The sequence below is a fragment of the Python bivittatus genome, unplaced genomic scaffold (assembly GCF_059951505.1).
Source record: "Python bivittatus isolate LINGU-HERP-01145 unplaced genomic scaffold, Pbiv_v1 ctg000480_np1212, whole genome shotgun sequence".
NCBI lineage: Eukaryota > Metazoa > Chordata > Lepidosauria > Squamata > Pythonidae > Python > Python bivittatus.
Window position 1 is genome coordinate 62,143,063 of NW_028277075.1, and position 140,857 is coordinate 62,283,919.

A 140,857-nucleotide genomic window follows, 5' to 3' on the forward strand; every position below is an offset into this window, starting at 1 on the left:
CCCTGCGGGGTGACAGTGGCCCTGCCTGAGCTTCTGGACTCTGTGGTGGAGTTGGCAGCGGAGTTCCCCAGGCTTATGGTTCTGGGGGACTTCAACCTGCCTTCTCTGGACCAGGACTCAGAGGTGGCCTGGGAGTTCATGGCCACCATGGCAGCCATGGACTTGGTCCAGCTTATTGACAGCCCAAACTTTAGCTTCTTCATTTTCTATTACTTTGTCTATTTTGTGGTCCCACCAGTTCTTGCTTGCAAGCAAATGGTATTTCTTGCAGATATTCCAATGCACCACTGTTGCTACTTTGTCATGCCGTTGTATGTAGTCAGTTTGTGTGATCTCCTTGCAGCAGCTAACTAGGTGGTCCACTTTTTCCTCAGCTTCTTTACAGAGGCAGCATTTGCTGTCTGCTGCTGTCTTCTCAATTCTGGCTTTGCATGCATTGTCCTTAAGGCTTGGTCTTGTGCAGCCAGAATTAGCCCCTCTGTCTCTTTCTTCAACTTTCCTGCTCTTAGCCATTGCCAGGTCTTGTTATCTGCTTTGCCTGCTAGTTGTGTGTGTGTGTGTGTGTGTGTGTGTACTGGCCACATAATACTTTGCCTTGCCATGTCTCTTTTCTGTTCTTCATTTGGTCTTTCTTACGGGCCAGTTTCTCCTGCTGCTGCTGCTGCTGCTGCTGCTGCTGGACTACTGGAAGAAAAGTTTTCTACCCATCGCAAACATACAAAGACTGAAAACAAAGAAATAATGATCTGCTATTACAAATCAAGTCTAAATAGAAGAGGATATCTGAAGAGAATGTACACTTCTGGAAAGAATAACATCCAGAATCAGAAATAACAGGACAGAGGCTAGCAGATCAACGTCAATTTATAACATGAAATAAAGTATTCACAAAAGTAGAACTGGAAGAACTACAAAGGTCTACCCAGGGTAAAGAAATTGAAGCCTTGCCCGAAGTAGCTCAGACAGTAGAGCCTTCTCCTCAGAAAGAACAAAGCCCTCTAACTAAAAAATAAGAGGAATTGAAACAAATAATAACTGAGTATCTAGAACAGCACAAAAACAACAGAATAAGGTTGCCTGCATTGAAGCTTGTCACAAAGAAACAGCTAGCACAAGTATTAAATGATGCCAATACTGTAATATCAAATATAAGCACCAACTCACTGCAAGAAACAAACCAACTGATATACAGCACAGCTGCAGTTATAACTGAATACCTTGAATGCAAAATCAGTAAACAAGAAAAAAGGCCAAACAGTGCACCATCAAAATGGAAGATCAGGTTGGAAAATAAGATCAGCATGCTAAGATCAGATGCAAGCAGGTTAGAACAGATGAAAGAAAAGAAGGTGAAGAACAAGAAGACCAAAGAATACCTTATCAAGAAATATCACCTGGAAACAAGGACAGTCAAGGAAGCACTGGAAATAATAAAACAGCAAATAACAGTCATAGCCAAAAAGATCAACAGATACGAAGCTCAAATTGCACACTACAAGCAGAATCTTCAATTTCAGTCAAATCAGAAACATTTTTACCAATCCATCAATGGGGAGACTGCAATGAATCTGTCATCACCTGAGAAAGAAGAAACAGTGCAGTTCTGGGCGCAGCTATGAGAAATACAATAAGAATGCAGCTTGGATAAAGGAGGTAAATAAGAATAAAAAAGAAGCCGAAATGAAAGAACTTGTAATAACAGCAGAAATGGTGGAGAAAAGGGCAAGAAAGATTAAGAATTGGTCACCGCCATGTGAAGATGAACTGCATAGCTTTTGGTTGAAACATCTGACTGGTCTGTACTCACTCATTGCCAAGCAGTTTAACAACATATGCAAGGAGGTAAAATTGAAGATTGGTTAACATCTGGCAAAACCTACTTGATAAGGAAAGATCCAGCAAAAGGGGCAGCACCAGGCAACCACAGGCCAATTACCTGTTTCCCAACAATTTTCAAACTGCTAACTGGTGTGGTAGCTGATAGAGTCCAACAGCACCTACTTGAAAACAAGCTCTTCCCATCTGAGCAGAAAGGAAACCACCCAAACAGTAGAGGGACATAACATCAGCTCCTAATTGACAAGATGATTTTGGAAAACTGTAAGAGAAAGAAGACCAACTTGAATGTAGCTTGGATTGATTACAAGAAGGCATTTGACTCCCTGCCACATGATTGGATAATCGAGTGCCTAGAAATAACAGGAGTCAGTAGAAACATCAGAAGCTTTGTGCAAAGATCAATGGTACAATGGAAGACACAGCTGGTCAATGGTGATAGACTGGGAGAGGTTAACATCAAGAGAGGAATCTTTCAAGGACACTCACTATCACCACTACTGTTTGTCATTGCATTGATTCCTCTGTCAACAATACTGAACAAGTCAGGCCATGGCTATTAAACATCAAAAACATCTGGCAGGTTATCCCACCTCCTTTACATGGGTGATCTGAAGCTTTACGGAAAAACACCATCTGAAATAGAATCACTGCTCAACACTGTCCAAATATACAGCCAAGATATTGTACACACACACACACACACACACACAACTAGCAGGCAAAGCAGATAACAAGACCTGGCAATGGCTAAGAGCAGGAAAGTTGAAGAAAGAGACAGAGGGGCTAATTCTGGCTGCACAAGACCAAGCCTTAAGGACAAATGCATGCAAAGCCAGAACTGAGAAGACAGCAGCAGACAGCAAATGCTGCCTCTGCAAAGAAGCTGAGGAAACAGTGGACCACCTAGTTAGCTGCTGCAAGGAGATCACACAGACTGACTACATACAACGGCATGACAAAGTAGCAACAGTGGTGCATTGGAACATCTGCAAGAAATACCATTTGCTTGCAAGCAAGAACTGGTGGGACCACAAAATAGACAAAGTAATAAAAAATGAAGACGCTATAGTACTCTGGGACTTTAGAACGCAAACAGACAAGCACCTGCCACACAACAACCCAGACTTAACAACTGTTGATAAGAAAGACAAAAAAGTCTGGATAGTGGACACTGCAATACCTGGAGACAGCAGAATAGTAGAGAAAGAATTGAAGAAAATCACAAGATACAAAGACCTGCAAATAGAAATAGAACGACTGTGACAAAAGAAAGCAAAGATAGTACTAATAGTAATAGGTGCCTTGGGTGCAATCCTAAAACATCTGGAGCACCACTTGAACACCATCGATATTGACAAAATCACCATCAGTCAATTGCAAAAGGCAGCTTTACTTGGAACAGCTTCTATCCTGAAACGATACATTTAACATCATCAAACAACAATATCTGCCTATCCCAGGTCCTTGGGAAGGACACAATAAGTGGATAAAAATGCCAAATCCAGTCTAAACCTCTGGCTGACTGTGTGACCAACCATAACAATAATTATAACAACAACAGCAATAATAATAATTTATTAAACTTGTATGCCACCCAGCTCTCAATCTGGGTGGCTCACAACAATAGATATAGCTATCCCTTATGTTTTGGGGTAGGCACAAGGTTTAAGTTCTATATTTCTGGGTTTTGGCAGGAAGATCAAAAGTTGGGCTGAAGGGAGAGGTCCTGAGTAAAATGGCTAAGAATTTCCCAGATGAACAGATTAGGCAGTAACAGGAGATTGAGTGATCATCTATCATGATGGTTTACTAGGGAATCCTTGAAAGAATAGTGTGCACCCCCTCCCAAGGTTGTAAAAGAAAAATATTATGAGCATTCTGTTCCTTCAGTTGTAAACTTCTTACTTAATCTACACAAATTAGAGAACAGAGTCTCTCCATTTTTAAAACCGTGAGATACTATCTTCCAAACCTATTTATAGGGGGTGATTGCTGCTAATTCCTCCTCCATTTGCAGGTCTTCAGACTACATCCTCTACTATACCCAAAGATCTCCTAATTCCAAATCAATAGGATGGGTAAAGAGGAAATGGAAAAAAACAAAAAATGGAGCAAAATTAACAGTTGGTGAATATACTCTATTTATCAATTCAAGAAAAGCTAGGAACCAAAATGTAACCATAAAAATGTCACCATCTGTTTAACCTGCGTCATTGTGGCTTCAGTGGTGGCATTTTAGTGTGAATGATTGAGTCCTACCAATCCCATACAGCCTTCTCCACTCCAGCCTGTTCTCCATATATATTATGTGCTGAACTGGAACTCTCACCAGCTCCCAATATATTGGTGTGTGTGTGTGTGTGCCAGGGTGAGGAATCCATTTTAACTGGTTTGCAGATTGCTGTAAAAGAAATTCAGTATAGAGAAGGGAAAACCATTGCAGGTATCAATTGATCTGTGTCTGAGGCACAGTCCATGGCCATCAGTGCCTTTTGAGCCAGGCAGCCCTGAATGAAGATTCGTGAAATCGATACAGACTGTGCAGAGAATCAACATCCTTCATTCTAGGAATCCATAACTCAGATGCTTTAAGGTAAGGGTCAGGTCTGAAGGAATGAAGGATACTAAACTGTAAGCTAAAAGCCTGTCACTTTAAGGTCTTCTGGATTCTGCATAGTGAACTGCCATTTTTAGTCTTCACTGAGAACAAACTGTTCCTTTGAGGTTGTCTTCCTTCATCACTGCCCATGGCAGATGTTTAGTGCAGCACTGGCTCTTTCACTTCTGCAGCAGAATAAATGAGAGAATACCCATATTGTCCTACCTTAGGTTGGTCCCCACTGGAACTGTTAGGTCTAAGATGGTAAAGACACTCTCAAGTCAAGCTCAGCTTGAGAACTATATTCATGCAGTTTTCTTGAGAGTGGTTCACCACTGCCTTTTTTTAGGATTTTTTTTTTCAGATTATTAGTTACCAACTTGCAAAATTTCCAGTAAAAATGGCCTTTGAAGAAGTCTGCTATATACATGCTGTTTCTCACACTGAAGCACATATTATTCACTCTTGAAATTAAAGGTTTTTCTACTCCACCCTATTCTTATCCATGCAATCTCACATATATCTACTTGGCAATAAATTCCATTTAAACCAGTTAACTGGAATGTTAAGCCACCTCTCCATTTGCATCAGTCACTTCTTTCCTCTTGGTCACTATGAAAACTGCTGGTGGTGAAAGAATTATCCAGACTGTTTTCTGGAAGCCCAAATTGAATTTTTTCATACCACTTGTCATCCATGTCGGTATTTTGCAGAAGAATCCAAATTTCAGCTTGTGTTCAGCAAGGAAGTATTGCTGGATATAAACATTGTTTGCTGTACAAGGGATGAAATGGCAGAAGAGAATGATCTAACCCAGTACATGTAAACATCTCAGTTTCACCTATGTACCAATTAAGTTTATGGAGCAACTATTTATTAGTATGGTTAGATCTCATTGACAATCATGTAAAATTAGATTCCATAAATGTGCTAGATGATCCAATGTCAATATTCTTTACCTTGAAAAAACTTAGTTGACTAGTTGTTGTAAGCTCATCATCTAGGTTTGTCTCTGCTATTTGTTCAATCGGAGTTTTTAAAAAGTCAGGTGAATAATTATTTTTGCTCCACTCCCAACTATGTTTAAGTGATCTGATGCCTGATTAATGAGAAATGGATGGTAGAGATCAAAGTGTTTCATCTGCACTTCTTTATGTGATAACCACAACTGAGGCCTTATACAAACCCAAACTGTTACTTATTGGATTTTTGGTCTTAAAAAGAAAATGCATCAGCTGAAGTGCACATAATGTTTAGCCGTCTATTTTTCTGAGCTCATAGTTGCATTCGTTCTCTTCTCCATATTCCCAAAATTCTTTTTGGCCCTGGGCTGGCTATTTTCAGAAACAAAATGCTAAATTGTATGGGCCTGTAAGCTACTACTACATGGAGCTGAGGTTGTTCTTGTTTTACCCTGCAAGCTAAAAAGATAAGCTATTTAAAATTAAATTTCCCTGCTAATGGGATAGATATTAAAATACAGCTATTAAAAATAAGGGTAGGTCTGTTTTGTGTTTCACAGCAATGGAACAAACTATCCACATCTTTAAGTTAGGGGAATCAATTTTCTCTCTTAAAGCTGCTCTACAGGACTATCCCACTCAGGGTCAAACATTCAGATTTCAGTATATTCAAGATCAAAACTAAATTACAAGATTGCATTTTAGGAACATTCCTTTTATACCTCAAAATAGCTTCTGGCAAAGCTTCTCAAAAAATTATATCATCCACAGATGTCTGTTGGAAACCACAATGATGTTCTTTGCATCATGATGCAAATGTCATCCAGTACATAATTTGCATTATTTGGGTGATGATGTCACAAAGTATATGGCATCACTACTTCCTTCCCTCAACATCTGTAAGCCTATCTTAGCTGTTTAAATCAATCAACAATGAGTGTGTTGTCTCAAAAGATACAGGGGTCTGAGAAATAGTCCATTAGGTTTGGACAATGTCCCATTATGTCCTTAAATGGAATCCCTGGGTGTTCCCAGATAAATAGCTGAAAGAGTAAACAATCAAAAAGTACTGTGTGAAGTAGTTCCATCTTTTCCTTCCTAATGGATTTTCTCTGAAAGGAATTGACAAAAGGAAAATGGGTAAGGACTACAAATGGAGAACACTGCTACTTAGATCCTGTGTAAAATGTTGTGAGTAAAGCAGAGTTATTATGCAATAAAAGTAATATCTAGAAACCTGAAATCAATAAGCTGCGACATTTTGCATCTTCTTTGAGTGAAAAAGCCTTATCTCTCTCAAAACCTGGCAACATGACAAAAGTGAAGTGCTTCCAAAAAATGTATTTGGCAATTTGTATAGAGATTGTTGATACTGAGTTGTACCTTGGGGGTTTTATATTGTTAAAGAGGAAATCTTAGGAGAAATTGGGCAGAAAAGGCACTTTGGATCTGAAGACACAAGCCAACACTTAGACTTCCATTTCAGCAGGCTCCAACCCAGCCGCATTCACTGGGGAAAATTAAGAAGAAAACTTAATAATGGGATTTGCTAGTCTCCATTTGAACAGCAGATGCTTCCTCCTTTTCTTATTAATAACAACCATTGCTGGGGTAAACTCTAAAATGATCTTAAATATGGATGCAGGAAAGTCCTTTGTTACAACCTCTAATTTCACGTGCATTTAGTTAAAAAAAAATCTACCAAACTTTCATTTAAGATAACTGAACCACTGTACAAAACACAATTAAAAAGCCCCTTTTATCATGCCAAACTCATTAACAGTAGGTACTGAAACCTCCTTTTTATTCAGTGCCTTTCCAGTCACATCTCCTGGCTCCAAAAAATGATAGCAGGGTCTTTCTGCCTAAAAACCCATACATCTATAATGAGGGGGGAAAGGCATATCTTAAACTGTGCCCTATACGAGAAAGGAATTTGGGAGGGATCACTCATTCAAAGGAATACTCATTCCCTTTTATTTATCTGATTCTTTGGATTAAGAGCATTATAGGATTAGGTGTACAAATCTCAGGTACAATTTTCCTGACTGCAAATCTCTCTGAAATGTATCACCCAGGAAGGGAAAGAAAGAGCAACAGAACTCTGAAATGACAAAGGAGGGAAGGATACTGGTTGAAATGGGAAGGGGATGCTGATAGGATACAGCAGTGGTGGAAAACCAAAAGGCCTTAGCAGGGCAACAATTCTTGGGGGCAGTTTGTTCATTAGAAGCTGTCTCTGAATATATGAATAAAGTAACAGATATTGTGGGAGACTCTCCTGCATTATTTGCAGCAGCAGCACCATAACAGTGTGTTACATGATCACGCACCACGACTAGCAGCAGTGTAACACTAATGTATTCTTTATCTGATTTCTTGCCTATCCTCCTAAGAACTGGCCATCTAGCCCAGCATTTGGTGGGCATTTTCCATATCGAAAGCAGGGCTGAAATTTCAGTACCAGGGTTATGTATTCCTATTGGAGGTTACCAAGTCCACCCCTGTAATTCAGAGGAGTTGAAGAAAAAAAATCCTGCTTCGTTTTGCAACTAGCCAATCAAGCTTTCTTTTGCTTTTGCCACTATGGGAAGAAGAGGGAGCGATTTCCCAGTGCCTCTTTCCAGCAGCAGGATTTATCTATGTGCCAATGAAGTAAACCTACCCTCCCTTCTGCAACAATAAATGACACGTAGATTTAGAATGAGGGGTTTGTTTTACGCTGCTACATCCCTCTGCACCAGCCTCCTCCGCCGAGACAAGGGCATTTCCTTTTTAAGAGCTTGCAAAACTGAAAGGGAATGAGGCACAAAAAGAAAATCTAGCCCATTGCCCCTTTTAAACTGCAATTCTGCCTGCCTGTCTCTCTTTAATCTGCACCCAAAGCCCAGGATCAGAGGCTGACGTCATCCTGCCCCTGAGCCTCCTTCTCTGATTGGCTGGGGGTGACGTCAGGTGCTTTTTTTCAAGGCATGACCTAATCCTCAGTTCATTTTTAGTTCTAAAGTGCAACCTTCTGTCTTCCTGGATCCTTCAGCCCTGTTCATGCTTATCTGTGCTGTTTCCCCCCCAACACACACACCGCGCGCGCGCGCGCCCGCGTCCCCTGTGCAGGAATATGCCTGCTCCCTAGTTCCTGGGCTGGCATAATGACCGCAGTTCGGTGTGGCTGCGTGTTTGTGTTTGCAGAAGGCTAAAACTTGCATTCTCAGCGCTCGCCCTAGTCTTTCAAAGCCGTTCCCATCAGATCCTCTCGTAATTGTGGTTAATCATCCTGACGAATGTGCAGAAATTTGCAACTAGTCGGAGCGCTGCAGCGGCTTTGATCTTGGGCTGCAGAGGAAGTGCCAGGCGGGTAAGTGTTCCAGCGTATTAAGGGTTGCCTTGAATGGGAGCTGTATGCGGATAGCAGAGACGGCTCTTGATAATCCCGCAGAGCACTGCAGTACCATAGGTGTTTTGCGGGTCGGCAGTCTTGCGGGAACCTTGACAACGCGCCCAGGATTTTCTCTTCTTACGCTGCAGATTGGTTTTTGTTTAATCTGCGACGGTGCGTGAATTTGGTCTGTCGCTTTTCTGTAGGAGGAAGTTTGCTCGGGCGGGGGGGGGGGAGTTCTTTGGTGGTGGAGTTTGCGTGTGTGTGTTTAATGCACACTTACTGCAGGATCAAGCAGGAACAACTCTGGCAGGCGTTCGCAGATCCGCCGCAGCGATAGCGGTGATGCAGAGAAAACGAACCTGCAACCGACACATCGCATGTTTATGACGTGTATAAGTAACAGGAGGATTAAAAGAAAAAAACCGGGTTATGCTCAGGGTCGGTAAAATAGGAAGACCCTGAATAGATCTGTGCGCATGTAGGTGTTGCTGGGGGCGGGGCGGGGGGGGTTACGCATATTGTGTAGTCTCTGCTCCCATTTATTGAGAGGCTGTTTCGTTTCTGTCGCGAGGCTTGGAGAGAAGAGCAAAGGAAAACGAGGTCCATGCTCTCTTTCGGGATGCTGAAACTTGAAGGCTCTGATGATATTGGGAGGCGGATGGTTCGTGGGGCCGGCGGTGTCCTTACGCTGCGAGAGTTTGCTCTGCCCCCAGATAGCCTCGCCGATTGGGAGTCGGCGCCTGCGAAGTTTCACTTTTGCTGGTGCCTCGAGGAGAACGGCTAAGTCAATAAATAGTGGATTAAAGCTTGTTAAAAGCCATTCCGACCACAAAACATTCGGAGCCGGGGTTCCTGCCAGCAACCATGTTTGTACTGTGAGTCAGCACTTGACTGCTTCACGACACGGACTGCCCGCGCAGCCCCGCCGAGGAGCAAAAGGTTGCTGCTAGGACGGTGCACCCCTGCGTCTTGCGCCTAGTTCAGCAAAGCCCAGGGAGAAACTTTTTCGTGGTGGGTCACGGGGGAAGAAGCACTCTCGAAGTCTGCTAAGATTTGGCAGATCTGGGGCTGGCAGAAATGATAGGTCCTTCTTGTAAGAAAGAGTAATGGTGGAAAGTTCGGATGCTAAAGACAAAGGTTCAGCTACTGTATGGTGGTTCTGCAACAGCCACGGCGTTTTCAGCATGTTTTTAATAATAGGTGGACTTGTCTTTATTTCTCTTACAGAAATATGATCAGTGTTAGTTTTGGGGTAGTTCAGAGTCTCAGGTTCATAGTCTATAAAGTGGAGTTCTGTTTTTGATTAATTGGAAACCTTAGAATGACCTGCAACAAATAATTCCTAACGTTTTGCAACTGTTTAATTGAATATTCGTTTTTGCAAAAACCCCACCGAACCATGAAAAAATTGCAGAGGGGAAGCCCCACGTTAACTGGATTTTGCAAATCAGAACTTGGCTGTGGCACGCCTTCCTTTTTCAAGGTAGCACCATTTATGCTTTAGAATTGTAGAGCATCCAAGGAATTCAGAACATCTCCAAACCTACAGGAGAGGATAGGCTGAGAAGTAGTGAAGGTGAACAGGGGTTTGAACTTTGATTTAGTGCATGTGTGTGTTGGGGAAGGTTAAGGAGTTGAACTGGCACCAGACGGACCAGTCACAGAAGCTCACTGGATAACTTCGAACTAGCCATATTCTCTCTCTCTGTCTGCTTTGGTAAAGCCTACCTCACTAGTTTGTTGTGCAGAAAAGTAGGAGAAGGGAGCCCTGTGGAGGTTCCCTTGCATTCCTGAATGAAAGGCTGAATGTGACTCAAATGATCCAAACATCGTTCAAGCTGCTGTATGAGACTGACTCTGAAACATGATTTCATGCCTGACATTGATACACTGTGTTGGCGTATAAAAGAGGGAAGAGGAAAGGAAAGAAAACTATTTTTAAACCAAACATACATTCTGATCTGTGTAGTTTAACTAATATATTTCACATTCAGACATGTCAAATAGCACTTTCACTATCACTGATGAAAAAGCTCTTTGTCAGGACGCTTAAAGAGTCTGTATATCCAACCAGGGAAGCATGCTGGGCAGGCAGCAGTGAGAAATTTGATGGGTTAGCTGATTCATTTTGCATATGAATAATTATGTTCAAGCCTGAATGAATTTATGTATTTGTCTCTGTGCAAATCTAGGTATTTGCCTAGTGAGCATGCATGTAGGTGAAAGGTATGATGGAGTAAGAAGCTTTTAGCTATACTGCATCTATTCTAGTTGCATTCTGTTTGTCATTCTGAATACATGCAATTAATTATTACTACCAAAGATAATACACATAAACAAATTGGCATATAGTTTGCCAAAGGCTACCATGTAGCCTATCTGTTTTAATTATAAAGTCCAAAGGGCTCAAAGAATTCTGTACAGGAGGGCAGTCCACCTCTCTTTCAGTCCTGTTGCAGATGTGGCTTCCAGATTGTAAAAGACACAGCTTCATTGATTCTTCCCATTCTCTGCATGTTCACCTCCCTCCTCCCCATCTTTCCTTTTAATCTGCTGAGAGGAGCACAAGATCTCTGATTGCTCAGGCAGGCAGGTAGAAATGGCTGGTCAGCTGGAGAACTGTAAATTGGAAAAAAAGCCACAATTGCTATGCAGTTGCTCAGAAGGCAATATAATATTGGTATAATTTGGGGATCATGATTTGCACTTCATTTGCATGCAGTCTCAGTTATCAGGGCTGCAGTGGACCATGTGAGGAAGAAATGTCTGCTCAAGAGAAATACCCCCAATTCCAAAACGATCCTGATGACTTGCCAGTGAGGAAATGCCTTGCTACTTTCAAATGGAGTAATCAAGCAGACCTAGAATGTGTACAGGGAATTGAATCCTAAGAGACAGTGACAGTCCAGATGTCCTGCTGCAGTTGGGGCAGAATATTCTGGCAAGGCAAGAAATCCATTTTCTTTTTTGGTAGTATACCTTCTCGGAGTAAACATTTCCTAACTTCCAGTTTGATGCTGCAGCAGTCAGAGGCCCAATCAGTTGTTGGACAAAGGACAATCTAGAGGCATATTTATTAGTGTGCATTTCTTTGCTAGCAGTGAACAACATATTTTACAGCAAATGCAAGTGGCCTGGAACACTTGGGTTCTAACTAAAATAAGGCTGAATAAAGGTGGAGGATTTTCTTTGACACAATAGAAGAGAAAGAGTAATCAGGAATGATGCCTTACATATAAATGGGGAAGCTGGGTTTTGATGGATTCTTTTTGAGTTTCAGAAAAATTCAATTTTCGTTAAGCAGAGTCAAGTAGTTTGGCTTTTCATTGATAAATCTTTGAATCAATGTAGAACTGAAACAAAATTAAGCACTCAGGCAAACAGACATTTAAAACCTATTTCAAGCTGTTTATTCTCAGACAAAAGAAAGAATCATAGCCATGTTGGGCTATAAAAAAAATCTAAATTCCATAGTTGGGTAATATATCTTTATTAGATGTAACCAAAATGGCACAAGTGTGCTAGTGTTGTGGCAGCTTCTCGGTTCCTCAGAATATAAAATATAATAATAACCACCACAATAATAATATAGATAAGGCAATCCCACCAAACTAATACAGGGTTTGGACCAGGATCAGTTTCCACTAGTTAGAGATCTTTTGGTTGGGACTCTGATCAGGATTTGTCCACTGCAGTCACCTAGCCCAAATGAACAGGCATAGTTACCATATTGTTGGTGGAGACACATCTGAGTTCTTAGATGTAAGAAGACCACCATGGGAATGAATCTACACAATACTTAGATGAACTTGCAAACAGATCAGGCTTAATGAGTAACAATTGAGTAATGGAGGGGTTGATAGGGCCTCTGCTATAAAGCTCTTTGAAAGTAGCTTCTTGTTGTAAGTTATTGTTAATGAATTTGTGTAACTGGCTACCTTTGTGCTTTTACTTCACTAGCATACTAATTCTTGACCAGATCCTGATTCTCATTCTCTTGTTTTCATTCTCTGGAACTTTGACTTCTGGACCAATTTATTTCCCTACATATCACTTTAGCTGCAAATAATCCTTTTTGGAATTAGACCTCAGATTGTATAAGGATGCTTTTATAATTCTCTGATTCTAGGCCTGACCCAGGATAGGACAGAAAGTTTTCAAGTTTTCCAGAATTCTTCAACCTTGCTTTTTTTTAACTTGCCAGATGAAGAATTCTGAGAGTTCAAAAGCTTGTGAATTCTGATTGATCTTAATAAACACATTCACCAGTTTCAGATTATTCTGGCAGCTATTTCATCATTGCTGTCTGCTGTGCGAATGAGATTAATATGGGTGACAACAATAATATCAGATGATTAAGATGAGAATGTGGGTTTTTTGTGTTTTACTGTAAATTATTCAGTGAGCTGAACTTCATAACTAAGCAGATATTTAAACTCATAGATTTCCATTATGAGCCCAACAATCTAATTATAAATTTTACATTATCTCTGTAAATAGTACTTTCTTCTAAGCTATAATCGTACAGCTTGGAATGAACTGGATTGAATAGAATGGGATGTATTTCCAAGTCATCAGAATGAGGAACCCATGGTCTTTCAGGTGGTATTGAACTATAACTCCCAGCGTCACTTAATATTGACTATTGTAGCTGGGTCTGGATCTGGATCTAAAGTTCAACAACATGTGAACTTCAGGTTATACCCACGTTCATTAAAAGTGAATCTGTTGTTTTTTTTAGTGTGAGCGCATGTGTAATGCCATATAAAGTTGATAGTTTAGGGAAGTATAAAGACAATTTGCTCCTTAAAACTGTTCACTGTTCAGTATCTGTATAGGTAAATCAGGGTTGATTGAAGAAGTACTTTAATGGTTTACTGACGGAGTAGGGTAGAATGAATGGAATATGTCCTTTAGGCAGGACCTTTATACATTTCCTATCTCAGACTCTTCATTTTATGTTTTGAAATCTGCTGTGGTTAAGGTATTCCAGAATAGCAGCTACTGTATTTTTCTGATGCAGCAGAGAAGACAACATATTTCTGTGGCATCTTAACATGAAATTTTCATTGGGCTTTTTAACTGGTGAAAAAAGTGTGATATTTAAATAAGATAAGGCACCATCCTATTTATAAGGTCTTTCTGATTTACATTCAGGCTCCTGAGTACAGTATTTATGAAAAATCCACATTTGTTCCACTGCTGACATAGTGGGCGGCACGTAATCTTTGCATATTTCAGCACATTTAGTAACTATGAAAGGTTTGTAGTGTCTTGCATCCTAATATGTGTGAAGCTTAAAACTGCAGCTGGTGTTCAGATAATGTATTTCCTCTATTTCTTTACCCGATTCTGAATTTTGAAAAGAGAAGGTGAATTCTTTTAAAGATCCATTCAGGTTGAAGTAGAATGGACAAGGTAACATAACAGGTAAGAACTCACTGTATAATTAGAGATTGCTGATGCTTTATGAATATAACTAATAGTTTAGGAAAGGGTGCATCAATGTTAATATATAGAGTTGTTATTTATTTGTTTATTTAAATTTATTGGCTGCTCAACTCCAATGGGTTTAAGAAGGCAAAACAGCCTTAAATGTTGAATATATTCCCTTTGTTGTTGTTGTATTATTATTATTATTATTATTATTATTATTATTATTTTCCTTTGAGTCATTTTTTCACTTGTGGTGGCTGCCTGGACGAGTCCCTGCAGTTTTCTTGGGAAGGTTTTTCGGAAGTGGTTTTCCCTTGCCTGCTTCCTAGGGCTGAGAGAAGGTGACTGACCCAAGGCCACCCAGCTGGCTTCATGCCTAAGGCAGGACTAGAACTCACAGTCTCCTGGTTTCTAGCCTGATGCCTTAACCACTACACTTGCTCTCTTATATGTAAACCCGCTGCTTATATTTTAGTATGCCTAAGTGCATCTTTTGAGGAGATCTTTGATTATACTGTTTGAGGATGGTAGAAATTGTAATTCAGCACATTTGGAGAAGATTGGGTTAGGGAAAGCTTGTTCAGTATGTCTTCATAGAGTGCAGGTTGTTTAAAAAAAAATGGCAGCCACAAATGCACAGTCCAACCCCTCTTTTCGATATGTCACACTTTTTGGTCTATGCCTGTAAATATTTTTTAATGCAGGGGTCACATGCTGTGTACATAAAAGGAATGGGGTTTGATTGCATGATTGCGGCCATCTTGTCCCCCATGGATACCATGATGGAGTGTCTGGATATTTGCTCAGAACTTTGCATAATATATATACAAAATGATTAGGGTTTGATTTCCAGTCAGTGTTGAAATCTTAGCCTTTGCAGCTGAGCTAATAAAGTCAGAGAGATGTAAGATTTGTGTTTGTGTGTTTATTTCTTTATAACTTGAGCAGTTAGATGAACCAAGACTTTATTTTGTAGTGATATAATGGAGCCTTCATGGTGCATTTATGCTGATTTAGCTATTGTTTGTTTATTCAATTCTCTGGCATGTTAGTGAAAACTGAAGGCAGATGCCCTCGCAAAGGCAAAATGCTTTTGAAAATGTAATAGGCAGCCTTTGGCAATTTTCCTATAGACACAGAGTGGCTTCTTACAGTAATGTTAATGGACTGTTGAGAGAATAAAATTCCAGAGTTTTGCATCCATCACCATCAAGCTGAAATGAGAAAGGGAGGAGAAAATATAGTTAACTGCGCACACACTGTTATTTTGAATATTTTAAAATAGCAGAAATATAAAGACATAGTCTGAGTTATTCAGTGCAGGTATTTCTTATTACTGTAAGGCATTACAGTCTTCTGCAATCAGAAATATTGCATTTCTTTCTTACACAATTTTCTAATACCTGAGCTCTGATTTGAAGAGTTTGTTAGTATTAACAATCCAGTAAAATAGGTAAAACAGGAGTAATAGGTCTCTGATCCCTCTCCTCCCCACCCGTGGCATTAGGACCAGACACTCTAATTGCAATATTTGGGTCACTTTGGCTTAATCTGAATTTAATAGCATATTTGTGTGAGACTTCGTTACTCTAAGTTTAGAAGTACTGATCTGTATTACAGTGATTTTCATTTTTGTTTGTTGGCTTCTGAGGAGATACTTGAATAGTCAGCTGCCTTGCTGTCATTCTTCCTTTGAATTTGGTTGGCTACATTTTGAATGAATTTAATGTACCAAGCTGTTCTCTAAGTATGGCTTATAGATGGTGCCAACATTGGTAATGCCTGGCCATCAATCAAAGCTAGCAAAATAAAAACAAAAATTGTGATTGACCTATTTCTAAGTGATGTTTCAGTAAGAGCATCCCCATTGCTTGTGTTTAGAGAAACAAGAAATATAATTACCTTTTCTTTCATTAAAACTGAAACATTTATTGGTAGTGATTAGACTAGCTTTTGACTAAGGTTCACTATCACACTGTCCAGTTAGTTTATGTTGAATCATATAATGTTGATAAGTGAAAATATGTTTTGCTTGGTTGTGCTTAGTCTGTTGCCTAGATCCTGGCAATTGAGGTAGATTCAGCAAGCACAGTGAAGCAAATCATGGCTTAGCATGCTATGTCTGTGAAGTTGGTAATTATTTCCTAGAGGTATACATTCTTTGAAAATGATTTGGAATGCTAAAAGACCCTCTTTTAAAACAGTTGCATCTTTTTTCAGGCTTTCATGCAAGCCTGAAAAATGTCTTTAATATGGCTCATTAAAGCAGCTTTGTCTCTTCCAGGCTCATATGGAACCCTGAAAAAACTCAGGCTGCTCTAAAGAGATGCTATGCTTGTGCTTGCACACATTCTGAAGCCTCTTGTCTGAATCATTTTTGAGGCATGCACAGCTCTCTTATTTCCACAACAAGTGAAAGAAGTAAAACAGAAGGATTTTTTTTTAAATTTTGGAATTACTTTTACTTCTTAACAACCATACTCTGATTCTACTGAAATGCTAAAAGTGAGTGCAGCAGCAAAGTATAGATAAAGTGAAAAGATTAAAACCTTGCATAATTAAATCTGATTCAAACAAGCCACATTCTCTAAAGTAGCAATTGAATGTAAGGCAGGCAATAGGTAGGTATATAAACAAAGGCAAATGTAAGCCTTCAGATGAACTCATGTCTGCTTCAGAGCAGATAAAAATGCTATAGCTGAGTGATCAATCATGTAATGGCTCATACATAACAAGCTTAGATCCTTGCCATTGACAAAATAGAATTGTATTGTGTTGCCAGCAAACCTTCAAACAGGAGCTCAGAACAGTGTGCATTATTTCTCCCCATGCCCCTTGCAAAGTTTCTAGACTACCATGAGCAAGCATAGGATTACCATTCAAATTCCTTAAAAAATTCTGTTTGCAAGCAGTGAGTGTTGCCAGTTCTTGTATCCCACTGTAGTGGAAAGGCAGCATGACTACAATAAGAGAGTTCTAATATATAATCATGTATGCTATCATGGTAGACAAATGGGAGGCTTGCAGTTGGCTTTTTATACTGAGGGGGATATTTTTTTAATGCAAAACTGAGGAAGTTGGATGATACATTCAGTTTGTGGCCAAGAATAGGCTATTGATTGGTTGTGCTTATCTATTGGCCAGTAAATGAAGTTAAGATTGACTTTCTGTTGTCTATTGGAGAAATAAGCATGCTCACCCCTGCAGCGGCATGCTTATTTAACTTGTCAGAATGGTCTGCTGACATCTTGCTTTATTTCAGATGTGAGGATACAAGATTTGGCCAACAGAAAGGTTGGTCCTCTGGATGTTCTCAGAGTTGAAGATGAATGCTAGAACTACCTTAATTGTATATCTAAAATGATGCACAAATAGTCTTCCAGAGTGAAGTAGGTTATTGAGAAAAATCTTGGTCAAACTGGTGTATGGCCTGAAAGATATACAACTTCTAAACTGTTTTTGAAAACACACATCGGCATCTTCTGCTTCTCCTTTGTCAGCCAAAGTGGCTTAAGAGCTGATCCTTTTTGCCAGGTGTAACGTTAGTAGTCTGGAGATTGCTAGTCCTGGAATGTTTTGTCCCAATTGTTTAAATGAAGGTGGGATGAACAGTCAGAAATTCTGCATTAATTCTAACAGTAAGTATTGTTGTTCTAGATATGGGTTGAGGAACAAGAGTAATTAGTTAGTTTTGTATCCTCATCCCCCAAAGACGGTAAAAAGTTTGCCATTAAATTGTAGTTTCTAAACTAAAAGATGAGAATGGTGTCTTTTACAATATTAGCCCCAACATCTGAATGCCAGATGCTCCTTCTCCTTTGTGCTTGATATAAAAATTGTGTCATAAGTAAGATCTCTTCAGATTCCTAGATAATTTATTCTTTGTTTGAAAAAATATAGTGCTAACAATGATATGCGTGCAAGAAGCTGATATTTCATTAGCAGCGTTCAACAGTTAAGTGGTAAACATACCTAGCTTGCCATACAGTTGTGGAGTATTTCAGTAAGTCTTTGGTGGGGCTGGCTTAAGAAATTTGTGGAGTTAGTGTGATAACCAGGTTTGGAATGCCCTCTCACTTAACTCTAGGTTAACACCGTTGATGAGTTGCTGCAGAATGAGATGGATTGAAGAGAAGGGCAAAAGAATCTGGGAACAGAGCAGTACCATTCATCACTGAATACATTCTTGTGTAGTTAGTTGAGCTGTTATACTCATGTTAGCTTATGGGTACCCTTGACTCTCTGAAAATTCCCTCAACCTATTCTGTCTGTTCACCAGCATGGAGGTGCATTCACAATGGTGGACTGCCGCACTCAAAAATTCCAATGATAACATCTGTATCTCTATCTATTTTAAATAACCTCCATCAGCCTGATCTACCCATTGATTAACACGGGGCTGTCTTAGTCTGTGAGTTGACCTGCATGCCCAAGAATCTCATCAGGCTGAAGCAAGCATGAGGCCACTTTCAGGGATGGAGCAATAGGTATTTGTAGCCTTGCCCCCAGATCACTCATCCCTACCCTGCTTCTGCCTGCCCCTCTGCTCAGCCACCCCCATCTTTCAGAGGCCCAGTGCAGCTGAATACGATGGACTCCTTTAAACCAGTCCTAGTCTTTGGCAGGGATGCTGTGGGACTTGTGACATTATGGGAAATAACGATGTATTTAAAAGTTCTCACAGTTAAACTTTTATGCGTGGGAGTGATTGACTTGGATACAGCCTCGACTGGCTTTCGTTCAGTGTCAAATTAAATTTCAGTTACACTGTAAGATCATACAGCATAACCTTGCTGTCTCCTTGAGTATTGATATATTCATTTTGTCTTATAATATTTCAGTATCAAACGGGTTCTTTGCATACTCAAAGAGAACAGCAAAAATTAGGGTATTATATGAAAACAAGGATTGATTATTTATTTATTTAGGTATCAAATTTATGTAGCAGCCCATCTCACAAATGTGACTCTCATTTGATTATCCTGAAGTGAAAAAAGATAAACAGATAAGTCACAAATAACTGGTGAAACATGGATTAATGAAGCTAGAGTATACTGTATTCCATAATGTAAGCAGATTTATAACTGGGATTATATAAGATAGTGTGGTCATCTAGTATTTCTCATGCGCATAAAAACTCCACATATTTGAAAATGTCAATGCTAGTTAACTTTTGCAAAACAATCTTAGATATCCTTAGTCAAGAGAAATTAAATTTTCCATAGCCTGTAGATTTTGAACTATGTAAGTATCCTTCAATTATGTTTTAGAGGACTTCATTGGATCAGAGAAGAGTAATCATGCCATTCCCTTCCAGTTAGAAGCCCAATACTTCATCACAGCAAATAATTATGTAATGTAGGTAAGCTTTTGGGCTTGCATTCCATCCTATATCAAGTTCACATGCCAAGTATAGTAATAAGCATTACAAATATGCAGATTGTATGCAGTGTGCTTTCTTCAGTTATGCTTGTTTAGAACATTGGTTTCATTTTACAACCAGCCAGAGAGATTGTGGGACTAGCCAGAAAAGAGAACAGGCAAAGGTGGAAAATGGAATTCCCTCTGACAGAGTAGATACAAATCCTTGCTTACACTTACTCAGATATATTGAATTCTCACAGCAGATCACCTTAGTTTAACGTGCACCATCTCTGACAGGACAATAATTTACATTTTGGATCATATCACCAGATGTTCCAGCTGCAAGAGGTTGTTTCAGTGACAGAGAAACCTGAGAGCCAGGCTACCTGTGCTGTAAATCCTGATTAACTTCTGCGTGGCCTCTGACGTAGAGCGGTTGCCTGGCATTTCTGAAGTTGCTGTGGAAACGCAAGGTGCTAATTCTTTAATAAGACTTATGCCCTTGATTGGCACTCCTGCAAAAATATGAATAATTCTGTAGTAACACTGTGATTTGAGGGGATTTTTCGTAAAGCACTGAGTGGGTGGTAAGAAAGCAACTTGCTAACCCCTTGAAAGGAGCAGGGGTGGTTGGGGGATTTCCTCTCCAATGCCCAATTTGCATCTTAATAAGAATAGATAACTGCCTGGTTTAAGCCATCCTGACACCATTTCAGATTCCTAACCAACATCTACTTGTTTGGTAATCCATCCTGCTGATAATAAACTGCCATTCTTGAAGGCTGAATCAAGAATTTCTTTCTGTCATCCCCATGGCTGCTTTATTCTGAAGTTTTGCATGCAGTAGTATATTTTACTCTTTAATTGCTGTCTTAGGAAGCAGGTGCTACATGTAGCCCCCATTGTGTACCTTAAATTAACAGCCTATCATTTTGTAGGACAAAATTAAAAAAATCTGTTGGCCTGTGGATACTGGCAAGCTACAACTCCCAGCATCCCTCATCGTTAACCATTCTGCATGGAGTTGCTGATCATTGTGGTTCACTGCTATCCAGGAGGCCCATAGGTTTCCCACAACTATTCCAGGCTCCAGTCCTGAGAAGAAAAGAATCCTAAAACATGCTTTCTTGCTACCATGTCTCATTTGTCCTATTCTGATTGTTCACTTACACTCATAAAAGAAGGAAACACTTGACTGTTGTTTTTTCAAGTTTTTTAAGAGAGTCTGTCCTAGAGAGAATAATGTGCTGATGTCAATATTAATGGCTTTCAGATGTGAAGTTATCAGACCCATGTTTGCCTTCAGATAATCCATTCATAATGCTGGAAGTCATTCAAACAGGTTCTTCTGTGGGATGAAATAGTGGAATCCAAACGATGGTTAATTGTTTTGCTTTGCATGCTAAAGGTGTTTCTGGGCTACTGCTGGGAGCCTCTAAGTTGAGATTGGGGAGGCGGGAGTGTTTGGTTTTAGTGGGAGCCATACATGAAATAGGCATAATGTGGTGGAATATAGGGAAAAGTCATGATAAATGCTGAAGAAGAACCTTAAGGAAAGACAGGAAAGAACGTGCTGGAAATGGTGGCATTGCTGTGCACTTCAGAATAGTGCCAAGCTAAACATATGAAAAAATGGTTGAGTACAAATTAGTCCTAAGAGAAATATGGTACTGAGGACATACTATTCATCTGACCAAAGTGCTCTGGGTAGCCTTGAGCGTGAAATGAGGCAAGTATAAAAATTAGTGTTATAGTAAAAGGGACTTAGAATATTTCATACAATTTCAAAATATTTTAAATGAATGTGTGCCTTAGAACAATTTATCATCACTCTGGCCAGAAAGAAAGTGACTCTGGATTTAGCTGTAAGTGATATTTAAGTGTCTAAACCCAAATACTTGTCATAAGCTAGTGTTAAATGTGAGTTTTGTTGAACTGATTGGAAACAATGACCTTAGTATGAGTAAAAAATTGCCAACGAAGGGCAACAGTCATATGATGGAGGTTTATAAAATTATGCATGATGTAAGAAAAGTGGATAAAGAGATACTCTTACATTCTTACAAGTGGGTTCAGTGCCAAAGGAAATCCTGTAGACACATACATACCCATAATAACGGTGAATTGATTTATCTCAGGCCACCGGTGTTTACTTAGTTTTTCTACTAGAACTTAACAGTGTATTAAAGATACAGTGGTACCTCGTTCTCCCGCCGCACCACGCGGTGCCTGGCCGTTCTCCCGCAGCGCCTGGCCGTTCTCCCGCTGCGCCACACCGCACCTGGGCGTTCTCCCGCCTCACCGCGCCTGGCCTTTTTCCCGCTGCGCCGCGCCGCGTCACGCCTGGCCTTTTTCCCGCTGTGCGGCGCCCGGCCGTTCTCCCGCCCCTGACGCGTGGTCCGCGGACGCCAGAACGGATTAACGGTAATTACATTGAACCTTATGGGAAAATTTGCTTCGGGGTGCGACCAAATTCGGAGGGCGGAACGGATTAACCGGATTTACATTGAACCCTATGGGGAAATTTGCGTCGGGTTACGACCAACTCGGGATACGCCCAGAGTCACGGAACGCATTAAGTTCGTATTCCGAGGTACCACTGTATTAGGTGTGCATGGAAGTCATATTGTTGTCATTATGGTTGAATAGGTTGGTGTCAGAAATCTTTGCCAAAATGCTGATATGCAACAGCTGGGGAATGATTATCAAAGCTTTGGCCTATTTGTTATGATGCCCTCACTTTGGGTCCTTCTGCAGTGGGAAGGGCTATAGGCATTTTCATTAGTTCAGTTACATCTGTTTAATATTAACTCTTGACTTTGATTATGTTTACTTCTTGTTGATTTATATGTGTAGTATTGTTTCTAATTCTTTTTTTTCCCCCTTGTATTTAGGTTTTAGCATTTTGTGAAGAATGATGTACAAATTAAATAGTCACTCAGTTCTAAATCTAGATCTCATCATAGCTTGTCTCCATTCCTCATTAAATTAGGGCTACCAGATCTGGGCTGCAAAACCCCTGATAATCACTAGATAGCAGTAAAGAAACACAGAAAGCTCTTAACTTTAGTAGCCCCCTTCCCATAATCTTAAATTAAATCAGTCTAATACTTTATTTATTTGCTATTTTTAATTTTATAGCTTTCAGATTACTTGAATGTCTGCACGGTAATAGTAGCTTTGCTACGTGCAATCTATTGGTTTTCAACCAAGTAATTTTTGTTATGGCTTACTAATGGAATTGAAGCAACAGAGACCGCATACTTTTTGCTACAGGTAGTCCCTGGGTTAAGAACATCCAACTTAACAGACAACTCATACTTACAAACAGGCTGCCTATGGCAGATGGCATTCTCCTTCCTTGAGCTGATGAACCACTGAAGCCACACATTTTTAATATGCAGCCTGTTTTCAGCAGTTCATGAAAACATTGTGCAGCTTCAGAGGTTTGTCGGCTCAAGGAAGGAGAACGCCGTCCACCATTTTTAGTAATAGGCAGCCTGTTTGTAAGTACAAGTTCCGACTTAGATTCAAATTCGAGTTAAAGACAGACTTAGGAACAGAACTTGTTCTTAACCTGGGGACTGCCTGTACTGTAGAATTTACAACAGCTTACAGATAGGCAGTTGTCGAGTCAAGGATGAATGCTTGCTCTTCCTGGATACTGCAAGAACATGAAACAAGTCCATATACTATGTAAGCAAGGGCTGGTGATAGTTTGCCATTAGGCACAACACTATTTCTGCATAAGTTGGGATGTAAAAGTTCATGTTGTTTATGACAGTACCTGAATATTCACAATTCTGCATAAGATATAGAATTCAAGGCATCCATGCTCTCACATTTAACCTGCCGTAATCCATGACCACAATCTTGCTGGGGGGGGGGAACACATCACCTTCTGTGATACCATAGTGCTATAAATACTATATTTTTGTTCCAATTTGCCTGCATTTGCTGTTGTTTCTGGGAACAGGAAAAGTTGCTGTATGAACTTCTAAGTTGATCATAGTAAATGTTATTGGAAGAAGCAGAGATCCATGGCTGATGTTTTGGTAGGTAGTTGCAAGTTCTTGTTTTTAAAATGGAATGTGTGAGCCTTTTAATCTGGGGTCAGTAATCCAGCCTGCTAAATGTCTATATTTGCTCTGTAGTGGCTAGGATGGAGACAGCATTTTCTTTCAAAGGTACTCCTTGGAGAAAGGGTCAGTAAACATTGTCTGACACTTTCTGCATGCAGTACTGCTCTCCTTTTAAGAGAAGTTATAGGAGATGTTACTGTATGGAAAAGGTGTTTGTAACTCTGAGCTGCTTTTGTGTTGAAGATAGAACAGGGGAGGTGGGTCCTTGGCCTGGGAAGTAAAGGGTTTAGGTAAGGACTTTCAACTATCTGAAATCTCACTCCCTTATACTGGTATTAGGAAATGGGCAATGTAGTCTTAAAGTTAGATTTTGTTTTCTTCCCTGTGTTTTAATGCCTACCGCTTAATCTTCAGCATTTACATTCAATGAGCTTAGTGTTCCCTCCATCCTAATTCACCATGGAGTCCCATGGAGTCCTTAAAATAGCTAGTTTGTTTATTTAATCAATTTATATGTCTTCCCAACTCACACCTGTCCTAATAGGTATTGTAAGATGCCCACCTTGTCCTGAAGCTGTGTCATAGGATCTCTTGATTTATTATTTTTATTCAGACTATCCCTGTGCCTGTCTTTTCATTATTACCATTCAAGAGAGAAGTGGGATTAAAGGATTATGGTAATGTTCTTAAGAAGCACTCAAGAGGATTATGGTAGCTTTGATAAACTGATAAAAGAGAAACATAGTTTTGTCCCTGAAACCCTAATTTAGGTCCCATGTTAACCTTCTCCCTCTTTTAAGAGTTGCTGTGCTCTCACTGTCCTGGGATGGTAAGACATAAATCTACCCTTAATTTTATTTCATGTTCACACCATGCCTGATTTAAAAAAAAAAAAAAAAAAATTAAAGGACTGTATAGGACTATCACTAGGTTGGTATGAAAAAGCTGTCCATGGTGCCTTCTTGTTGATAGAGTATCCATTTGCACTGTAGTTCTTGTGATGTAATTTGATAAAGTTCATATGAGGGGTGCCTCTGTGACCAGCAGTGCTCTGAGACTTACATAATTAAGTGTAAGCCTCTCTTATATCTGATGTGGACCTTCAGAATCTTTCACTTCTAAAAGTTGAAACAAATGAGGTCTTCTCAGCACATTCACTTTGAAAGTAATTATGTCTGAGAGATCATTACTACTTCCATTTTGCAGAGATTGAGAAATAGTACATTCCTCCAGGTTATTAAACAGGTTGGGCTAAATTGTAATCTTAAATCTATTGTGCGTGGCTTAAGTCAATCACTCTTTCTGCTGGTTCCCAAGAAGGTGTCATTACTTGAGCTGGCAATGTGATCAAGAAAGGACTGGAAAAGTTTCAGATTCTTCCTTTGAAAACATATTGCTTTATTTTTTTTTAAGAATAATTTTTTAAAAGGTTTAAAAGAATAGCCTTGTTGCCATTCTGTCCTGCAGCTTCAAAGAGTGCAAAACTAAGACTTTCAACCTGAAATCGTGTTTGCCCTATTTTATGACCACATCACAGAAAGGCAGATTGCTGACTACCAGGGCTATATGTTGGCCTCACCAGGTGTTTGATAAATCTTTTTTTTCCTCTGTAGACTCAGCCATAGTTTAAAGTTAAGCTTAGTATAACATAGCACACTGTAGAATTTTCAGAGGATATCATGGTGCTTTCACAAAATGACTGCAGGGGTGAACATCATCATTTACCAACAGGGTAATACTTATTTACCAACAGGGAAAGTGGTGAAGGTATATTCCATCACTCCTAACCTGCAGGATGCTTGCTTTTATGATTTGGAAGTAGGCAAACAACAAGAAAAAGGATGGGCTGCAGCCATACATTGTTTTATTTTTTGTGGATGCCCATGAAGATGAAGCATGGCCCAGATTTACTTTGGTAGAAAAAGATGGTATTACAGATTGGGGCTTTGTTTTGCAGTACAGTGGCTTTTCATGTAATTCATACATATATAAATATACCTTTAAAAAAAAAAAAAAGGCAGCCAGGACAGGGAACCTGATGAGTGACCCCAGAGAGACTTGTCTCTGAGATGAAGTGGTGTGCACAAAATGGAAAAATATGTTCATTCCAGATATTCTGCTGAACGATTTCAGTTGGGCTGTGGTTCAGCAAAAACAAAACCCAGAATGTTTTGGTTGTTCCAGGGTTTGAATAAAACATATCCAGATAAATTCTGGAATAATTAACATAGTGAGTAGGACATAGTTGCCCCCCTCTCCTTCCCACAGCAGCTCCCAACATGGCATGTCCCACCAGCCTGCCCATCCTGATCTTCTCAGTGCCTTCTGTTGTCTCCACATCCTGTCTCCCCTGAGCAGCTGATTTACCAGTGCAGCATGCCTCACCAGTTTGCCTATTCCTAATCTTCCTAATCCCTTCTCTTCCCTCCCTCTCTTCAGCTGCCACCAAGTGTCCTAGTGCAGCTTATCTACAAGCCTACCCATGCCTGATCTTCTCAGCACCTTCACTTCCTTTACTTATCCACTGCTACCTATGTACTGGCCCGTGTTCCTGTTTCTTCTTGTGACAGTTTCAGTCATAATAAACAGGCTCCCAGCAGGGCACATTCTACCAGCCTGCCTGCGGTCCTGTATTTGCTTCAATTTTGAGTTCTTGGGGAGGGGAGGGGAGGGGAGATCAGGCAGGCGGTGTGTTAGGATCACAGCAGTGGCTGAGTCAAGAGAGGGAGAATGGGAAATTGCTGAAAGGTTGGGCAAGCAGTGGGCTGGGGAATTGCTGAGGAAAGGTGCTGGGAAGATCAGTTATTGAGTAGATGGGAGGACCAGTGGGCAGCAGCAATTCCTTTCATCCATCACGGCTTCTGTTCCAAATGACACTTCTTTGGAGACAGCAGTTGGAGAAAAATGATATTTCAAAAGTCCCTCAGGCTCTCTAAGGGAATGGCATTCCATAGAGGGCTATCTTCATAAGGGTCCAAATTTGACTTTTGGGGGGGGGGGGAATCTTCAGATTAACAGACATCTCCTTCTCCCAAATAGTCCAGAACTCGAGGTTTCATCTGTAGAAAGATTCTGGAATCCTTTAAAGGTTAGGCAAGAATTAATAAAAACGAATAGCAACAAACTGTAGTGGCATGACTGAACCCATAGGGTGGAAGATGGGAGGTCTCAATCCCAGAAACAGTCTGGGTCTTCACACCCTGATTCTGTCCTTCTGCCTTTGGAAATAGTGCCTTATTTTTCAGGGGATGTCTCACCTGGTATTCCGTTGGTAGGCCTGGTGTATGAGAAAGAATGGTCTTCTACAAGTATTGATGCCTTTCCCAACATGGAAAAAAAATCTGTAATGTAATGGTGTAGCTTAGAGGGACGTGATTGCAGGTTTCAGCTCATCCTGGGAGAAAGACCATTTTCACAAGAGATGAATCAAATCAAAATTGTTTTAAAAAAAAGATCATGGGCTCAAGACAGACTGTATATATAATATAAGTAAGGGCATGGTGATTTATTATAACATTGGTTGAAGGTAACAGTTTTCCTTAACAGCCTGGTTCTACTAATTCTGAAGGATGACCATCTCTCACCATGGATATCAGCAGTAAATCAAGATGGAAGGGTTCTGGGCTCACTACAGATTTGTTCCATTCTCCTCAAAGTTCTGCCCTTATTTTAAAAACATTAAAAATGTCTATAGCTAAAGAAAGGGTGCCTATACAGTATGTCATCTAGGGCAGTGTTTCTTAACATCAACAACTTTAAATATGCTGGCTGGGAAATTCTGAGAGTTGAAGTCTGCACATCTTAAAGTAGCTGAGATTGATCTAGGACATCATACCCTCATAGAGATGTTGATTCTATTTCTGGAAAGCAGCTTGGGGATATCTGAGCCTGTCTGGGATGCTGGTTGACATTACCAAAGCAAATGCATGAAGAAGTGCAGAATATGTTAGTCAGCAAAGTCATTCTTGACAAACCATTTTCACTGCTGAAGACAAAGGGAGGGCAGAGGCTGGGTCTGTTCTCCTGGAAATCCATTATGCACAAACAGGTTTATATTATATGCGTACTCTCTTCCTCTGAACGGTTTTTGAACAATTAATGATTTTCTCTTCTGCATTATTTGCTATTTGTTTGTTACTTATGTATTTTGTATTCTGCCTTTTTGTCCAGAGAACAGCCAAGGCAGCTATTAATTAAAAAATAAAGAAATATTCATGTTTTCCAAATCTCCTTCAACTGTCTTTTGAAAACCCTGAATCCTGGCTCTTCTTCATAAGCTTGAGAGTGGAAAAAAAGATGGAATTCTGGTTTGTCAGCTGGTCTTCGCTGTTTGATCAATCCTCCATCTCTTTCTACTCTTCTCTTGCCTTTGCCTGTATAATCTAGTTCTCTTTAGGGAGACTCCTTTGTCCATCTGTTTCAATTAATATTTCTCCAAACTGGAATTTGGAGAAATGTTCAGCTGGTCCTTTCCTCATTTTCCCCCTTCCTCTCCATGGATAAACAGATAGGTTGAAGAAGGCAAGGAATGTACAGTACAGTACAGTAGGTGGGAAGCCAATTAATTTGCATCCTTTCTGATTATCTTCAATTTTGTTGCGGTAGGTACAGCAGGGAATCCTCTGGGTGGCTGAAAGCACATAATGAAGTGTGCTTTAACAGTTGCAGGAGCCTCCATCTTCCCCTTCAGACTTCTCTTAATTAGAAGCTGTTTCAGCTTTAAAAGCCTGCCCCAAAGTACAAAAGGGAAAGGGTTTTTCCAGCCAACTGCCAAAGGAGCAGCTCATCTTTTACGAAACACACAAATAATAAAAATAAAAATGCACACTGGAGAGGTAAGGAATAGGCAAATAATTTATTAGGAAGAGGTCTTCTGATATCATCTTCATGGTTCTTCCCCCCCCCCCCTTTTTTATTTTAAAAGTAGGCTAGTATGATTTCAGTCAAAAGAACAGGCAATCTTGCTCCCTCCAAATGTTTCAGGCAGCCATCCCCATAATTCAGGGCCGTTAGCGATGGGTCTGACAGAAGATGTGAATTATACTTTTTCCCCACCTAACTCGATTCAAGGTGTGTGTATAAGTTTTCCAGATCAGCATCAGTAAGTAAACGGAGTACATGGTAACTCATCATGTCCACTCAGAAATAAGGCCTATTGAAATGCATTGGCAGTTACTCAAACACAAATGTATGCGGTCACTTAAGTACTACTGAACTTGATGGGGCTTGTTTCTAGCCAGATTAGACTAAGGTAATAAAGAAGAAAGGTTGCTTTTTTTTTTTTTTTTTTTGGTTACAAATGCACTGCAAATCATTTATTCTTTCATGATGGTTTTATTAACAGCAGGCAACTTAACCTATTCCAGATAGGTTTTTCAACAGAATAGGTGCAGTTTGACAGGTTTAAGCTATGAGGGTAGATTCGTGTACTCATTAGTTTACAGAGAAATCTCAGTAAATGCGACTTTTTTCTAAATGGTGGTTTCCAGTCCTGGGTTGTGTTGAAACCATTAATTCCCATGAATGAAAAGCTGTGATTAAACTTGGCTTCCAGATTTTTCTACTAGCCTTCCAGAGTTGTGTTTTAAGATGGGCAGCCATACAAATCTTTTAAATAAATAAATACTGCCTATGCACCTTCAAGGAGGTGGTGTACGGGTGCATTCTGAAGCATATCGTACATGAGGATTTGGTCTTCCAGACACAATAGGTGGCATTTTATTTTGTTTTAAAATTATTATTACATTATGGTTATACATCACCTTGCCTCTAGTAACTCAAGTTGGCTTACTTGGGAATCTCCCCTCATTTTATTCCCATAACAACAAACCTGTAAAGTGAATTGGACTCAGGAATATCAGTTGGCTCAGTCACTCAGTGAGCTTCATGTCTGCATGGAGACTTTAACCTGGGTCTCCTTTGTCCCTGTCTGATGCTTTAACACTCTACTCCACTACCATGTGGCCAAACAGGAATAGATACACATTTCTTCCTATGCAAAATTAAATTATGCCTGCTCTATGTTAAGATGTGTACTCTGTACAGAAAGAGTTTCATATGCTAGGTTCGAGGCTTTCAGATCAATATTCAGCATATTCCCCTCAAAATGGCTTGAGTAATGAGGAGTGATAAAGTGCTACAGCTGATTCTAAGGCATACACATGCATGGCTGAGTTTTCTCTTAGGTGAATTAAGAGTATATGTAACCTGGAACATGTGATTCTGAAGGCTTTTGGGTGGAAGTAGCAGTAAGCAAATTACCTTATGAAATAATTTATTGTATTTTGAAGAAGGCTAGACTCTCTAGAACACCAAAAACTCCTTTGTATTGTGTTATTAGAGAACAATAAGGCAGTAATCATTAAATTATGAGAGGTACAGATGAAGTGTTGAGGATTAGATCAAAATCAGATGTTATAAATGACATAAGCTATAGCTTTAGGGTACCGTTTTCCTTTTCCTCTAGCTGATTTCGTTTATCCAACTTGATGGCTGCTGCATGGAGATAAGTTGAATACTTCTGGAGGATACCTGGTTGGAATGGTAGCATTAGGTAGGGCTTTCTTTAGAACTCTGTAGTCTTTCCTGGATTTGAGCTAGAGCAGAATATATCAATACCAATTTGGTATACTTGCGATATCTGACTACTTTTTCCTCCTCTCTTTCTCTTTGTCTCTGCACTTCCTAACAGGTTTGGCACAATGACTTGCCATACAGGGCCTTAGCAGCGTGGCAAAAGTTGGCTGTTTTCAAGTTGTCTTTCCCCTTCCCCCTGTTCCTTCACCTCTGGGATATCTGAGCTGGCTTCTCTTCCCTGGGCATTCCTTTCCTTCTCCCACTTGCTGCGGAAAGGACCAGTCTACCATGGCCGGGGACAGACTTCCACACAAAGTGATGGATCCCAAGAAACTTGCCAGCCTCTTGAGGAGTGGGACTGAAGGAATGTTGGTCATTGACAGCCGCTCCTTTGTGGAGTACAACTCCTGGCATGTTCTCAGCTCTGTCAACATCTGCTGCTCCAAGCTGGTCAAAAGAAGGCTTCAGCAAGACAAGGTATCCATCACAGAGCTCATCCAGCCAGCCTCCAGTATAAAGGTACTTAAGCTTGGCCCTTAGTTATCCTCCAAATTCAAATCATACTATGACTCAGTGTTCCTGTCATAAATCCTAATCTTAAAGGACATCCCCTATTATATGTAGCAATGCAATAAGTTGGGTTAGGGTTTTTATTTTTAAAAAACTGTTAAGGTTGGAATTTTAAATGGAAGACTGGTGCAGGACTGCAGAAATGACTTTATAATCTGTCTTTCTCATATAGTTTTCTATTTTTATCCTCTCCTGTTTGGGGACGGGGTGGAGGAGAGAAGCCCCTCTTCCATCATTCTTTCATTTCTGATTGCAGGTAGTTGCATGATAGAAAGCAAGGGTGGGAGATCTGTGGCTCTAACTTCAACTCTTGGCTTTCCTGTTTATTGATAACGCTGGTTGGGGTTGCAGTTCAGCTACATGTAGAGTACTCTTTTTATTATAAAGAGTAATAACCCCAAAGACATTTAGGAACTGTATGCAATGTATCGTCTTAAACCAAAACATGGACAGAAGGCAATGACTGGAATCCCCTTATGGACTTTTTGCATAAAAAAAGAAAATGATTTTGTGACATATGGTTTTGATGATTATAAAGAATAGGTTATAGAAAGAAGGGAATTATGATGTAATCTTAGAAGAGGTTTGATTAGAATTGTATGTATAACTGCTGGGAGGAAGATTGGAAACCACTTCTTTATTTATATAAATTCATGTTTTCTGTTCTTTTCTTTTCTTTTACTTTTCTTTTTTCTATCTCCTTTTTTCTTTCTTTTTCTTTTCTTTCTTATTATCTATGTAAAATCTTTTAATACAAACTATTTAAAAACAAAACAAGCTGGGTAGAATGTTCTGTTTCCTTTTGGGGGCTATTGAGGAATCCAGGGTGTTGGTTTTACCAAACTCCTAGATTACATGAACTTGCACTTTTCTGTTCCTGTTTAGGGCCAGTGTTTTGTTTCTTCCCATACTGATTTATCTACCATTTCTCTTATTCCTGGGACTAGTCACATAGGTGTTATAATATGGGGATCATGTGAATGTATTGACCTCTTTATACCTATTTGGATTTTTCTATGTGATGTCATTACTGAGAACAAATGAAGCCAGTTCAAAGTGAGCTTTCTTTTGTGTTATCAGAAAATCCTTCCTCTACATGGGAGGAAAAAAAACAGTGAATGGGAATGGAGTTCTGAAAAAAAATGCTCCCCATCCAAAAAACAAACAAACAAAAAGGATTAATACAAAATGCCTCTTAAAAATCAAAATAAAGATAGCCACTAAATCCAGACTTGTATTTTTTTAAGCAGAAATATAATTCAAGAATTACAGAACTAAAGAATTAAAGGTTTAACTACTGTGCTTTAGTAAGTTGGTAGAAAGGAGACTATGTGTTTTAAATGTTCAGAGGAATAAGGCTTGCTAAGAAAGCATCCATATGGCTTTAACATAGAAATCTTGCATCACCAACTATTTGGAGGTGATAACAAGCAAGAATGTGGCAAAAATCCAGTAGATTCTACTTGGATAGTCAAAAAACTGTTGACAGTCTTTCAGCAGAAGCTACTTAGCTGACCTAGGCTATGAATAAGTTCCTGTATGGATAGACAATTGATTAAAACAGGAAGGAGAGGATAGAAGTTCTGAGGGAGGTAGTCAGCACCCCATTTAATAATTTACAGCAGCACTAATGGTATTTATTTATCAGTGCTACAGAATTATTCTGTGCTACAAAAATGAAACTGAATCACTGTTGGCAGGATAGGGTGAAGGAGGAACCACTAGTGGACTTAACCATCCATCTCTCTTTCTCTGCAGTATCTCTCATATACATACCCACAGTTTAATGTTCCAAATCACATGTACAGAAAAAGATACTGTACATAAGAAATTTACTATTAACTGTAGTCACTTATTCAGAAATTGAAAACATACATTTAGAATTAGGAATGATTAGATCAGGGGGTATACTGTAAAAGAAATACATGCTTTGCTTTCATTAATAATATTGGTATAAGTTTTCTTCCACACTTCCTGCCCCCTGAAAACTGACATTCTTGCTATGACACAAGCTATGAACTTGGAAAAGAATAATGGGAAGAATAGAATTATCTCAAACAGAATTAGCTAGTTAAGATAAAACTATGTTAAATGCTGTGTGGAATTTCCATTGTAGTTCTACTTCTAGTTAATTCTGCTTGTCTCTGAGCTCATTGCCAAATGCATATATTCTGTTCTCAAGAATTACGGGTTAACAGGACTATAATCCTTTGAAGTGGGATTTATGTCAGTGAAAATTACTGCATGCAGAGCAAATTGTCTGCTGAGGGAGGAGGAGCATGGGCAATCCTTTTACCTTACTAAGGGCAGTGGATGTTCGGGGGTGTCAGAAAAGTTGTATACGTTCATTTAGCTAAGAAAGTGCTGGTTGCTACTTTTCTAAAGCTGGAGGGAGTGATTAATGGATTTAAGAGCATGTAGGCTGGTTGATGATGGTAGATATTTTAAAGCACTATAAAGCCACTACCCTCTTCCAGTGAAAGTCAGGGGTGAGGTTCAGGATGGGATAAATAGTTTGAAGGGTTCCCCCCCCCCCCCCAAGTCAATAGGAAGGACTATAGCAATAGATTCCCTATCTGGGGCTGGGACTCAGATCTTCTCAAGAAGAACTGGAAGCTGTAGATAAAGCTGACAAGGGAAGTACAGGCAAAAGCATCTTATTCCTTTTCAGTGCTGCTCTGCTCAGCTGTGTAGTTTTTACCCTTGTTCGCATTTTCTGTCCTCCTGAAGTTTTTTGTTTATAAATTTTAATGGTTAATGATTGCTTGAATTTGCATATAGATAGAGGCCTTATAACTTAGTTTAGCTCTCTTACTGCCCAAGTACTTACTTTGTCCTTTTTATTATTATTTTTAATTCTTTATTGTTATTTTGGCATTGGGTTTGCACTAGCACCATGCTTTCCAAAACTGTTTGGGCCTTGTCATCTTGATAAAAGGGGGGTACTGGAGCAGCTTGTTCAAAAGCTGAGTCCTGTAGGGATGCCCTGCACTTTCAATCCATAGTGAGAAAGATCCTTTGGAGGGTGCATACACTAGTTGGTGTTCTTTAAGGAAGAAGGTCGTTTGCTCTTTTCCTAGGCCTGCACGGTAGCCGCATGAACCCAGGAAAATCTGCGTTTGAGGTAAAGGTGCGACAAGATGCTTTGGAGTGGGCAGAGATGTGGTACCTCCTTAACTCCAAACACACATTTTCCCAAGACAAGGCACAGCTTCTTTAAGGAAGGGCCAACAGGTATCACCTATGTGCTCATTCCTAGTTAAAATCGCCTTTTTTGGTTTGGATCTGAAGTGCGGCACTTCCTTATTAGTCTGCTTTTAGCTCTTTTTAATGGATATCTGTTCCCGTAGAAGACAAAGTCATTTCTACAATTCTGAAATTCCCGTAGCCCTGTTCTGTAGTGAAATCGTGCTTGGTTGTCTACTTTTCATAACATGGTTACAGGGTGGAAGAAGAAGACATGGAAGGTGGCTTTAAAAAAAAAAAAACTCAGGGTGGGGGGAAGAAAGGTTTGTTCCAAGGAAACTTCTTCCTGAAGCTTCTTTCCAAGTAAGTGCAGCACTCACTTGGCATCAGATCCCATTGAATTCAGTTGGATTTTCTTACAAGGTAAGCTTGTAATGGACTTGCAGTGTTTCTCAAGCTCAACAACTTTCAGATGTGTGGACTTCAACTCCCAGAATTCCCCATAGCTGGCTGGGAAATTCTGGGAGTTGAAGTCCACACATCTTAAAGTTGCTGAGCTTGAGGAAAACTGGACTAGAGGCTTAATTGTCACTTCTTGGTATCACCTGTGCTTATTTGCTTTAACCACAGTTAATTTGCAGCACTTAAGCAGGTTCCTACTCCATTATCCAGATGCCAGGAAAAAGCTTCATCTCCTATTGTCCCTGTATCAGAAAACACCCTTGTGGGGTATGTCTTGCTTTTTCTTTTTTGACTACCAAGGATTTAAAACTCTGCCTGCTGCATTTCCCAGTCTGAATAAGCAAAGAGCAAGGTGCTTATATAGAGTTCTTTCTTTTGTTCCACACGGTAGATTTGGCTTTTCTTCAGGAGAAGCTAGCTACTCTTTTAAGTTCAGCAGCCATCTTTTCCCAGCAGCTCCTCAGCAGCTGGATTGCTTTTTAGTATTTCTTCTTCCCTTCCCTCCCCCGCTTTTTATTATTTTGTAGCAAAGGAGGGTAATTCAAGCGATTAATCAAATGCTAGGCCCAGCTGGAACCATCTGTAGGGTCTTCATCTCCCCCTCCCCTTAAACGTACACATATGGTTTATTGAATTTGGCTAGCAGTGACATCACCCCTGCCTGAATCTTTGTGTGTGAGGAAAAATATCCTTTCCTCCTGTCTGCTATAATCAAGGCTGTAAGGAATGATTCTTGAATGTTTTTCTTTAGCCATTGATAATGCTGGAGAACAGAGGAACTTAATGCATTTTTAGAGGTCTCTCTGTGTGCACACATATACGTCACTGCTGAATTCTCAGAGAGCTTTTTGGCCTAGAGTGCTTTATTAGTATTTTCCAAATAGAAAACAGCTAGATAAATTAGTGTTTGTTCAGAGAGTCAAGAAATGGGTTAGGATCTACTTCCAAATGCACACTCTGCCCCTCCCTCCCTCCCTCCCTCCCTCCCTTCCTTCCTTCCTTCCTTCCTTCCTTCCTTCCTTCCTTCCTTCCCATTCTGGTTGCAGTGTTGGGCTTTAGCTAAATAGATGATAAAGCTGTGTAGCAGTCTGGATCTGAAATGGAAGAGCACATGTGGGTACACCCACTGCACCTTTGGCAAATTATTAAAGACACTTTTGTCTTTTCCTGGGATCATATGGTACATATTTGAGTTAGAAATTCTTTCATGCTAAAGTCTTACTGTTGACAGTACATGGTAAAAGGTGTTACAAATCATCAGAAACAAAACATAAGAAAAAATGTTTTGTGGCATGTGATCTCACACTTTGGATTCCAGAACAATCAATTTAGCAAAATTATGTATATATCTGGGCTCATGCCTTCCTAGTAACACCAGTAGGTTCTCCTTCAAGTCAAACTCAACTCTGGATGATCTCACAGAAGTATCCATGTAACTTTCTTGCCAGCAGGTTTAACTTTGTGTGTGTCTCTGTGTGCGCCTTCAAGTCAGTGTTGACTCCTGGCGACTGCCTGGACAAGTCCCTGCAGTTTTCTTTGCAAGGTTTTGGAAGTGCGTTGCCATTGCCTGCTTCCTAGGGCAGAGAGAGAGTGACTGGCCCAAAGTCACCCAGCTGACTTTCATGCCTAAGGTGGAACTAGAACTCATGGTCTCCTGGTTTCTAGCCTGGTACCTTAACCACTATACCAGACTGGTTCCCAGGTTTGCCATTGCCATCGTGCTTTGTGAATTCCAGCTGAGCCTAAAGCCTAGTATCTCTCCCAGCTATCAATCAGGCCCAACGTGCTTAGCTTCTGGACCCAGGCAAGGCTAGTCTGTTCTGCTCCATGCTGAGACCCAGATTGTGGTACTTGTGCCAAAAAGAAATCCCAAAGGTCCTCTTTCTCTTAGGAATTTTTTTGTTTCACCATGTCTTTTCATTTTAACTTCCTGCTGCTTTTGAGCCTCATGTGGCTTTTTAATCATTTAATTGATACTCTTGTTTTGTACATTTTAAATTTTTACCCTGCATAAAACACAGTGAAACAAGAAGCCCGTAAAAATCTCTAAAGATAATGAATATGTCATGTTATGCAGTTACAATAATTAATACTGAAGTCAGTTAAATAGGAAATTAAGCACACAAGCAAATATATTTCTAAATAGTCTCCCAGCAGGTTCTTCAAAATGTTGTGTAATTGACACAAAATGGGTGTCCTTCCAGGTTTGTAGTACCTATTTCTTTGAAATCATAAAAGTACTTAATATTTATTTCCATTGCTAGTTTCCATACTTGCTTTATAAGATTAATTTTATTTTTTCTGTTTTGCATCTGAGAATCACTTTGTATCCCTTTCTGGTAGGTGGTGGCAGGCCAGATTGAAAAATTAGGTTTATGAAGGAAATGCTAAACCAGGAAATTTTTATTTAATACTTTTTCTTTCTCTCCCCCCTCCCCCCAATTTCCCCCCACCTTTTTCAAGGTGAAAACTGTTCATTTCTGTGAAGAAACCAAGGATCAAATTATTGGACATTCTGTTGAAGCAGTTAGAAATTTATGTTAAAAATTTCCTTCCCAGTTCAAATATCAGGCCCAGGGAACCCATTCAAAGTTGGAATCACAGTGATGGCAAAAGTTAATTCCCTAGAATACCTTACACCAGAAACCTGATACTAGTTTGGTCTCCATGCCTACTGTTAATTTTTTTTTTAATAATCAAAGTAGCTCAGTCTTAAATGCTCTCTGTATTTTCTCAGTAGAGTTTACCAAAAATGTTTTTTCCAGCCATTCAAAAAGTATTCAAAAATCCTTCCTTTGTAGCTTGAATTCAAACACTCTGGTTTCTAATATCACGTCATTAAAATTTGAATATGAAACTCTAAAAGGGAAAGAACTTGAACAAAACTGCCCAACATCAGTAAATGTATGTAGAGAAATGTTCAAGATGAGTAGTGTATCTTGTTCACACAATTCATCTCCAAGAGTAAACGAAGTTCCCTAAACCAACCAGAGAATATTTTGAGATTTGAACCCAAGTCATTCAAATCCATGTATCTCACCATCTCTCTTGAAAAGTTAAATATGAACAATAGAATAGTCTCTGCTGTGACTTCATTTCTGGCTTCTGTAATTTATCATTTCATCCTACCTCTTTTGAAGGTAAACTGTATTGCCAGGTCAGTCACAGCATAACTATATACTCTATCTATATAGTGCTTCTCAATTTGTGGTCTTTACTGATATCTCAGATCACTCCTGATGCAGCTGTCAAAATAAAAATAATTTTAAAAATGCCCCAAATTTCAAGAAATTGCTAACTCTTGCAGTATTTTCAATTTGTTGTGAAATGTGATTTTTCAAGATTTTAGCTATTTGCATTTTTTAAAGTTAACATTTTATTTAATTTTGAGATCCCATGGATACTGTTGGATGTTATATATGATGATTCCCAAAGATTTTCAATACTAATGTGAAGATACATATAAAGGAAAAATAGGAACTACTGAATTATAAGCTTATTTAGATAATTCACCTACATTTGATTACAAACAAGCAAGATATCTGCCTCTGATTGCTTTTAAGGGAGAGAATTCTATAGGCAGCCTTACACCTAGAATCATAAACATAGAGATCCATGGCTACCCAGAGCAGTGGTAAAATTAGTAAGCTTGATTGGACAGTCAAAACCTGTCTAACTGCTAGAAAATGTATTGTGTAATGTGTTCTTGGGAAAATGAAAAAGATCCATCTGAGGACAGTGAACCAAAAGAGATTCAGGAAGAGGAGTTAGCACTTGCTGTATAAAGGTTTAGTTACACCGAGGTTTTGTTAGCACTTTCTGTACAGCTGCTAGCCAAGATAATTACAACTGTTTATGTATCCTAGAAGAAAGTTGAGAGAGAAAAGCTGATTCGTGTGCAGTCGGCAGTGTTCTGAATCATACAGGGATTTCAGAGAGAGAAATCAAGCTCCTTTTCTTCATATTTCATATATGGAAGGCCAAGGGACCAAGGAAGCATATATGGAAGGCCAAGGGACCAAGGAAGTTAGGTTTGACTAATCCTCAGGTTGTCAAGATGGTTGTATTGGCATTTCACAAGAGATAGTATTATCTTACTTTATAAATATGTGGGGGGAGGGGGACAAAATAGAAATAGACGGTAAACTTTTTTTCAGAGTATTGCTTTCTGCATTCTTGGCCTTCTGTGATACCTTTATGGTAGTCGTCTCCAAAATTTTAGTTTGGTGGGCACATTGGGAATTTTCAGTGTGGTGTTGTTATTCCCATAGAATGTCTCTCATGGTAGATGATAGGTCGCAAAAAAGAATATTGCCCTCAGTTATCCTCTCTAGTTACTAGGACACTCTTTATTTCTCTAGCTACCAGGCCCTTTTTTCTGTACAGGTAGACATACAGGGGTACCTCGGGTTACGAACACCTCTGTTAACGAACTTTTCGGGTTACGACCAGCTCCGGCCGCAAAAATTTACCTTGGTTTGTGAACTCCGCCTCGGGGTACGAACAGGATACGTGGCCATTTTCCCTCCCGTGACACTGTTCGCGGCCATTTTTCTGCCCCTGACACGTCCGTGGCCATTTTCCGCCCCTGACACGTAGTCCGTGGCCATTTTTCCACCCCTGACACGTGGTCCGCGGCCATTTTTCCGCCCCTGACACGTGGTCCGCGGCCATTTTCCGCCCCTGACACGTGATCCGCGGCCATTTTTCCGCCCCTGACATGTGGTCCGCGGCCATTTTTCCGCTCCTGACACGTCCGCGGCCATTTTCTGCCCCTGACACGTGGTTGTAGGGAGGGGCACTCTCCCTCTAAGCAATAGCCTCCTCCCTGTCCTCCACGCCAGAATGGATTAACGGTAATTACATTGAACCTTATGGGGAAATTTGCTTCGGGTTGCGACCAATTCGGGGTGTGACCAGAGTCATGGAACGAATTAAGTTCGTAACCCGAGGTTCCACTGTACTTCTGAGCAAAGTCCTAGGCTGTAGCCACCCATCCCATTTATTTTATAAGAATATCTTGAAGAATTATATGGTATCCAGAGAAATTCTTTTAAATTAGGGGTAAGCCTGGGTTTTGTGGCCAAATATCACACATTTAATTTTTTTAATGTAGGGTTTTAGTGGTTAGAGGCTTTAAGAATGTGTGTGTAGCTGTTGGTGTATGTTGTTGAATTTTACGGTGCAAGGTAAGTACTATAAAAATGGAACCTGTTTTGTTCCAGCACCACATTTAGTTTTACCACTGAATTTCAGTGGTGTAATCTGATTGTTCCCTGGGAGCAGCAAGAATGGGGCTTGGGGAGGTTGCCTATGGAACACGGGTTGTCTGCCTGTTATAAATAAAGATAGTATGAGAGGCTTGTTTTGCTTTGTCAGCTGTCTCCATTTTTTAAAGTTAAAGTAATTGAACAAAAAATAAGGTCAATTTGGGCAGGTAATTGACAGGGGCAGGAGAAAAATCAGGATGCCCATGGGCATCATGCTCTCCATATATATTGTAAGACATGCTTTCATGGAACATAAATGGTCCTTCCTCCTCACCCTCTCTTTATGCTGGATGCCTTCTTTGAAGTATGGAAGGAGTCATTAAATCTATTTATTAGCCTCTGTCCTCCTCCTTAAACTTGTGGTTACAGAGTTAGTCATTTCTCTGTATTCTGGTGAGAAGGTAGAGTCTTCTTGTGATAGTTCAAGAAGCACATTTATCTGAATCATGAGTCTCAGGTGTTCAAAAGTCTGGTGGGTTCTCCACACAAGTGCTCAAGTTGAGCTCTGTCATTTTCAGATATCACTTAATTTACCTTGAATTTCTGTAGTTGTGCATGGGACAGGATAAATTTAACTATGTGTCAAATTGTACCTATGTTGGATTCCACATCAGCCAAGACTTTGACATGGTCTATTACAATCTCATCCACACCTGCATCTTGCTGCACATGGAAGGCAACATGTATCCAGCCATACACATGAAAATTTTGTTCCTGTGGATTGTCCCCTTGAATGCATGACTGCCTGTAGCGCGCCAGCTTCATTTGAATGATGTTGGTGGGAGGGCTCCAATAAAGTCAATGCCATCTGAGAGTGTTCACGGGGAAGTGTCACTTCAGTGGTATTCTTGATTCTAGAGAATTCAGAAACACAGCAGGTCTCTACTACACAACACCATCATGTTGTACTGCTGCCAGTCTCAGCCTTTGTTCTTGTGATTATTTAACACACAACCCAAATACATTGAAAATAAGGGTTGGGCTTTTCTTTTGTCACCGGTGATGCTTCTTCAGCTTCTCTTGGAAAGAGAAGGAACATGTGGAGGGCAGCAGCAAAGTAATTCAGTCTTGTGTTGTTACTTGAAGCCTTCTAGTTATAATGGAGGAGGGGTTAGAGGTGAGTGGAACTGCTGCTGAATAGCAGATGGCAGGAAGGGTGACATCATAGGCACAATTGTCCTACCCCATTATTCTTTCTGACAGGCCCTGCCCTCCTTTATTGTTTCCTGTGGACATAATTGGAAGCTTGGGAAGGGGAAAGAAAAGCTTGCCAGAGTTCCTAAAAAAATTCCTCCCTTTTGAGTAAATTGTTACTTAGTAGTAGTCAGATTCAGATTATTTCTAGAGCAGCATAGGAGATAATGAACAGAAAGAAGCAAACCAGGCTTCTGACCTGTGATTTGAGAGAAAAGGCACTTAAAGAAAAGGGAGAGGAGAGAGAACAATTTATGCACACTTTATAACATTTGAGTTGCATGTGAAATGGGAAGAAGCTTGTGTATGGCTTCTGCATATGGTTATTCTAGAGCAGGAGTTCAGTGGGGCTTATAGGAGGCTGCAAGGTTGTCTTCAGCTTTTCAGCATCTACATGAAACTATTAGGGAAAGTCATTAGAAGGTTGGGAAGTGTCACCAGTGTGCTGAGGATGTTCCACTCCACCTGGCATTTCAGTCTACCTGTCTTAAAGAGACTACGGAACCCAAATCTTTGACGATTTTTTTGAGGTAGATGAGGACAAATAAATGGAGATTTAATCTCAGACAAAATAGAAATGTCATAGGTAAGAAGACTAAGTGTTCTAGATGGAGGTTTATAGCTATTCTTGAATATGTATTCATTCCTGTTGAAGGCCTAAAAGGGCAGCTTGGGAGTCTGTTTGGACTTTGCACTATCTCTGCACGTCCTTGGCAAGCATAGATGGTTGTGATAGCCAAGAGTACATTTTACCAGTTTATGCTAGATGCAGCATATCTGGAGAGGCTCAACTGCTGAATGCAGTCTACGTGGAGCTGCCTTTGAAGGTGACTCATAAGTTTCACTGATGCAGAATAAAACTTTTGATGATGGACAGACTTTGTGGCTCTATTCTACATAGTTGCATTGGTTCCCAGTGTGTTTCCCAGCCTCGTTTGAAGTGCTTGTATTTCTTAGACTGTTTGGAGCCAAGCAACTTGAAGAACTTTGTTCATCTAGTTCAACCTGCCCATGCTTTAAAATCTGGAACAGAGGTTCTTCCATTCCATTTTTTTTTTTTTGAGTCAATTTTGACTCCTGATGCCTGCCTGAAAAGTCCCTGCAGGTTTCAGAAGTGGTTTGCCATTGCCTCCTTCCTAGAGCTGAGAGAAAGTGACTGACCCAAGGTCACCCAGCTGGCTTCCTGCCTAAGGTAGGACTAGAACTCACTGTCTCTCAGTTTCTAGCCTGGTGCCTTAACCACTACACCAGACTGGCTCTCTCTGGGGCTCCTTAACAGCTTCTAAATTGAGAAGGAAAGAGAGAGAGAGACTTCTAGAGCCCCACATTTTTAGAATGCCTTGCTGTCTATCTTTGCTGGACCCCATCACTACTAGTGACCCCATCACAAATCTGACCAACTTTTTCCCTGAACAAATTTGGTCAGGGATTGGTTGGAACACCAGTATTTTGTATAGTATTTTGTAATGTCTTTATTTCTGAAAGTGTTGGATTTCATTAGGTTTTATTAATGTTTTATTTCTTTTATGAAATGTAAACTGCCTAGAGGGGAGATTAACCCTTGAAGGCGACTTACACATATTTTATATAATACAGACATCAAGGGTGTAGCCCTTTAATTTGCAAACTTCTGGCTTAAAGTTTCCTACATTTTAAAGGTTTAATTGAAAAGCCTTCTCCCCCCCCCCTCATTTTTTTTTTTTTTAACTTCTTGGCTGTTTGATGAGGAAAGCTGAGCTGATAAAATGCTTGCTTATCTTTGTCTTTGGAATTGGCATTGTCATGTTGCCAGTATTGAAGCCTTTGCATAGGTCTAACTTTGGGAGTTTTCTGAACCTGGTGTTCTTCCTCCTTGCTCTGGCTGCTTCTTCACTTAATCCTCCTTCCTGATGGGAGCCAAGGAGAAGGAACAGTTATAGTCTCTCTGCAAATGTGTAGACTGTACTTAGAGGAAAAAAGCAAGCAATTTTTTTAAAAGGAAAAGATTTGACGGGCCCCAGGCTTCATGGTGACTTACCTAGGATCTCCTCCATTATATCCCTCAGCAATAACCCTCTGAGGGCAGAGAGTAAGGAGGATGGCCTTGATGGAAATATGTAAGAACTGTTAGCTGGGGAAAAGGGGGTGAAACATTCTTTTAAGCTCCGAGAAATAAGATAGCATTCAGAAGTGACTCCGGCAGATGACTCCCTGATTCACTGAGGTATAAGAAGATGTGTGTGTTAGAAGTACAGCACAATCTGTCTTGCAAGATTCTTTTGTTATAACCAATCTGGGCTGAGAGGCAGGTTGAACTGGTACTGCTACTCTATAGATTTCACAAGCTTTTACTTTTAGTACTGAATGAGAGCATTTAGGAAGAGGGTCTGATCAATCTGTGTCTAATTTATAAAACCACTTTATACCAAGTTTCAAAGCATAATGTATGGGGAAGTTGAAACCCAGATGATTTGGTGGGTATAATTGGCTTGAGGCTACAGGCTTTTGAATATGAGGGGAAAGTCCAAAAGAGATTGTGGTTCATTAATGGGTGACATCATTGGTTACTTCAGAAGTGCAAACTCTCTTCTGTAATCCAAGCAAGGTAATTTTAAAGAACAAACTTTTTTTTTTAAAAAAAGAACACTTTAAAAGGTTTGTAGAGGTAATGAAATTCCATTATTTGAAAGATCCTTACCTTGTATTCTTACAAAGCAGAGAATATAAGATCTTGGTTGTCTACCTTTGCTGAGTACTTTTTGGAAGCTTTTGCTCAGCATGAATAGATGCAGAGAAGGTTAAGGTCACCTGTAGCTTTATCCAGCACAGCTTGTTATGTAATTTTGGGTGTGACAGGGAGGGGAGAATGATAACACAGCTTTTAATGGCACAGAGTACCCCCCTTCCTCCCTAGAGAGATTTAGTTCCTTTAATAGCAGCCATACAGAAATTTACCTGTCCAGAGGCTCCTTAGGGTAGACATTTAGTAATCCTAATTTGACTGTTATTCCAGCATCTTCCCCTTAAGATACTTCCACACTTAACTGTTACTTTTTTTTTTCTTTCTAGCATTTTCTCATAGGTGCAGGGTCCACTTTTTTTGGATCAACCGAATGTTGATCCATTTGTTGTCACAGGAATTAACTGACTGGCTTGTTGCCTGACCCTGACATCATGAGCTCAGAGAGAGTGACTGGCCCAAAGTTACCCAGCCAGCTTTCATGCCTAACGCAGGACTAGAACTCACAGTCTCCTGGTTTCTAGCCTGGGGCCTTAACCACTAGATCAAACTGGCTCTCAACTAAATTAAGTTGGCTCTTTTAACCAAATTAAATTGCAGTGTCCTGGGTTCATATGATCACCATTTGCAACCTTCCCAGTTGGCTTCCTGCAAGCAAAATCAATAGGAAACTGTGGTGATTCACTTAATGACCACCGCAAAAAAGGTGGTAAAATCAGGTCAGCCTTGTTTAATGACCAACCTGCTTAATGACTAATTTTCCAGTCCCTATTGTGGTCATTAAGCAAGGACTACCTCTATATAAAAAGGAGAAAAAAAGGATGAATGTAGCTAGGACAGCTTTGCATTTAATTTCAGAAGCATGAAGATGCTGTATATTTAGATGGTGGCTCATTCTAGCTTTCTGCTCTCATTCTCCAGAACACTGAGCCCTGCTGTCTCAAAGAGCAGAGAAGGACTTGGAACCTTCTGTGTGTTGAAGTAAGGGGGCTATGCCAGCATTTGGTTATTATTGGCCCTGGTCCTAAAGTAGCAGCACAGAAATTGTGGGCAGTAATGAGGCAGCTAAACATTCTTCTGTATGCTCCTCTTCCTTTCAGGAAAAGGTTCGGATCAGGTACTTTAAATGGGGAGAAGCCAGCAAAGGGCAGGTACAGGTCGATGGCAAAACCTGAACTAGAGGCATCAAAAGACTTGCAGTGGGAAGAAGGAACTGTCAAGAATCCTCCAACTGAAGGAGATTTGAAGTGGCAGAAGCATAGTAGTAATAAAGTTTAAAAAATTAAGGTTTGGATGTCTTGTGCATTAGGGCAGTAGGTACTATTAACTCTTAATCAAGGCTTCACGGTAGCTGTCATTTCTCCTGTTCTTGTTAAAAGAAAAGAGATCCTATTGAGCTGAAATGTATTTAACTCATCCACGCCCTTTCTTGCTATCCTTTGCCCTTCTGAACTCTGTCCAGGCAGGGCTGTGTTTACTCATTGTAGGCTGCTTCTGTGTTGCCAGAGCTTGTCTGGCATTTCTGTTGCCTGAAACCTTATAACTTTAATAAGATATAAACTGTGTTGCATCCATCTGCCGTTGCTCAGCAACTCTTCAATAATGCCCCAAACAAAGCTCTTGCCATGTGCAAGGAACACTAAATCCTACTGTAGGATAATTCTGCTTCCAAGGCTGTTGTTTCCTCCATAGTTAGCAGTCCAGTCCTGGTAGCATGTTGTTCTACCTGTAGCAGCAGCAGTAGGGTATCCTGTGTGCAGGTGACCCTTCTTTCACAGTTGTATTTGAGTCTAGGAACTGAGGGATTATTTTGTTCCCCCTTTGAGTGTGTTTTTATAATGTGATACGGCCAAATGCCTGCTGGTTTTTAACCTATCTTTTAATGACACAAGGGATGAACGACTATCTGTATAAATTCCTACTGAAATGCTACAGTAACTCCTGCTCTGTTGCATAGGATTCTCATGTAATGCTGGATTTAAAACATGCATGTCAGGAAACACATGTAAAACAGTCAATTAAGCATGTTCTTAAATGTGATGAAAAGCTCAGTTTCTCAACTTCCCAAGTTCAAAATGAAAATGCTTATTACAATATTGCATGTTGTCAACATTTTCCAACTGGGGTATTTGATCTGTAACTTTGGGCTGAGAGTGCTGATGCCATATCAAATAAAATAAGAACAATGCTCTCTGTTTCTTTTGGACTCTGATTTGATGCCTTCAGCAATGATAATAAGGTTTTAAGTGTATACATACATGATTATACATGTTAGACAATGACAGAATAGCCAGAAAACCTACTCTTTATTGTAGAACATATAGAAGGCAGTTCTCTCCCTTCTGGTCATAATGCCCAATGATCCTTCTGCTCCTTGATTCAACTTCTGTTGGGTTTTAGATATTATGAGCAAAAGCAAACACCCCTTTCCCCTGAAAATATTTAGTGAAATCTGACATGCCTGATAGTTATTTCTGCAGTTCTCTTATAGTGGTTTGTTTTGACAGTCATAATTGAGAGTTAAATTAGCATCAAGAGCATCCTTGAAGTTCCATGCTGTCAGGCAGACATGAGTCAATCAGTAAGGGATATGTTGAAAGTTGCCAGGCAACTACACATACTTAAACAGGTCCAGGGGACTCAGAACAGTAAAATAGAACCTGTTTTTTGTGTGGATTTGCAAGTGGATTTTGCACACTCTTCTGTGTCCAAAGAAAGATATCTTGGATGTAGAATTTGTTCAGGCTTGCATGGCCTTTTCAAATGTCTGTTGCTTGGAATTATAGAAAAATATACTGTTCCCCACTCCCTAGTTAATAACAATGCACTTGAAGACTATCCTGGAAATGGTTGTGTCACATATGTTCCAACAGAATTATTCCAAATGGATTATCATATTCTTACTCTGTGAAAATGCTTCTAGTGCCATTGTTAATTTATTCTGCAATTTAGGATGCTATAACGATGTACTAAGTTTCCTTTTCTAGTGAGTAGCTTGATTAGAGGAATCTGCTATTGTATACAGTACATTCCCATATCAGCTTTACTTTGCTGTTAATGAATTTTGATGAATGCATTGGTAATTATCAAAACTGGCCCATTTAAGATGTCATATCTGGTTGGACAGACTTGCTGTCTGAAATACATGTCAATGTCTTAAGAGAGATGTATTGCCAACATCTGCATAGTAATGGAATAAGCTCTTCCCAAAAAACTGGAAATGGTAAGTCAGCAGGCTGTATTAACCTCTGACTATAATTAACCCATCATACATCCTATTCATACCTTACTCATGTTAATTATGTATTCCACATTAAATATCCTATTCTCTCTCTCCCCATCCACCCCCTACCCCATCTCCATATATTGGGTGCTGTACTAGTACAGGTGCAAAAGGATGGGGGAGGGATGAGGGGAAGCAGTTGCAGCTGTCTCAAGTTCTGCTTGTTGGAGCTTTTGAAGGTAAACATGTTTTCTTCTAGTTGCAACCTAGCAACTCTGTGGCCATTTGGGTAAATGAGATTGTAGCATAAGCAATTCTTGTAGCCCGAAAATCTTTTTTAGCAAAAGTAGAGAATGCTTTTTCTGCTTGCCCATGCCTCTGCCTTTCCAACTGATACTAGGATCAGTTGTCCTGGATCAGGAAAGGGGTAAGGGGAACGCTTCAGTGTCAGGAAAAGAGTCATGTTCGTATCTCAGATTGCCTTCCCTAGCCTTCGTAGAAACCTCTGACTTGGCACTGCAGTCAGGTGTGTCCCTTCCTTCCCTCCCTCCCTCCCACCCAGTGCATGAAATCGGGACCAGGTGATGATCAGTGCTCTTAAAGAGAAGTGCCTCTTTTCCCTGCAGTACTGGCCCATTAGAGTTCCCAGAGTGCAACTATAAATAAATAGTTCCACATAATTTCATTTTAAAATCATTGAGGGCATAACTCAGTCATAGTTGAGTCTGCAACTTTCCTAGGTACAATACATTGAAAAGTGGGTAGTCTGTATGGTGAAAATTGTCTTGATTTTAAATTCCTTCCAGTATGGTTCCAAAGTCACGTTAAGAGATTATTTGGAAAGAACTACTTGCTTTTTTTCCCCCTGTGTCTCCAGTTGGCTTCTTTCCCTCTCTGCCTTTCTGTAACCTTGCTTCATCACAGCTGCCTTTCTCTGACAGCAGAATGATAGATGTGCTTTGCTCCAGAGGGCAGAAGGCCACCAGCTCGGAAGGACGGCGTATGCCACCGATCAGCCTATTCAGTGGATGCACTGAGCCATGGCACTGTGAGGATTTCATCAGCCTTTAATGCGTTAACCTTTCATTAGGCACAGCAACCCTTGCCTGTGCCTTGCTCTCTGCCTAGACTATTCATCTCATTGCCTGGTATGCCATATGCCTTGACATCATAAAGAATCCCCTTTTCTCTCTACCTGGGGAGCGCTGATGCATTCATGCAACTCTAGCACTGGTGAATCCTCTACCTTCTTTCCTGTAGTGATCTGTGCAATGTACATGAATGAGGTTGGCTTGGTTATTTTGAGTCAAAGAAATCTAACCTTTTTCTTTGTTCCCAGTCCTCCTCTGATTGTTCATTTGAGTACACCTGCAAATGGCGTTTTATGCAATACAGAGATCATATAAGATGCTGAGAAAGTATGATGGCCAGCCAGATGGCCAAGAACAGTATATTCTAATAATGGGGAATGAAAGTAGATGTATTCCTGCAATCTAGAATGTTCAAGGTTTCTGCTCTGGCTCTGAAAACAGCTTTTTAGCAATGTGGATGAAGGTCAGAATCTATCTATAAAGGAACACAATAGATACATTTCATACATCTCCCCTCCCCCTTTTCTAAAGGGTACAGCAAATATTTTCATAATTATGACAAATAGACTTCTTCCACTTCTTGAAAAAAATCAAGAGCAGCAAAAGTGCTCCTTCTGCTATTATGGGAGGAAAAAAATAGTATAGGTTTGAAGTAAGATGATAAAGGGCCAAAAAAGTAAGAGACGTGTGTATTTTCAACCCTAGCTGTCCAGCTTTGATTTCTATAGAAAGAATTACTTTGATTGGTGCTATACAAACAGAAACTTCTTTTTTCCTTATTTTTACATATAAAATTTTCTGATTTTTACATTCTGCAAGAAAAGTGTGAGTTCCACAGTGATTTGTACCTAGTTTATATCTGCCGCAGGGGAATGCACAAATTCTGCTTCACTGGATAGGTAATGTAAGGGTATTTTCTCTGTTAGTGCTTCAGTACCCTAACCCCTAGTCCTCTCCATGGTCAGTTCTATCCAGAACTCTTTAAAAACAACTTTGTCATTTCTGTTGTGCCTTACACATCCTTCAGGACATCCTTATAAAGCCCCTTCTCAGAAATGATCTTTAAAGTCCACCTTTTCTTTTAACATATAATTTAACTTTTTTGCTAGGCAGAATCAGACTTGGTTAGTTCTCGGATTGGAAACAGCCAAGGAATAATATGGCTGAAGGGTGGACTGGGAACCGAAAAAACACCCTAGTAGAAAATGATGGCAGGCCACTTCTCTACTGCTGCCCAGAAAACTACACGGAAATCTCCATGAAATCACCAGGACTCAAAGGAGACCTTTCTTTTCTCCCTCCCTTCCTCCCAAGTTTTCAAAATGATTGTCTATGTACCTTGTAACTGAACTGAACACATGTTATTTCCTGTTATAGTTTCCTTCATTCTTCTATCACTCTTCTTTTGTCTCCCCTGGGTAAAATGTCAGTTTGTAAGCTCATGACTTCTGAACAAAAAATAACACGCATGGTAATCGGCCATGGTGATACTATGTGGTGATAGGATTGTTTGATCTGAATTGCTATTTCTACTGTTGAGACCAGTTTGCATTTGAGCAGCTGAATGTTTTTGTGATGCGGTGGGTATGGAGAAGACGCCATCCCTCTGCAACATCCACGTAACTAGATACTGGACTGTATGTAGTTCCTGACTATGTTTTTGGATCCCAGAACTGTAGAATTGTTACATTCAGGCCATTTAGGCCTCTGAGTCCAACCCCATATTACATGCAGACGTCTAAATTAAAGCATTCTCAATTGATAATGTTGATTTATTAGATTTAGAGGCTGCCTGATCTGTTCTAATCTAATGCTACAGTTTGAAAAACAACAAAGAAAGAACCTGAAATGTCAGGACAATCATATGATATCCCGTATATCAAAAAATGGCTTCCAAAGTCTGCTTTAACACATCCGGTGAAGGGGAAGCCACTCATCTGGTAATGAACTTCATTTTGAGTTGCTCTTAGAATGGGACTTTTTCCTTCTAACATTCCATCAGACTTTTTGGAGCATCCATTTTATTTTGTCTGTAGACAATCTGGTTAAGCAAAACCGTCTTTCAGCTTAACACAGTTATGTAACTCTCTCAGGCCAAAAGTCGCCCTTGGATTGGAGTAATATTTTAGGGCTACATTCCAAAAAGTAGCTGAGGCTAAGATGAAGACATGAGCTGAGATAAATGTGAAATTTATTTATTTATTTATTTATGGTTAAATTAAATTGAAGTGAATTAAATTTACATTAGCTAAAGTGAATATGTTTATTCTCCAGATATTTAAGCATTTTCCTGTTCTAGTATATTAAAAATTAAAATTCAGTGTTGTCTGTTCTAAGAACTTAGCTTTCAACTTCGCTTTCAAGACTCCATTATAGGCCCTTGGGTAATTAGGATTTATCCTCCTGCTTTAACAAATTTGGCCAAGACATTTGCTGCCTAAAAGTAACTAATTCTTCCTGCCCTGGCCAAAGGTGCATAATATCCAGATCAGTCAAGTTAAGTTAGTACTTCAGTTTTTTAAAAAACTCTACAAATAATTCTTCCCCTGCAGTAAGAAGATGACAGTAATCAAGCAAAGTTGTTCTTTCATGGCAGCCAGTTTCACTTTGCCTTCCTGATGGGAAGCAAAATTTTTGTCTCTTTCCCTCCTCTTCCCCTTTATGGAAGTCATCAGTATCCTAAGTTAAATTGTATGTTTTAATCTCTGGTTTATTTTTTAAATAATGAGATATCATAGGAGTGATCTTGTTGTGCTTCTGGAGGGGGATAGTGAAGAGATTCTTTCAACTGTTTTTCATACCTGTTTGAACGCTGTCTATCAACTGCGTGTATTGAGTACCATTTGCACCTTCTCTCATGTTTTCCTTTGATGCTACTCTTGCAGGTAGAGGCAGAGAAACACCAAGATGTTGTGGTCTATGACCAGAGCACACGGGATGTAAATGGGCTGGCAACCGACAGTTTCCTCTCCATTCTTCTGGGCAAGCTGGTTAGTTGCTTCCACAGTGTCTCCATCCTCACAGGTAGGATTGGGCAGCAGTTGGGGGGGTGGGGACTGAAACTTCTCTTCATACTCCAGAGGCAGAGGCTCATGTCCATATCCACACAGACTTTGGTAAAATGATGGTAGAAAACTGCTGGATATCTTACCTTGCTATTTAGTATGCTCTTGTAGGTAGGTAGGGCCACCCAATTTGTAAAAAGCTATTCTGAACAACTTACAGTTGGTAGGAACATAAAAACAAGGAACTACATAATAACATGCAATAAACATCCAGAACAGAAAAGTGAACAATGGCATAATAATAATAATAAAAACAATTCACCAAGACTAACCAATGCATACTGTATCTCATTCAGGGTCTTTCATTCTAGATGAGGTCATCCTGCATTCTAGTCCAATGCCTGGTGGAAGAGCCAGGTTTTCAGGGCCTTATGGAGGGACTGAAGGGTCAAGGCCATCAAATGGGGGAGCTGTTGTTGTTCCACAGGGAGGTGTTGCAAAGAGAAAGCACACCTCCTGGATCCCACTAGGTGATGCTGTTTCATAGAAGGGACTGAAGCACACCCTTCTGCCAGGTCTCATGGGCCAAGCAGCTATAATTGGAGACAGGTAGTCCTGCAGATTCATTGAATGCAGAGTGAAATGAGAAATATACAGGTAGTCCTTGTTTAGCGACTGCCTTGATTAGCAACTATTCAGTTACGACAGTGATGAAAAAGTAACTTTGTGACCAGTCCTCACGTTTATGACCTTTGCAGGTCTATAAAGTAAAGGAAAGCTGAAGATTGTAAGTTGTGGTTTCACTTAGTGACTGCTTCACTTAATGACTGAGTTGCCAGTCCCAATTGTGGTCACTAAACCTGAACCTGAATTTCCTGGTGTGCCTATGACATCTTGATTAATTTTAGTCAGAAAGGAAGCATTGCTGGTCCAAATGATAGTGATAAGGGACATAGAATAGTTTTTCTTTTATAATTTATGAACAAGCCCTATATCAAAGTTGTTAAATCTTGCCCACTTGGTGGGCAAATGTCTCACAAATTGTACTTTTTCCATATTTTGTGATTTTTTTCTGCATTTTTTTCCCTTGCTTGTTGTCAAAAATGTAATATTGTCTAAAGTGGAATGTGGCCACTAATAGTAGTTTCCATTCTGAAGCAGGGTGGGGAACCTAATTTTACCATAGTGGCAGCTGCTGAGGTGATGTGCTATTAGGTAAACAGGTTATTTTGAAGAGGAATTGCATTAAGATTCCAGAGGGAAGCTTCTTGTTCTGCAAATCCAGAGTTTTTTTTAAGCCATGGTTAACTGAGATTAAGGTGGGGGTACATGGTGATTACTGAGTTCAAAGTATTTTAGACACTCTGAAATTTAAATGGTGGAAAAATGCGTGATGCATTTTCTTACTGGTACAGAGCGTTGATAGGCAACCGGATTATCTCCGCAAGTGCCATCAGCCTTGGACTCTGGATGCCTGGCCTAGATCATGAAATTAATATGAGTGAAGGGTATCCTGCTTTCTTCTTTTACCAGCTTTTGTTAAACCAGAATTAGTGTTTGTTTCGAAAATTATTCTGGAAAATAATAGGACCATGAAGATATAGTTTGTTCCAGGTAGGGTTTTCTGATTGTAGGGGCTAGTGGTTTCCATCCTTTTGGGCTTTGAAGTCTTTATCTCGATTAAATATTGTATCTCTGGAAAGCACAGATGATTTTTTTTTTTTAAATTGGGGGGAGTGAACAGAAGTCTGCAGGGATAGAAATATGTACAATTGTTAGCAAGCTTAAATTTGGTTTATTCATGCTAAATATATTATGCATAATTTAGAAAGCAGCTGTAATTTGTTTGGTATATTTATGAAATGTTAAAAGTATATCTGCTTCATTTTTATTCATATACAAATTAAATATACCCAGTGCTTAGGTATGTGGCTCTGTGTGTGTGTGTGTGTGTGTATATAAATATAAGCATGTGTGTGTATAAAAATAACATGGGAGATTGGCTACCACAACATGTAGTGGTAACCACTAGCTTAAGACAGACTTGATGGAGTGCTGATCCATTAACAGCTAATCTCAATGACCTGATGGAATCTTGAAGTTCAACTGCAAATACCTCTGAGCTCCCCATATCTTAGGGGAGAAATAAAATAGAGGGCAGCTTGAATGAAATGAGTGTCTCTGTAGCTATGTGCCTCAGATCTGGTCACATGATTGTTCCTTGCCATTCATCATTGTAGAAGGGGGTTGCATATTTAGGGAAAGATTGTTATCTAGGTGATGTCCTCCAAGAAAACCTCTTCTAAAATCACCTGGTATAAATTCTTTTTGCCCAGTAGAGGGGAGTGTTGCCCATCCACTGCCGTCCGTGTAGCTCAGGCTAAATATGTGAGCATAAGATATTTGTTAACACAAGCAACACCCTCTTGTGTCATGCCATAGTAAACTGGCTTCTTTGCTTTTCTTTTTTTCACTTATTTGTGTTGCAGCTTCTAATAGGAGCTAATGTATAGGTGGCCTATAGGTTACTTGGTATCTGCTCCTGGAACAAGTAACTAATACAACTACATTTATGGAACAGGACATGCACAGTTCAGTTCTTTGGAAGTATTTGTGCACATGCACATATGCATACACGTATGTAGCAGAAAAGATTTTAGGAACTGGGATGAAGTCCAAGTAGACCTCTCCTCCTGTGATTCAGCCCTACCTAATTAGCTTATTATTTTATGAATGAATGAATGAATGAATGAGCAGGGATTTCTTCCAGCACTCTTAAAATAAGGAGTGGATTCTTTTGGAAAGAGAGAAAGGAGGGTGTTGATGGGAGTTTCAGTGTAATGAATCAGGGTTGCTGAGGGAGTTTTAGCCCTACCACAGTCCATGTGGTAAAGTGGCTAAGTAAGCATGCTACTGTAATTATAGCCTTTCTGCAGCATGCATGAAACTCTAGTACTAGCAAGCTATGAGCAGGAGGCAAATATGAATGTAATCCTCCAAGTGGTTAAAGCAAGAAAAAGGCAGAGAAATTAAAGTGCTCGTTCATCCCATTGGTACCTTGGTCATGATTAGAAGTACATTTTACAGGTTGCTTGATCTTACCCTTGAATGCGTCTACAGGTAGTCCTCGGGTTATGATGGCAATTGGGATCAGAATTGCCATCGCTAAGCACTGTAAAGTACAACACCACGTGACTGCGTTGCTTAGCAACGGCAGTCCCAGTTGCCACCATTAAGCGAGAACCATATGGGTCATAAAGCGAGGACCATGCATGACCGCAACTTCTGACTTCCTGACGGATTCCCCGTTGACTTTGCTTGTGGGAAGCCAGCAGGGAATGTTGGAAATCATGATTACGTGACTGCTGGGACGTTGCAGTGGCTGGAACTCTGAAGACCAGTTGTAGGTCCCTCTTGTTCAGCACTATCACAAGTTTGAACAGTCACTGAAAGAGTGGTGGTAACCCGAGGACCACCTGTAATGTATGAGGCACCTTGGTCTTCTGAAACAATAAGAACTGCTTTACTTGGTCACCTGCTTGCTGTAGTTTATAATGGGCTGTACAAGATGCTGTAGTGTAGGTATAGAAAAGCATGGAATTACTTATGGTCTGTTATTCATTCTTTATATTAGTGGGCATTAGACTAAGAATGGTTGCTGTATTCTGTACGTGTAAAATTCCTAGCCCAGCTTTCTTTTAACTAGAAGCAATCAATTCTGTATAGTTATAACTGTATTAGATTTGTAATTACCGTATTTTTCCGACAATAAGACGCTCCCATGTACAAGACGACCCCCACTTTTCCAACCCAAAATTAAGAAATCAATATTTTAAAGATAGTGCAGAACACATTTTTATTTAGTAATTAGTTAAGATTTACCTGATACACTCAGTGGGAGGAGGTCCAAACCGTCTCTCTGCAGCTCTGTTTCCAGGCTCTTTTGCATAACTGATTACATTCAAGCACGAGTGAAACTACCGATAGCTTGTCTCTGCAAACAGACTTCCTCCAATTGGTTTGTTCAGCATCAGCTGACGTCAGTTACATCAGGCTCGTGATTGGAGGAAGTCTGTTTGGGAGACAAGCTATTTCACTCATGATTGGAGGCTAGCAATAGGAGGAAGCCTCTCTGCAGAAACAAAGTATGGGCAGTTTGGAACCGCACAATTCTCAGCTGACTTCCTTGAATAAGATGCCCTTCAATTTTTAGGGTAAGGATTTTAGAAAAAAGTATCGTCTTATAGTCAGAAAAATACGGTAATACCGTACAGGGAATACGATTGCACCATAAAGCAGAGAGAAATGCAGTTTACTTGGTATGTATCTTGACACTGGCATAATTAGATTAAAACCAGAATAAATTAATACTGGGGAGAAACTTGGGGAATCTAGTGTTCCCTTTTTTTTTGCTGATAAAATAATCACTCTGACCTCTGGCCACATGGGATCTATCCATTAACATGTGTATAGCTCATATTTTAAAACACTAAAATGATTATTCTCTTGTAAGTTACATGTTTAGAAGCGCCACAAATTCTACACATTTGTAACACCTACAAAATAAGGACATTTTTCATGTACAGAAGTATCCACAGATCTGCATATTCATTCTTCAGATTATTGTTGGCCAATAAAAAATAGATGAGGTGATGTAACTTGGGGGCAAGCTACAAGGAGATTTTCCCATTGGAGTTCCACTGTGTAAATAAGAAAGAAGAATAATGGGGCAATAAAGAGAAGGACTTGATGGTTCTAATTTTCTGTGACATTTTCCCAGTGTGAAGTACTTGTACCGCTTTACCTGCTATTTTCTCTGCTGGCTTAGAATTCTAGGATTTTAGTCCTAGAGGGCACCAGTTTGGGAAGTTTGTTCATTTAAGCTTGGCGTTTAGGTGTAATTCTCAGTGAGAAGACATACTTTTCAGGTATCTAAGCTATATGCCTGTTGTTAGTGCATTACAACTCCCACCCCACCTCCCAAATCCCTTCATACATAAAATTAGCTGCTATGTTCATACATTAAATTCTTTAAGGAAGCATTCAGTTGTTCAAATTCTATCCTCCTGGTCTTTATACTACTTAGTTAGGCCTGCTGAGAGTTAGGTTTAGTTAAAAGATTTTTTTCCCCTTTCTATTCAACCGTCTGTAGGAAATCATTAAGCAAAACACCATCTGTTTTTCTGTCTCATGCAGAATCATTTGTATCTCATTTGCAGCCCCTCTGTAGCTTGAAATTAACAGTATTCTATCAAAGTTTACTAAGGGTGGATCCACACATCCTGCTTAGTCCATTATCAGTATGGACTACTCACCATTTCCTGACTGTGGGCATGTATAATGGGATGGATGGATGGATGGATGGATGGATGGATGGATGGATGGATGGATGGTCGGTCAGTCGGTCTCCTGGTGTCAAGGGAGATAATGGGGTATGAGTGTGTGTAAAGGCATCCATGTATGTAAACATCTGAGAAAGGAAAAGTACAGGGATTAGGAAAGAGAGAACAGTCCCTAAAAGGAAAAGGCAGGCCTTGATAAACAGTTCCACACAGGAACCAGCTGGGGATGCTTCCCTTCCTTGCCCCAGTGGGAAAGGCAAGAATCGGGTCTTGTAGTGGCCATAGTCCAGACTGAGCATCTTAGCCGTACCCTATTTTTTGTTCAACACTAAAGCATCTAGAGTTATTCACAAGTTAAGGCAGGAAATCCTCTGAGTTTTATACTGACCAGAAGATGCTGAAGTCCTTTGAAGAATTTTGGGTTGTGCTAGTACTGTAAATTGATTGCTTCTCCCTATACCCACACACAACGCATATCACATTTTATCAGGGCTTTCCATATTGCATGCAAGAGATAATCGTAGGAGAGACTTAATTGGTTTGAAGAATAATAGTCTTGAAAAGCCTGTTGAGTACAACTATCTTGATAACATATTATCAGGCATTACGATCAAGCAAATTAATTTAAATCTGGCATGCGACATGCTACAGTGTACAACATCATCCTGAACTGAAGGGCACTGCTTTACAGAATTCTGTTTACAGCTTTGTTAAACTTGCCCAGCCAGCATGCTTTCTTCAGATGCTAGACTTGGGCCATCATGATTGTTTCTGAGTACAACTCTATTGTTGCAATACTGTGTTTATCAAGATGAAATGATTGCATAATAATGTAGCTAGGGGTGGGGATATCATTATGTTTTGTATGAGGTCATAGGAAAAACATGATGATGCAAGGGGAATCTGTGGAAAGTAGTGTGAATTTTTTAAAAAAATCTCTCAAAAATATTAAGGATGTCTTTACTGCAGCATAGCTTTCACCAGCATGATACAACTCCAACAGTTCATTGTTTACTTATTGCCATATTTGTATACTGCAATTCCATAAGGACACCCAGTGGTTTACATATATTCACAAAATAATAAAGCCATAAAATCTTTATTAAAATGATGACAGCGATAATATCCCCCTTGGTGTTCACACCAAACAACATTTTAGGCTACAGTGTCTACCAGTTTAACATTCTGGAATAAACCAGTCTTTTATGAGTGTAGGTTTGATTTTTGGAGAATGGTTCTGCCATCAACAAGCTGATTAATATGCCTTTATTTCCTCTCTTTATATAAAAAGGATAATGTAAATATTAGTATTTTATCAGGAGGCTGTTGCTTAGCAGTAGTACTGCTTCACAGAGTCTCATTATCAGATTGTGTTGACTAAAGATGCTTACTCTCTCTACTATAGAAAGTATTAAAATAACTACTAGCCTAAGGAAGATTACATCTGTAATTAAGGCTTTAAAGCCTGCTGTCCAGACCCCAAGTTGCATTTGGTTTAACCGTTGCAGAACTCAACAGAGGGGAGTAAGGCAGACTGCAATTCAAGTGAGTCTATTTATTGTGCTCTAAAGAATTTGCACACGATAGCAATTCCTGCTGCACGAGAACTGGCAGAGGCAGAGCATGAGCCACTATTGCAAAGTCACTATGGTATAAAACAAGGGCAAGCAACTCTGTGTACCTTGCACAACGTGGGATCTTACATCAGCCTATTGAATAGGTGGGGCAGGCCAAGCATATCTGAAACCTGTTGTAATTAACCCTGATTCAAAGAAATCCTTTCTGCTTTTTCCAGGCCAGGAGGTAGGGAGGAAGCATGCTAATAAAATACATATCCAGAACCCAGCTGTAAATGACACGCAAGCTTCTGTCAGAGGTGAACCTGTTTAGTTCTGAACAATATATACATTATAAATTTTGTCACCACTGCAGTACCTGGCTATGAGTTGCCTTTTTTCTCTGTCATTCTCCCTTCATTTCCCTTTCACTGGCTTTTTGCTTTCACCTGTAAGAAAGAACCACTAATCTGAGCCACCTTTTGCTTTCCTTTGCTTTCCTTTGCTTTCCTTTGCTTTCCTTTGCTTTCCTTTGCTTTCCTTTGCTTTCCTTTCCTTTGCTTTCCTATCCTATCCTATCCTATCCTATCCTATCCTATCCTATCCTATCCTATCCTATCCTATCCTATCCTATCCTATCCTATCCTATCATTGTTGGTTGCACAGTCAGCCAGTTGTTTAGACAGGATTTGGCATTTTTATCCACCTATCAAGTCCTTTCCAAGGACCTAGATAGGCAGAGATTGTTGTTTGATGGTGCTAAAGGTGTCATCACAGGATGTAAGCTGTTGCAAGTAAAGCTGCCTTTTGCAGTTGACTGATGGTGATTTTGTCAATGCCAAAGGTCTACAAGTGGTGCTCCAGATGTTTTGGGATTGCACCCAAGGTACTATTACTTGCTTTCTTTTGCCGTAGTCATTCTACTTCTATTTGCAGGTCTTTATATTTTGTTGTTATTATTATTATTAAAATTTATATGCTGCCTGACTCCCAGCAGCTCTGGCCAATTTACAAATTATTTAAAACATGAAAAACAGGACATTAAAAATGACAAGAAACAAAATAAAGGTAGAGATGGCAAGATAACAAACTGGGGGGCAACCAAAGAAAACAAGCTTTACTTATCCTCATAAAAGACCTGGGCAAAGAGCCAGGTCTTCAGGCCCCTTTCATATACTAGCAGAGAGGGGGACGTTAGAATGGGGGAAACTTCATTCCAGAGACCAGGTGCACTTCTGGGGTCCTGATAGATGGCATTGCTTAGTTTAAGGAATCCAGAGCATGCAACCCTGCCACATCAGCTGGGCAGATACTATAGGAGACAGGCAGTCCCTCAGGTAACCAGGCCTTATCCCATGTAGGGCTTTATAGGTAACAACCAACACCTTGAATCACACCAGGAAGGGAACTAGCGAACATTGCAGCTTGTGAAACAGAGATGTTACATGGGTATAATGGGGCATGCCGATCACTGCTCGTGCCACAGCATTCTGGTCCAGTTGAAGCTTCCAGGTGGTCTTCAAGGGCAGCCCCATGTGGAGTGCATTGCAGTAGTCAAGCCATGAGGTGCCCAGGGTACGAATGTCTGAAGGGCCCCCCAGTCTAGGAATTATATTCTCTGCCTCTGTAAGAGCAGCTCAGCTATTGGAAGCTAAAGGCCTTTTTAGCTATCTAGGAAGGCATCAAAACCCAATCACTACAGTTGTCATGTCAGTATACTAAATTCTTTTAGTATATTATATTCTAACCCCAAAGCTATTTTCTTAACATTGGCTCTCCTTCCTTCCTTGTTGTCTGTGTGTGTTTTCATTCCATAGGTTCTCATATTGAGGGAAGATTGAATTAGCCTGTCCTCCTTGAGCAGTAGTAGATCTTGATAAAGTGGCATTACTGTGTTGGCTTGAAAGGAAGACTTTTATTTCCCTAACAAATAATAGATTTTTGAAATGGGAGGATTGTCTTCAGTTTGCTGAGAATATGGAAATAGAGTCAGATTTTTTCTTGCCCATTTTTTTTTTGAGAAGTATGTTCTTAAATTCAGAGTTTGCCTGTGAAGGTGGGGGGGGAGGAGGGAATAGGTGCAGATTTATAAATCAGAAGGAAGTTGCTTTTGCTCTGACCAGTGATCTGCTGATTGGTAACTGCTATGCTGTTCCTCTGCCTTGATTATTTTACAGAGGGAAGATTAGCCCTGTCAAGGAAAAATAGGATTCACTAGGATGCATTTTAAGGCAAACTTCAGTATAAATGAGAAGGGAAGGTGCCCTTGTCTTTTGTATCTTCAGCAGAATTTGTGTCAGTTAAAAAAAAAAGTGGGTGATGGTGCTTTTCTATTTTACATTCGCTGATCCCAGCCCGCATATGTACTGTTTCTCAGTTGGATGTGCATGTGCGCATGCGCACACTCATGGGCCATACTATTTCAGGGAGGCAGCTTGTTCCCAGAAGTTGCTGTTCATTTCCTTCCTGAGGTTTTGGCAAGTATTCTTCTATGAGTTTTTGCTATGGCGTCATGAGCTACATGCCCTGGAGCTTGTCAATTCACTAATGTCCAATGCAGACCACTAATGTGCTGGTTGGCGGAAATAGCTGAAATGTAGAACAGTGGGTCACGGCTGCTGAGTTTTATGTGGAAAGCATGACTCAAAGCAAGAAAAAAGCTGCTGAAAATTTAATAGGCAGGCATAGATTTCTAACACACATATCCAAATTTCCTCTTTTGTCTAATATGGACAATAGGCTATTAAAGTAAACTAAATGGTTCCCTGCTTGGGTGGTCTGGGGCTTGTTGCTTCATGTCATGCACAAAGATATATGCCTTAAGATATTGTGTAGATACCTCTGTGACTGTTCGCAATTTCCACACCTGCTTCCTTTTCAGAGAATGGCCTTAAATAAACTTTCCTTGACAGATATAATATTCTCTTCAAAATTCAGTTTTCCATTATCTTAGGTCACATATACGAATCTTTCTTCTGTTGAAAAATGGCCTCAACAGGAATAGGGAGCTTAAAGATCCTGGCATTCCATAGCTGAAACTGAACACACAAATCCACTGCAATTTAAAAATGCAAGTTACGCCCACTAAAACTGGGATTCTGGTTGTAATGTTGAGATACTTATGAGCCCTGTTCAGATATGCTTGCCCTTCCTCCCACACATAATTAACAGCTGCATCCAGTGCTGTCCACATGTGGAGGGAACGCCTGCCAAGAAGAACCCAGCCAAATGCTCACCATGCTCTGGATCCTTAAACAATCAAGGCTCCGGATCACAGAGGAAGTCTCCATGTGTCTGGCAGATTTTCCTGCTGCAGACTTTACTCCAATGAGGGGATCAGGGAAGAGTCCAGCTGGCACAGCGCTCCTCATCACATGGCAGGGAATGCCTGATGGGGCTTATCTCCTGAATGGAAAGAGGGAATGGGAAGGTAGTTTAGCTTTCATTTTGAGGCAGCTAAAACCTTTGGTACCTACCCAAAATTTCTTAAAATTGACTAAGCTCTCTCCCATGTTCTAAAAATAGCCTTTACATCTTGGTACCTTCCAGGTATGTTGGACAACCACACATATCATCCGCAGCTAGAATGGCTGTGTCCTTTCTCTGACTGGAAGTGTCAACACATCTGAAGAGCTCTTGATTGGGGATGTTTGTACGAATGAAAGAGACTTCACTTTATTCTGAAAGATTTATAAGACCAGCGCTAGAAAAAGCATATCCTATCGTTATTGGAAAAGGCATAAAATAAAAACAAAATACTTTAGATTGAATGAAAAGGAAAAGGATAAGGACCCTTACCAACCCAATAACTGTATTGCCCATCGAGCAATCATTAAACCTTCATTACCTTTGAAGGTAATGAACAGTAGCACAAAGCTTAGCAACCTTATCCATGTGATGAGCATTTCTGTCTGCTAATAGATAAAACACATGCACATCATCAGTGTGCTCAAGGTAGATCTACTCATTTTAATCAGAACAATTATTACAACGGAGGCTAAAGATTCTACTTGGCCATGCCAGGTGTGGCATTCCATTTTAGAAATACCCTTCCTTCAGTGCTGTTAGCAATATGTTAAAACATGCCAGAGAAAACATGCTTTTAATTTTTGGGGCTCCAAAAAGTAAAGGTAAAAATCTAGAGCCTGGGGAGAGGAGAGGTGGGTATTTAAAATAATGCAATAACTCACTGCTTAGCCCCACAATACCCTGTCAGTCTTCATCCAGAATTTATTGCTTTACTGTTGCTTTAGTTTTGCTGAATCCCAAGGCATGAAACAGATTTTACACATCACTAGAAGCCACCAAATTGAATGGAAAGAATCAGCAAAGAATCTGTGGCTAGTTCATCTGCATATGACAGAATAGGGAGTGATTTGCTAGCCAACATAGATGGGTGACTGTTGCAAAAAGGCAAGGTATATAATTCATGAAGTTATATAGATGCTAAACAAGCAACCTTGCTTAGCACCTTTTCAGTTAGGTATCCTGCTTGATAGCTGGCCTTAGTTATTGCATCTTATTCCCAAATAGATATTAACATACACATTATGTATAGTAGAAGGAGGTGTCTGTCAGTGCCGAACTGCTGTGTTTTTATGCAGTCTTTCTTGAAATCAAATCAAAAATGCAGATTTGAAACGTACAAAAGCAGTCTATAGGGTTTTAAAAGAGGTGGACATTACTTTTTCTACAAACTGTCTCAGCCCAAAATCTTAACCAACCTTCTTTGAAACCCACTTGATTCGGTTGAACCCAGCCAAGTAGTTTCAGTAATAGATGTGTGGTGTGTTTGCCTGTTGTCCTGAGAAAACTAATGGGGTGGCATATATTTGAAATATCGAGAACACACTGTGAATAGTTTCACAACATGGTTGCCATATAGAAATATCTGCTCCCAAAGCAGCTGCCATAGTCAATACAACCAGTCACAAAACTTATTATTAGAAGATAAATTGGTGAGGTTTCTTTCCCATCATTTCCACCTCTCCCTATGCTCTCTGCCACCCCAGCTTCCCACTCCCACCCCCCAGGGTGATGAATGTATTTCCTCATGAACCTCAGGCCTGTCTCCAATGATCATTTTTATTTTCTATAAAAGCCATTGTAGAAATCAAGTAAATAAAGATAATGCTAGAGGCTGGCTTTTTTTTTTTTTGCACCATGCTGGGTTTGTTCTCCCTCCCTCCCTCCCTCCCTCCCTCCCTCCCTCTTTCTTTCTTTCTTTCTTTCTTTCTTTCTTTCTTTCTTTCTTTCTTTCTTTCTTTCTTTCTTTCTTTCTTTCTTTCTTTTCTTGCTTACACCATCTGGAAAAATTTACTGAAAGTGCTTCATCTGAGAAATTATGACATGGGTTGCAGTTACGTTGTCCCTCAAAAGAGAAAGCTTCTCCATTATATATTTTTCTAATTTTGCATATGGACACTTACTTACATCACTCTAAACCCACAGTGTTCTAGCCTGGAAAGCCATATTGGTAGCCTTCTGTCAATAAGGAAGGAAGCTCTATCCATCTCCAATATTTCACTGAATTTCTGTGCTAAGTGTGGAGGAGCTGATTTTTTTTCTCTGTCTATATACTTAGTTTCTGCATTGTGCACAGAGTTCTCTATCTCACCTCTAATAACTCACTCGCTTGTGTGAAATTCTTTGTCATCTGCTTTTATCAAGCTGGTACTTAAGTGCAAAGCTGATTTCCATAATGGAAGTGACTTCAAAATGCGTAATTAGAATCAAATAATTTAGAGTGGCAAAGCACTTCCATGTTCATGAAATCAACGGGAATCAAATTCATCTCAAAAGAGACTTTAGGTTTTACATTTGTAAATGCTTAAGTAAACAAGGTTAATAGTTTTAACATAGGCTGTGGCTATTCACAGTCAAAATTAGGTATCTATGCTCTTTTCAATCATTTGTTATGTTCTTTGACCAACATGCTAATCAGTGGACAGTTCCCTGCATTTTGAATAAAAATGTACCTTGAAAGTAACATGGAAGAGGGACAAGGGAATACGATTTTCTCTTTTCCCTTGCACAGACAGGTTCAGAATCCTAGGGGTATATTTTAAAGAAATCATAACAGGGCCTGCATGCATGCTTTCCTTTATACATAGTGGACAGTGCTTGTGTTTGTATTTTAATGTGGATCATGTGTGCCTTACATTAGCAAAAATCTAACATAAGGATCATTTTACCTTTTTCTGCTGTTAGTATTCTAAAAATGAAATGGCAAAATATTCTGGCAAAAAGCAAGCACACAAAGAGCAAATTTGATTACATTTTCTTAGGTAAGGAAGGATGACAAGATTTCAGATGGCTACGTTGATAGTTAAGCAGACTTAAATGTATCATATGTAATCCTCACTCTGTTAACTGTACATCAAGAGAAAAGTTGCTGGAACTATGCATATCTTCATGGCAGGTTTACCAAGTACTCCCCCTGAGCTCAGAAAACCCCAGCTGGAGTTTCCCTTTTAACTATGAAACTGGTTAAGCTCCTTGTGAGAATTCCCCAGTGTTATAGAGCTGAATCACAGAGTGTCTTGCTGTCTCATTTTTGATGGTGTTCGTTGCTGTCTGCATTATGGATCTACTGTGCATGATACTATGACTGTTAATATTTTTAACATGCTGCATGACCTCCCTGTGTAGCAAACTGATACTGATGTTCCTGTAAGGAATTCAGCAGTTCTTTTGTATCAGAAACACCCTGAAAGATTGACGAGAGCTAGAAAGAAGAACACCTATAGCTCTGGTGGGCTTAAGTAGTTGCTTGAGATAGTCTGAATTACTCTGGTGGGCTTAAGTAGACAAGAAACAATGGCAGAGATGGGTAATTGAGTAAGACAGAGGGACTGGAAACAAAATTCTGTTCTCCTTTTGAAAATCTGCTACTTGTTAAATACACTTTTTTCAAATAAGTGTAAACAGCTCTGCTTGCTGCCCATTACTTAAAGGAGGAGAAAGCATGTTGATTTAGATGGATTTCCTGATGTCACAAAAAGTGCTGAAAAAAATGAATGGAGCCAACATTTTTTCTGCATTACATATTCTCTTCTTTACAGAACTGCTGTTCGTACAGGAGTCTGACTGTTCTTTAACCTCTGATTCTAGAGCAACATCTGCAGCCCCTCCTTCAACACCTCTGTGTTTCTATTATAATTGACTTATCAGACATGTTGCCTGAAGTCCTCTTAAGTTCATGCTGTCAGCAGCGATGGTGTCAAACTGGCACAGGCAAGATACTTATGTCAGTCTCTCTTCTCTTTGGAATGGTGAAGGGTTGGCATGCTAGATCCAAGTGCTGACATAATAGCTGTCTTTTGTGTACAACTGCAAGGACCTTTTGCTACTCTGTGGAAAACATGGGATATGTACTGGCTATCAGCAATAGGAATAGAAGAGAGGTTTGCAGGGGGAGGGAGGCAGAAAAATAGATCTGGATTTTGCTAACTGTTTATGGAATTGGTTATTGAAAGACTGACAGCTCAGTGCTACACTTACTTAATAAGAGTTTGGTGACGTTTAGTCCCAGGAAAGCGTGCATGGATTTGAGTGAAACAGCTCTGTTGAGACCAAGGGCAGTAGTACTTCTTGCTTGCCTGCTAGCAAAAATAATTGATGGAGCTGAGAGTTTTTGGCAGTGTAATTCAGACTATCTCAAGCACTTAGACCATTTATCTACTATTTAGTTAAAGCACTACACACACCTCCTTGTGTTGGCCCAAAACAATGCTGTCCTAGAATTTGCTACTGTATTTGCATTACCAATTCCTATCCTGCTTCTGTAATTCAAAAAAGCTGGAATGGTCCCCCCCCCCCCCCCATAGAGTGTTGAGGGGAGGTGATAGGTATAGTGCTAATGAAGAAGGCAAACACTTGGAAAGAAATGGCTGTGGTGGAGCCTGGCTAATTACCAGAGAAAAGAAGGCATACCCATGAACCCCAACATGCCCACAATAGGTGTGCCACCTAGGTAAAGCAATGGCAAAATGTTAAATATTTTGTATACATTGAAGCTGTGGCAGGACAGTATGATATTAAGAGGGAAAGCAAAATGTTTATGTAAGGTAAATTAAATCAGAGGCTGAGGATAAGATTAGGTCGGTATTTATGTTCGGGGGAGAAGAGTGGGGTTCTCAGGACATTATGGTGCTGCTACAAATAGCAAGTAACTTCCACATGAAGACTTTGCATCAGTTTGAAAACTGCCCCAAACTTTTGCGATCCAAGAGTGGCTGTGTTTAAGAGGTAAACCAGATTATTTCTGATTCAGCTATAATGTATTTGAAACTCTAGTAAAATTCATTTTTTCTTTGAAACAAGCTCTCTGAAGTTTGTGTATAGGGTTTTCCCCATTTTCAAGAATTTTGGGCCTAAGACCTCTTAGTTCAGCCACCCTAGCAAGAGGTCTTATAAGAGAAATAGTAGCTTGATGAATTTGCAGCTCTTTTTCATAGGAACTGCTTAGAATTATTTTGCATATGACCAGACAGATGCACACAGCAGGAAATAAAGAGATGTTATTTTCCTTATATATTATTTCTCTGATATATTCCCATATACAGTACTGTGCAAAAGTTAGGCAGGTGTGAAAAAATGCTGTAAAGTAAGAATACTTTCAAAAAGATATATTGTAATTGTTTATGTTCATCAATTTACAAAATGCAAAGTGAGCGAACAGAAGAAAAACCTAAATCAAATCAATATTTGGTGTGACCACCCTTTGCCTTCAAAACAGCATCAATTCTTCTAGGTACACTTGCACAGTTTTTGAAGGAACTCAGCAGGTAGGTTGTTCCAAACATCTTGGAGAACTAACCACATACAGATCTCCTGTGGATGTAGGCTGCTTCAAATCCTTCTGTCTCTTCATGTAATCCCAGACAGACTCAATGATGTTGAGATCAGGGCTCTGTGGGGGCCAAACCATCACTTCCAGGACTCCTTGTTCTTCTTTACACTGAAGATAGTTCTCAGTGACATTGGCTGTATGTTTGGGGTCATTGTCCTGCTGCAGAATAAATTTGGGGCCAATCACACGCCTCTCTGATGATGGCATGATGGATAAGTATCTGCCTGTATTTCTCAATATTGAGGACACCATTGATCCACACCAAATGTCCAACTCCATTTGCAGAAATGCAGCCCCAAACTTGCAAGGAACCTCCACCATGCTTCACTGTTGCCTGCAGACACTCATTCTTGTACCACTCTCCAGCCCTTCGGTGAACAAACTGCCTCCTGCTACAGCCAAATATTTCAGATTTTGACTCATCAGTCCAGAGCACCTGCTGCCATTTTTCTGCACCCCAGTTCCTATGTTTTTGTGCATTAGCCTTCGTTGCTTAGGCTTTCGTTGCTTAGCCTTGTTTCCACCTCAGAGGTATGGCTTTTTGGCTGCAATTCTTCCATGAAGACCACTTCTGGCCAGACTTCTCCAGACAGTAGATGGGTGTACCTGGATCCCACTGGTTTCCGCCAGTTCTGTGCTGACGGCACTGCTGGACATCTTCCAATGTCAAAGGGAAGTAAGCATGTCTCTTTCATCTGCTGCATTAAGTTTCCTTGGCCGACCACTGCATCTACGGTCCTCAATGTTGCCCGTTTCTTTGTGCTTTTTCAAAAGAGCTTGAACAGCACATCTTGAAACCCCAGTCTGCTTTGAAATTTTTGCCTGGGAGATACCTTGCTGATGCAGTATGACTACCTTGTGTCTTGTTGCTGTGCTCAGTCTTGCCATGGTGTATGACCTGTGACATGAAACTGTCTTCCACAGCCTCACCTTAGTAGCAGAGTTTGGCTGTTTCTCACTCAGTTTTAAGCCTTCTACACAGCTGTTTCTGTTTCAGTTAATGACTGTGTTTCAACCTACATATGAAATTGATGATCATTAGCACCTGCTTGGTATAATTGGTTAATCATACACCTGACTCTAATCCTACGAGATTCCTGACTTTGTGCAAGTGGACAAAGTGTGCAAGTGTAAGAATTGAAGCCAAAGGATAGTCACACCAAATATTGATTTGATTTAGATTTTTCTTCTGTTCGCTCACTTTGCATTTTGTAAATTGATAAATATAAGCAATTACAATATATCTTTTTGAAAGCATTCTTACTTTACAGCATTTTTTCACACCTGCCTAAAACGTTTGCACAGTACTGTATATTTAGATACACCATGTCATTGCTTCTTAGACTCAGTGTTGCAAGGTCAGCACAAGGGCAGAGAATCACAAGTCTTTTTCAGACTGCTTTGGGGAGATTGGGGAATGGAAATTATGGTGGTTTATACTAGGGCAGTGATAGCGAACCTTTTGGGCTCAGCGTGTCAAAAATTCAGAAAATGCCTAATTTGACTCTGCTGGTGTGTCACTCCCCCCCAACAAAAGAGAATCAATTCTTTACATATTCATTTATTTTAAAAAAAGTACAGTCCAGTCATGTGTGGTGCTATATATTATGTAAAGAAACATCAAATAATTACAGAAATGAAATACAAGTAAAAAAAAAACCTCAGTTTCTTTGGTAACTCAAACAGGGAGAATAGTTGTTGTCAAGTGTTGGTGAATGCTGGCGGGTCACCCAAAACGTGTGTCACCTTTGACACGCGTGTCACAGGTTCACTATCACTGCACTAGGATGTCATATTAGCATGGAGGTAGAAATGAAGGAATGGATCACAGGGTAAAAAGCAAACCTTGAAAGCCCCTTTGTTTACCTTGGAAATTTTCTTCTGCTTCAACTGCACAGTCAGGCACTGTAACTGCATTTGCAACTAACTAATAAAAGTAAAATTGAAGATGTTCCTGTGGGTTTTGCATTTTCTGCACAGAAAATCAGTATTAAGTCAGATGTAGTTACGTCTGATGGACCTTACAGTAGTATAGGTATTGTTTATATGCTTAGTGGTACAAAGAAGCCACATTTTTTCTTATTAAACAGCATACAATTCTAATTCACTGCTACCTCCTTCCTGTCCCTGCCGCTGCATGCCTGTTTTAATCCATATTTGCTCATGATGAGAATCTGCAAGTGATAGCTTGGCAGGAGAATCTCTTCCCATGAGTCTCGCTGCTGCTGCCCCCAAAGTCTGCAGGCAAGTGCCTGGTTGCTGGGCTCTTGTGTCATGTTTATGGCTCTAAATAGGACTCTGAATGGTTGGCATAGCATCCCATACAAATTGCACATGTGTTCAGAAACAGGAATGGGTATGGATGTTAGCTATTTTTAAATGCTTGTTGAAGTGTTTAGTGAGAAGATTATTGCTACAGCAAGAGCTGCCGTAGTTCAGAGGGGAATGTGGACTGGCATATGGTGATCTGAACACGTTTGCTGTATTTTCAGCAAGTGTCACACATCCAACTTCATCATGGTTTGAAAGAATTGGGCAGTGGGGCCTGTGTCAAGCAGAAGTGCCTTCAGAACATTGTTTCCTAACTACAACTCCTCCCAGAACTTTTAGCTATGGCCATGCTGACTGGGGAATTCTAGAAGTCTACACATCTGAAAGTTGCCGTGGTTGGGAAATAGTATTGTAAAGTGAGATGTTTTTGAGGAAATTGAATGGTGGTGTGCATATGTGTGTGCTAGCATCCATTAAAGAAATAAAACGGTGGAAAAGGATTTGGATAAAATATGAAAATAAACATAACCCATTCTTGAGTATTCATGACTAGCAGGTTTTATTTCAGGAGAAAAAGAGCTTTGCATCGGTTCAGTACATAGGTTAGGGAGAATCCTATATCAGTGTGGCTTGAAGAGCTGTTTTTTGATGCAAGGGGACTGCGCACGCGTTCCCTTCTCTCTCAGTCAGAAACCTGTGCTAAGGCCTCTCACTTCCTTTCTGAAGTCTGGAGCTTTTCATCTGGCTCTGATATATTTGTGAGCTCATCCTCCCCACTCTTGAGTCTGTACCAATTCTGAGAAGAATGCTTAGATTTTTCCAGCCTTCTTTCTAAATTTGGAGCATCCATTTACACTCATTATTTGGAAAGAATGTGGCATAGCAGTAATTGATGAGAGATCTCTTCCTTACTCCCAGCTCTTCTGCAAACACATTGCCTTTGACAGATCTGGCCACACTCCCAGACCACTTGCAGCCCTGCAGGGCTGTAGCGAGCCTGTGTCTTTCACAGCCATATCATGCATGCCCATTTTCTTTCCACTCCTATTTCTATAAGCTTGGCAAGTCAGCTTATTTTCTTTGCCTCCTGTGAGATACGGAAGTGTGTGTGTGTGTATGTGTGTGAGAGAGAGGGAGAGAGAGAGGCAGGAAATAAAATATACAGGAAGGGCTGCTGTATTCAGCTCTGGAGAAATATTCTCATACTCATCTGACAAGTCGAGCTAATATTTGTGTCAGGCCATTTAACGTTTCCATTTGTTTATGCTGGTTTGTTTAATGGTTCCTGGTAAATGAAGCAAAACAGGGCCCCAGTTTATATGTATGTGTGTAAAGGAAATGGTTGAAGCAGTTACATCATAGTATTAAGTTTATTTGAACATCCAGAATGAGGCTGTAGATGTTTTTGTTTGGAGTCTATTATGAGAGCTGTGTAGCAGTGGGCATGAGAGGAGAATATAGATTAGAAAGTGAAGAGTATGTATTGAATGTTGGCAACCTGTCTGATTCATTTCTGAGACAAGATGCTGCCATTCTTTGTTCTCTGCATCGATTTCCAATTGAGTTTGGTGACTGATGAAATTGTTACTTCAGATATGGATGATTAAGCAATTTGGGAGGAATATAAGCCTATTCAATACTGCTTCCACAGGACAATGCTATGTAAAGATGTGGAGTGAAATGTTTTACAGAGGCACAAATACTTGAGCCCTTCTGTCCTTGAAGATACTTTAGAACATAACATCTATTGGCATAGCTTAGCTCTATCTAGAAATGTGCGGCCTGCTGCCACTGAAGTAACTGTTTTCTAAACCTTTCTTCTTATTGCATTGAGATTGGAGCAAACAGTGGCTTGCAAGTAAAAGATGGGGATGAAGAAAGGAAATAATTCTGGGGCTATCCCTGAGGCTAATTAAAAAAAAAAAATTTCCAGTTGGATAGTACTGTTATCTTTTGTAGCAAAAATAAAGAATCTTGTGGCACTTTTAAAACTAACAATTCCATTGTAATGTAACACCCTTTGTGGACTGTAATTTGCTTCATGTATTTAGGAAGTTTTATGTTGAATGGCATGTATTAAGATGCTTCAAGACTCTTTTTGTTTCATTTATTTTAGAAACAGATTCGTTTGATATTAACAGTGTTGCATATGATTACTGTAACCGGGCTGTAAAATTCTGGATGATCACTAAATGGCAACAGAATATACCCCAGAATGTAACTCTTTGTTGTCTAGTGTTAGTCTAGATTTTTACAACCTGGATATGAAAGTCTTAGTGTTGTAACTATTGGTTACTTCAGCAGCAGCTTCCTTAAATGTTTATTAATTATATATTAATGAGATCCTAACAAACAGTTTGCCAGGAGTAAACCAGAGAAGCTTTTAGCTCCATGAATCAGCAGAAATCTCAATGGTCCTCCAATACAGATCCTTGTACTTAGGTTATTTAGGTTAGGTTAAGGTCAAGCTATCAGTAACACATTCTGCCTTTGAGAATCATAGTCACAGGTAGTTTTCAATTAATTCTGGAGGTTTAGGTTGTGTGTGGACTTAATATTTTATTTTACCTAGAATTGGGATTTTCAGCGTAGTATACTGTTCAAGCTTACATACAAATTCAACTTAAGGATAGACCTTGGGAACAGAACTTGTTTTTAAACTGGGGACTACCTGTACATATGAACTGTTCCCAGTGTTCCCATAGATACTTCTACAAAGTTTGCTAATTCTCCTGTTGTTGTTTTTGTTTGTTTTGTTTTTAGATAGGTTTTATGTTTTAAAATTGTAGTGAAGATACTTCTCTTTGAACTTCACCAGTTTCCACTCTGTGAAATGGGGTTTGCGATAGAAAATGTGCCATTCTAAAGATGATTTTTTATTCAGGAGTTTAGACACCATTTCTGCTTAGAGCAGGGGTCCCCAAACTCTTCAGCTCACCCTTTGATTAATTTTCAAACTGTTCATCGAACCCCAAACATTTATTATATGAAAATAATTTAATAATAAACAAACTACTTTAACTAATAGTACTACAGATAATTACAACAACAGTTCCGTTGACCCTTGGGGGTCAGTAGTGACCACTCTGGAGAACCCTGGTTTAGAGCATCAGCATCAGCAGGTGCTCTTCTGTGAAATAGCTCTTTTGCATGACAATTGTGACAGCCATTCAGGTATGGGAAGGCCTCTCTTGAAAATCATTTGGCAGGAGACTCAGTGACTCCCAGTATTCCAGATGTGCCCACTAATCCAAATAAGTTGGAGATCCTTAGTCTAGAACAGGGTTTTCCAAACTGTGAGGTGTACCTCCCTTGGGGAGGTGCAGACAGAGTCCAGGGGTGGTGTGAAAAACCTTTTAATATTGTTACAATAAATCCACCTTTCCCAAAGTTTCATTGTATTGTTTTCATTGTTCATTTGTGTTCATTTTGGTGTTTGGATGTTTAGGGGAGGTGTGTACATTAAGATTACACTAAAGGGAGGTGTGATGGCAAAAAAAAAAAAATAGGAACCCCTGGTCTAGGACAACTCCTTGAATTTCCATGTAAACCCTATCAGGGATTGGGACAAATGGATTTTGAAGTAAGTAAACAGGATGCAAGAAGTAGGCTATAGCTTGCTTTAACATTTTTTAAACCTTGTTCCTTAATAAGTATCTCAAATTGAATCTAAGAAGTTCTGCAGAAGCACCATAAGTAGTTTCAGCTGGATGTTTGACTAAGTGCACTTTTACACTGCACTGTTTCCACTCCACAATCCCTCACAAAGCACTTTGCAGCCAGTCTGCCATTATTTTGATAGCCTAGAAACACTGAGAACTTTCAGGGAACAACTTGAATCAATCAGTTCCTATCTCTAGCTGACCGGTAAGAGTCAGAAATGGTTTTCCTTCCTGTGTCCTGCTGCTCCGAGTTCTGAAACAATAACAGCTTTCACCCTAATTCCAAATAAAAAATACATCTATCTGTATATAAACCTTTTCAGTATGTATTACGTACATTTGCCTCACCATTTGTGAGACAATTGTGAGTTGTGGCTATGAGAGAAAACTTCCTGATAGCAAAAGCATCATTCCTCTGTTGTATTTAAATCACTCTTGCAAGCTGTGATAATGGAATGTCAGCGTCCATTCAACCCATTATTTTTTTCCAAAGTTTCTATCCATTGTCACATGCTGATGTGGTGGCTAAAGCTGGGGAGAGACAGGCATCATTTAGAAATGCTTATAAACAGGTATTAGGAACAGCATGCTAAAGGAGATGGGAGAGGTCTATAAACCACAGCTTAGCATGCTGTGTGATACAGTCCACTGTGGCTTGTTCAGCAAATCATTGAGAAAAGAAAGCAGCCACCAAACATTTCCTACAAAGTAACCAGCAGCTCCAAATGTTAGTGAATAGTTTTAAAGGTTGGTTAATCCTTTCCTAGTCTGATATCCTATACCAGTTTGGATGACTATTCTCCAAATTACCAGTAGCATCATATTGTAATACTGCCTTTACATCAGAAGACTTACCATTGAGTGTAGTAAGCTGCAGATGATTATTTATTTATGTAAATAAAGGCTTACTTATTTCCTTTCTTGGAAATTACATAGAAATGAGCTCAGGAGAGGTGGGGCACATTGGAATTGAATGCACTTGTATAGATTTGTCTACCCAGAGAGCCAGCCCTGAGAACAGCTAGTTCTTTTATTAAAGGCTAATAGTTGAAGGTCTCTTTCCATTCAATATTTATTTGTTTCAGTCATCTGAATTGCAAGTTTTGAGTTGTGCTTTGGAAAATTGCCTGCTTGCACTGTTCAATGGGCTAAAGTCATGCTAATATCCGTGAAAGCTTCTGCAAATACTTTAGGCCAGTGGGGTTTTTTTTTTAATTAGACACATAGGTCATCTGTTTGATAAGGTTAGCACATTGTGTCTCTTCTTTTATTTTAATAAATGATATACAATCTGTAGGTTTTTGAAGAAAACTGATCTCTACTCAAGGTGAAAAGAAGCGACTCTCAAGACTTGCATCAAGTTTGTGGCCATAATAGGCTTTGTCTGTTCTGAACTTCAAAGAGAAACAGTTGCCTAGAGCTTACCACATTTTGTTTTTTTTAGGGCATATTTCAGCAGGTCAACTCTCTTAAGTTTTCTTAGAAGTATGTGTTGAGTTAGAGAGTGAAATGTACCTTGGCATTTGCAATGAGAACATACATTTTATTCAAATGTATTCAATCTATCCCTTCTTTCATGTCTCCCAATGGTGCACTCATCACCATTGTAACTGAGTCCATCTACCTTGCTGGTGATCATCCTCTTCTTCTCTTTTCTTCTACCTTTCCCAGCATTAGAGCCTTCTCCAGAGAGCTGGGTCTTCTCATAATGTATCTAAAGTAGGATAATTTGAGCCTGGTCATTTGTGCCTCAAGTAAAAACTCTGGATTGATTTGTTCAGTGATCCATCAGTTTGTTTTCTTAGCTCTCCATGGTATTCTTAGGAGTCTTTTCCAACACCAAAGTTCAGAGGTGTCACTACTCTTTCTATTCTGCTTTTTTAAAGTCAACTTTCACTTCCATAGTGTGTCCCAGGGAATACCATGGCTTGTATGATTCTAATCTTTGAAGGCAGAGACACATTACACCATTTGAATATCTTTTCTAAGGCCTTTGTGGCTGCTCTACTGAGTGCTAGTCTACGGTGTATTTCTTGACTGCTTGTTTCTTTACCATTGATGGTTGATCCTAAAAGGCAGAAGCTTTTCACCACTTTGATATCTTCATTGTCGGTTCTACAGCTGGTTGTTCTACCTGTTGTCATTTGTTAGGTTTTGTTACATTTAATATTAGTCCCATTTTTTCACTGTGCTCTTTGATTTTTAGTATTAGGGCTTGCAGAACCTTTGCATTTTGGGCTATCAGGATAGTGTCTTCAGAATAGTGCAGGTTATTGAAGTTTCTTCCTCCAATTTTAAAACTACACTCTTCTTCTTCCAATACAGCTTCTTTTAATATATATTCCACATATAGGTTGAATAAATAAGGGGAGAGTATGCAGCCTTGTCTCACTCCTTTGCCAAGCTGGAGCCAGTCTGTTTCACCATATTATGTCCGTTCTGTGGCTACCTGACCTGTATGTAAGTTTCTCATGAAGACAATGCCATGTTCTAGGATTCTAATTTTTCTGAGCACTTTCCACAGCTTGACATGATTGACACAATTGAAGGCTTTTCTATAATTGTGAAGCACATACTGACTTCTTTTTGGTATACTTTGACTTTCTCAATTATCCAGCAGGGATCAGCAATAATGTCTCGTGTTCCTCAGTCTTTTCTAAAACCAGCTTGAACATCTGGCATCTTTTTGTCCATGTAGGGCTCTAATCTGCATTGGATTATCCTAAGCATTATTTTGCTAGCATGTGATATGAAGGATATTGTACGACAGTTTGCACACCCTGTTAAGTCTTCTTTTTGGGGGGATTAGGACGTAGATTGACCTTTTTCAATTGGTTGGCCACTGTCATTCTCCAGATTTGCTGGCATAGCTTGGTTAGAACCTTGACTGATTCTTCTGTTGCTTGCTATATACTTCAGTGGGCATTCCATCAGTTCCAATCGCCTTCCGACTTGGTAATGACCAGAGTGCTGATTTAACTTCATCTTCTAGTACTACCTAACCTAAATAATATAGCTTCAGCATTGCTCTTTCATATCAGTTGCTATTATTATTGTTATTACTATTATTGACATATTATTTTATCATATAGTATAGAAAAGGAGAAACATACAGAAGTTCACCCTTGATTTTGCAAGATCAAATTTTTAGAGGCAAATTATGTGACTGGCCATATTTATAAAATCTTGGTACCCTTAATGTCTTAATTTTAAGGATAATATTTACACTTTATGTGAACTATCATAAAGTGAGCGTCATTGATAAAATTAGTTTAATAAAATAAACATAAGATTCACTAAAGATGGTGTTATCACAGAATCCATGTTTAATCATCTAAGGAATTATTTAATACTCTAAGCTGAGGTGCTGTATCTTAAACACCTCCAGGCCTTTCCCACCAAAGCCAGTTCTTGAAATTAAAACTATTCTATTTCACTTGCCCTTGGTTGATTCCCATCTTCCAGCTTTCTCTGTCCATTCCATTTAACTTTTTTTTCAAGAAGCTTTGAGAGAAGGGTGACTGTGTGAAGAGTTACACCTTCATTTACCCACTTTCCTTCCTTCCTTCCTTCCTTCCTTCCTTCCTTCCTTCCTTCCTTCCTTCCTTCCTTCCTTCCTTCCTTCCTTCCTTCCTTCCTTCCTTCCTTCCTTCCTTCCTTTCTGGATCTTCAGGCTAAGATGAGACCTATCAAAAAGCGAGACATATGTTTTCTTGTTGGCACTTTTTAATCTTGTTGACCATTTGAGATAGAACTGTGAAGGAAAGAAAGTGTGAGGAATGATGGCTGGCTATATTTGCTGGCAGGACTTGTACCATCATTCAGAGCGGCTGGCCATCAAGAAATATAGTTACCAGCCAAAATTGTAGATGTTTCTGTGTGCTCCATTCAGGGAGAAGCAGTGCCAGGTCACGTGGTTGGGTGAATTGTATTCCAAGTTTGTGTTCTGGCATTCAGTTTGGTAATGCTATCATCAGAAAACTTGTTTTCCTGATTCTATAATTATTCTTTGGAATGCACTACCACCCACTTTCTTCCCCCACAGCTTTTGTAACAATTGGATCAAGAGCAAAAAAAAATAAGGAAAGGAGAAGTGGAGAGATACTCCACAGAACTGAAAACACAGAAAGTGAAAAATATAATGTCACTCTATACTTGATTTCTGAAAGGAAAAAGGGAATTTGGAGGATGATAATGTAAGAAATTATTCTCTGATTGATAAAGCTGTCATTATTTTCTCCTTTTATAAGCATGCATTTATTTTCTGTTTGATAAAACTCTCCTTGTTTTTTTCCTAAGAAAAAAAGATGAAAAGTATTGTTTCAAGGAAGGAAGTAATATCTTTGCCATACAATAGGTATTACATTCCTAACCTGAATGGCTTCATATCCCATCATCTTCACCTACCATAAGTACAAGATTTGCATGGCAGTTTTTTAGGGGGAAAACCCGTTGATCTGTAAATGCTACCTCTATCATCATAAAACGTTTTATGCATATTGAATGGTTTTTCATAAAAAGCCCCAGTCATAATATCTACATGAAGGTTGGTGATTATTTTGAAAATAGTGTCAGAAATCAATTCTCCAAAATAGAATGGAAACAGGTTTGCTTTTTTTTTCCACATTAAAACCTTCTGTAGCGCTTGTATTGGTCCTCTTAAAAATGTTATTTTTCCAAATTTCATAGTAGGACTATGGCATGGCATATTGTTTCATAGGGGAAGCCAATGAATTTGGGAGTACCAGGGACAGCATCTTGGGTTTTCATATACTCCCTCTGTTTAAATAGTGACTTTGTTTTCCTGGGTAGATTTTTTTGCCTGTGTTTCTCCAAATTCCAACCCACAGCTGACAATAATCAACCCCACATTTGTTACAATAACAAGTCTCATTAGAACACTGGTTCCAATCATGGAGTGAGAAGGTGGGAGGGTTTATTCAGTGCGGGTGATTTCATCTGAAATTATGTCACTGCTAAGGAAAAACACTGAACTACCATTAAACAGTTCAACCTTGGATTCCTTGTCCTTGTAAATATTTGGATTTAAAGAGACAAAGCATCCTATCTAGTGCACCTAATCCTGCACAGTTTTCTGCAGAGCTTGGACCACTGATTCATAAATGGAATTAGAAAGCATCAAAGCCCTGTTTAATAAATACTTAGAAATCTGCAGGAAAGAAGAGACATTTAGCTAGTACCCTTCTCACAGAAGAGTAAGACTATTAGCCATAATGGCTAGTAGCTTTATCAGGCCTTTCTGATCCTCTTTGTGGCCTGTAGGACTCGCACCACACCCTGTATAAATTACGAAACCAGAATTACCAGGAAAATAAAGGCTCTTGATGTGGGACTTCTCTTTTGTTTTGTCCTTTAAAAACTCTGTTTCCTTGACAAGAAGAGCTGCCTGTAGTATTTTACACTGGCTAGCACTTGCTTTCCAGAGAGTTTTCCATCTGCCAGTAATGAAATTATTTAATATAGCCAGTTTACTAGGAGATGTCTGGAGCCTTATCTGATATAACAACAATTTCCTAACTCCTGGTTTAAATAATGGTGAGTTCTATAATCCAGATCCTTATCCAGAAATGAATGTTTCAGGTACTCCTGTTCCAACCCTGATTGGTAAAGAACGTTCCTCCTCCCTCTTCTCTAGCCTTATAGCTCCAGGCCCTTTTCTCAGGGACTGCCATCTGCAGACACCTGGGGAGTGTGGCCACCTTCCTCTGGAATAGCTTGCCTCCAGACATCAGAGTGGCCCCTTCCCTCCTGACCTTCAGAAAGTCCTTAAGACATGACTCCTGGGGAGCTAGAAGACTATGACTGCTCCCCCTGGTGAGAAACAGTATTTAATTTCTGGTCCATTGAGTATTTATATATATTTTTTCCTTTCCTATTGATTTATCCTATGGTTATTATTTATGTTTAATTTTGTTTTTGATCTGAATTTATGAATTTAGGGAAGTTTGTGCCTCTCAGAGTTAACCCTAACCTGTAAACTGCAGTTTATAATATAATAAAATAAAGTAAAATAAACCTGTGGGATGCTTTCTTATTACAGGTAGTCCTTGCTTAATAATGGTAATTGGGACCAGAATTTCTGTCGCCGAGCAATGCAGTTGTAAAGTATGACATCACATGATCACATCACTTAGCAATGGCAATCCTGTCAGTCCCCGTTGCCATTGTTAACTGAGGATCACCATTCATTAAGTGAGGACCTCATGTGACCATGACTTATGACTTCCTGCTGGCTTCCAAAAAGCAGTCAGTGGTGAAGCTAGCAGGAAATTGCAAGTTTTGGGCAGCTCACAAGCAGGTCAACAGGTGGGGGGTGAGTGGCACAGAGTGCAACCTGGTGGGGAAGTGCTGAGGCACCGTGCAGGCGCAACCGGTTGGGGGAGGGGATGCTGTGGTGCTGCACGGGTGAGGTCGGGGATGTTGTGGGGGCATGCGTGTGATACAGAGTGTGGGTGGGGAGGTTTTACAGGCAGGCATGCACTACAGAGTACGAGATCCCTGGGATACCATACCTCGTAGTGGACTCTTTGGGAGAAAAAGCGGCAGGAGCAACTTATCCAAGTGACTTACGACCTTCCTTGCTGGTTTTCCCAATGACTTTGCTTGTGGGAAACTGGCAGGGAAGGTTGCAAATGGTGATCACATGACTGTGGGACGCTGCAACCGTCATAAGTGCAAGCCAGTTGCCGAGTGCCCAGATCGTGATCACTTTGAGGACCAGTTGTAAGTACCATTTGTTCAGTGCCATTGCAACTTTGAATGGTCACTGAATGAGTGGTCATTAACTGAGGGCTATCTGTACTATGTCACTTGGCTTACTACCATGATGTCAGTGGACACAGAACCTTGTCACTTGGGATTCTGTATATGGCTGAATATCCAAGCAACAGTTCAACTCTCCAGGTGATCCCCCACGTGTAATTTATTCTGTGTTTCAGCACTGGTGTTTATTTTCCTTGGTATGTATCAGACTGCCCTCTCTCTTTACCACTTCACCTATTCATTTAATAAATTTGTTTTTGTAATTTGGCTTGTCAGGCACTTGTAATGGCAGCTTGAAGGGAGAGATTTTGCTCTTCCTGTTTTAACACTGTGCTCAGGAACCTGTCTGTGTTAGAGCACGTGCTGCCCAGAACAGAGCCTACTGATGTGATTATCCAGGCAGTATTCCAGGGTCATAGAGATGGTGGCAGTCCCTGTTCCTGGCACAGTGTTTTCTGTGGGTGCCCACAACATGTATTAGATTTGTAAAATGTACCCATTAACCCAATAGGCTTGGAGACCCCTGAAATGGGATAACAGGAGCTGGGTTGCAAAATATGGACAACCACTGGATGGCAGCAGTCATTGAGGAAAAAAACTACTTTGGTTGCCATCTAGTTGTTGAGATTTTTGCAGGCCAGATCTGGTAGCATTATCCCTGTACTGTTTGGTGGTTGTTTAAATCCTGTGACCTCTGGTCTAGTTCAAAAGGAGGTACAGTCCCCACTTTCCTTACAGGCAGATATTAAGTGGGTTGTATATTGTATTAATCTGTAAACCTTGACTCACAAGCCACAATAACTTAATTCATACAACCTACTAAGCCAAAACTGAAGAACCAACCTTAGCTCAATATCAGCCTTTTTCACCATACTATTTTTGTTAATAGCATAGGTATAAAAAGAGAGAAATTCTGTAGGAGAGTGGGATCTCTATTAGAAGTGATGAATGCAGAAAGTAGGATTTTTCAGTGCTTTGATTCAGTTCCAAAAAGGTGTCAGTGACTTATTAAAACAGATGTGTCTGTTTCCAGGATCCTTGTTTGAATGAGTCACCAACAGGTGCTGTGTTTGAGCTCCTTTGCACTCCAAAGCACCTTTTTGAAAACTATTCCTAAGCATTATGCAAGAGGTAGTTCAGAAATACAGAAAAGGGGCCTTAAAGGACAAACCATTAAGTCATGCAGTCCAGCATTGTGTACACCAGCTTTCACCAATCCAGCATCCACCAGTTATTTTGTACTTGTCTCATCATCCTGGCCCAGGAGTCATGCTCTATGATGTATGTATGTATGTATGCATGCTTTGGGGAATTTTAGTTTATGATATAGGCAATAGGTTGGGAAGGTTGGTCTATACCAGTGATGATGAACCTTTTGGGCTCGGCGTGTCAAACATTCGGAAAATGCCTAACTTGACTTGCTGGTATGTCACTCCTCTCCAGAACAAAAGAGAAACAATTCTTTACATATTCATCTATTAAAAAAAAATACAATACAATCATGTGTGGTGTTGTGTATTATATAAAGAAATGTTGAATAATTACAAAAGTGAAATACGAGTAAAACAAACTCAGTTTCTTTGGTAACTCAAACAGGGAGAATAGTTGTCGTGGTGTGTCACCTTTGACACACATGTCATAGGTTCGCCAACACTGGTCTATACAGATTTTTCAGGTCTTTTCTATTCTATCTAGACGTACCAGAGTTTACACCTGGTCCTTCGTGTTCTCTATTACTAAGCTACAGCCTTATATATAGCAATTTTAAATTCCCCAGTCTGACATTCTGCAGACGTGCTGGGATTATGTCCTTTGGCCATACTGAGAAGAAGCCGCAAACTCAACACATCTGGAGGCCAGGTCCAGAAAGGCACATCTGCCCAAAGCCATTATTAGCTGCAGTTTGAAGAAGGAGTTTATCATTTGCATCATATAGATGCCAGCAAGTCTGAATCTAAGTCTCTCTTTATGCAAAGTATATTCAGTAACACTGAATTGGGACTGGGGTTAGTACTGGCAATTAGATATGCACCCCAGGTTTTTTAATACATCATTAGCTTTCAGATAAGGTGCTATTATATATTCGTTATCTTTGGAGCAAGCCCCTTCTTGTGCTCATATCACAGTTTTTCTTCCTATACATAATAGAGAAACTACCATTATTTAGTGAATTACAATACTTGTAATGCAGTATTTTCCATAAAATACTGAATCTATGTATTGCTCATTAGTAAGTAATAATCCAATATTTTTAAAGTGTGCTACTGCAGTAAGATACAGGAAGCAGTCACTGAGGTGGAGAAGGGTAGTTAGGTCCATATCCATTAGTTGAGAGAGCAAAATGTATTCTCCCCAGTACTTTTGTTTGCATGCCAAACAAAAGAAGCAAACTCTGGGGGGCTGTCACATTAAATATTATATTTCTGAACTGCCCAATTGTGTCCAGTCGTTTGGATGCTGTGCTATTCACTTACTAATATAATATACAAAATAAAATGATAGAAAAACCAGTATAGAAAACAGCACAGGGATCAAGATGAGATTAAGGACAGCAACAATAATATGAATAAATTCAGTGCATAAAATCACAGTAGGGCTAGTAGTAGACTACGGTAGTGTGAAGTTCTAACAGAGGGCAAAAAGATTTTTAAATGCCTATGAGAATAAGCATCAGGGCAGAAGGCACTATATTTAAGTACCAGGCAAGATTAAAGAATGTCATCTTACAGGATCCAGAAAGCAGACCATTTCTGCCACCATGCCTGCTCTTAGGAACCCCGACCCCCCCCCCGAGGTTAGATTGGCCCCAACCCTGCCAGCTTTCCAAAAAATTTAAAGACCTGGATGTGTCTCCAGGTATGGGGATTGGGAAGTTAGCTGGAGCCTGTGGTTAGTTAGGTTGGTTTTTACCTTGGTGGTCATTAAAGGTTTTATATATTGGTTTGTTTTCTGTTGTTATTTTGTATGGTGTGTTTATCTGTTGATAGCCGCCCAGAGTCACTATGGTAAGATGGGTGATATTACTTGAATAACAACAACAACAACAACAACAACAATAATACTCCAGTCTAAACATCTGGCTGACTGTGCAATCAGTAATAGGAGGAAGAGGAGGAGGAAGAATGGTGTTCCACAAGCAGGGCACAACAGTTGAAAAGACTTTTTCCTGATGGCTTCTTGCCTTGCTTGATTTAGTAAGCATGCCTGAGGATAAGTCTCAGATAAAGACTTTAGGTTCTGGTAACTGGGTAGATATCAGCTGATAAATATATTAGTTCATCGCTTATATAGTAATTTGGGCCTTAAATTGAGAGTAGAAGGCACTTCAAATGTCCATTCAGTCTTGAGAAATCAAGGAATTAGTGATATAAGCCATTTTGTACTTTCAGATACATACTTATTATAAAGACTTTGTTTAGTCTTTTGTGCTGGATGGCTTTGCAAGTTGGACCCTTTACAAGTCCATGCGTTGAGAATTGACCTTGGTCCTTCAGGTTGGACTTAGGTTGAGGAAGAATGAGTTAGTGCTGAAATTCCACAGGCCTGCAGTCTTCCCAGTCACATTCTAGTGGTGCATCTGATGGGTTTTTGTCTAAGGCATGCTAAGATGATTTGCAGCATCTCAAATGTGAACTTTTATGCAGAATGTGTAGTTTGGGAAGCTTCAGGATAATACTCTCAATCAATAAAAAATGTATCAGTGTGTAGAGTTCAGTTGGTGATACCAGATGTAGGTAACATCCTTCTGAATGCATCTTTGAATTTGCACGTGTGCATTTAAGGGAAGTCATATTGACCAATCAGTGTGGGGCCCATAAGTGAGCCAGGGGGGAGTAAATTTGATGCCCCCGTTTGTGATCCTGATTAAAAAGGCCATGAAAGGAAAGTGCAGTTGGCACCCAAATGCTTTCCTAGCTTAGAGTATATCCAGACCAGCATTCCTGCTATACTTCTTTAAAAAAAAAAAAATTAAATTGTGCCGTCATTGACCAGGAACAAATACCAGCTTGTTTTTAGTGTATATTATGTAGAACATAGTTTTGGAATTTAGGGGGGAAAAGATTAGGGACTTGATTATAGCTGTTGGAATGTTTGAACACATTGGTATAAATTAATTCAGCACTTCTGTACTTGGAAAAGGGATGGGATAGTGGCTAGTAGGGTTGGACCTGTGTCCAGAACAGCCTTTAAGGTTTGTGATAGAGAGGAGGCAGTGAATGTCATACAGCTGGAAAATACAGGATAAGGTGAGGAGTGCATCACAAGGAGTACTAAAGATTGTGCTGGAGAATGGACCCGTCTCCTGGCTAGATGTCCAACAGTTTTGCCATGCTTTCATTTGTGCTTTGGAATGTGCAGCAAATGGATTAGCTGAACTGCACCATACTCAACAGATCCCAGTATCACTACAGATGTATTAAATTGTCAGAGCAAAAGAGACTTGAGCTATTCATCTTGCCCCTACCAGCTGCCGTTTGTGGCATTTTGGAACAAGAGCCGGAGGTAGAGGAAAAAATGGGACGTTGTCTCTTTAAGCAGCTGAGCAAACCATATGCCAGTAGCGTAGCCCTTGAGTTAAACTGCATGTCTGTGTGCTGAGTAAGGAATGTGGTTGCATGCCTGACCCGTTAGCTATGACTGCTCCTTGGTGGATCGGCTGTTGCTTATGTGCTGAGCTCATTCAGGCTCGCTGGAGTTGGCGCTGTGCATACACAAGGGGCGAAGACAGGAGGAAAATAATCCTGCTGAGAAGGAGCAGAAATATTTTTGTCCAGTTACCTTCCTCTTTCCCTTTTTAATTTCTCCTCAAAGCTGGATCTGTGGGTGTCTCAAGCTCTCTCTTTCCCTTTTTTTGGAAAGAGGAGGCTGTCCCCACCACCAGCAGCTGTTGTTTGGTGAGGGCAGGAGGTAACTCTGGGAAAGACGCAGTCCAGCTGCCTGGATGCCTTTGGATGTTATGATTGCTCCCTCTGAGGACCAGACCTGGCCAGACATGCACAAGGGGCAGATGAAGCTGAAAATCAGGGTCAGGCGAATGAAGGAGAGCAGAGACATACGAGGTTGGTCTGCTGGATTATTACCTTTCAAAGAAAGGCAGGGATGTGCATGAAAAGTGAATGGAGAAAGGATTGGGGGAGCATGGAGAGCTTGCTTGGTATGAACCGCGTGCTGGGGAGGGAGGCAGATTGGAAGCTGGCATCTTGTACTTTTTGGACTGGGAGAATATCTGCACTAGGAGTGTGGTGATAGTGGTGGGTACAGAATGCCCATTGTTCCCTTGGGTGTGCAGATGCACGATATGGGCAGCAATCCTCTAGGATACTTCTGAGGAAATACATTCTGAACTGGGTTGACAGTATGTGGCAAAATAAATGTACATATGTATGCAATACAATATACATACATGCACACAGATACACACACACAAATCATCGGGAAATGTGGTGATTGTTGCTGTTTGCTGCAAGAAGAATGTGTGAGAGCCAGTGGGCATTTAGGGCTGAGGATTGAATAGTGTTCTTTTAGAAACCAGATTTTGATTTAAGGGGTCTGGAACTTTTTTGAAAAGCAAGCTTCATTTTGTAATTGAGAGACTTTAAAACAGGAGTGCAAAGGAAAAATCAGAGAAGAAAAACAGATTTCTTATGTAATCCCCTACATGTTCATTTCTCCTATACTCTCTTCTTTAGAGGTCACTGTCAGAAGGATGTGCATATGGAGGGTGGGGTAGATGGAGGAAACAACAGACACTGTGTTACCCTCAGCTTTGCATCCAGAACATTTTCTTTGTTTCTTCCTATGACTGATTGCATTCGTTCTTGAGAATGATTCCTCGGCATGTCCATAATAGCTTATTATTTGCAGTGGTAAGTGCAAAAAGGGATGGAAAGCAGCCTTTAAAAATGTAGAATGACCTACTTTACCAAGTGGTGAGACTGAGAGTTTCCCATCACTTTTTACGAAAATGGAAATTCTCCTACAGTGCTTGACCTTTTTGTTTGTCTATTTGTTTTTTAATACGTCAGGAAAGGCATAGCCCAGAGATGGTGTCATTAGTAATAAGTCATTTGTGGTTATGACACATTTTTCTCTACTTAGAACCTGTAAAGCTGGTCTAAGTGAAATACATGAACCAGAGGAAAATCTGGATCAGCAGCTCATAAACACTGATTCTTCAAGGCTTTCAGTATTTTATATTGTTGCTTTTTCAGATAGATTTAGTAGTAGCTTTCCTAGTTATACAAGCCCTTCCACTCAAAAAGTAGAATAGAGTTGGCAAAAACTCAGGGGGAAAAAAAACCCATGACAGATTGAGAACTGTTGTGCATTTCTTTCTCATTTTCCTGAGTATAACTGAAATTACCTGTCCAGTATACTATATACTCACTCATGAACCAAAATGACTTCCTAATGCAGCCTTCCCCAACCTGGTGCTCTTCAAATGTCCTAGTTTACAACTCTCACCATGGCCATTGGAGAGCATTAGATTGGGAAATACTGTCCTAGGTTATTCTTTGTGATTAGTACAGCCACATCTGTTTGCATCTGGCATATACTTTCTTTTAGTAAGAGGAAAATTAGGTACCTAAGAAGAAAATACCTATCATACCTAGGTATGAAAGTTGACATTGTCATCTGAATGTTGTTTGGGGGCTCTGATGAAGTTAGGTTTCCTATTCTTTCAGGTCCATGTTGGGATAATTAAGGAGTGGTAACTTTTAATCTGTCAAATGGAAATAACTGGACTTTCTTTTTAAGTATGTAAGTATGGAGAAGTTACAGAAAGACAAAAGAAAGAGAAGGATATGTTGATAATGATGTGATGATGGAATAAAAGTTTGCAACTGCTTTCAAAAAGTCTGCATTGGAGAAGGTAGAAATGGATCAGTCCAGAGCTGAAGTGCTGCAGGGTGCACATTGATAGCATGGAAAGGGAGATCAACTGATGCACCAGCACATTTAAGCAGGAAGAGGCCAGATAGGAGAGACCTATGAAGCCTTTATGCTGCAATAATAGCCTTTAAATAGGAGTTTGATGTGAGATCCTAAAGCCATTTAAAGCACAGTATCAAAAGAAGCAGCCTCTGAAGAACGTTAAGAGCAGCTTATTTTTTCCAGAATATCTCTTATCTGCCGTTAAAAGGTTATTGTTAAACTCTGGCAAAACAGCAGATGTTGTCCTGGCTTGCACAAGGGAGGGCAGTGAGGCTGCAGGAGAAATATGCTGAACATTCTCAGCGCCTGGATAATACAAAAAAGGATATGATGAAGAATTCGTGCAGCAGTGGTGACCTAATCAAGCTGATAGAAGGTGTGAGCTCCATTTGTTCCTTGAGGAAGGAAGCCAACTCTGACTTACACTAATCCTATTATGGTGGGGAGTAGGGAGAATGATGCCAAATGTCACTGCCCCAAGCATGGTCTTAAGTGGTGAACTATTTTGGGCCTGATGCATCCTGGTCACCCTGTTCAGTCCTGAATTAGCTACCCTTCTTTATCCTGACCATAGCATACTAAGCAAAACTCTATATTTGTCTATATTCTGTCTTTCTCTCTTTTTTTTTCCTTCTCGCCTTTCTCCTTAAAAAGAAAAACCTAGGTGGAGGGTGGGGGAAGAAGCAACGCTTTCTGAAAAAAGCACCACTGCTTTCTTCCAACTCGTTCACTATACCAGAGAGGTTAATTGATTGATTGATTGATTGATTGATTGATGATTGATTTGAATTGGTATAGCATCCTACTCTAAAAAGATCCCCAAGAAACAGCTCCGTGCAAAAAAAAAAAAGGAAAGGGTTTTGTTGGTGACCAAAGCAGACAGCTTATGACTGCTTTGTGTGGGAACAAAAGAACCAAATCTGGGCTGTTGTCTCACACTCAGGGGACTGAGTGGCAAGCAGCAGACTCTTTAGCAAAAAGGAAGCTCTCTTGTGAAGCACCCTGTAAGATTTTCAAGGGCTGAGTTCATTGTTGACTATGCTTATAATAAAACATACAGAGGCTTCTTTTAAGCAAGTGGCAGGCTCCCCACCCCACCCCGCTCCCTGCGTCTTCTAATTAAGGGAGAGATGCTGGAGGCAATATGAGGTCAGAGACTGGGGTTTTCTCAGAGATTTACAACAGGAAGTCCAGCCTCCCTGTGTAGCCTCTTCCTGATCTTCCAAGAAGGCACCAAAGTAATTCTTATAAAATTAAAGAAGGGGGGGGGAAGGGTGCTTCTCAGCTCTCCCTTCTGATTTTGACATTTGAGGAGGTGAGATTTTTTTTAAGCTACCTTCTATACATTGAATATATAATCCAAACATGTCACCTTAATATCTTTGACAAAAGTGATTGCCTAAAAAAACCTTCCTTGATTCATGAAGCAACTAAAATGTTTTTAATTATAGGAACAAGAATCTTACTTACATGCTAAATAACCTGAAATACAATCTTCGGCCCACCTTAGTATTTTACACCTACCCACCCACACACATACACACAGTGTCATATGGTTCCTTTTAAAATCTTTTAAGCCTCTATACTTATTTTATTAGTGTAGAGCAGTGTTTCTCAACCTTGACAACTTTAAGAGGTGTGGACTTCAACTCCCAGAATTCTGGGAGTTGAAATCCACAAATCTTAAAATTGCCAAGGTTGAGAAACACTGGGGTAGAGGATGGATATGGTAACACTGCATGTATAAGATCGTTCATGCCCTTCTTCTATACTTCATTTTAAATAAGTACCATGTTCTTCATTGAAGTGGATTATTCCCACCCTTCAAAAATCATGCACTGAAAACCTGGGTGATGATGGTGAAAGCAGACCTTTTCACACAAACAACACTGAATATTGTAGGATGGTTTATAAGTGTGAACTCGGTGTGGACTTCTTTACTGTCTCTTAAGCTGAGAGGGGGCAATCTATGGTTTCTGGGGCATTATATCCTTTGTCCTTAATTTCATTTCTCTCTCTGTCACACACACACATGCATCTCTCTCAGAATAAAAATAGAGACACAGTATGGAAAGGTAATTTTTAAACGCAAACAGACAGTATTTCTAAGACTTGATCAGTGTTGGCATGTTCCCCCATAAAAGATTCCCTTGAGGCAATGGAGTCCTTGATAGAAGGGAGAAAAAAAACCTCTTGCCTCTCATGCCATCAGCACAAAATACTAAACCATATGAATGTATCAGAGCACTTGATGTCCATTACTGATCAAACAGTTTAGGATTATTCATTGGAACTGTTACACAGGAATCAATAACAAACATTGCTTTCCTGTTCATAAAAGAAATAGTTATGGCACTAACAAATTGGAAGACAGTTGTGGAGGATGGAGATAATTGATCTTAAAATTTAGCTGCATGCTGTTGGCAAAACTTCCACTCTCATCCCTCTTTTGCTGCAGGTGCTGCTAAGAAGGCTGCGTATTAGCACAGAGGTTCACTGTAGCTTTCCCTCATCTCCATGGAGGAGCTGGGTTGGCCTGAAATCTTATTAGGTATCTTTTAGTACATCCAGTGGCTTGTTGATATATATATAGATACAGATATAGGTACAGATATTTTATCATCCAAGCTTACCTAGAAAGTGGATTTGACATTCATGGGATAAAGGATCTTGCATCTTTAGAGAACAAAGACAAGTATTAAATCACGAGCTGCAGTGACACAAAGGATTGATACTACTTGACTTAATGATTCGGTGTTCAGGAAGAATATCAAGGTTGAATTATTGTGAGCTAACTAACCAAAGTAGTATTGTTGCTACTTCTGCCAATTGAGGGGTGGCTTTTTTATTTTAACTCTGCCCCCTCTGATACTTGATAGGCAGCTAGCTTGTGCAGAATATAGAGGAAAATGCAGTGATTTTTCAGTAAAAGAAAATCAGTGTAAAAATGCAGACATATTGGAAAAAAACCCCAAGGTGCACTTGTTCTCTTTATTTGATATGGCAAGAAACAGAAGGAAGTGTAGGAGGAATATTGTTCTCTAAATGTGGTAGACTGTGAATTGCAGACCTCCCTCAGTGTTTGATCAAATGCTGGCATAGAGATCACACCAATGAGCGAACAAGGTTTTGTATGGTTTGGTTTTCAATTAGTGCAGAATTGATGTGCATCAATTCATGCCACAATGCAGATTGCAAAGGCTGATTGCAAATAATTGTACTGATGTTAAACTAATTCACAGTTTTATGTATATATAAAACTACCCTGAAGAGTTTGGTAGATAGTCATGGAATTTTCCTGGCAAAAAAATGCAGCTGGTTTTGACATCACCAGAAACCAAATGTATAATAGTGAAGACTGGATAGAAACAGCCTAGAAATGGATAGCAGGTGATCTGGATAAAAGAAAATGGTAAGATAAAAGGAAATACAGTGTGTAAATCAAGAAGGATAGCCTAGAAAAAAGAGGTGATAAAAATCAATGTATTTTAAAAAAGAATGTCTAATTAATTTTAATTTAATTTCTAAAACATACCTTAGTGTCTTTTTTTTAACAAAGATATTTTTATAGATGACTTAAAATTGTTATCATAATCAAATATGTCCAGCACATTCCCATAGACTGATTTTCCATGTAAAAACATGCTTGGAAGGAAATAGTTTAAAAAGTTGTACTTAGAGGTTTTTGTAAGAATTAAGCATTTTTCTTTGAAACATGAAAGCAGCCACTTCCTTTGCAAGGCTCACACAACTGCTTTGAAAGCAGTTTCTAATTGCATACGTATGCACACACAACCAACCCTTTTGCTGGGACCAGCAGTGAAGCAAAGTGAATGTGCAGCCAGATAGATTTTTCCAAGTAACCGTGTGAACCTTTCAAGAGAGGTGGTTGTTTTAATGCTTCCTAGTTATGTGCTTCATTTACACTAACATGCTTTGCACAGCTCTTTTTTATTATTTATTTATTAGATTTTTATCCTGCCTTTATTATTTTTTATAAATAACTCAGGGCGGTGAACATACCTAATACTCCTTCCTCCTCCTTTTTTCCCCATAACAACAACCCTATGAGGTGGGTTGGGCTGAGAGAGTGACTGGCCCAAAGTCACCCAGCTGGCTTTCATTGCTAAGGCGGGACTAGAACTCACAGTCTCCTGGATTCTAGGCCAGCACCTTAACCACTAGACCAAACTGAGTCTTAATATCATGTTATCCTAATGATCGTGGGTTTCTTTTGGACCCCAACAGGCAAGTAGTTACTACAGGCATGAGGATGTAGAATATATCATCCATGTATCACTAGGTTCAGCTGGGAAATATTGAACGATCTTAGTTCCTGATTTTGTTGTTCAGATACCTGCACTTTGCTATGTATTCATTCTCAAGTTATGAATGTTTTTCACTACTAACCAAACAGTGTAACCATATGTTTACCATTTGGGAGGAAAATATTAATTGCCCCGACAATGACCAGCTTGGGGAATAATCTTGCTCATAGGTCTTGCATATGTAAAGAATAAACCAACCTCCATGCAAAAACACCTTAATGCTAAACAGAACCTGTCATGTATATGAGCTGCATATCCAAAGGTTTCAGATGAAGTGTTTGATCTGATGTTGCAAGTTCAAATCTGATAGGTTGTAAATTCAGATGTGATGATTCTCACTTCATAAGTAAGAATCAGCATTCGGCCTATGTGCTCCTTTGTTCTTTTTCACTTCTGTCCTATTTATATTAAGTCACAGTTTCTGTTACATGCAAACTCAGGAAATGGAGTCTAATGTAAGCTTGTTATAAAAAATCTGAAACCACTGTTTAATCCTGATTCCAGATGTTGGTAAGCCTTGCCCATTTTGCTGTTTTGGAAAATGTTACACTGATCTGGAACCAGGATCAAAATACCAGAACCAGCACATTACAGCAGGATGGGAGGGAGAGAGGTGGAAGTGAATGGCCTGCCTTTGTCCCAGCTTTATAGATTGTTTTACGAAGCACAGTTTGTTACCAATGCTGTATGTTTTTTTCAAGAAATACATGAATTCAAAATAAAAAAGTTCTTGTAAATCGATGAAGTTAGCCTTCCTTTCCCCACACACACACATTATTTGATTCCTGATTTCAGTTGAGCTGAGCAACTTGTTCACCTGCTAATTTCCTGTGGCCTTGACCTAATTTCAAGACCCTGTAGAAGAGATCACTTCACATTTCTGATCAGTTCAGATTTCTTTTTTTAACCTGATGTTTCATCAGATGTATCAAAAAGAGAAAAAAAGTTGTCAGAGAGAAGGTCCTCCTAATTTTAATTGAGGCCCACCTAAAGCTTATTCCATTCTCAGCAGCCTTGCAGCCCCCAACACACTGTCTCTGAGGGAATGTAGTTCCTTCCACATTGATTGTTCCTGATTTGATTGATCCATGTAAAGTGTTAAATGTTTAAATATAAAACACTCAGTGTAGAAAGCAACAAGGAGAAGAAAAACCAGGGATGGATGAAGGTTGAGAAGGCAAAAGATATACTTAGAAAAATCTATCTTAGGAGGGCATCTTAGGACAACAGTAGGAAATATAACTATAGGAAGATGTGAGAGACAAGATGAAAGAACAAAAAGGAGGAGGCATATTTGTGGAAGCAAAAAACCTTACTGCTCTGCTAATAGGTTCCACTAAAATAAGATGCAAATGCATTAGGAGAAATGTAGCACATGACAAACTAGAATGAAAAGAGAAAATTAATAATAAGGGAAAATATGCCTAGAATGAGAAAATAACCAAAAAAAAAAAAATGGGGGAAAAAACCCAGAAAGATGCATATTTTTAGATAGATCATAGACGAGGAGGGAAAAACCAAGGTTCAGACTGAACCAGCAGATTACCCAGAGCTTTCAGAAATGGCCTGAATGAGTGAAAGCTATTGCTAGGAGCATGTAGCTTGAAAACCCCTCCAACAGTTTTGTCAAATTTGTGTGTGCTTCATCCTTTCATCATAATTTAATTTCTTGCAGAGCTACAGGTGCAATTGTGCATTTATGTTTTCTCGTGCTAGATAATGAGACAGCAGAGCTATGTTTTTCCTAATTCATGCTCCAGAATTGAGAGCAAGTTGGAGCAGGCTACTGAAGAGAGTGAACCCAAAGTGGATTTCCTTGTACAGCTGTAGTACACCTATATTCAGTCAGCAGTTTAAGACTGACTGTTTACATTTGTGGCATGATGTACTTAATCATTTCACTGTAACTGACCATTAAGAAAAATAATGGTATTTTTATTCTTTATTACATTCCAAAACATGAATGCCTCCAGTAAACTGATATCAGTGCTAAGATTAAAGAAATATTTGCAATTTATCAAGGCAATAGTTTGAGACAAATTGGAAGGATGCAGTAAGATTTTTTTTTTTTTCATTTTTCAGCTCCAGTTGTATAAAAATAATTAGGCAACCTTTTATGGTAGACTTGTGTACTGGATTCCATGTATCTATTAAATTATAGAAATGTCCTTCCCTAATATGCATAGGCATATGCACTTACATGGTTTACTATTGTCAAAAATGATTTTGGAAATGTCTTGTCAAACTACAATCAGTCGTTTATAAATCTATACTCTTTTCTGCACATACACACAACACACCTTACTAGATAAGTTAAAACATCACACACTTTAACCAATTGACTTTGCCTCTGTTAATTTATATAGGAAGGGAATTTCATTTTTGTTCATTGCAAAAATAATCATTATTCTCTCTCTCTCTCTCTCTCCTTCCCTTCTTCCATCTTTCTCTCCATATCATTAATAGTTTCTGCCTAAATTTGTTGGGCATGGACAGACACTGGAAGAGCCTTTAACAGGAAGAATGTAATAAGGATAAAACACAGAACTGGATAATTTCTTCAGAAACAGCATTCTCCAGCTGTGTTAAGAGTACAAAAGCTATGTAGACTGGAGGTTTTAAGATTGCAAATCCAAAAGTGTGGCAGGTACAATGTTAGACAGGTGGCTCAGAAGATTACCATTAATTTCCCATATTCTGTTTTCACCATATAAGCTGACTTGCATACCTGTGATGAATTCTGCCTCCCTAGCTGATTTGGCTTGACTCAGAGATCTGATACTGCAAATCCTCTATTTTGTTTTGCTCTGGTTAAAATAGATCCAATATTTTGCACTGCAAACATTGGCTTAGCAGTTGTCACATGTGTGAAAATGTGAAGCCCATATTCTTTGCCTTGGTAGTTAATGTGCCTTGCAGACACTGCTCTCTTACTTTCAGGCTTATTTTGGTAAATGTAAGGAAAGAAAGTTTACTCCCCACTTAATTAAACTTAATGGCCTGAGGTTACAAGCAGTAAATGAGAGGCTCCAAAAAGGATTCTAATAAAAGTCTGTGACTACAAAAGCACCAGGTGGGTGGTACATTCAGTCTCTGTGTAGTGTGTTCTAACACAGTAAGCAACAAATTCTAACATCTAGCATAGTAAGCAACAAATTCCCTACTCTTTCTTCTTACCTACCTTGAGAGCGGCATTCCTTGTATGTTTTCCAATGTTAAATAAGCCCAATATCTTATGCTTAAGTTGGCCATACTCTGTATTCACCCAACAAACATAATGCTCTTGTAGAAAAGCATGTTGTCTCCCACAAGGAGGAGCACTTAGATGTATCACAAGGTTTCTGATTCAAAGTTGTCTCATTTAGGCAAGGCTTCCTCTCTTTTTCTATTCCCTGTGTTAATGAAAAGAAGGAATGTTACGTAAATGCAGAATATACTGTATTGTAATTGGCTTAGTTTTTTGCATGTGTTGTGCTAATATAAAGATGGTAAGAAACACTTTAGAGTCCTACTTTAATTGTGTTGTGGTTCAGCTAATAGGCAGATTGCTAGTACTTTTGTTTGCTTGGCTAGACTGTACTTTATGCATGTGCAAATTACAAATAAACATAGTGCCACAAGCTTTCCTATTATGGTTTTAAGAGATAATGTACAAAATTATTGTTTATGGTTGCCGTGATCAGTTCAAGCAATTTTCTTGCTCCAGTGCAGGCCAAAAGAAATGCTATTGATAGTACAGTAAATAGCCTTTTGTGTTACCATATACATTGTCAAAGCAAAACTAAGAGTTAGGAAGCTATTATGTGTTGTGTCTTCTAAGGAGGTACCAGACAGGGAAAGGCTGCCTTACTATCTCTATGATTCTTTAAAAGACTTAAAATAGGGAAGATGCTCTTGGTTGTGTCCAGTGATGTCATTCCACTGATGAAATGGCACCCACCAACAGAAATACTTCCTACCCCTCTTATCCCAAATCTGTACTGGAGGGTTGGAGAAGTCTTCAGAGCAGATTTGAGAAGAGAGGACAAAAGGAAGTCCTTTCACAAAATATTACATAGTAACACTATGAGTTCTTTGATGTCTAAAAATACAGCTTGATTTGAGAGTGATCTTTTCCTTCTTTGCTAATATCTAGGTGCTGCCATGAGAGTTCCTATTTTCTGAGAACAATCTTTTCATTGCTTTCTAAAATGGGCAGATAATCAGAATTTCTCTTCATGCTAGATCTCATATCTGCTTACATCCGTTCTGTTTATATGCAGGTACATGTTATCCTACCAACCAGACAGAGTGGTTGACTGGGAATCTTGTCTAAAGGAATGCAGCAGCTTTGAATTGGGATTCTGAACAAGCAATCTGTATCCCCAAGTTTCAGGCAAATCTACTGGAGTGAGTAGCTCCGAGAAATCTGAGAGCTCCTTCCACCCACACTGTTCCACTTACAGAACCATTCCCTCTCTCAATTCCACTCATGCCAAGAGAATGCCATTCCCAAACCAGATAGCCTGACAAAGAGCCATGATTGTAAAAGGACCTGCTTGTTATATTTTCCTCCCTTAATTTGAAAGTAGAAAGGCAGCTAGCATTTATTGTTAACAAAAGCCACCCCACCATCAATGTGGCTAAATATTTTTTCTTCATGGATTTTCCATGAAATTATATTGGCTTCTTAAATTTAACCAAGCAAATAAATAAAAAGCGGCAACTGGGAATCTTAAAGGCTAATTGCAGAATTCCTACTCTTTATTTTTCTATCCCTTTTTCAGTTCACCTTGTTTAATATTTTTCCTTCTTGGGTCTTCAAAGGTGTATCAAAGGCCTTATTTAGTTTTAGAAAACGTAATAGTTTAACTGTGTATTTTAGTTCTACCTATTCTAATGGGATCCAGGCAACCTAATTTTCTTTGCATTGTATGTCCCAAGCAATATGCTGTTCCTTTGCAGTGATTTTATCTACATATTTTACCAGATCCATGTTCAAGATGTTTGTATCTTCTAAACAAGGATTAGTTGAGATAGAACAACCTTCCTTAATCTGGTGCCCTCCAGATATATTTGACTTCAGCTTCTGCATCTTGACCAGTAGCCATGTTGGATGGGAAATTACAGGAATTGAAGTCTAGCATATCTGGAGGCTTTCAGGTTAGGCATAACCAAAACAGAAGGAAGTATGCAAGGATCATGGACATATCTGATTTCTTTAGCAGATCCTGCTGGCATTCTGAAGAGTCCTTGCATGCTTGCTAGCATTTCATGCACAAAGCTAGTGATGGATCTGCCAATAGGCAAATCTTCAAAGGGGAATTTGCATTGCTATTCTACTTTGGCTCTCATGTCAGTATTTTTATACTAATATTTTTAACAGTTTTAATTCTGCAATAAGATAAAAATTTCAGACATATGTAAGAATGTGATAGATTGCCTCATCCTATATTGTAGAATAAGAATAGCAAGGAATGATTAGTTTTCTGTTATTGGAAAACATATCTGAGAAACCACTGTCCTATACTTCTAGTCAATTTACCCTTGATTAGCGACCACAATTGAGACAACTCAGTCATTAAGTGAAGCAGTCGCGAAGTGAAACTGCAACTGTTTCACTTCCTTCAGCTTTCCTTTGCTTTTGAGATGGGAGGATTGGTCATAAAGTTGCTTTTTCATCACCATTGTAACTGTGAACAGTTGCTGTCCAAGGCAGTCACTAAATGAGGACTACCTGTATGATCTAAGCAGTGGCCCAATTCTCCTGATGAAAATAAGTATGCTAGACAAATAAATGAATGGCAGATTTCTTATTCTTTAGATCTCAGGACTAGTAGGGCTAATCCTTGGGAAAGTTCTGAATGAGATGAATAGGAATGGCACCACAACACAGTACTACCCATTGTAATGTCCTGTGATAATTCTCTTTGCTAATACTCCAGTGTGACAGGAAGGTGGTACTTAAGTTAGGAAATAATGGAATATTATACCTCCTGAACTGAATAGTGATGCACAGCTAATGTACTACCAGTTCACAGCACATTGTAGGTTCTCTGGGTGGGATATTCATTGACCCATATGTAGTAAAACTCAACTTGTTTTTTTCCTGATGAACATACTGAAGACTGACCATTCTTGAATTCTGAATATTCAGAGTAATTTTTTAAGGAAGGGGGTTGATCAGCAGAAAGAGGGAAGGTTCTGTATAGTGTGTGTTATATCCCTTTTGCTGCTAAAACAGACCTCTTACTAATTATTCTTGCATTATTAGGTCAGATCTATCTCTAAATCCACAGATCTGCCATCACTACTGCTTAGCCCTGGCCTTGAGGAATATCCATCAATTAGAATAGATACTTTCATTCTCTTGAACAGACTAAGTTGTTGTATGTACATACTGTTGTGTGATACTAACAGGTAGAGCAATTCCCAACCTAACTACAGTATGGCTTCTTCTGGAAATGCTTCCATTTTGACTCCTAGTCTGTCTTCTTACACACATTAGTGTAAGAGAAAGGGGAGAATTCCATATTTTTGCATGCACTCCTCTGGTGAAATTGAATGCAAGGGACAGAGGAGCGATAAATAGACGTAACCAGAGCTCATGGGCACCTGTGCTAATCTCGTTTCATTCATTCTGATTTAATATCCCGGTTGAGGGAGTGATGTCATGCCGCAGCGAGGTGTGGGGGAGGTGCAGTTGCAAGAACTCTCTGCGTCTCAAATTGACAAATCCTGAAAACTCAGCTTTCAATATTTTAATAATTATCTAATCATAGAGGAAATATTTGTCAAACATGGTTAGTGGTGGATTTTTTTTGTTTGCTTTTGACCTGATATTTACTGCAGGAACAGCAAAAAACACTGTTAGATCAGAATTAGGGGTTAATGAAAGCAAGGGTCTCACAATGAAGATTTCTAGGAAGTAGTTATGTGGCCAAGGACTGCATGAGCAAATCTAATTGGATAATAAACTTGAAAAGCAAAATTTTTAAAATTCAGGATTTTTGGAGGAAGTCAAACCTCAGTTTCACAGAGCTGATTTAAAAAAGAAAGAAAAAAAGAAAAACATGATTCAGATATTATGTTTTGCATTAAAATTGCTCCAGGATCGGTTCAGAAATGAAATCCTGCCATTTCTGTCTAAATACCTCAGCCACCCACCCAGTGTATAGACTCATTTTTCTAATTAGCCTATACACGGGGCTGCTTAATTGGCCAGTTACCAGGGCATGAAATAGAAAAGATCTTTTTATGTACTTGAGTAGGAGCCAGAGAGAGAAAGAAGGGAGGGGTGTACTGAAACACTGCATAACTGACATGGGTCTCTTTCAAGTATAAAAACCCTGCTTCTGTATTGGCACTGAATCAGCCAGAGATGATCAGTGATGGACAAAGAAATGAGATCTACAATTAAGGGGTCAGTGCTGTTGAAAGGTCCTAAGGGTGGTTGGTTCAGTCAGTGATCTTCAAATGGGTTCTTCAGGGATAAATCTGCTAGTTTATTAGGTGTTCCTCAGTTAAAACATATGTAATAGCTTCCCTGGAACACACTACAAAACTCTCTTAGCAGCATGCAGGTGTGGGAAAGTCTTGGGTGTGGTTTAGATCCATAACTTTCTACCTTTCAGGGACACATCTTCAACTCAAGAATCATTGCAGGACTACTTTTCTTTATTTTTTTAAAATCATATATTGGTAAAATCATATATTGGTATCACTGGCACAGCCCTCTGTGTGTTGTGGGGCTTGTCCCACCACTTTGAAGACTTAGTGTTATAGTCTGATTTCTTAGCAGATAGTAGTTAGGTTCAGTATGTCTAATCAGTGTCTGAAATGCAGACATAACACACATGGAAAAATGTTACTCAGTCTTCTGCAACATAGGCTGTCCTTGACAGAGAAATCAACACAGGAATTGTTTCTGAAGGTGAACATTTTTAAAATCATTGCTCCAAGCAACTCTCTTTACTTGGTCCCTCTTAAAGCAAGATATAACAACACTGGCAACTGTTCAGCCTGCCGTTTCTCAGATGACAAATCTCACTCACATGTGACGGCTAAAGATTCTCAAGGGGACTATTTATAAAAGAGGAGTAAAATTATCCCTCAGAGCCCTGACCAAATTCCAGTACAGGTAATTTATTTCCTGCCTTTCTAGAATTACACACACACATACTTACTCCCCACCTACCCCCTGCAGATTCCATTTATTTTATTTAGCACTGTGTGTTTATCTGCTACTTCCCGTCACTAAGATACTCAGTTGTTTTGTAATCAGTTAAAAATTTGCAAGCTGAAACAAACCTATGCTGCTTGCTCGTGCACTGGGAACGATGGTCTCTAAAACACCAAAGAATAACATCAAAAAATAACATGGTCCTCTGGAGAGACTGGTGATTTTTATTAGGTAGCCTAGGTTCTGTAACATGTTTGAATCAATGGGTGATCCTTTATCAAACAGGCAATATTGAAAGTTGCTTTTGGAAATAGGAAAAAAAATAGTGAATGGAAAGTCCAGCCTCTGTTATTACAGTAAGAACTGAAAGAATGAAGTGATTAATGCTTATGATAAATGAGCTGACTCATTAATCTCTGGTTTAAAATGTGGGTTTTTATTGGAGCATGCAGTATACGCAAATTGATGTTCAGTCTTGACAGAAACATTGTTGTAAGTATCCTGTGTCTCTTGATTTAGGTAATATATTTATTTTGCCAAAGTCTAAGTGATTTCCTTCTGTTGGTTTATATAATTCTTTTCAATTATTCATCCACAAAAACAGTACATTACTCCAAGCATCCAGAATACTCATTTGGACAATATGTTATAAGTCTGAAGAAGTATTCTAGAAAATACTTGCTTACTCTTTTGACAGATTTTGGTTGGTTCTAATAAAAGTTGCTTTTAGAACTATGGGATCTAGGTTTGAGGTTTTTCTTCTCAGTTGTTTATTTTTAACAAACCAGCTTAAACAAAGAAGAAAGAATTGTATCCAGTTCAGTTTTGATACAAAATTTGCATTTCCTAAATAAATGCGCAGGCTAGGATATAGTTATCTTTTAATATTCACATTTCTCACAAATTTGTGATATATTTGTCTGAATTTAAAGAAAAAAACACAAAATAAGTATTTGGGACAAAAAATAATGTAAGGGAACTATTGTAAACATTTGGATTCGAATAACATTTTTATGTGGATTTTTAAAAAGTTTCAAAATGATGTGGAAAAGGGATCAAATGGACTAAGGAGGAATGAGAAACTGAAATTAATAATTTTGTTCATTCCTCAAACCATACTTCCTTTGCTCATTCTCTTTCTCTCCCTTCACATTAATATTCGTTTAACTATGTTACTTAACTGAGTATTAGGTTGATAATACTAAGACAATACAGAAATCATACACAAAGTGTTTTATGCAACAGAGTTGTAAGAAGGTAAAAGTGTATTTGTTCATTGGAAGGACTGATAATGAAGCTCAAGCTCAGATACTTTGGTCACCTAATGCGAAGAGAGGAGTCTTTGGAAAAGACCCTGATGCTGGGAAAGATTGAAGGCAAAAGGAGAAGAGGACGGCAGAGGATGAGATGGTTAGATAGCATCACTGAAGCAATGACCATGAAACTGAGCAAACTCAGGGAGGCAGTGAAGGACAGGAAGGCCTGGCGCAATATGGTTCATGGGGTCACGAAGAGTCGGACACGACTTAACGACTGAACAACAACAACAAAAAAGTGTATTAACATTGACAAGTTTTACCAAATAGGAGATCAAGAAGCTTTTAAGAGTGAGAGATGACAATAGATACTAATGAAGTACTGGTCATAATACAGCCACTCCCCAGTTAGCTACTTTGGTTAGCTACCATAATACAGCCACTCCCCAGTTAGCTACTTTGGTTAGCTACCATTTGCAAATACAGTGGTAATAAACAGTAGTAAAAAAATTCATTTTCCAACTAATGTATGCATGTACAACCAAATTTCTGTACCTGACAATGCACGCTGGAGTGAGAGTAACACTGGTGTAGCTGCACAAGAGAACTTTATCTGAATGAGACGGCAGCAACCAGCAATCTTTGCAGTGTTTCTCCCTCTCTCTCTCTGAGTCATGTGCTGGTTTAGTGACCATTTCATTTAACAACAAAGTCGCTGGAACAGATTGCAGTCGCTAAACAAGGAGAGGGTGTAGTAGGCAAGTGAAGGGATGGTTGCAGATTGTAGGTATGCAACATCTTGGCAAAAGCCTAACACCAGAATAAATGCAACAATATCCCTAAGAGCCATACTTGATTGTGAGCTAAAGAACAGATACCTTTCCTTTGTAGGTTGGATGATCATTTGCCTGAAAAATCTATCTGTCACAAAATAAGGACATTTGCTTTTATATGCATGTAGTACCTAATGCTTTCATGAAAGCTAAGGATTGTATTTAGGCTAAAATTGAAATGTTCTCTCACCAAATAGTTCTATAAATAGAAAGTTTTACTTCAGTATTAAAGTAATAGGTTTATAGAATGCATGTAGAATATTAAGAGTAAAATGCAGTTAATGAAAAGAATTGTTGCTCATACTTCATATTTCTTCCACTTCCTTCCTTCAGGGGGCTTTGCCACCTTCTCATCTTGCTTCCCAGGACTCTGTGAAGGGAAACCAACTACCATCCTGCCAATGAGTATCTCTCAGCCATGCTTGCCAGTGGCCAATGTTGGCCCAACCCGCATCTTGCCTCATCTCTATCTAGGTTCCCAGAAAGATGTCTTAAATAAGGTACTTTCTGGCACTGAGGGAGATGGGCTTGTCTTGTAGAATCTGTATCTTCTTCTGTAAAAACACTATGGGTCGTTGTCAAAAAGAGTTACTTGCTACCTATAGGAAATCCATACGTCACCCAGTAGAACAACAGTGTCTTTCTGGACCATTTTGAAGTGTGCAGAGACAGAGACATAATAAGCTTCCCTTGAAGCATTAAAGACATTAGCAGTTGGAATGTCAGGATGGTGAGGTTGACCCTAAGAAATGTTATGCAAGGGAGCCAGTTTTTTATTGCCAGGGTACAGTGCCAGCCAGGCTAAAGAATAACACTGACCTCAACTTTTCCATGTCCAGCCAGAGGATGAGGTATTAGGCTTGGCATTCAGCTGTGACTGATGGTAAATTGAGGTGCCAGAGAGTGTAGGCAGTGCAGCCTACATCTGCGAGAAAAAAATCCTTTGAGAGGGCCCCTAAATGCATAAAAATGGGCATTGGGAATGGGAGAGAGCAGCACTGTCCTTTCAAAAGGTGCCAGAATGCTTTGGCTGTGATAGGACTGTAGGGAAGAAAGAGTAAGAATGAAGTCATTATTAAAACACCAGTAGGCATGTATCCCGGGCAGGAGGGAGCCAGTAGGGTATTGCTCGCAGGGATGTGGGAAGAAGCATCTAAACTAGAGGTGCAGAAAGGAGAAAAAGAATGTTTTATACAGGGAGTAGAAAGACACAAGAACAAAAACATGCTAAGAATGTAAGCTTGGGAGTTTGGCTGGCTCCTAGAATCTGAGGTTAGGGTTTATTTCATAGAGACTGTGGAGAAAAATGGTAACTCAAGAAGAGGAACATCATGTTGGCCTTCAGAATTTGAAAAATAGGAACATATGTATTTTGTATTTAGATCTTTTTTTTTTCCTTCACTGTAGCAAAGCAATACTTGGAATACCCTAATGCCCAATAATTTAATCCATGGAAATGTCTTCTTGTAGCCTTTCCCCAAAGCCCCCTCCTCTCTTAGAAGACATGCTGCAAGTCTCTTTCCTTTCCCATTGGAAACAATAAGAAGTACATGGATCTGATTCCATGGGGAGTTTATGCCTTCAAGGCACTTCAAATGCTCTGAAGATGTTAGTGAAGGTGCCGTTCTCTGCTATGACAAAGAGCTGCTCATCAGTTCTAAATTGGCAGCTAAAATACACAGAGGCCCTCTATGGCTACAAAACCTGCACAGTGAACAGCCAAGTAGGAGATACAAGAGAGAAAGGAGGAAAATGTAATAGGAATGGAGAACCTGTGACCTTCCCAACATTGTTGAACTGCAATTCCTAGCATCCCTCTCTTTGGCCATACTGACTGTGGCTGCTGAGAGTTGTAGTTCAATGCCATCTGAATATCCACTGGTTCCTAAAACTAGAGCATGGTCAGAACCTCTGGAAGAGTAAGGGAGAGGATTCTGCACTGAGTGATAAATGCAACCCACTTAACTTCTTTTTTCTTCAGGACCTGATGACCCAGAATGGGATAAGCTATGTTCTCAACGCCAGCAACTCCTGTCCCAAACCAGATTTCATCTGTGACAGTCACTTCATGCGCATTCCAGTCAATGACAATTACTGTGAGAAACTACTTCCCTGGCTGGATAAATCAATTGAATTTATTGGTAAGACCAGGCTTATTGGTAAAGAGTTCCTGAAGGGTTTTTTCATACTTTTTTAGTTTCTGTACTGTTACTGCAAAAGGCTTTGGAATGATGACTGAGTTGCTCAGCCCCCGCCCCCCCCCCCGGTTCCATTGACGCCATATTTTAAGATCTGTGGTGTGCAAAATGCCAGCCTGCCCTTGGGAGATACACCTTCTCCCTTTGTCTGGAGGTTGAGCCATGGCAACTGGACTTTTCTTTTTCTTTTTGGTTAGAGACGTTTTGCTACTTGTCCAAGCAGCTTCTGACTGAAGAAGCTGCTTGGACAAGTAGCGAAATGTCTCTAACCAAAAAGAAAAAGAAAAGAAGTCCAATTGCCATGACTCAACCTCCAGATAATTCCACCTGGATGACTGAGAATCTTCATAAACACCTTCTCTCTTTGTACAAAACAACTTTCCTGGTGCTGATGCCCCAGATGACAAGACTGATGTACATCTGGGACATCATGGAGGAACAGTTAATACTACTTGGGACCATACTGCTCCTTCTTTTGATTAATCTGCATTTTTAACTTTAAAACAGCCATCCTTATTCACATATGATTTGTTAAACAAGAGTACATGTTCAAAAAAATAATTTATTTCTTAAGACCTAGAGTGGAGGCAGTGCCTCAGAAGTCTCTGTGAAAGCAATCTTCATCATCCTGGTACCCTCCAGAGTATTGGACCAACTCCCATAATTCATAGCCAGGATGACCTTTAGGATTCATGAGTGTTGATATCCAAAATATCTAAAGGCTAGTGGGAAGAGAAGGGAAGGGAATCATATTGTAAACATTTGTAAACAATGCTGATATGTGTTGATTTATTTAATTGATGCTTTGTTTAAATAAATGAATTCTGAGCCCAGATTTTTAATCCAGGCTTCATCCGTCCAATAATTTTCATCATTCAAAGCAACAGTTTGTTGCAGGTGATTGTCAAATAGACAGCCATAGTCCAGGCTTTAAGAACTGAAGGGGCCACACATAAAGGATGAACAGATGTATCTGCCTGTTTGGTTTCTTTAAATCATTTCACATTTGCATTGTGCAAGGAAAGTATATGATTCCCATATTATACATGCTCTATTAGCAAGAAGGAACATACAATTGGATCACAACATTTTTCATTTCAGACTAGTCGTCATGCTGGGTGGGCTAATTAGAGCTGTAGTCTGGAAACATCAAGAGATCCTCAGATTCCCTCTCCTTGCTGCAAGTTAAACGTAGGAGTTGGATAAACCAGTATGACAAGCATGTGAAACCTGGATTTCCTGAACCTTAATACAATGGAATTTGCAAAAGACCATAATTTGTATAATGGCATTACTATACAAATGAAGTGATTTGCATGAGGATGTCAATATGCAAATGATGAAATATGTGGCCCTGTGATGAGATAGAGTTAGAGGAATAATTAACATCCCCTCCCCCCAGTTAATCAATTAAAACAAGGTTTCACTGTAGTTAAAGCAACAAGGTTTGGCTTAAAGCAGCCACCTGTGCAGAGATAAATATCTTGTTCATGCTGTTTGTTGCTGCTTGTTTCTGTTCTCCAAGGGGGAGTGATGTTAGTCTCTAGCAACAAAAACAACAAAGAAGCTTATGACACATTAAAGGTTTCAGATTTGTTATAATAGAAGCTTTCTTGGATTTGCCTTTACTTCACCAAATCTGAAGTGAATCTTGTTAGTCTTTAAGGGATCACAGGTTTCTTTGCTTCAAGTGACATCTGTCTTCTTGTGTTCCAGATAAGGCCAAGGTTTCTAGCTGCCAGGTGATTGTGCACTGCTTGGCAGGGATTTCCCGATCGGCCACCATTGCCATTGCATACATCATGAAGACCATGGGCATGTCTTCAGATGATGCCTACAGGTAGGTGGGTTTCCAGAAGAAGAGGATGGAAGTCTGTTTTTTGTCTTTCTAAGGGGAATCAACTTCATTATTTGTTCTGGCAAGGTTAGTTGGTTGGCTGGCTTCTTTCCCCCTCCCTCCCCCTCCCCCAAACCTCCAAAAGCTCCTTAGGACAGGTTTTATTTTTTAAAAAGCAGTTTTTAGAGGGTTTTTTCCCCACATGTCCCCCCATAAAAAACAAATGGAGGCACATAAAAAGAAAACAATACCATAAATATTATACCAGTGAGGGAATGGCTTTTTGTGAGACTCTAAAAAGTTCTTAGTTCTTCTTGGGCCAATTTCTTAGCATAAGCTTAGAAACTGATTTACGTGACTTGTCAGGCTTGTGGTACCCACTTCAATTTCACCTGTTGATTGGCTCCCAGCCTGTGGTCTTTTGGGCTCATTCACATGTAAATATAATCATTTTGTGATTCACAGTGAATTTGGTTTTTTTAACTGCAGGTAGGGCACACAGAACAAAAAAAACATAGTGTTGAACTAATACCCTACATAGCAATGGCTTATATATGGGTAAGGAATCAACACATACAGATGACATAGCCACCTTGCCGAACTCTTGAAATGTATGGAATTTGGTGATAACTGATCTTCTATTGGACAAGGAGAGATCCTTAAATGCATTCCTACTTTTTAAAGCCGTGGGCATGTGGGAAAGATAAATATAACAGTGTTTCTAGTGTTGTTTTGAATAGTAGAGTTTTTAAGAATCTTTTACAACCATGGCTTGCTGATTAGATGCTCAAAATCTTGCTAATACTTTCAAGTTCTATAAAATATAGTTTTATTGGAAGTAAGAAAAGGAATAATCATGGGTCTTTGCTTGTCTTGGCAGGTTTGTCAAAGACAGACGTCCCTCCATATCACCCAATTTCAACTTCTTGGGTCAACTTCTAGAGTATGAGAGAAGTTTGAAGCTACTCAAGGCTTTGAAGGCCCAAGGAGAGAAAGGTGAAGGGGAATCCCAGCAAGAATACTTTGAGTCATGTGAAGGTAACAGACCCCAGACTTTGTCTACCTCAGAAAAGCCTGAGGAGGTATTAAAAAGCACAATCTTGGAAACATCCTCCATTGACTCTGAGCGGTCATTAGGAATTTCAAAGGTTGTCTCACCGATGGCATTGCAGCAAGGACTCAATGGGCTGCATTTATCTTCTGAGCGCATTCAAGACACCAACCGACTAAAGCGTTCTTTTTCTCTGGACATCAAGTCAGCCTACTGTCCTAGCCAAAGGCAGGATGTCCCAGGTCCTACAGAAGTAGAGGAAACGCCCAAGCTTTGTAAGCTGGACAGCCCTTCGGGTCCCAATGGTACGTGCCAGTTTTCTCCTGTTCCAGATGGTTCTGACTGGCCCAGTGGACCTGACTTCATTCTAGAGGCCAAAGTACGACAGCGACGGAAGCACAGGCACCAAGCAGGCTCCCCTGCCCATGGGCTGAGCCTTAATTTCAGTGGGGTGTGCGCCATGCACAAAAGCACCAGCATGGAGGACAGTCTCAAGCAGACCCTTCGGCTGAGCCTTCCCAGTGTAGGGCAGCAGCTGGCACAGCCAGCCACAACCCCGTCCTCTGCTGGGACTTGGGGGATGCACTTGGAATCCCCAAGCACACCTTCTGCTGAGAACCCCTGGTACTTCAGCACAGACTCGGCAGCAGGCAGCAAAGGCAGTGGGAGTGGGGCTCTGTTTGCCAGTACCACCACCTACTCCTCCTTCAGCTGCAGCACAATCCAGGCAAGCTGTGAGATCAGACTAAGGGACAAGCAACGAGGAGAGCAGCGAGATGTGCGACACAGCTGGCACGAGGACACCATGCCTGAGAAGCAGTTCAAAAGAAGGAGCTGCCAAATGGAATTTGAGGAAACCTTATCAGAGAGCAGATCTCGGGAAGACCTGGGCAAAATTAGCAAACAATCTAGTTTTTCAGGCAGCATGGAGATCATAGAGGTGTCCTGATTTTCACTGTGTGAGATTTGAGAGCAAGTGTGGGTACATCGGGTGTGGGAGGGGAAGGGAGGTAGGGAGGAGGAAGACTGGTGAAATATTTAACTGAGGAGAAGAAGGGTGTGGGTACGGGTAGGAGCATTTTTTTCATATGCCCATGTGCATTTCCAAAGGGCATATCCGCTAAAATGAAGGCGAAGCTAAAGGAATCTGAAGTCAAGAAACATAACGGTGCATGCTTAGTGCCTCCTTTTGTTCCTACCTCCACACCACAACAAACCACAATCACATTCCCTTTTGGGTAGGTGGAGAGTGTATTAACTCTTTAAATATTGGGTTCTTTTCTTTTGCATGCAAAGGGTGCTTTCTCTTCCCCTTCAGAGGGAATAGGGAGAGCTGATGCATGTCTCCTAAGGTGGGTTGAAAGAGAAATGAGGGCAAAATTTAAGCTTGCAAGTGAAAGTTTTCTTGGAGGAAAATGGTTACTGTTTGATCTGCAGATTTGCAATGGGAAGAGTTAAAGGGAAGCAGGTTCTTTTCTTTGAAGAGTGTACTACTAATTATAATTAATACATTCCTATCTAATTTATAGGAAGTAATTGAGATTTTGCCCATCCGTTTCCATTACAGAAGGGGCATTTCCTTTCTATTCCATCAGGGTTGGACAATATATTGGTGGCTCTTTCCCAGATTCAGGTACAGAAACCTGGTGGGGCTTCTTTTCCAAGGCTCCCTTCTTCCTATACTGAGCATGGGCCTTTGTGTTTCTCTGGCTAGTATTCTTTAAAGCTGCTGTATAGCAGTCCTATATATATATAAATATATATTATATATAATATAAAAGAGAGAAAAAAAACACAAAAAAGTTTAAAGGTTTTACTACAGTTTTTATTGAGACAAATAATTTTCAACTTTTCTTTCTAATTTATTTGAAGCTGTTCATTCTGGCAATGATTTTCAGACAATGTAGGGGCAGTACTCCAGCTCTATTTTTATGTATGTGGTATTTAAATCTGAAACATGAGTTTCAAAGCAATATCTTAGGCCTGTGGCTCCTTCTATGGCTTGCATCAGTGGTGGAGGCACCCCCCAAAAGAGAAAAAGAGGTGTGTGTGAGTGTGTGGGTGTGTATATGGGCATACGCTTTTTATTTTTTAAAAAAAGTGAGAAAATCTTCAACACAAACTGAGCCAGGAATTCTTCTTAATGCTTCTTTATTTCCTTTTTCTATCACACCTGCTATCAAAGCCATAAAATCTCCTTCCTGGGTCTGAGCAGGGGATAGTAGAGTTGTGGCTGCAAGAGTAGGCTTGGCTATAAGAAAAAGGGTACCTTGAGTAAGAAGGGGGAGCAGACAACACAGGAGCTGTATATTCAATTATATATGTGCTGTCTGTAACGGGAGCACATTAGATGTGGACTCAAATTATTTTGGGAGGTGGGGGGCTTTTCAGAAGGCCAGAGTATTTATTTTCCCAGTAACTTAGGAGGACTGGCAGGCCATACTCTTAAACCCAAGGGCAGGGTATTCTGAATGGCTCCTCTTGTTCAAACAGTATTAAACCCAGCATCTGTGGAAGGAGTTGGAGGTGGAAGAGAAGTTTGGGCCTAAGATTGTTGAATGAAATGTTGCAGTACTAGAGTAAAAATCTCTTAAAATATCCTCAGGGCTGCTTTAGGGAAGCAGCCAGGAGGCAGTGTCCTCCTACTACTGCAAGAACTGGCATTCTAGCTTCAGTTCTCCACCCAAAATCTCTGTCTCCTCTAAGTACTCATTTACCATCTATCAGGGATTTCTCAGTGAATGCCAATCAACCAGTGAGAGAACAGTCCAAAGACAAAGTTCGCTTAGCAGGTCATCAAAGTGAACAGCCTTTCAAGAAATGACATTCTAGAAAGGACGTGGAATATTTTAGGCATAATGTGAAGAGCTTGCCAACCCACACCAAATTCCCATTTTCATCATCTATCTTCTAAGCCTCTAGAATGTTATTAAGAACTTCAGTTCAGCCAGAGATTTTATTTGTCTTGACTTTAAGAGAGTAGTTTTAATGACCGGGATAAGAAAACTAGTTCTGAAAGCTTCATCTAAATAAGTCACTGGGAAATATTTGGATGAAGTTCTTAGGCAGGTTTCTTAACTTTTTTCTCATTAAGGAGAAATGGAGGGAAGATTTCTCTGGCACCTTGTAAAACATGTATATCATAAACCAGAAGAGGCCATAGCCAGCTCAGGACTTTTTCACACTACAAGTGGATAATTGAACCACTGTTCCCAGTTGTAAAAAGTATACTAATAAAATAAAGAATGTAAAATATATCACTTCTTACTGGTAGACATCTGCTGCTCAATCAACTTTATAGTAGGGCTGGCCTCAGATGAGGAAAATGGTTTAACATATTGAACTGTAGGCTGATTCAGATGTATTTCTGATGTGAAGATCGTTTGAAAAATACAACACACTGCTGGTTGTCCAATGGGGCAGGGGGTGTTATTTGTAAGCCACTGACTGTGCGGATGAGCTCAACCAAGCAGAGGGTCTCCATCTCAGTGTGTCATTTTCCTGGGAACCACTGGTGTGGAGGCTCTCCATGTGACTGGGCTGCTTCACCTGGTAAGTAGTTGATCAATGTTACAGTCCCAATGTTGTATGAAATATTTTTTGAAGGTCTCTATCAGAGGGCCATGTTGTTTACATTGCCTTTAACAGGTACAGAATGGAACTTTAGGGCAAGCAAAAGGAACACGCATGTCAAGATAATATTGGCCACAAGTGTAAGATCCCAGTCGAAACACAAGAGTGGGAAGAGATGTTGCACATTTTCATTATTGGCTACTCTGGACTTACTTGTTTAGGGCGAGCTGCAAAGGAATCAGCTCAGCTCATGATACAGAGGCACCACAGGGCTGCTTCATCTGTTTAAGATAAAGGCACAGAACTGTCTCCCTGAAAGCACATTTTTCTCTTTGTGTATCTGATTTTGCATTGCTCCTTTCGTATCACATGCTGGTTTTTTTGAGCCAATACCTCAGGGTTGTTTGTGTAGCTTTTAAAAGGAAAAAAAAATCTTTTTAGTGCATTTCTTTTCCCATTTCTTTTCTTGTTCAGCTGTATTTTTTTAAAATACACAAGATAAAAATAACAATCTCAGGTTCAAACTTTGCAAACAAATAACAAACCACGGGGGAGCAGCAATAACATGTTCTTGCATCAGGTTGTCTGTTTCCTGACCATAGTAATTGCTGTCTACTTTGCCAAGACACAAAGTAGAGAGATCCTCATTGTATTTATTCTACCACTGTCTGTTCCGATTAGATGCTGCAAGCTCAGAAGTGACCATGTGGACCTGTGTGCTATTTGGCAAATAATTTGCAGAGGGCCATTGGACAGTGTGATAGGAGAGATTTAGTTAGGTTCTCACACTGGGAGTATAATTTTTTTTTTAACGTTGAATTGTTATGGTAAAAGCAAGATAATGTATTTTGCTGCAGCTTTATCAGAGTCTGGTTCTATATCCACAGATGCTAAAAGATAAAATCCTCATTTCACCTGTGAGCTTGCATCAGAAGTGCAGATGAAAAGTTCTTCTTTAGGAATTCCTGATCTTGTGAATGTGTGATTAAAGTAGGATGAGCACTAACCAATCAGGTTAAATGAGCTGGAATTACGTGCTCCTGGATTCCTCTCATTGATATTTATGAGAAAAGTTCTGTTCAACTCCTTTCTGAGAAGCATAGTATACCCATGGTCTCTGGCAAATGTTATTCCAAACCCAGGGAATAAACTAATTCACTAGTAAATATTCAACTAGTAGCGATACCAAATCTCTGTATAACTTAAAATTGTTTTATATTTGCTTCCTGTTGTTCCTCCATAAAGTTCATTAGGTAGCTCCATTTTATCATCGCAACAAACTTATGAGGGTTTCTGGTCTGACGTGTTTAGAATTTCCACAGAGAAACCAACCTGCTCATCTAAAGCCCAGATCCTCCTAAGGTGACCCAATTTCTGGCCTTCATGCACAGGCACAGCAAATTTGAAAACTTTGAAAAACCAAGTTTATAAATTCTGGCCCATTTAAAAACTATATTTGTCTGTGTTGGGAATAATATGACAAAAATTATTACACGTTTGAACCAAAGCAGTATTCCACATATGGGCAAGAAATATTAATAGGCATAGTTTGAGAAATTTCAGTTACTTTAGCTCTGCTGCTGAATACTCATTCCTTGATCCTAATTTAAAAAAAAAAAATCTGCACTTATCACTGATATTATTCTGATATCAGTGCAGTGAAAGCATGATTCATTCTATTCCTCTTTAGAGGTATAAACTGGGTTCATGTTTATAATATTCAGCATATATTGGAAACCAGAATAGTATCCCTTTTAACTGCTTTATAACAGACGTTTGGAGGTCTGGAGGTCCTAGAAATCTCTTATGCTTTAAAGGCATGGCAGAAGAATGTACCAATTAATCCTAACAATAGAATAATAAACATGATTAAAAATTCAAAGATTCAGAGCTGCTACAATTCATTGTGTCAGAAAAGAATCCAGATTAGATTAAGGTAACAAAGTTGGCCCTTTTCCATCCGAAGGGGAAAAAAATACTGTGAGACTTCTATGAAAGTCAGAAGTTAAGGCCAGATAGAAAGGGACAAAGAACATTTGGGGATTGTCAAGGGATGGGAGGATAATCATACAAAGAACAGTTTGTTTAAATTGGTTAAAGAGTGAAGTTTTCCAGTGTTGTTCTGATGTGCATACTTTTCCTGTCTAGCTTGGATAGGAAGTTTATATGCACCATCTAACAATTAGGAAAGTACTTTTGGCAAACGATCTTTCAATGGTGTCACAGCGAAAACATCAGAAATAGTTCACTAATTTCAGTAAATTCAGTGTATAGTCTTCTGTAGGACCAAAATTTGATCCAGATTAGCATCGCTTTCTCTGAAATCTTGTCAGGAAGAGAGCTTAGCATACAGTTGTGATTTGATGTTCATACTTCAGCTACATAAACATTCCCTAATGTGGTTCCTTTCAGATATGTTGAAATGGCAGTTTATAGAAATCCTAGGAACAAGGTCATTGGCCATTTTGGCTGAACTCTGTTGAGTTGCAGTTCCAACCCAACTGAAAAACTCCAGGTTAGGAGCTCAATTACATGTTCGTCTACAATTTATTCTGACTCACTAGCACTCTGAGTGAGAACTAGAGAAAGTCCCACATGGGAACCAAGAGTCTTCAGATAGGCTGAGTAAATGGACAATCAGGATAATGTAGAAATGTTTGATTTCTCTACCATTCTAAAATAACATACCTTTCAGGATGCCAAGGAGATTTTTTGAGCTTGTTTAAAATAAGGGCAAGAAGGATCCTCACATATCTTATTCTTGAATAGAATGTCAGTGCTAATTTTCCTCAAATATAGCCAAATGCCACGTAGGGCTCAATATTTGTAGAAAAAGTAGGGTTAGGTTAATAATATAATGCTAACCTTGAAGGCCAGGTTGAGAACCATCTTTATTATAAAGCAGTTTGTTTTGGGTAGCAGTTAACTGCAACAGTATCAGTTTCTTGCTGCTAACTCTCCATCTCCAGAATGAGGGGAAAGAGACATGCTACTTTAACTTCACTTCAGGTACAAAATTATCCATTTTCCTAGGTCTTACATAGTGATTTTCTGGCTTGCAGCACCTTTTTTTAATTATTTTTGCCCTGTGACAAAAAGTTTTGTTTTGCTTTGTTTTGAAGGCTTTGCTGTGATTCTTCATCCTTCTGCCTGTTTTATCATGTGTCTGTTCTGGTTTTATTTATTATTTCTGTCCTCTTTGTTTCTTGTACCCCATGTGCCGTTTTCATGTCTCCTCTACTGGATGCCAATCCCTTAAAAGGATATCTTTCCTACTTTCCTCTGGATCCTAATGCTAATGATAATAAGCTATCAATGTTGTAATTGCAATGTATGGATTATAGATTTAAGTATTTATTATTATATTATGTAATTTTGCTTCTATGTATGTTGATCTTTGTTTCTCTGTTGTGAATATATACGGACCTTTCCCTTCTCCACCTGCCCTCTGCTTTCTCTGATTCCAACTGTATGTAAAGGCTAGTCAATACTGTGGCATGCGTGATTGCCAAATAGTATACAGAAGGAGGTGGAGAAGGCCTTCTCTCAGGGATATTGTGTTCTCTTAAAAACTCTGCCAGACACTGAAGCTTCCTCAAATCGACTAAAGTTTTGTAGGAAGAAAGATAAAAGCTCTAACATGTTTTAAAATAATAAAAAGTGCATCAGGAGATACAGAACAGCTCCTGTTTTTCATCCAACAGCAGTTTTCCCTCTTCTGGACTACAAATCCCAGCACCCCCAGCTAGGTGGGAATTATATCCTTACTCATCTGGTTGGTATTAGGTTGGGAAAAGCAGCCACAGACTTGTTCCATTGCAGACTAATTTCAGGGCAGTGATTTCTCCCACTGGAATTATAATTTGATGAGTGCTAAGAACTCAAAATTGTTTGCACTCTGGAGAAAATCTAATTTCCCAACGTCTTTTCAAGTCATGCTTCTGTATCAATAGCCATCATGCAGATGTGTTTGATCGAAACCAAAAGCAGTTAAAAAGAGGTCTCTAGTCTCCAAATCCTGTAATAAAACCCAGTTAAATTTGATTTTGTACTCTAGAATTTTTGTCACCTTAGTATTGTGATTACATTAGACATTACAGGACAGAAGAGAGAGAGACCTTGTTCCCTTATCTGAAAGTAAGAGCTCTTTCAAGTTAACAGTGTTCAGAAATTGACATCAATAGCACGAAAGACTCAGATTATTTCATTCTAAAGTTGTATAGATTTCACCCACTATACAACTTGTATAGTGGAATATTTGTCATTAAATGTATTTAGTATTATTGCCCCAATAAAATTCAAAGCTACAACTATTTTCTATATAGTTGCAGGTCATGGGCAAGTCTATCTGACTACTTCAGTATACTGAAGCAATTATGACTGGTTCATACACAGAACAAGTGTCCCTGTTTCCTCTCAGGTTTGTCATAGAACCTGAAGTGGCTAAAACTACCAGGTGCAATTCCTGTGTCTCTGGGAATCGTTTAGAGACTGATATCCCAATTTTCCTTTATTGCTCAATGAATAGAAGTCAGTATTGCAAATTGTGAGCAAAGTGCGTTTGAGTCTTTCCTATAATCATCTATCTGCCACAATGTTTTCCTAGCCATCCTCAGTAGGAATCAGTAGAATAGCCACTCAACAAATTATTTTGAGATTTTGGAGAGGAGGTGCAAAATGTATTTTCTGTTGCAGTATGTTGCGTTTATTTATTGTTGCTCAGAATTCTTTTGGAAAGAGTAGAGAAATTGACTTAACTTTCTCAGAAAGCATACACAGAATCCCTTTTGGTCTCTTGTCTGTGGATCCACATTTATATTCTGCAAGTTCTTCTGCCTTGTAAACAACGGGAAATTATTTGACTAAGGGGTGAGATGCTGAGCCTCTGACACAGGCATGGAACTGAAGACCTCAGTCTGTGGAGATCCTCAAACAAGAGATGAGGATTTTGTTCTCAGATACAGCAATTCATAAGCAAAGATTGCTGTAGGAATGGAAATTTGGATATAAACATTTGTATGTCCTGGGAATGAATTCTGAGTACCATCTAGGATGGGTGAGGGGTGTGGGGAAATGACACTGCATCTGGTCTCTGAGTTTGTCCTCTTCTTCTCTCGTGATAACCAGACTACATCCCCTTCTGCCTGCTAAAGGAATGCTAACATTGGATGTTGCTTGGCAGGATTGAGTGGTACACTCGGCCCCTGCGTTGACTTTATTTATTACTGAAGGCTGTAAACAGCAGCGCTTTTTACCCTCTCTTTCTTTTCCTTTCTTTTGTATTTGGGAACAATGTGTTGTAATAAATTCCTGATAGATGTTTTAACAGTCAGTGTCAATTTTGTTTTTTTAAGGGGTCGGCAAATTTCAGATTTACTGGACCTACTTTGTGGTTGCTGTTGTTTCACTAAAACTTACCTATCCATCCACAGAATCAGCTAAAAAGACATGGCCTTATATTTAAAAAATACAGTGTCTCAGAGCACATTCTACATGGAGGAAATTGTTTTCAGAATTGAATTCATCTGATATATCTATATCTATTTACACACACACACACACCACATTATTTATTTGCTATACTTGTATGCCACCCATGGCCAGAGGTACTAGGCAGCTAACAACAAATGCACACAAAACCAAAATCCATATAAATAAGTCATGCACACTGCGGACCCTACCTGCATATTATAAAGCAACCTCTTCCTTTGCCAGTCAAAAGAAAAAGGCTTTTACAAGTTTCCTAAAGCACAGGAGGGATGAGGTAGATCAAAGGTCCACTTGGAGGGAATTCCAAAGAATGTGGATGGCAGTGGAAACAACCTACCTCTGAGGCTCCATTGGATTACAGTTTTGCAGAGATGGGACTTGGAGATAGTTGACCCTGTGAGACCTGGCTGGATGAGTAGATGAATGCCAGAGGAGGCAGTTCCTCAGATAACTAGGGCCATGCCTTAAAGGTGACAACCGGCACCATGAATTGCACCCAGGAGTCCCTGGCAACCAATTAATCTCCTGAAACAGAGGATCATCCTCATTACTGCCTGGGCCATCACGTTTGGTACCAGCTGTAGTTCCCAGATGCTTTTCATGTAGAGCATGTTACAGTAATCCAAGCAGGAGGTGACTAGGCTGTAGATGACCATGAGCAGAGCATCCCCATCCAAGAATGGTCACAATGTAACTGCAGAGGCCCTCCTAGCCACATTTCCCACCTGAATTTAAAGCAAAACCTGTGAGTCTTGGAGAATTCCAAATTGCAGACCATGTCACTTCCATTCTAAGACAAGTTTGGTATTTCCCTGGAATCATTCATGCCACAAACGCAGAGTCACTCCATCTTGGAGGGATTCAGTTGGAGTCTGTTCTTCCCCATCCAGACCCTGACAGTCTCCAGGCACTGAGACAGTGCCCAGCACATTGCTTGTTCGGTCTCGGGGTGGGTATCATCAGCATATTGCTAGCATATACTGGGTGCTGTGCTAATAAATGAGCTCTCCCAGTGGTTTCATGTAAACACTGAAAAGTGGGGAGAGGAAGGATCTCTGAGGCATACCACAAAGTACCACTGATCAGAGCTGCCCCTATAGGAGGGAGTAGAATTGTAATGGTATGTGGGAATAACCTTGGGAGACCAGGGAGAGCTGCAGATGGGACAACTGGTATGTAAATGAAGTCTCGGCCCACAAAAGGAAGGATGGCATGGGAAACATTTCAGAAGGGACCCTCCCTAGTTTTCCAGAAAGTAAAAGGAAAGGAGGGGAGAAATACTTTCTTGCAAGATTCTGTTAATGTAACCTTACAATAAAGATAGAGCTAGTACTCCTGGTTGTGCTTCTTGTCTGGACTACCTCGCAGGGCTAACAAGAACTATTGTATGATTGTGGCCCCTCCCCAATCCCTGGGAAGCATTCCAGAAAGATACAATGGGGGATGGTATTGCAAACCACCAAGAAATCAAAGAGGACCTAAAGGGGTGCATGCCCCTGATCCTGGCTTCTCCAAAGGTCATCAAGAAGCGCAACCAATGCAGTTTCTGGGCTATCTCTGAACCTGAACCTGAACACTAACTTCCAAGTGTACAAACAATTACATATCAGATTACTTATTCTTAGCCCAGGGTTTCAGCAACCTAACTGAAATTCCTATTTCTATTGCTATTTTCAAACAACTGAAATAAAAGCTCTTGCTGATCATTTGCAAATCACCTAGGAATCTAGTGGTAGATTAATATGTAAAAGAAATTGAAATATTAATAACAGCATCTGAAAATGACACAGGGCAGAAATAGATTTGCACATTACAAGAGATCTGCAAAATTGTGTCCAAGCCCTTTTCAGGCCACTTCTGTGGGTTTTTTTGGTAAGGGACCAGTTCTAGTCATTGGATTTCCTTTAAGCTAGCAAGCTTCCCAGACATCACCAGCCTCCAACTCTGAGCTTTCAGCCATTGTTTTCTTTCTAGCCAAGGGACCAGTAATTCTGAGTAAATTCTATTGATCTGGATTTTCCATTTTTTCCAATGAGAACCAAGCAAATCTGCTTCATCATTAAAAAGAGGTTGCACTACTGTGAATTTGTAACAAGGCAGCTAGGAATTGTTACAAACTTCGATTGTGGAGTTGGGGGCAAATTTTTGGCCCTGGCAAGGCTACATTTCTTTCTATCTGCTGGAGAAGCCCATGGAATAAGGCCTCTGAAGTTACTGGAATGAACAAGACTATGTTCAGGCTGGGGGTGGGGGGTAGGGATTAGTTTTTTTCCCCAAACCAGGAAAAAAAATCATCCAGAGATTTTAAGGCATTGGGCTTTTAAAGCACACTCATGATGTTTCTTGAAAGCTTCCCCAGACAAGTGAACAAGTCCAAAATATTTTCTTCAACCCTGGGATGCAAGGCAGCATAGAATGCCCTTCCCTTTTTTGTAATGTTCATTGCTATGGAAGACTGAATTACAGGATACTGGCCAAGAAACTGCTAAATTTTAGGAGAAATAATGGATTAGTTAGAAATATAGTGGAAAAAAATTAAAAGGAGAATCAGAGTACAGTGGTACCTCTACTTACGAACTTAATCCGTTCCGTGACTCTGATCACAAGTCGAGTTGGTCGCAAGTCGAAGTAAATTTTCCCATAAGGTTCAATGTAATTACCGTTAATCTGTTCCGGCGTCCGCGGACCACGCGTCAGGGGTGGAAAAACGGCCACTGACCACGCGGCAGGGCGGAAAAAATGGCCGCGGACCACGTGGAACGGGCGGAAAATGGCCGCGGACCATGTGGAACGGGCGGAAAAATGGCCGCAGACCACGTGGCACGGGCGGAAAATGGCCGTGGGCCACGTGGCACAGGCGTAAAATGGCCGCGGACCACGTGGAACGGGCGGAAAATGGCCGCGGACCATGTGGAACGGGCGGAAAAATGGCCGCGGACCAGGTGGCACGGGTGGAAAATGGCTCGTAAGTCGAGGCGAGTTTGTAAGTAGAGGTAAATTTTTGGGGGCGGAGCTGATCGTATCTTGAAAATTTTGTAAGTAGGGGTGTTCGTAAGTAGAGGTACCACTGTATATAGAAAACAAGAGAGTGAAGATGCAGACCTGATCAAGAGCAGGGATAAGGCAATCGATCACTACTGCTTCTGAAACATTTAAAGCCCTAAAACTGAAAAAACATTTCTGCAATAGAGGAAATAAATCTGTTTCCTTTGCAAAAGAGATGGAAGAAATCAGCAGCCATCACTAGGAGGGGCATGCTAGTGAGCTAATAAGCTGATGAAGTAGCAGGACATTTCTAGAAATTGGGGGGGGGGTAGCATTTTTAAGGTTAGGTTACAGCAATTGTACAGTAAACAGGATTCAAAAGAAGATGCCACCAGTTTGCAAAATGACACAGGCACAAAGGAGGTATTGTGGCTCACAAAAGTACTTCCTACGCTGCCATCTCAATTGTTGTAGATGATGCTGACAAGCAAACAGCCCTTTTTCCCCCAGTGGCCAAATGGTGCAGCTTGAATTATGCTTGGAAATGTAGATAGATCTGCCACAACAGTTCCAGTTACAGCAAAGTCAGCAAGACCAGACCCCAACAGCAAATCAGTGTTCAACTTGGCAATTATACCTTTAAAAAAAAAGAAGAAAATCTCAAGAAATGGTGTATTCATATTGCCATTATTCTTGAAGGATTTGATCCCATTGATGACTCCAGAAATCCTTGTGCTGATTGCAAGTAAACTTTTGCCAGGCTGGTGAAAAAAGCATCCTTTGCTCAAGTCAAGAGTGCTTCGGAAAGGGGGTAGTCTTGGAGTGACAGACACAAAGCATCAGACAATGCTTTAATTAATGCATGCCACAAACAAGGTAGAATGCAGACTTGCCAATATGTTGATCCCAGCTCCTTCTTTGACAAGAATTGGATTAATGTCCATATACAGTTGGCAAGAAGAAGCTTTTGGGGGCAGGAACCCCTGATTTCAACAGAGCCAGGGGTTGTTCCTTAAGTTTTGCAGATGATTTCCTTCAGGACATTGCAACTGTTGCTGATTTGCCAACCACCTACAGTAATTCTATTTTATTTATTTATATTTCACATTTGTCACTGTCCATCTCACTGAAAGTAACTCTGGGCGATTTACAGTAAAAGAATAAATATTAATTAAAATACAGTATAACAATATTCCTACGAATAATAAATATCTTCCAAGATATTGATGGTGAACTAAAAATGATTAGGCTTGGGAAACATCTTCAAGGTGCAGCCACCCCCCAGGGTTGGTTACATCTCTTCTCATCCCATGCGAGTCAGCAGAGCCAGGTCTTCAGTTCTTTCTGGAAAGCCAGGAGGGTGGAGGCCTGTCTCACTTCTGGGGGGAGAATATTCCATAGGGTAGGGGCAATGGCAGAGAAGGCTCTCCTCCTGGGCCCCACCAGCCGACATTCTCTCGCCAATGAGGTCTGCAACATACCCTCTCTGCCTGACCTGGTGGGATGGGTCAATGTGATGGGAGTGAGAGGGTCCCTCAGGTAACCTGGACCCATGCCATGTTCTTGGCAAAGCAGCTTTTCCAGACTCCTTTCTTCAGAGTTGTCTGTTTATACATATTTTCAAAGTGGGACAATGTTCAAAGAAGGGGGAGGTCCCTTGAGGAAAATAGCCATCCAACTACTAGTGGCAAAGCACGACCAGTTTAAGAACTGTGCTCCTATCTTGGAGTTCAAATCTACTTGTCTATTTTAAATATTTTTGGACTTTCTCCTCTGTGAATTTAATTCATGGAAGAGCCTTGAAAGAGAATGCTTGATTGTGCTTATTCAGAAGTCTGAGTTCAGTGAAGTTTATTCTCAAGCATGCAGAGTTCTGCAGTCTTCATTTATTTTCCAGTGATGAACTGATTTTTTAAAGAGTTTTTTTAAAGAAAAGCAAGAAATTGCTTTTGATTTTTTTAAGAAGAAAAAGTCGATTTTGATTGAATTTTTCATTTTTTTTCCTGCATAGGTTGCATTTTACTTCCTATGAAATAGCCACAAAGTGGTTTTGTAGGTTTTTCTTTTATTATACAATCATCACTTGAATCTGCAGCCCTCCTGGCTTCTTCACTTCAATTAAATCCCCAAGGAAGATATACAGGAACTCCTCAGGCCATGAAAAATGACCACCATATAATAGAAAGGTAAACACAAATGGCACTTCTAAAAGAAATTCTTTGGAAATTCTGAAGCACTTTGAGAATGACATAGAAAAATCAAATCTGCAGAAAACTTCCAGGACAATTTTTGCATTTCCAATTTTCTCAAAAAACAACCCCCCCCCCCCGCCACACACAAAACCCCTTGTTCACTTTCAAAACCAACTGCATCTATGGTAAAGTATTGTCATTCCCATTGGAAATGTAGATTTTGTTTCCCAGTGTCCTTTGTATCAGATCTCAAAGTATCAGAGGCAAAGTAGAGACCACCCTCGCTAGCAACATGAGCAAAATAAAGACTTAGAAAAATGTGTTAAAAAGGACCAATGATATTTGACTGCAGGAGATTCTGTAGTTTAACATTTTGCCATAGAAAGCAAGCACATCAGGTATAAAAGTCCCTGGACAACACTAGTCTGTGCAGTCCTTTTACTGTAATTTAATCAAGGGGTATCTTGATCTTCACAAAACTTTAGCAGCTTGAAGGGAAATCCCAAATTTAACACATCCATGTTGCAAGAACTTCTGCAACTTTTAGAAGTTCTCTTTTCATGCATTTCCAACACTGGGCAAAGGTAACCTGCCCTAAATCATCAGGACAAGGTGGGATGCTAGAGTCATCCATAAATGAATAGGGGAACCCTTTGTCTGATGGTAGCAACAATTCTTTTTCTAGTTCCTTGCCTTTTATTGATGCAGAATGGCTGCCAAACCTATAAATAACTGTTCTTGTACCAAATATAGAAGCTACTGAAACTGGCTGTGGTCTATTTATTTAAGTTGTGCCTCCATGAGAACCTGCCAGTATTAAATCTGACTCTGCTTTATTCCAACTGTGCTGTGACCACTTAGGGCGACCAGGGACGAAAAGGGAAAACATGGTCAGGCACACAAAATTCTTTTACAGTAGCTTATCTCAATAAAGTATAGTTCAAATCATCTTGTAGAGTCTCTTTTCTGATCTGGTCAACCTCAAAGGGCTGACAATAAAGCAATTCACATTGTGGAGGCAACTTGGTTTGCTTTGCCAAAGCAGAGAGGAGACTTGATTTGCCCCAACAAAGCAATCTGGGTGACCTTTAACTGCTTTGGAAGAAAGATTCTCTTAAGTCTGCCCCACAGCTGAAGGTCTTCCTGGCTGTGTGGCTTCAGGATTGCCTGCACCGCTACATTTCAAGAGAACTCTATGCTGGATGGCTTAAATGTGCACGCTGGGATTTCCTGCAACATGAGCCAGAGCAACTCAGTCTGGAAGATCTTGGGTGAATGAAGTTTTGGCAAGCAGGGCCTACTCTTAGTGCTTGCCAAAGCTTTTAGCGAGTGGTCTGAAACAACCTACAGGTGGGGCAGTTTTGGCACGTACCATGGGATTGCTGTCAGTGTTCCCTGAAGCCACTCAGCCTAAAACACTTTCAACACGTGCCAAGGGCATTCTAAGCTGGTTGTCTTCGGCTCACATTGCAAGCAATCTGGCCGTGTTCGCCAAAGCCATCCAGCCAAGAAACACTTCAGTCAGCATGGTAGGAGAAGGCTAAGAGGGGCTCCAAAGCCAAGCGAGGCAAAGCAATATGGTTGCTTTGCTTTGCTCGTAGAAGCAAAGGGACCGTGTTGCTTCACAAAGCACTGTTGAGGGGGGGCTTTGTTTGAACCTTCACTGAAGCAAGACGCCCGTTCAGAGCTTGGCACAGCCCTCTCCAGCATATGACTTTCTGCTTTTTGTGTCAGCCGTTTCCTGTCCAACTGGGTACTGCAACATGCACCCAGACATGCACCCAGGGAAAAGAACAAAATACCTTTTCACTCGCGTCATGAAAGGTGGCTTCTTGATCAAGTCAGCCTGCCTTTTTTATCTCTTGCAGGTTTGATAACAGCAAAGTATACCAGAAAAGACATGGCAGGCTGCTGTATCATTCTGCCCTGCTGGTCCTTCAGTTCTGTCGATCCACTGCTTTGCCTTGGCCCCTCAACAATGTGCAGAGAGGACAATTTAGGTGTTCCCCTCCCCGCAATCTTAAAACTGTCTGACAGCGGTGTACTAAAAACAAGACTTCTGGCCAGAATGGCTGGGAGTTGGGTGGCATATACATTTACTAATACATAAATAAATAAGAACATTTTAGCTTTGTTACAATGGTTGCATTTTCAACAGACCTAGGCCTGATCTGCACAATTATGATTATAGATGGTTAGACTATAACCATCCGACAGTACCACTGAAAAGACCACCTCTGCCTGACTTTTCTGTGCTACACATCTCCCACTCCCAGCACATATTATCCAAATGATCATTTTTTTCTTTATGGGAGTATAGCACAGATCTATATCTCCTCCCTCAGCAAAGATAAGATGCTATGGAACTTGCTCTCATTGTGTGGGAAAAGCTTTCAAAACTTTTTGCTAGCTGGGAAGACTGAATCTTGATAATAGGAAACTTACTGCACACTTATTTTCTCCGTATAGCCCCAGAAGCAATTTCTCAGTATAATCTCAGTTAGTTACCAATAACAGTTTGGTAATCAATATGGGAATAGTTTAAAGAAATCCCCCCTTCTGCCAGTCAGATTTTGAGAAGTTTTCAGCTATGTGGCTAAACAAGTGCTGGCTACTTCTAAAACTGATGTGTTCAGAAATGTGGCGTAATGTATTCAGAGAATTCTGAGCTGATGGCAATGTCATTTGATAAAACAATAATTTTACTTGATTTATAATTATTATTGCAAGTAAGAAAAGCAAATGGGCCTGCTACACAGGCTCTTCTGGTTCCTGAGGCTTTCTGTGCCTTGTGGCAAAACAAGGAGTGAACACGTTGGCTCCTGCACATTCTGCAGTGAAGTCATCGCCAGCCTCCTTCCAGAAAAGATGACATCACTATGGTTGGGCTGTGCCATGTAAACAGAAGTGTACAGCCAATGTGAATAAAGTTGATGGAGTCTTGCTTGCGCGTACATGCAAGCCTCTTCCAGGCTAACAATCCAAATGGCATTTTCTGCAGCCCTGCCCTTCCTCTTGTGCCTTGTAATTTCTGATCACAGATCATGTGCCAATGTATGGCTTTCTTGCAGGTAGGGTTCAGCTATCTGCTGCAATGGTTTCCTAGTGAGCAGTCATTTTGAATGAAGAGATTGTACTGCTATTGCATACTTTGTGGGATCTTTTTTGGTGAGCTTGTTCTACTGATTTTGATCAGTTAGCATGCAACAACAGGCAACAACTTATGCTTGAATTCTGACATTCTGGAATCTGTTAAAGGAAATATAAACCATACAGGTCAGAGGCTCGGTTGCAAAAATGCAGCATAAGGAAGAGCAGGCCATGCAATTAGTGGCCCTCCAACATTTTTTCAATGACTGGATGAGGGCATTGAGGGGCCATTTATAAAATTAATAGTCAACACCAAGCAGGAATGGATGGCTAATACTTTATAGGAAAGAGAGAAGATTCCAAAAGATCTAGGCGTGAGCAGTTAGCAGAAATTAATATGATGGAATGTAACAGGGATATGTAAAGTTCAGTATCTGGATATGAAAGGCACAAGTATAGGATGGAGAAACTTGGCTTGGCAATAGTACATGTGAAAAGGATCTGAGTGTACTTGTTGATCACAAATTCATGCATTAAGCGGATCACTGGACATAATTGTTCCACTGTACTCTGCCCTGGTCAGACCCCATTTGGAGTACTGTGTCCCGTTCTAGGCATCACCGTTCAAAAAGTTCAGTTACAAATTGGAGTTAGTTCAAAGATGGCCACCAAGATGGTGAAGGGTCTGGAAACCAAGGTTTAGAATGTACGGTTAAAAGATTCTGGTATGTTTATCCTAAAGAAAAGGTGACTGAGGAGAGATATAATAGAATCTTTAAATATCTGAAGGTTGTCACTCAGAAGAGGGCAGGACCAGGCCAATGGGTTAAACCACAAGAAGGAAGATTCAGGTTAGATCCTGGAGGAATTCCTGACTGTATGAGCTGTCATCCAGTGGAATGGGTTGTCACATGATGTGGTGAATTTTCCTTCTTTGGAGGTCTTCCAACAGAATCTGGATCGTCATCTGTTACAGATGCTCTAGTGCAGTGTTTCTTGACCTTGGCAACTTCAAGATTGGTGAACCTTAATTCCCAGCATTCCTGAGCCAGCATGCTCTAGTGGATCCAGCACTGAACAGGGGTTAAATATGAAGACCTTTCAGGTCCCTTCCACCTTTATGATTCTATGATTCAGGCAGATGTTGCCCCAAAATACTCCTCTGCCTCTGGACAGGGATTACATGACAGTGGGACACTTTTATTTGTGGAGATGAGTTTCCATATTCAGTCACTAGCATCTGTCTGAGACCTGGGAAAGCAACACACAACATAGCAGCTAAGCAGTCAGCCCAGTCGATGTTTGCCTCCCTGTTTTTATGCCAATATTTATTTATTTATTTTAATGCAGTGGGGCAAAAAAGTATTTAGTCAGCCACCAATTGTGCAAGTTCTCCCACTTAAAAAGATGAGAGAGGCCTGTAATTTTCATCATAGGTATACCTCAACTATGAGAGACAAAATGAGAAAAAAAATCCAGAAAATCACATTGTCTGATTTTTAAAGAATTTATTTGCAAATCATGGTGGAAAATAAGTATTTGGTCACCTACAAACAAGCAAGATGTCTGGCTCTCACAGACCTGTAAGAGGCTCCTCTGTCCTCCACTCGTTACCTGTAGTAATGGCACCTGTTTGACCTTGTTATCAGTATAAAAGACACCTGTCCACAACCTCAAACAGTCACACTCCAAACTCCACTATGCCAAGACCAAAGAGCTGTCGAAGGACACCAGAAACAAAATTGTAGACCTGCACCAGGCTGGGAAGACTGAATCTGCAATAGGCAAGCAGCTTGGTGTGAAGAAATCAACTGTGGGAGCAATAATTAGAAAATGGAAGACATGCAAGACCACTGATAATCTCCCTCGATCTGGGGCTCCACGCAAGATCTCACCCCGTGGGGTCAAAATGATCACAAGAACGGTGAACAAAAATCCCAGAACCACACGGGGGGACCTAGTGAATGATCTGCAGAGAGCTGGGACCAAAGTAACAAAGGCTACCATCAGTAACACACTATGCCGCCAGGGACTCAAATCCTGCAGTGCCAGACGTGTCCCCCTGCTTAAGCCAGTACATGTCCGGGCCCGTCTGAAGTTTGCTAGAGAGCATTTGGATGATCCAGAAGAGGATTGGGAGAATGTCATATGGTCAGATGAAACCAAAGTAGAACGTTTTGGTCTAAACTCAACTCGTCGTGTTTGGAGGAGAGAGAATGCTGAGTTGCATCCAAAGAACACCATACCTACTGTGAAGCATGGGGGTGGAAACATCATGCTTTGGGGCTGTTTTTATGCAAAGGGACCAGGACGACTGATCCGTGTAAAGGAAAGAATGAATGGGGCCATGTATCGTGAGATTTTGAGTGAACACCTCCTTCCATCAGCAAGGGCATTGAAGATGAAACGTGGCTGGGTCTTTCAGCATGACAATGATCCCAAACACACCGCCCGGGCAACAAAGGGGTGGCTTCATAAGAAGCATTTCAAGGTCCTGGAGTGGCCTAGCCAGTCTCCAGATCTCAACCCCATGGAAAACCTTTGGAGGGAGTTGAAAGTCCCTGTTGCCCAGCGACAGCCCCAAAACATCACTGCTCTAGAGGAGATCTGCATGGAGGAATGGGCCAAAATACCAGCAACAGTGTGTGAAAGCCTTGTGAAGACTTACAGAAAACGTGTGACCTCTGTCATTGCCAACAAAGGATATATAACAAAGTATTGAGATGAACTTTTGATATTGACCAAATACTTATTTTCCACCATGATTTGCAAATAAATTCTTGTCTCTCATAGTTGAGGTATACCTATGATGAAAATTACAGGCCTCTCTCATCTTTTTAAGTGGGAGAACTTGCACAATTGGTGGCTGACTAAATACTTTTTTGCCCCACTGTAAATGTATATGGCCACCCAACTGCAACTCTGAGCAGCCAACATAGGATTAAAACACAGAACAAAACAACAAATGAACATAAAAACCACAAAACACAACACATACCACACAACTGTGGCCAATCATAGCATGTTCACATTCCCAAAAAATTTATCAGACAGGTTCATCAAATGTCTTAACCCAGTGTTTGTGGAGGAGGGAGCCCAGTTTTTAAGGCCAACAGGAACAAGGCCATCTAAATCTCAGACAGAATGCTGTTCCAAAGGGAGGTGCTATGACAGAAAAGGCACGCTTCCCATGCTCTTGTTTCATAGAATAGACTCAGAGTATACCCACTGTGCCAGATCTTGTGGGGCAAGCACAGATAATCAGAGACAAGCAGTCCTCCAAATAACCCAACCCAAGTAGTGGTGTTATAGGGACATACTGTGGCATGCACATAACTACCTGTGTTACTACATTTTGGACCAGGTGTAGCTTCTGGAAGTTCTTCAAACGCAACCCCATGTAGAACACATTGCAATAGTCCACTAGGAAGTAACCAAGTCATAAATCACACCAACCTGTTTCTCCAGCCCGTCCCTGCCTAGGAGGGACTGGTCATCTTGAGCAAGCAGTTCAGGTATGGAAGCCACTAGCAATCTCATCTGATCCCTAAAGCCCAACTTTATTAACAGGATTTCACAACTGGTAATCTGTGATGTAGTGCTTCTGAAAGCCATCAGAATCTCTCAGATGACTATAGACACTACTTTGGGATTGTGGCTAGTGTTACACTCAACACCTGAGTTGGCACATTTCTGAGAGGGGAAACCCCCCCTCTGTCCCCAGCCAGATTTTGGTAATGCATGGCAAGTTGGCCTTCTCACCACTTGAGATCCTGAATGATATTATTACAGCCTGACCTGGCATCCAGTAGCAGCAGCTGAAGCTCAGACCACTTGCGGGTCCAATAACTGTGCCCTGGGGCCAAGCACAAGGGGTTTATCACACTACCCTTTTCACTTCCTCCACTCTCTCTGGGGCAGTCAGAGACCTCAACTCTACCCACAGATCCTGCCAAAGTGGCACAGTTGGGGAGACATCTGCACCCCAGTGAACACCAACCTTTCACTGTCATCCTCAAGATCCTCTGTCATCCAAGTTAATCAGTCCTAATCCTTTCTTTAACCAGTTATTTGGAACAAAATGATGAAAAACTCTGGAGATAGAACAAGCAACGTTAGCTCAATAAAGCCCTTTGGGTCCCACTCATTTTACTGTCCAAAAGGTAAAATAGCTGCTGCCTCCAGTTGATCCACCAGTCAGGACCTTACAACATCTGCACCAACATGCTTTATCTAACAACTCTGGTAGCCCATCCCAAGCACACTTCTGGCCTTGGCACCATTACAAACAAACAAACAAGCAAAAGGCCCCTCACTGAGCTAGTCACTGCTTCCTGAGCCAGCCAATGAAGGAATGCAAAAAATGACTGAACAAATTATCCAGCTGATTGATTATTTAGGTCTAGCTTACTTATACACACTGAGATTTATGTTCTGCCTGCGAGAGAAATAATCACAATAGCTAAAAAAAGTACCTATCATTGATAAAGACAATACTAGTAGCGAATCTGCATAATGTATTCTATTAGTAAGCTTTACATTTTCAGTTTGCAAAATCTTCCTTTTTAGAAGGCATAAATGGTCACACATGTTCACAGGTTGGCTAAGAAAAGCATATGGAATAGGAAAACCCCATAAAATTTGTATTTTAATTCTGCTGACTCCAAAAGGTATAGTTGTTAGCCTGCTGATGATGCAAATAACACCTTTGCTATTCCAGACAGCAGAGAAAAAGATCTGCCTAAGAAGAGATGAATGGCTTGGGGGCATGAATATACCATATTTTTCCATTAATAAGACACCCCCATGTATAAGACGCCCCCCACTTTTCCAACCCAAAATTAAGAAATCAATATTTTAAAGATAAAGCAGAACACATATTTATTTAGTAAGTAGCTAACATTTACATGATACACTCAGTGGGAGGAGGTCCAAACTGTCTCTCTGTAGCTCTATTTCCATGCTCTTTTGCATAACTGATTACATTCAGTATTTGCAGAGTAAGACATTCGCTTATTTATTTTTTTATTTTCCAACATCTTTATGGGCTCAGAATGCTCTGACATTACCGGTCCCTGTCACATCTGCGCACTGCCTACACGCTCTCCACCTCCAACAGGATGTGTTCCAATTGGTTTGTTCAGCATCAGCTGACGTCAGTTACCTAAGGCTCATGATTGGAGGAAGTCTGTTTGCAGAGACAAGCTATCGGCAGTTTCACTTGTGATTGGAGGCTTGTGATTGGAGGAAGCCTGTTTGCAGAGACAAAGTATGGGCAGTTTCGCAACCGCACGGTTCTCTCCTTGGCTTACTTCCTTGCATAAGACGCCCTTCAATGTTTAGTGTAACAATTTTAGAAAAACGTATTGTCTTATACACAAAAAAATATGGTATGCATTGTCTGTCTTTCATACAGATGCTTCCATAGCTCATGTGAAAAGTTAAATGATTGGATTCACACTTCATATTAAGCCATCATATATTTTGTTTGGTTTTTAGATTAACCATTGTAGTTTACATGCCATTGTTTACAATTCAGCAAGTTGTATGAGAAATATATCCAATTGTGGTTTATTCAATAATGATAGTTAATCAAACATGGCTTAAAACAATGTCTGATGCCCATTATTCTGTTTGCTTGGTGCCATGACATTGCTCTGGATAGGGGTAGAAGGTAGCAAAAACAGAAGGCAGCAACAGGGTTCAGCAAAACCAACAGAAGAACTATTTTACTTGATGGGAGTTGATGAAGTATGAGAAATTATGTCTCTCCAGGTACCTGAGATAGGGATATGGTGCCAGGCACTTAGACTTATCTGCACACAGTGGAATCAATTACTCAGGTGTGCATTACATCATTGGGCCATGCCAGCTTGGAAGATTGCTTCATAAGGAAAATGCACAAGCATACTTCTCTGTGACTACAGCTTCACTCAGGTGAGTGCCTTGTGCAAACCAGCTGTATGCCAGCTAAGAGAAGCCTTTTCCTCAATTCTCTTTCAGGGCACCCATTGCTGAAAGTCAGAGTTTCCTGGGCTGTAAGTTGACCTTGTTGCCACTTTCTCAAACATCTCTTTCATGCATAAAAGTAACCATAAGTCAACAGTGATATACAGGGTGGAAAAACATTGTGACTCAACTTGCCAAACACCATCCCCAAGATTCTCAGCTGATAAAGTGGCCATTATCTCTGGGCTGAGAAGCACATTTGCCCTGATTGAGAAGCTGCTTGAACTTTGCACTTGGCCTTGCTTTAAACACTGTCCCTGTGCTATCATTATTTATTTATTTCTCCAAACTATTCCCAGCGTGCTTTAGTTTTGCAGGGGAAAGGGTAATTTGGAGCTTGCTTGGACAGCTGTTGGCAACACCTTAAAGTAGCTCCATCTATTCCCAAGATCAGGTGGGAGGAGAGGTGCTTACCTGTATGCCCATGTGCCTGCTGAAGTACCTTTTCTCTCTTTAAATCTGAAGTGCTGCCCAGCCCTTATGCCCTATCTGCTTTTCAGATTAGGGGTAGGTCATCCACTGATTATAAAGAAATAAAAATAAAATAGACACTAATAAAATGCTAAAGCATAGAGTTTAATTGTGCCAGTTTTGTATTTATTGTTGGTCTCACAGCCAGATGTTTAGACTGGATTTGGCATTTTTATCCACCTATCAAGTCCCTCCCAAGGACCTGGGATAGGCAGATGTTGCTTGATGGTGTTAAAGGGATTGTCACAGGATAGAAGCTGTTCCATGTAAAGCTGCCTTTTGCAATTGACTGATGGTGATTTTGTCAGTGCCGATGGTGTTCAAGTGGTGCTCCAGATGTTTTGGGATTGGACCCAAGGTAACTATTTCTATTGGTACTACCTTTGCTTTCTTTTGCCATAGTCATTCTACTTCTATTTACAGGTCTTTATATTTTGTGATTTTCTTCCATTTTTTCTCTTCTATTCTGCTGTCTCCAGGTATTGCAATGTCTCATATCCAGACTTTTTTTGTCTTTCTTATCAACAATTGTTTATCATCATCATCATCATCATCATCATCATCTTGTTTTTATTGTCTTTGTTAGTTTTAATCCTATATTTTGGCACCAAGAGTCACAACTATGAGATGGGCAGCTATGTAAACCAATATAGCAAATAAATAAATAGTTAGGAAGGTAGTTAGTTCAATTGTTAAGTTTATATCCTGTGTTTCCTACAAGAGCAAGACAACTTACATGGGGATCTCCCCTCATTTTATCCCCACAAAAGTGATAGCCACAAGATGGGCTGAAAAGAAAGTGACAGGTGAATTTGAACCTGGGTCTCCACAGTCCCAGTCTGACACCTAAAACCCTACACCACATTAGACACCGCCATTATTAAAACTCAGTGACTAAAATGCCTTGTTACAATATTAAAATCAGAATTAGTTATAAAGAACACCCAAGGCACAGCATTAAAATCCCCTCTTTGAGGTTTCCTTTCTAAAAAAATTCACAAGATTTGCTTCCACTCCATCTTGTGAGCTCAAATCCATAATGGTAATTGTAGCAGCACCCAAAAGTACGTTCTGGACCTACTTCCTAAGTTATGAGTCAATGTAAACTCTAAAACAAAGATGGGATTTAATTTGATTTGCTCTCAGGAATTAACATGACGCTTATTTATATTAAATCCTCTCCTGGTCTTATTCATACATTTCTGGATTCCTTTTTTTTTTTTTAAAAGCCGCTAGATAAGGAACTCCTACTTTTTTTCTTGGACACCTCTAAACCTGGAGCCTCTGAGAAACTCAACAGCCTCCTGTTGGCAGGGCACAACTAAAGGAGGAGAAGTGATTGTTGTAACTTTATCTTCTTCCCAGTGTTTTCTTTTAAATAATTTTCTCCCATTTAAAGCATCTGTGATATGTTTGTGTGTTGGGGAGTCCAGATAGCTGTGGATCCAGAAGATTCATGGCCTCTCCTGACATTTTCTAGAGCTTTTTCTCCATCACAGTTACTACTTGCTAATATATTGATGATACATTATCCATCAAAACTATATCAAACCATTACAGCATTTCCCTGCTTGGTTTTTATTAAACAATTTCTAAAATTATTATTTTGAGTTGGTTTCTGGCCACAAGCTACAAATATTTGAAATCACAGCCCTAAGTATTATCGTGGCCTTTATTTCTAGATGAGAGTCATGCTTACATAGAAAAAATATAGGGTGGCCAACAACTAACAGAGCATCTGCAAGTATCTGAAAAGGCAACTCTTTTTTTTTTTAACTTAATTTGTGATGCTGTTCCTACAATCTTTACATATTAACATTGGAGAAAGCTCAATAGAGTTCAATAGGGTTCACTTTTAAATAGATATAAATATGATTTCTTGGTGCTTTTCTGAGTAAACTCAATTAAATTCACTTTTGGCCAGTCCACTTTGCTCATATGTATCACTGGAGTGCATTCTTGATTACCCAAGCACCATCATTTTCTCAGATTGCAAATCAGCCCTGAAAATTTGTCCCATTCTCCTGACTTACAATTAAGAGGTTGAACTAAGGCACTACAGGCACACACACGTACATACACATGAGCATGAACATACATCATTTTTCTTCTCTTTTCAGCTTTCTATGATCACTGAATGTGCTCAATTTCCCTTGGGTTATTTTGGGAGGGGGACTGCTCCCTGTTAGAGCTTTGTTTTTTTGCAATTTTATTATACTTCTACAAACTCTGTGTTCCCCAAGGATAACAGTACAATTTCTTTAGTGAGCCTGGTTTGCTCCATTTCCATTGGCACCCACCATTTGAACTCACTATTTAGGAAACCTGATTAAAGTATGCCTTCTGTTATATTTCTGAAAAATATCACCAAACCCAACAACCATTTTTATACAAGTGATACTTCGCAGTACCAAAAACATCTCCAGTTAAATTCCTGGGTTTCCTTAGATCAATATATCAGGGTTGAGTGAAAAGTAATGCTGCCCATGTTATACGTCGCCAGCAGTTGGCGGTACTGTCAGAAGTTCTGACATGTCTTTTAGCATCTGTTCTTTCACTTTAGCAGATGTTCAATAAGTGAAGGTGATATGGTCTCACTGTTTCCATTATAAATAGCTGAAAGGAGAGTGCATCATTGAAGTGGTGGCCACTGACACCAACTCACAGCCCTGAAATAGGAGGAGGGGAAAGCTTAAGGGATGGAAGGATGGTCTTGGTCTTATCAATATTCCTAAAGTAATAGTTTGTGAAGATACCACATGCTTGATTTCTGTGATGCAGTGGGTAGATCTTCAAATTCATTTGCCTTAAGATAGAGCTGTAGTATAGCAGATCAAAGGCTTAACAGCTGTGCAAATTGTCCCTGGCCAAAAAGAGTTTCTAGCAAAAAGGGGATGTTTGAATTAAAGATGCCCACAGCTTTAACACAGTTAACACAGACAGTACTTGTCTAAAGATGTTCAACCACCTCTGCATTTATCTTCTTTCTTTAGCTACTGTTCAACTTGGAATATCCGTCTTATTTCATCCTTTCAAAATCCAGAATAAAGGTTTTTAAATAAATCACAAAGATTTATCTGTTCTTCAGATATTAGAAAAGCTTCTTGTCACTTGGGAAAAGCAGGCCGAAAAATGAAGCTATCAGCGCCATCTAGTGGTAATTCAACTAAGTGCAGCTTTCATTAAAATATACTTCATCACTCCAAATTGCCTCCAATATGAAAGCTATTGTTATAAGAGTTATATAATCCAGTGTTTATAATTATCATTATCTGTTAATGAGCTTTGCCTTTAATTTTCCTTTTGAGGTGGCATTTATGTCCATCCCTACCATTTCTGTCTTCACAAAATGCCCGTGGTAGACTAGGATGAGACTGCAATATGGTTCATGGGGTCATGAAGAGTCGGACACGACTTAACGACTGAACAACAACAACAACAACAACAAAGAGCCCAAGTCATCCAGTGGCACAGCAGTTGAAGGACCATTTCAACCTGGGCCTCCCCAGTTCAGCCTGACATTTGGTACACTGTTCTGCACTACATACACCACTTTTCAGTTCCTATTTCTCATATCAGTGTCGCAGTCTTTTTCAAAAGATTAGCTTAGCCATGATTAAGATCTCAAAAAAAAAAAAAAAAACCAACTGTCAGAATCGTATAGTGGCATAATCAGGCTTATTGCAATTTAATATACGGTACGGTTTCAGGTCCCTTACCTCAGGTTTGCTGTTTTGAACTCATAACATTTATTTATTGCTTTGGGTCCTCTCAGGCTGTTTAAATTTGGTTTGCTGAATTTCCCATTTGAGTGTCATCCTACCTATTTATTCCCAAGGAAAATATGACAGAAGAACTAATTGGGATCTCTACCCACAGGATGACCAAGAAATTTGTCATCTTCCGATTCCTGTTAAGCAGCTCCTCATGTTAAACACTAAGATGACTGCTGTACCTTACAGAAGAGGAGATGGGACCATTTGCTGGATATCTCAGGCCAAGGCCACTTAGAGAGGTAACAAATATTGTTTCATGCAATGGTGAGATTATTCATACTACCTACTTCTGAGGGCAGCATTAAGGCTGACAATTCATAAAAATCTATCTGTCCTTAGCTGACAGATGCTTGGCAGCCTCTAATGGATTTTCCACGAGGAAGACAACTATGGAGTCCTTGGGGTTCTCCGAGCTTGGTTCTTTTCTTGCAAATGTTTCATTACCCAGCTAGGTAACATCTAGATGTTACCTAGCCGGGTAATGAAACGTTTGCAAGAAAAGAACCAAGCTCAGAGAACCCCAAGGACTCCACAGTTCAACCTGAGCTACACATATTCACCTCTATTGGGAAGACAACTATGTCATATCTTAAAAATGGTCATTTGCACAGCATATATGGTCTCATTTAAAACTGTATGTGTCCTATAATTTGTGGGTTATGGCTCAAAAGGAGTGAGTCATCCACTGAAGACCAGAAGGTTTACCCTGGTTTCAAGAGTGGCATGAGAAATATTACTCCTGAGGCTTTTTGGCAAATAATGTGTCTGAATCTCATACACAGTCTTCCCAGTATGTGGGCCATCTATTTTGTAAAATGCTATTAGGAGACCCTTCCATAAGATGGTGGCCTTGCTTTGGCCATGCAGGATAGGAATTAAGGGAGAAGACATCAGCATACCTGGAAGGCATCTGGTCAAGAAAGGGTTTGTAAATTGAATTAAATGTCCCCTCTCTACCTTGCATTATCCCACATGATTTTCAGTGCTTCAGGTCAAGGTGAAATCACCCCTATAAGTCCTAGCATTAACAAAAATGTGCTCAACTTTGAAATGTGTAATTTTTTAAAAAAAAACATTTATTCATGTGTTTATTTAATTTCTATGGCCACCTATCTCTATTTGTAACATTTTTGGCACAGACATGAAGCAATCTGAAATGGCTGCCTCAGACAGTGGAATCTAGCCACTATTCAAGATGGCAAAGGGAGAGAGGCAAAAAGGGGGAGCAAAGAGAAAGGGAAGGTTGCTATATTGGACACAATCCTCTGGGAAGTTCAAGTTTTGCTGTAGAAGCCAGAACAAAACAAACATAAGTAATAGAGTAAACTGAAACCCCAGGCTGCTCCAACCAAAGAGGGTGGTGTGGTGTGTTCTAAAGGTGATCATCAAAATACTGTTGCTATTCTGTCTTTTTATCTTTAATGGGATGAAATGGAGGAGAAAGTCTGGAAGGTGTCATTTGGATCATTCATAACATTTATTGAATAAAAATGTCGGTATGCTCAATAAAAATGCCAGAAGGGGTTCAGATTTCTTGAGGAAGGGTGCAAGACCTGGATGAGATGTTCCAGGAGACTTTGTTCATGGGAAAATGTGATGGGGGAAAATGATTTTTATACCCATGAGGTCACATCTGACATTCTGCCATGAAGAGTTTTCTTCAATGAAATGACTGTATTTGACAGCACTGTAGGAAAGAATACAAGAAAAAGAATTCCAGCTTTTGAATTAGTACTCCAAAAACTCTACTGCAAGCCTTGCAGACTGAATAGAAATCAGATGTGTCAATAATCTTGACAGGTAGTGCAAGGTGACTGTCAGCATGTCCTTGTCTTCTTTCAAGACAGATTGCATTGCCTCCAAGCACAGCAGTTTGGCTGTCCCTGGACGTGAGTTGCCATAGTTGCTGACTAACAGGATGCAGAGAAACGATATCCCCCTTCTTCCTCAGTGTGAGCCCATAGGTGCCCTTGGGCCTGGCATCTACCAGTGCTGTTAGCAGTGAGCTCATACTTCCATTATAGCTGATGTGGGCTGTCTCTGAGGCTCTCAGAAGCTTGACTATCGATCAGTCTCCATTTAAACTTCCCCCTGAGGGCTTTCGTTTCAGGAAATCTCTGCCTTTGTCTCCACAGATATACAGTACTTTATACTGCAAGGGAAGCCATGCAACTAGGCCTTTAAAAAGTAGCTGAAAGAGCTGCTGCATCAATTAATGTTCTTGAGGGTAAACATTTGGGGGTTAATCCTGAATAGAATATAAAGGGCAAGAGGCCCACAGGCAGGCCTTCCCTCTCAGTCCTGACCTTACCAGGTGAAAACTTATACAATATATCCAGAATTGATTTTCCTCAGAAGGGTTCTACTGCTGTAGCACCTTTGACTGGGAGGCCAGGAGCATAGTGTCAGTCTTTGGAGATAAATTGGGGAGTGTACCCCTAAATGTATCACTGTAAATTAAAACTTGGACAAAGAGCAAACTCAGTCCTTGGAGGACTGTTCCTTGTGCAGCCAAAAAGATGCCAACCACATGCAAAATGAGGCTGACAGGAACTAGGCATGCTCAGGGAACATGGATCATTTATTGATTTGGTGGTGGGATAAGAATGGACCACTATGGTAGAAGGCATGATAGGTTGAAAAGGATCCTGGGTAGAATAATCCTCACTGCTGGATTCATCTCTTTCCATCATAGCAAAAGGCAGCATGTTTACACAGCACCAATCTCTGAAGCTTACCATGCTTGCATGGCACAGGCTTGTAAATGTTATGGTCCATTATAGGAATCAAATTCGATAAGGTAGCTGAAGGGATGTAGTGGTCCTCAGCCAAATATTCTCACATTGCAAAACATTTAACCAAATGTTAATAAACTTTTTGAATAGAGTCCTTTGTCTGAACTTACATCTGTGGCTATTTGTCTTCTGCAAGATCTTCTCTCAGCAAGGAACCCTGAACCTTTTCCAAGTGTATCGTCCTCCCTGAAGGAGGTCCACTTCACTACAGAGTTGTGAATTCCATAGAATCCAGGAATTATGTTCAACATTTTCTAAATAGTTATAATTCTTACAAAACGTGTTCATATTATCCGTCTAGTTTTCCTGGCAACAAAATAGAAGTGGTTTGCCTTTGCTTTTTGGGGGGGGGGAGGGGGGACTTTATTCCATTACTTCCCAGTCTTGTCTAAAACCCTGGGGTTCCTTGGTGGTCTCCCATCCAGGTACTGACCAGGTCTAATCTTGCTTAGCTTTTTCAGTATCAACCAAGGATGGAATTTCTTTTCCCACAACTGCATTTTTTTCCTTTAAATTTCCCTCAGTATCATCAGAAGTCATACATAAACATTGTTTATTTTTCACATGACCATTAGGTGGTGCAATTGCATTTTAATCTTCTGACCATGCTAGGCAATGGTCAGGCAATGGGACAAGAAACCCAACCAGCTATAAAGCTCTACATCCATTTCCACAGTCTTCCAGCCCAGTTATTACATTTTACAGAATGGCATTAGTAAAGATGGATTTCAGCTACTTCTCCAGCCAAAACCACTTTCCCAACTTCCATCTAGGCTTCCTCCCTTCCATCTAGGATGCACATCCTTCTATCAAAAAGAGCAATACAGCCATAAAAGAGAATGATGTCAGGTAATGGAACGGAATGAATTCTGATATGTTCAGAATGTTTTTAGATAAAAAGATCTCCCTGAACTACCTCTTAAAACCCACTGAGAAGGTTGGCTGTAAGAATATTTATGTATTTATTTATTTACTTCTTTATTCATTTATAGTAGTTATGTATTGACCTTCCTCCTATTTGGATTTCAGGGCAATGTCCAGTCAACACTGAATAATACCCAGAGGCCTACTGGCAACCCGTGCAGTTCCTGCAGTGCATGGGTTATAGGTCAATGGGGGCTCTCACCCACTAACAGTGAACTACTGCAGCTTCCCAATTGCAGCTTCCAAACCGTCTTCAAAGGTTGCTCCATGCAGACTACTGTACTTTGCACTAATCTGACTAGAAAGTGACAAAGGTATGAATCACTGTTGCCAGGGCCTCCTCCTCCAGGGGGCCTGTAACTGGTTCACCAACTGGGCAAAGGATCCCCTACTCATGGCCTCCACATGTCTACCTAGCATTAGCCATGAAATTAGGAGGAACCCCAAGTTGCAGACCTGCTCCTTCATGGGAAATACCACACCATTCAGAATAATCACTGAAACAGATAGATGACTTCTGAATAAACAGTAGTTCAATCAAGCTGTGGTTCAACTTTATCCAGTTTCCTCCCATCCAGATCTTCATAGTTTCAGTGTATTGAGTCCACTACTTCAACATACTGACTTGAGATAGCAATGCATGCTTGGGTATCATCATGTATTGATAATACCTCATCCCAAATTGGTAGATTACCTCGCCCAACAGCTTCCTATAAACAGCAAGGGAGGGAGCTAACAAACTTGTGGCATTATAATTGGAGTGGCCAAGAGGTAGATCTTTCTCCCCACTACTACCGAATGGAACTGCCCTCTTAGGAAGCAGTCAAACCACTGTAAAGCACTGCTTCCAACTCCCAACCCTAACAGGTGGCTCCAAAAGACGCCATGACTGATGTACCAAATGCTACTTAGAGAGCTAATAAGAAGGGATCACTTATCATCCAAGTCATGCAAGAGTCATCCAATGCAGCTTCCATCCCATGGCCATGTCTGAAACCTAACTGAAAAAATCCAGATAATCTGCTTCCTACTCTTTCTATAATCCTTCCCAAACACAGAAGGCTGGAGTCTGGGCAGTAGTTGTCTAACATGGATGGAACCAGGTACAAAAGTGCCAGCTCACATGTGACAGAGCTTATACTACCCAACATCCTATCCACTTCCTTGAAATCCACAGGATGGAATGAATCCCAGATCATCATACAAGACTCTGCCTGACATCTCCATAGATTTGGTCTGCCGGTGTGTCTGTCTATCTGCTTGTAATACTTTTACCCAGGTGGCTAATAGGCTATAGATGCTGGCCATGTGGAATCAAGATTAGAACAAATTTCCAATGTTAAAAAATATAACAATTTAAAGAAAGAATTTAGCTCGAAATGAAGAAAACACTATACATTTTAAAAAGATTGAATAAGAAGGAGAAAGGAGATAAAAGACTGGAATGCTAAAAGCAAATCACACTTGAGAAGCCATGAGAAAAGTTGTTCTAAAAATTGGAGTCATAATACAGCATGACCTTCCTAAGCATTTCTATGAGCTTGTTGTTAAATAGAAAGCTTGTCCACCAGAGCTTATCAGCAGATTAAAGAATTAGTGCTTAAGGCTTTAGGCAGTTTTCCCTAACCTGTGACCTTCCAGATGCACTGGGCCTGCAATTCCCCAGCCAGCATTGCCTTTCAGGTTGGCTAGGAATTTTGGGAATTGCAGGCCCAACACATCTGGAAGTTGCAGATTGGGCAACTATGGCTTAGGTTTCTGCCACAACTATAGCGGCCCAGGTAATTTTTTGTTTGAAAAAAACTGCCTGCACTTTGCAGTTGATGTGAAACTAGTAGCTAGGGAATGGAACTGTGTCAGGATGATGCTTTATCAGTAGCCTTTACCAGAAGATGCACACATACCCTAAATTTTGTACAGATTATGTATACATGATGTGCTTATCCATGATTAATTTAACCACCTTCACTCAGCTTCACTTCACTTCAATAAACTTAGCTTTCTAGGTTCACAGGATACACCAAATCATCAATTAACCACATGAGCTAAGTTCACACAAGATGGAGGATTAAACTGTGGATGACTAGTTTCTAGTCTGTCTGTATTATAGGGGTCCATCCTGAAAGTTATTTATGGCGCCTTCACCAGGTTGGTGCCTTCCAGAAGTTTGGAATCCAGCTTCTATAATCCTTCAGCAAGCATGCTGCAAGCTTGACTACACTGTGTCCTCTCGAAGGAATCAGGATTTAACTAAAAAAACCAGTCATTTTCTCTGACAAAGTAGAGAATCCCAGACTTAAAATCCCCTAAAGCACCTATACTTCAATAAAACTTAATGGTTTTTTTTTTGTTTTACAACAAGGGGAGAGGCAATGACCACATCTTACAAATAATTAGTATATGGATGAGTTATGGCCAGATACCAATTTTTAAGACACAGCCAATTTATCAGAAGAAGCTGTTATAAAGTATTTGTAACCACTGAAATTCCCTGGATTTCAAGGGTTAGCAGGGGATCATTGAAAATGGAACTGTCAAAGACAATTGAGTACATTCTAGAACCCCCAAAGTTGTCCTCTTCTCTAAATTACCAGACAACCACAGTTGGGCAAAAATGCAGAAGACCACTAGATGGTAGCAAAGAAGGAGTGGTTGTCTGGAGTTCTGCAGTCTAGATAGGATGGCCCAGTGGTTACCTTTCTCTTGCCTAGAGTCTGAGCTTGTGCACCTTTATTCAACTTGTACAGGGATTGTTGATGACTGGATGTTTGGGGCAGTACAATAACTGATTTACACTGTTGGAATATTCTACCTGTATCATTTAGCTGATTGTATAGGTGAAAGTGAATTGAATCGATGTAGTAATGGTATAAAGAATTAAGGCAAGGCACAAAGCAGTGTATGGCCATGGTGGACGCAAGGGTTGTTTGCAAGGCTAGAACAATATAGAGAAATGTAGTGAATTGTTTGGTATAAATTAGATTAAGCTGCATTTCCTTCTCTTTTTCTTATCTCATTGCATAATTCCTTGTGGTTATTATTTCTTTCCTGGGCTCTGCATAAAACTGCTTACCCTGAAAGGAAATCACCTGATGGGTAGGTAGCTATGTATGGTATGCATTGGCAATTTTGATGGTAACTGTTCTATCTTTGGTTGCTGTTGGCAGTTTCAGGCTTTCTCAGACAAGTAAAGTAAGATATCAATGATAAAATAAAATTGAAATTGCTCGGGCATTGGCTCTGGGCATTTATCATTGCTGCTAGAATTGAGTGAAAAGCAAAGTACAGATAGCATATTTAAAGCAGCATGTTCCAACACTGCCAATTCTTTCTGTTAGCAGGAAGTAGATTTATCTTGCAATGTGGTTGTAATGTGATCTGAAAGTACTCAAGCATCAAAAAGCCTTTTGCTACTCTGGGTATCTGAATACTTAGGCTAAACTTCTCCATCAGATGTGTGCTGTATTTTCATAATTCCCAGCTGGCATGAACAAAACCTGGGAATTATGGGAGTTTAAATCCCCAAA

General features: G+C 40.0%; 1 protein-coding gene across 3 annotated transcripts; it reads left to right on the forward strand.

Moving 5' to 3' along the window:
- The first annotated feature begins 8,449 nt into the window (after nt 1-8,449).
- DUSP8 (dual specificity phosphatase 8) lies at nt 8,450-114,924 on the forward strand. Of its 3 annotated transcripts, none has more exons than XM_088146062.1 (7): nt 8,450-8,755; nt 30,353-30,756; nt 50,838-50,976; nt 101,273-101,439; nt 102,921-103,080; nt 104,854-104,977; nt 105,855-114,924. In XM_088146062.1, exons 2-7 carry the CDS (start codon nt 30,526-30,528, stop codon nt 106,972-106,974), a joined length of 1,941 nt encoding a protein of 646 aa, XP_088002188.1. In that variant the 5' UTR covers nt 8,450-8,755; nt 30,353-30,525; the 3' UTR covers nt 106,975-114,924. The 3 variants fall into 3 exon arrangements, with proteins under 3 accessions (XP_088002188.1, XP_088002189.1, XP_007437186.1); XM_088146063.1 differs by having other exon boundaries at nt 30,353-30,714; XM_007437124.3 differs by lacking the exons at nt 8,450-8,755; nt 30,353-30,756; nt 50,838-50,976 and adding an exon at nt 84,040-84,485.
- Nucleotides 114,925-140,857: the final 25,933 nt, after the last annotated feature.

What these genes read in the sequence shown, in the direction of transcription:
- DUSP8 (XM_088146062.1), top strand. Translation starts at nt 30,526, where the DNA reads ATGGCCGGGGACAGACTTCCACACAAAGTGATGGATCCCAAGAAACTT. An exon ending in CAGTGTCTCCATCCTCACAG is followed by an intron (nt 50,977 to 101,272) that starts GTAGGATTGGGC and finishes TCCTTCCTTCAG; the next exon opens with GGGGCTTTGCCACCTTCTCA. An exon ending in AGAAAGATGTCTTAAATAAG is followed by an intron (nt 101,440 to 102,920) that starts GTACTTTCTGGC and finishes TTTTTTCTTCAG; the next exon opens with GACCTGATGACCCAGAATGG.